Below are 144,179 nucleotides of genomic sequence, written 5' to 3'. Positions count from 1 at the left end.
CATGTGTCAAAGTAATGATCCTGGATCGTCCCCCTATGGATTATCCAGTCTTGCTGTCAACATGTCATACCACAGTGTCGTTCTTGGCAGAGAAGGGCAGGACTGTAGGCGCTAAGGGACAAGATTTCAGAGGTGTGTGTATGTTTGTGTGTGTGTTATGGTGAAATAAAAGTGGAAGGGAATTGTGTCTTTATCGCAGCAGCATCACAGATGTCTTTTGGATTAAAGTATTTATGGAGAGCAGTAACAGCGTAGGCCATTCCTTTGCCTACGGTGGGATGGACATCAAGTTCATCAAGGTCAGGACACACATCAAACCCACGCTACTCACAGAATTCTACCTCCAAGTATCTTGTAAGGCTCCTGCCCTAAAGTGCTGGTGCCCTTGAGCAGTCACAGTTGTTCCCCTGACATTACATATGACTTATTTATGAGACTTTGTCCTTAGAAGCGTCTTGTGATGTCACGGCTTGCACAACACATTAATAAATAAGGCATGGAAACTGCTTTATGGGTGTAGACAGTGACAGGAAAATATAAAGGTGGCACTTGACACTCATGAATAATAACATGCCTTAGTGGATAGTTTAAGGTATAAATCCAAAGACAAATCTCCCATCAAACGTCAAAGCCTTCTTCACCACTGCTGATAACTACTGACTTGAAAGCTGCCACAAATATGAGCAACGAAGAAGTCAATGAAGAATTTGGCTGTTTTTTTTTTTTTAAATCTAAATCTTCTGTGTTATAATTTAGTGGAATTTTCAATCTAAAGACAGTTGACTGTGATTTAGGAGAAAATATAATAGTAGTGATTGACATGTGGCTACAGAGATCCCTTTCAGATAACTTGTTATGTGGCTGTATTTTTGGAAGAAAATACTATGCATACGTTTTGTAAATACATCTAATTTACAATTAAATTTGATGAAGTAATTATTGCTTTAAATCTCAATATACCAAATGTGACATCAATGCAATTGCTTATTTATGAATTGTTATGAAATGCTGTTCTGGCATGGTGTTATTCAACTTGAAACTTTGTGACACCATAGCTACACAAAACACACACACACACACACACACACACACACACACACACACACACACACACACACACACACACACACACACACACACACACACACACAAAAGTGTGTGGATAAACTGGATAAATATTCATTTAAAACCACATAACCTTTAACCAGAATATCATGTTGATTTCCTTTTACTGTGGTCCATCTTCATTCCTCAGTGTTACTTATACTTATTTTATATCATTGGGTTCCAGTCCTCTGTTCTGCTGACCTTTCTCTGTGATTACATCACAGTTTCCCATCAGTGCTCTGACATTTCCCTGCCGACCCACTGTTCATTACAGGTCTCGTGGGAGAAAACAACAAGGCCAGGGATGTCAGTGGTCTAAGTGGGTCATAAGCCTATGCTCAAGTGGTCAAAAGAGCAGTGTCTGTTTGCCAGTTGGACGCTCTCCTATGATTAGAGCCTCAGTGGAGAGCAGAAGAATAGCAACAGTAATGTGACAGACAAACAGATCCCTCGATAAACAAGTTAGTGGTATATAGAGAGGTTTGTTTAAACTTTAAAGAGTGAAGAGATGACCGATTATTGATGATAATAATGAGCTATTGGTCATCTTTTCACTCTTTAAACATATCTTTCATTATGCATCAAAAAATCCACATTCCTGAGGTGAAGTCCTGAGGCACCCTGAAATCTCCAGTCCTTTACCTCTCTAACACATTGACGTCAAAATGAAAGATAATTTATTGCTTATGCATCAGGAAAGACACCCACCAAGAACGAGGCAAGTGTTTGGCCAGCATCCATGTTTCACAGTCCGTGGGTGTTTGCAAGGGAGGGGGTCTTGAAAGGACAGTACACAGCTGTGTGCACAGCGGTGGTGCAGGAAGTGGATCAGTGATTGCAAAGATTACAGTCCCAAACTTTAATTATGCCTGAACTATGATTTTCTAATCTGCTCTCTTTATTAAACAAGATTTTTAAGTTGGACATCTGTATCCTCTCAGAAATTGGAGGTGTGTGGATGCCTGCTGTTAACTTGGCTCAGAATTTCTGTTAGCTGGTGAAGTGCAAGACATGACTTGTTGGAAATTTCCTCCAGTGCCCAGTTTCTGTTTTCAGCTGACTTTAATTTAGATGACAGATGGTCTCAGACATAGTGTACTTGTAACTGCACATATAAATAAAATGAACATATACAGCATATCCTACAGTATAAGTAGGACATTTATCTTTCATCTTCACTGTAAGCATTTCAGTCTCTGGCTGCATCACGCTGAGCTCATGTGACTGATGGATTTAAGGTGGTCTGGTTTTTGCAAAGCAACCCTCCTCTAAAATAAAACTGGTACATTTTATAGCTGGTATTCCCTGAGCTTACAGCCTGACCTCTGTCAGGTCATTGTTCACTAGGGTTTCTATGAGCTTAGTATTTTAAATCCATGAGTGGTGTTTTATGCATCTGTCTGTATTATGGATCATGTTGCAGAGAAATCCATCATTAAGCTGTGACTCCCACAAGCCATGAAATCCAGTGAGGAGTCAGTTAACAGGACGCAAAGCATCAAGCCACTCAAGGTCACCCCAACTGTGGTAATATCACATGAAGATGATCTCACGTTTCTGGTGAATTTGATGATATTTTCATAGGGAAATTCCTTTAAAGTTTATGAAAAGAATTATAATCTTACACTATTTGATATACTGTCTGTGTTTAAAACCACCAACTACATAAATATTAGAACTCATAAATGTGAACACATTGATAATTGGATTCAAAGGTAGTCTTAAATGTATACGCAGTACATCTTCAATTCTCTGTATCCTTAGGCTTCCCTTGCCCTTGCATGCTCTATCAGTCTGTGGTGAGGGAAATATACTTCTGATGCTTTATACTTTTGCACAAGACTTCAAACCAAGCAGCAGCATCCAGGCTTATTTCTTATGCCCTCTGTGATCCTGATAAGGGTAAGAAATGGGAGAAATGAGGGGATATGAGGCATGTCTGGTGAAAAACAACACGAGCTGCAGAAAAACTCAAGTCCTCTCTCTCTCTCTCTCTCTCTCTCTCTCTCTCTCTCTCTCTCATCACACACAAATACGCAAATCCAGAGTGCATACACCGTGGCAGAGTTGACTGAAGTGTCTGTCTGCCCTCAAGCAATGAGGGCAACAGTCTCGGTGTCAAGGGTCATTCATTCTTCCTCTGTGACTGACAGAGGGAGATCATGCATAGCCATAAGCTTAAATGAAATGGTAGAAACATACAGAACCAAGAGCAAGCCTACATATGGCAAGAAAGAATATTTTTCAAATAAGGTTCAGGAACTGTCAAGAACATTGACAAGAACGAATGCATCCATATAAACAGTAAACAGTAAATATTCTTACTGGCACAAGGCCAGGTAAGCAAAGTACAGGTTGGATGTTGCTGTTGCTTTTCATCTATTTTCCCTTTACCCAGGCATTTCTCTAACTTTTAAGTGGCTCAACAGTCATGCAAATCAACAAACCTTGGCCCTTTGAGCAAAGCTAGCAATTGCTAAAGTGCCATTTCACCATAAGCCAAAGTTTGATTTAAAAAGAAAGAAGCAAAAATTCACATTACTGGGAAATTATGAGTACTATTGGAGTAACTGTGCACTAAGCAAAGATATGAACTGAGATAGGTGAAATATCTGACAAAAACAAGATTAATTAACCAAATGCATGGTTTACATTTACTACATTATCCATAACTTCTGGCTACAAAGTAGATGTTTGTTGAGTTTCCTATCAAGTCCTGCCTCTCAGGTAATCAAGTGTGTGTAAAACTGCAAATGAAAAGCTATTATTATATTTTCCAGCTGACAGTCACAGTTAGCTTCTGAGGAGTGCTCATCCTTGTAGAGTGAGAGGGTGAGAGATAAAGGAGAGCGATAGAGAGAGAGAGAGAGAGAGCCTTCCCTCTGAGCCTTCCCAATCACTCGCTCCTTTCCTCCTGCGACATCCCCCTGTCTCCGCTGTTGACTCTCACAAGCATCGATCACAACTCATTACTGTTACTTGCTTTCTAGCCCGAGGTGCCCAGTCTGTCTGCATTTTGTTAAATTCCACACGCACAGGGAAACTCAGAAGCACCAAAATCTGTGAAGAAAATGTGCAGAATAAATTGATGTGATGGACTTCAAGGCAACATTTCCCTTAGGTCTAAAAGAGCTGCGGGTTGACATAAGCAGTGAGGTGGAAGTTTTTGTGAAACAAACAAGAACACTGTGGTGCTAATGTCTGCAATCCACAAATGGCTGCAATAACACTGTTTTTCAAAGTCATTTATTTCCATTAATTTGATCAGTAATGCACACATGAGGAAAAAGGGCATGACAAACTAATTCACTTAAGACCACAATAACCACAAATGACTGTTGGGCTTCTTCTCTTTTAATTCAACGCTGGATGAGGCTGAGGCGTTTAATGAATACCATCAGTTTTGGACTTGTAGTTCCATGTTGGGGACTCTTATAGTCTGTAGAAGTTTTACCGACTTTTAATTCATTACAAATATGAGAAATATAAAGTCTGGACGCGATATTTGGAAATGCATCACACACAGATATATAAGCATAATCATAAAATTCACTTGACATAACATTCTGCAATCTGCATATGTATACAAATAAAGAAGACATACATTTGTAATACTGTATGTAACCTTTAATGTCATTTTGATCCTATCAGCAAGTGTGTTAGTTGAAATGAGCTACAAAGACCCAGCATGGGGCGGGCACTTAGTGAGCCTCGATTGAGAAGTTGCATTTTTCCCTGTAATATTACATGTGTCAGTACTTTGTGTCATATATCTAAAGTCATACTGGTTGAATAAACTCTTCCACTGAACTTTGCACTCTGAAAAGTTATTACATGCGCTCTGAGGATCATCTCTTCCGAAAGGGCTAAATGGTTCAGTCCACTCTGGAGGCCTCGTTACCTAAAGGAACATTGGGTGCTTCAAAAGGCATTTACACCTAAACTGCACACCGAAAAGGTTTCTTCTCTGTAAGGTAAGAGAATGTAATTTGTGTGTTGTTGTTGTTATTTACTCCTGAGTCTGTCCTGTTATGGTGAAGGTCCAACAGAACCTTGGAACCTCCACAAGGTGTTTTCAATTGAGGAATTGAAACAGACCTGTTATTTATGGCATGTTATCAGTTGGCATGAAGTCATTTCTCAGTATTACATAAATGAAAACTCCCCCTTAGGCAGTTTTGAAGGATAGACTTTACTAACACATTCAGTAATTCTGTTGCCACTTTTTTTTATTATATTTACTGTCGAGGAAGCGGGTGGTTCATAGATGTGATGATGTGGCTATAACTGAGGTTTGTCAGGTACAGTTTCATTTAAAGCTCAGCATATTTATGTCAAGACCTGATGGGAATGTGCTATAAATATGAATTGTAGCTTTGTTAATCCATGGGGGACTCTGACTAAGTTGAAGTCATTTTGTGTAAAGCTTTGGCATATAATTCAACTCTGAACATAGCATGCAAAACATTCTTGGTTGGACTCTGAAAGCAACAATTTGTGTTGTTTTACTTTGAGAACTAAAGAATGCAAAACAACTAATTTTTTATTGTTGCTTTTTTTTTTTTTTTGCTATCACACTATGGGAATGGGTGCTATCTCTTACAAAGTGAATCTACCGAATTTTTTAAATTCACCTCCTCTCATAACAGAGTTGTCCTCTGATGTGTCTTTGTGCTCATTCTGAGATAAACAAACAATCAAAAAAGAAAGCAAAGAAAATCTGTGATAATCTGCATTCAGTATCAATACAAAAAGCACAACAAAAGTTGATTTGCAGCAATATGGAGCTGTGTAGCATCATGGTGCAGGGATGTGCCACCTTTGTCAACCTTTACACAGAGCCATCCCAGCAGTATTAATGGGGGTCTGACAGAGGCTCCTCAGTTGGTCCCAGCCAGCAATGCCAGTGAAGGACAAAGACAGCAGGAGCAACCAAGCCCTCCCTGCTGTGCACACCAGTGACGCCTAAGCACACGGTACAAAACTTTATTGGGTCGGCTCCAGTGAGACCAGCCTGGTCTCTGAAAACCCCTTTCACTCCTAACTCTCACTGGGAAAAGCCTATGGCAAGGGTAAGAGGGGAGGTGAAAACGGGTGAAAACAGGTACTGCATTATTTTAAAGCCAGCATCCAGAAATGAGGCTGTTAAACAAGTTATCAGCATGTTGAACATACATCAAATCTGACATATTTAGATTTCGGGGGGTAATTTTTTCAGTAACAGTAAGCCTTCACTGAATGGGAGAAAATAATAACCGCTCTAAAATAATAGCTCCATGTTACTACACAGCAACACAGTTCATCACACAGTTGCAAGCCATTAGATGAACATTTGTCACCTGACATACTGGTGAAGGTCATGCAAACTTAAAAATAACTGGCATTTCATAAAAAGTACATACATAAAAGCCTAACAGATTATTTTGACATTTTATTTTTCTGTAGATAAAAATACCCTGTGATATGTTCAAGTCTGCCACCTTTCGCTGTTTTTGCTTCTACCTCCCTCTTTCATCTCTCTGCAGTCTCTCTCTTCACGCTCCTACTCTCTGCTTTTGCTTCTCTTCCCTCCCTAGTCTTATGTCTTCTTCACCTCCTTTTTCCTCCCCGTTTCATTCTGTCCAATTGTAAAAGTCAAGCGTAAACAGAAATGTGTGTTTTGTGTATTATGATAAGTCGGAGAGAGTGTTGTCTTGTTAGAAATAAAACAGACTAATATGGCAACAAGCCTCGTGTGTAATATTTCTATGTAAAGATGGCTATCGTACCCTGTGCTCTTGTGTATTTTACTGTATATCATTTTGTATTATGAGCAGTAGGCCATAGTATTTGCATGATTTCATCGCATATACTTCCATTTGAATACTATGACGACATAGTGTGAAGAGTTTGTACTACTTGTGAAGAAGTTCAGCAGCGAATAGATAGAAACCTTCGGCTGGCTGGCCAGGATCCAGACAGTCTTATCAGCAGCCACTCAGAGAGCCTGTACCCAACTCCTACTCCTAGAACGGTCTCAAGATGAATGGCCTCAATTATGACCATGACCTTTCCATGTGTTTTTCACTCTCTCTCCATCGTTCCATTTATAGACTTTCTGCAGGTCTGTTTACCTTTATAATGTCTTCGCCCCAGTTTTACATTCTTGCCTGTGTGAGTTACACACTCACGAAGCAAAGAAACCTATTTATTTGATTGTTGCAAAACCACCACAGCATCAGCAAGATCCACAGGATGACTTATATTTTGTGCGCTGCAATTTAATATATTAAATGGATATTAAAAGGACTTTACTATATTTAGGCTGTTCAGATTGGTTTGTGTTCCCCATCTGCTCTGTCTCTCTGCTATTCACACCCTCCCTCTGTTTCCTTTGTCATTTCATTTGTCTCTCTCTCTCTAGTTTTTCGTGTCCTGTCACCTTCCCTCTAGTCGTACTAATCTCCCCCTGGTGTGTCTGTGTGTGTCATCCCTCCGGGCAGAAGAAGACCAATACGTTTCTTTAACAGAATGAGGCTGCTGCTGAGGGCTGCAGCAGATGAATTGTATGATGGGATTGAGGAGTGTCCAAGTGTGGCACTTTTATCAGTTTCCTCCCTTAATTGACAGGAGTGTTTTTTTGTAGAAGAGAGAAGATGGAAAACCTTTGGACTTTAATCCCTGGTGTGGATGGATCAATTACATATCAAAAAACAATCTTAATTGACCTGCTGTTTTAGATAAAGGTTGAATTAAATGGAAGTAGCAGGACAACACATTCTTCTTATCTGCAGTTTTCATGTCTAGACAGATGTACCTTCTTGGCCTGTAGGATAAGACTGCCCTTAGCTTTACTCCTTTTGAGATGTATCTGTTTTAACACTACACCTCCACATTGATAGATTAGGCAGGGTTTGGCAACAATGTTATGTTGTCACATGTCCTGACTGACGGAACAAACAATTGCAGTTAAAGGAATATGCTAATATTTTGGGGGCATTTACTGAAGCTAGAAGTAACATTGAACATCACATTTCAAGTTTTCAAATGTCATGTTAACACAGTAATTGGATTGAAATTGTTGGAGTCATAGACCTGATTGTACATTTATTTATTCAAGTATGCAAATTAGGCCTGCATGATATTGGAAAAAATGCATTGTAGATTTTGACATTTTTTTTTAGATAATTATGCCTTGAGAGTCATGTAAAGAATTTTGAAGAATCTGCGATGTTGTCATTCCATTGTTTGATGTATTCAGGTCATCTTTGTGGTTGTACTGTTTTTCTCTGAGTCACCACCAGGTGTCACAGTCATGTCAGGAGACAAATTTGATTATTTAACCTGAAAACCTGCTCTAACAAGTCCCATAATTAAAACATTAGTGTCTGGGCAGCTGCTGTGAGACAGGATTTGTCCCTTTATGCACTGATAATACTTAGTTCTCTGAAACATCGGATAGCTATAGGATGGACATTATAGCACACTAATGACAGGATTCTATTAGTTATATCAATAGATGCAACTTACTCCTCCAATCAGAACTGAAGGAGCCTTTTCAATTAGATGTGAAACGTCTTCAAGCATTTATCAGCAAGTCCAGTCGCGTAAGATTTACATACATGGATACCATGACACTGAGAACCTTCACAGACAACACTTACACTGACAATACTTTTAATGTTAAAATGCTGGTAGTATCAGTATGTGCCATTCCTTGTAATGGACTCTGGACTCAAACAAGACTAGCGCAATGGATTCATTGTAGCTCAAGAGTGGAGTCCTTTCGTTCAAACAAGTTCACCATAAGTCAACAAGGGGCACTTACTTACGTCCAATTAATCTACCCACATTGATGTGCAATATTGGAGACACAGGGGCATTTAGCCTCCACGCTAATCTTTAAAAATATGTCCTTTTGTCTCCTTCTCGGCAAAGACGCCAGCTGGAAATACTGCTTCTTTATAGTCTGTCTGACTCATCCCTGAAATTGGGCATTTTGCACATTGGATTTGTCAAAAACAGCTGCTTATTTTTTTTCTTTTAAGTATAGACAATATTAAGTGTTAATGGTTCATGTCTGACTGCTGGATGCTATACATCAGAAAAGCAGAAAGAGGAACTGCATTTATCTTATTGCTTGCCTGTGGCTATGATATCTGACGGTGCGTGTGCATCTGCATAAATTGTCTGTCTATATACAGACTAATGTCTGTATAGCCATATGATTATGGCAACTAGACTCCAAGCCTCACAAGGAATAGGTGAGTGTTCCACATCTACACTGTCTGTTGCAATTGCAGGAAACTTTTTATTAGACTGCAAATTTATGAGTGACGTTTACTGATTATTAGGCAAATTTGAAACTTGAAGTTGGTAAACAATGAGACGGCAAAATATTGTCAATGAGTGAAAAATGTCCATCATTTATTTGTACCTGTCACGACCCCTGCTGGTCACAATTTTTGACTCATCATGTTATCATCTCCCAGAACAACACTACATAATGACAATATGCACACCGCCTTTTTCATGTTAATAACATGGTACTGAAGAAAATGAATGGATAAGTTGCACTTTTTTTTACTTATTGTGTCCTTAGCCCTCACTTACCACTCTGCTGTCTCATCACAATATGATTGTCTCAGTGTTTGCTCTTCACTTGTGAGTACTGAGCATGCAATTACAGATGGTGTCTGATGAGTGGAAAATGATAGCTGACTGCATCACATGTAATACAGCAGTTGTATCACTTGATTAATCACAAAACCAATTAATTTGTGGTATGAATTGTTATGGATTAGTAATGCTGTAGTTTGTAATGTACTGTGCTAAGGATCCTGTGAGCCCTGTTAAGTCCGGGCCTCATAACAAACGCTTGTGTGTGCATGTAGTTCAACAGGAGCATTTTACTCTCCAGTGAGTGTTTGCTGCCTAGCACCCACTCTGCTCAACAGGGATTAAGCACACTAAGACGCACACACAGAGACAAATACCCTCTGTCTGGAGCCCCAGTGGGAGGTCTGTAACGACAGTAGCAGCAGGAGAGCAGAGACAGATTTTTTTTTAAAACCCAAAACAATAACTACCATTTACAGAGAGAGAGAGACGGAGAGAACAGTCTCACTTCTCCAAAATGTGATCGACCCTCAACTATGCGGTGAGTGCTTTTGGCCTGCTTGCGTTACAGTTGTTGCTGTTGCCTCCTCTGTGGATGTCAACAACAGTGTGGATGGTTGTGTGTGTATATTTGTGTATTTTTCAATTTTCTATACTGTGTGTATGAAATGGCTGTGTGCAATGCTGCAATTGCTATTTTCTTCTTGCAACATTGACTCTTTGCTCCCTCCTTGGTTGAAATATTAAGGTAAAGATGAATTCGTTCTCATCTGTACTGCATGGCGGCAGTGTTGTGTTGGTGTGATCCGAAAGGTTCTTTGTCTGTGCATGTTTACAAAAATTGTTCAGTGTGCACCTTGCACATTTTAAAGTTCACCAAATAAGTATTTAACCATCTCAAGTCGGCGCTCAACCACCATGTACCTCACTGACTCTTGACCTATAAGTTATCATATACATGACAAGAGCTCCCTCTTGCTCTTACTCCCCTGCCCCACCCCTTTCTCTCTCCCCCTCTCTGTATGTTCTCTATTATATTGAAGATATATTGAAGGATTGAAGATATATCAGGCACCTTTGCAGTATGTATGAACAGAAAGGAGTATTAAATGTGCTGTATGTTTGGTAGCTGCCACTTGGGAGGAATTATGGAAGAACTAAGTGGATTAGTGGAAGACGGTTTAGTGGGCACACTTCAGAGGGCACACTTGTACAGTGCTTCCCTTTTATGTCTTTCTACTTTATTACTTCATCAAGTATTATTATATTTATGAAGTTAGCATTTTAATATACTATAGGAGACCAATTCATACCATTCGGGACACAAGACTTAGAAAGACCTGCATTAGTTGGATTCTCTGAATCGGTGGCAAAAGCAGAAAAAAGGAGGGAAGATGAAAATAAGTGAATGGAGAGTGGGATTGCACTCTTCTCTTTCTCTGCCACCCTCACCCACATCTGGAACACAGCAAAATAAAGTGGGGGAAAAGAGTTCTTTTAATCCAATGTCCAAAGGCCAAGGGTGCTGCTTGTTCACTCCAGATTGCCAATATTGTTCCTGTGATCTTTATCCATGGGGAGATTGCTTAATTTGCTGCCTTACTGCTGCTTCTGCAAGACTGTGATGATGCAGGTCACACATGCACACATGCACACATGCACACATGCACAAATGCACGTATGCACAAACACAAACAACCTGACAACATAATGGAAATTTAAACCAAATCCTGATACAGAACTGTCTGAAATGCTCTTGTGCACAATCTGACCCGCATGCATACACACACAGGCATAGCTTCTGTAATCTGACTTCAGTGTCTGTCTTCCACCCAAAGAAGAGAAAAACACATTATGCAAATCTATATATATATATATATATATATTATGTGTGTGTGTATATATATTTATGTGTGTGTGTGTGTATATATATATATATATATGTGTGTGTGCGTGTGTGTGTTTCCTGTATGCTTCATTACACTGATGATACACTGATTTGGCCTGTAAATCCGAATCACCTGATGTAGGACTATTTTGAACCTTTTTATCTACAGGACGTGATGAAGGCTGAAGGCAGAAAGTGCATAACCTATTTACAGCCATTCATGCCATCATCCACACATTCACTCTCCAATGACTCAATTTAGCTGTAATCTTCACAGGAAGCACTAATGTGCGCGCATCTTAATGCAAATGCAGATTTTCAGGGTGAGGAAATTACTTACCAGGCCAATAACATGGTATAACTATATAGTAATAGAATGGCCCGAGCAGACCAAGGAACAAGAGGATAATAATAGTTAGGAAACAATGATATCCGCTTCCTCAGTCCTCCCTCTGTGGCCAGTTTCTGCTCCCCGCAGCAGTGCTCATTGTTCTCTACAATGGAGGATAATGACAACAGAGGACTCTTAATCATTTCTGCCATGCTCCCTGTGTTGCTATGCACTTGAGTTCTCTCCTTATCTTCCGCTTTTTCTGCCTTCTTGTTTATTCATGCTTTTTTACATCTGATACAAACCCATAGCTCCCATCATCCCCACAAGCAAGACGAGACAGTGTACAGCACATCCTATTTGTCGTTGTTGTGTTTGTTCAGGTGAGTCTGTGTAGTTTGCGATCACTTAATCGTTTGAGTCAAATGTTTCTTTATGGCAAGTTCAGCTGTATGGAGCATCTTGGCAAAACTCAGTTGACTCAGCTCCTGTCTGCTCAATCTCTCTTCAGTAAAGTTCTATCAGAAAAGAATTGATCGGCTGAGTTGTAGTGTTTTGTAAAACAGCTTAAATGCAAGCTTACCACAGTTGGATCAGATAATGAGAGGTGGGAAAGATGGCTCAGAGAAGCTCTCAGTGATGGCAATTCAAAAAAGTCATTGCAACACTGTGCGTGTTTACCTCCCTCTCCTTCTCTCTTTGATTGTCTCTGGGTGTGAAAAAGGTTCAATCAACACTCTATTTGGCCGGAAAAGTAATGAGAAGAAATGTGATTACTGGGGTCAACGGACCAGCTTCAGTTTAACGACATCGATGTAATCATTTTATAAACTACAAACACATCCATGCTTCCTTTCATTGCTGTTGTGAGTACAGAGAAAATGTCAAAATGTAGCTTGCTCTCACCATTTATCTGTCAGCTGTAACGGGTCCAAGCCAGGTAGCTTAGCATTTGCGCCTGCACATTTCCTGGCAACAGGAGAGGAGACAGGAAGGGTGTGGTCAAAGGTGAAACGGTTTTCTTACCCAACTCATCCATCATAGACACAACACCAGCCACCAGGGCACAGCGTGTGAGTGTTTTCATGTGTGTTGGCATATTTATGGATGTTTCAGTTAGGCCTGTGTGTCGGCGTGAGAATACCCGCGTGCCTTCTGGCGCAGCTGCGGCGTGCATAGGTGACAAGGTTTGCATACAATGCTGTCAGGGCTTTGAAAGGAAACCGCCTACAGTTTGACAGCTGACATTCTCCAGAGTGTAACAGCCTGGATGGGCGGTGACAAACAGGATCCCAATGCTAATGAGCCACTTCGTTCAGCGTTAATGCTTGAATCACAAATGGTGTGTCATGATTACATGGGGGGATTGTGGGTCCTACTGTGTTTGGTACATGCAAACATACATACATTTGTGCAGATAAGGAAAATAAGAAGTGAGAAATAAAATGAAATGGAAAAAATAACCATTATGAACTCTTGGTAATAAATGTGGAAAAAGGAAAAATATGACAAAGACGGGGGTTGTGTTTTGGCTTTTTCAAAACATATACGCACACCGAGCTTTCCATAAGCCAACAGCCGAGTACTTTCGATTAAGAAGTTGTGATTCGCTGATGGTAGAGACTGAGTCTGTCTGTCTGTCTGTCTGTCTGTCTGTCTGTCTGTCTGTCTGTCAGTCTGTCCGTCTGTCCGTCCGTCCGTGTCAGTCCCACCCACACAGTTGCATCGATTGCACAGATGGGGGACATCCTCATTGGACAGGCTAATTTGGAAAACACCAGAAAAATAACAGTGGCAGCAGTCAGTATTAAAGACTCCACTGCATCTTCCATGTAGGTCACATTGGGCGTTGTACAGCAGAGCCATCCGAGACGCATTGCAAACATACACTAAACAGGCAATGTTGTCATGTCTAGATAAACTTTCCAGTAAAGTTGCCAATAAATAGATAATGAATAAGGTTTCATTATTCTCATTTACAAAAGTTGTGATCAGTCAGGAATAGGCATGATTAGCTATTTACAGACTGTGTGGGTTAAAATGCCCCAGAATTATGTACTTGAGGCAGCATACAATTAACATGCTAGTGATGCTATCAATGTTTCATTCAATATTTAGATTAGATTAGATTAGGTTCAACTTTATTGTCATTGAGTACAAGCCAATGAAAAGCAGCTAGCATCCAGCCAGAAGTGCAAAAATGTACTATGATATATTCAGAATAAACTATATATACAGGATATACAGGTAATAAATTAATAAATAGTGTAAAATAGTGCAAAGGATCCTTGTGCAAAACGGAAGTGAAATTAAATGATTAGTGCAAATACAGAACAGTTGATGGTAGTGGAGTGCTAAATGATGCTAGTGGGGGGGGGATGGAGTAGAGTTCAACAGGGTCACCGCCTTGTGGAAGAAGCTCTTCCTGAGCCTGCTGGTGCGTGAGTGGAGGCTTCTGTAACACCTGCCCAATGGGAGGAGGGTGAAAAGTTTATTACTAGGGTGGGAGGAGTCTTTAATGATGTTCCTATGATGTAACCCAGACAGCGTCTGCAATAGATCTGTTCGATGCTATCCGATTGTGTACCTGTGTTCCTTTGGGCGGTTTTCACCACTCACTGGAGTGCTTTCCGGTCTGATGCGGAACAGATGCGATACCATACTGTGATACAGTTTGCGAGAATGCCCTCAATCGTACGGCGGTAGGAGTTCACCAGGATCCCTGGACAAAGGTGAGCTTTCTTGCTGATAGGCTCCGAAGAAAGTAGAGGCGCTGTTGCTCATTTTCAACCAGGGTGGAGGAGTTTATGGACCAGGTGAGATCAACGAAGATGTGGATCCCAAGAAACTTGAAGCTGGACACACGCTCAACTGCAGCTCCGTTGATGGAGATGGGGGTGTGTGCATGGCTCCCAGCCCGCCTGAAGTCCACGATGATCTCCTTACTTTTCTTGGTGTTGAGTGCTTGTAGGTAGGTTGTTGTCAGCATTCCACGTGGCCAGGTGCTTTACTTCATCCCTGTAGGCCGTCTCGTCATTGCCTTTGATCAGGCCTATCACCGTGGTGTTTCTGCAAACTTAATTATGGAATTAGAACCATAGATGGGAGCTCAGTCATGTGTGAATAGGGAGTATAATATATATTTCAGCCATACCAACAAAAAGCGTTCTATTTTCTTTACAGAAAAAGTTACAAAAGTACTAATTTGGTTTATGCTGCTTTGGGAATTTGGCCTAACTGCAACGGTTAATGTGTCATCCAGGCAGTCAAATTTCTAGGAACATTTAAGTGCAGGCACTGGACTGGAATAGCAGCTTGACATTGTTCTACTGTTCATCTGGGCATTCTTTAGTTCTAACAAGTATCTATTCCCACCTGGCAGACACATCCATTACTGGATCAGAGCTGCCCACTAAGCCATAGAGGCAACCATGTCTGCGTCACAATCAGGCGCAAGTGGGGGTTTAGTTTGGAGGTTTGGGCCGGATGTCAGCACACAATACCAAAAATAAGATTCATCTGGGAATGATTGGAAAAATCGTAAACGTCGTAAACGTAGGCCGATATTTATATAACGGAATCGACCGTTTTTGTCTTAGGAGTCAAGTATTTCTTAGTTGTAGTAGTCTGTGAAGGTTCTCAGTCATCAAGGAGTGGGAAAAAAGGTGGCCATTTATTATCACCATCACACAGGGAAATATCAGCTTACAATGCAAGTATGAGAGCCACTGGTAAGTTCTACTGCTAGAGGCCTGTGTAACAGAAGATTTACTATACAGATTATTTTTATTGCATATTAATTAAACCATGGGTGTAGAGATACTGGGCTCATCTAATCCATCCATCTGTAGTGAACCAGACACTCTGGATCCTGCACTGCTCCAACTGGAATTGAAACAAAAAGTATTACTGTGCATTTAATTACTTATTACTTAATTAATTATAAACACATATTGTGCACCTGAAGCACCCGTTCAGTTTAATGTTTCTTAATGAAAAAAGTATGAAGTGTAGATGGTGCTCAAGCTGGGCGATCCGACCCCCTTTAAGGCTCCTGCTTTCATCTTCTGCAGCATCACACGAAACAGTGCAGAACAAACCGCTTGTCTAAAAAAATGTAACATCATTTTTAGTTGAATTTTTTGTTTCGAGGGCGTTGTTTTTTCAAGTGGACAAGGTTTCCTCCCCATCTCAGGCACACCACACAGTTTGAGAAGCACGGAAAGCCTTTATCGTAGAAAGCTAGTAACGTTGGTAATGATGGATGCTGTCCCTTTGTGTCCCTCAGACGTCATATCAGCTCTCGGGCACTGGCAGGAAACATGTTGACCAGAGTACAAATGTGTCAAAGTGAGAAGGAGGGTAAAAGCGACGGGGAGTGTGGTACAGAGTGCAGAGGAAGGGGACAGCGAGGCTGTCTGGGACAGAAGGTGATAAGAGGGGTGAATAAGGAGGGAGAAGAGGGGCCAGGAAGTTACCTTGGCAAGAGGAAGACATGTTTGCTTAAACAACTACAGGCAGAAAGCAAGTGGAGCAGAGAGAGCCGAGAGGAGGGGAGGTGTGTCTGTTGTAAATCCTGTTAGAGAGACTTAGGTCAGCTGGGCAGTTTGGTGATGGCACTAAAGAGATTTTCGTTTTTGGTTTTAGAAAAATGCTGCAACATGCTGAAGATTTACTTAAAAATCAGTTGGCTTAGATTGTAGGGACAATGCATATTTATTTACTGTATTTACTGTACCGTATTACTTTATTGACAAAATTTCGATACTTTGGTGTTTTTTGTCTTTTTACTGGCATTTTCCTTATGAAAAGAAGCTGCGTAAGAGCTAGGTACCAGCATTGGAAAAACAGTTGGATAACATTAGCATTAACATTTAATTATCAGGACATTTGTGTTTTCTGTCCATGTGCACAAAACACATGGCAGCAGTGAACGGTACAGCGGTACAACGGTACAGATGTGACATTACAGCAACCAGATGTTATCAGGTTTAGCTCTACAAGTCGATTGCCACTTCTGTCCACTTTTCATCCCTCTACCTTTGTGGTTCCCTTTGTGTGTGTACACTCTTGCACAAAAGGTAGTGTGCATGTACAGAAAGAAATGTTTCTAGGGAAAATTATAATTTTGTGGCAATTTTGGAAAAATAACAAATGTATTTTCCAAAAGTGAACCCTGGCAGTTGGACTTATGGGATAAAAGTGGTCTTATCAAAGCTGTACAAGGACCCACATCTGATAGCATTGATATAGATGAGCAGTATTAGTAACTGGTGAGTGTTTCTGTAAATCCTCTTAGTTTTCCTGAGAAAAGTTAGTCTTTAAATTGCTGTGGGTGGACTTCACTGGACGTGAAAGAAGGCTCAGTGCTGGTATGCAGTACTGAGATGAGAGGACAGCATGGCAGAAAGCGAGGGGGGTTGGTGGCCACACTGACCATTCAGCTAGATATGTCCACTCTCCCAATCTGGACCTGCAGCTATCTAGATCTATCACACAGAAACAAAAGAAGGGTGGAGCAGAGGAGAGACATGGACACAGACATGTAACCTCCCAGGCTCCCACTATTTCAACTTTTCTGAATACCGTCCCTAAACACACACACACACAGTACATGGAAGGGTGGATTTGATATTGAAAGTTTTGTCAACATTCACAAATTATTCTGTGGCACTTACACCATTTAAATGAATCATTTACAATACATGATGTTAAATGTTTCTAATATCTAAACCAGGTGTCTCCAACACGTCGCTTGCTCGCTACCAGTCGCTCGCTACCCGTTTCTGAGTAGCTCGCTAAAGGTTCAATGAATACATACATTTGACCACGCAACGTCATTCGGTAAACCTGTTTAAATCTTTTTTTTGCTATTTGTTTTAATTGAAGCAAAAAAAATTATACAGGAAGAGGGGGAAGAGGGGAGAGAGAGAGAGAGAGAGAGAGAGAGAGAGAGAGAGAGAGAGAGAGAGAGAGAGAGAGAGAGAGAGAAGGCAGGCAACAAATATACTATTTTCATGAGGAATTAAAGTGTCGAGCACACAGTTACTTTTAAGGGGACTTTCCGGCTGCTAACAGGCTATGAACAGAGAAGGTAAAGGACCTCCATAAGAGTGAACCTAAGATGATACACTCCAGCAGACACCGAACACTAACATCAGGAAAGACTGAATGCATGTGAATTACAGATGATATGTGAACTACAGGGAATTTCCAGAATTACAAGGAATGTGAAGGGAAATTGTGAGTGATATGTGGACAGACATAAATGTGAAAGATGAAAGTTATAGTATTAGTAAAATAGTTAAGTAAGTAATAACATTGTTTTGTTTTCTACGAGCTTCATATGATGTGAATTTATTAGTGTGAGCTTGACACACTGAAAATATAAACAGAAAAAAACATGCTCATGTTGCTGAATTTAAGATGTTTTTGATACAAAATGTGAGTGCTGGATATATCAACATTTTGTAAATGTTCACACAAAAGACGCTTATTCAGCTGGTTTGGGTGGAGAATCAGCCATTTGAATAAATGTTACTAATAATGTAAAACATGAGTAGCTCTCGGACACTTTTATGTTGTCAAATTAGTTCTCAGAAGAAAAAAGTTAAAAAATGTAATGTGTGTGTTCAGGGACGCATGAAGCGGAGGGCTGCGCTGAGGAGAACTGTGTGATACAAACTGGGGTGGTATTACCGGCAAGAACTTCAGTGTAGTTTCCGTGCTGCGTGTAGCTGAACCATTGTGTCAATCACAGCTGATAATAAATGTGCATTTATGGGTTCTGTTAACGACTTGAGGGATGCACTGACCATCATAGCATTGACAGGATAGAAACAACCTTTTACAGTACGGCCTAAGCTGCTTGTGCTGGGTGATGTTTTCTCCATGAAGCACTCTCAAGTGTCCAAGATTAATGGATTTAGATGAATGGGACTTTTTCCATTTGGATGTGCCAAATGGAGCAGTTTACTCCCCTATTCTGACCTCTTTCACTCTCTCTTCACCACCATGTCTCACTCTTTTTCAACACTACAAAATTGGATTTTTAATCTTGTTCTATGGAATGTGTGTGGCTGCCTACTCGTGGCTGGCAGCTTCCAAACAGATGGCCTGAGGAAAGGTCATGCCCGCTTGGCCCTCTTGGAGCTTATCTTACCATAAAACTTTCCCATCCTCACTTTTCTTACTGTCAACATCTGTTGCCTGGATGATCGCTGACAAAATCCTGGTGGGTGTGTGTCCGCAGTTCACCTTTGTGTTTCCTTGAGGACTTTCCTCCTGGCGCAGTCATCCATTCATCAGGCCAGGTCACTCGCAACCAAATAATCTGCAAAACCAGAAGGAATGTACATCAGCATTCGCAGACCTTGGCAGACCTTGGAACTGCGCCAAAAACCTTTGCACCAGTGTGGCAGGGGTCTTCATCCCCATCACCATCAAATATTTAGTTTTTTCCGGGCATTGAAATGTGAAGTGTAAGTAGTGTTATCAGTGTGTGTATGTGTGTAAAAACGGTAGCCACATCGTAAGCAGGACTACATGTTCCGACGTCTGTCACCGGGCAACAAAGTTCATAGGTCAAACTATTTAACCTTTTACATGTCATGCCTTGGGGTCTAGCACCATTTCAGTAGATATAGTGCTTCTCAGAGTGCTACATGAAAAAGAAAAACTCCAGATGGTGCTTTTTCTAACAACAGACATACCTGCTGTCAACCTAACCCTAACCCTAACCCTGGCGGTGTCTCCTGGTGGCTGGGCAGCCGGTGACGCCGTTGAATAAAAAAGGGAAATGCTATACTTGTCTGTCTGATGTAAATTATAATCGATTATCACTGACAGGTCTGTGCCCTTGGCAAATTTGCTTAACATTACCCTTGTTTTTCCAAGTAGTCATTTTCAACTTAAGCAGCCACCTGTATCTAATATAAAACTGAGGATGGAGTTTTGCTATCTTAAAACATCTGCAAATACCAAACCTCTTTTATTGTTCACTTTTGGCACAAAACACAGCATTGACTCAATTGAGCATCCAGCAGCACTTTGCTTACTGTTTGACTTTATGTTGTCTCGTCTATCGTCTGCCTTTCCTTCTCAAGCTGTCCCTCCCATGTGTTCATATTTAACTGTGTACACTGCCTTAATTATAATGTTAAAGCAATTATAACACACAAGTGCTTCATCTGCAACATCACTTCTGTTTTACATATCCTGTATATAACACGTAACCATTGCTTGTCAACATGCTACCACGTGGTAATAACACATGTTGCCATATGTTGTCAGCGGGGATGCCTTATAGAGTCCATGCCTGCCTCCATGTTGTTGGAGCAAGAAATGGTGGATTGGTTGGAGAGAGGCCATCAAAACGAGATATACTTGTTATTCTCGTCCATGGTTCGCTCCGCGTCCAGAGGCTCAACATCAGGGCATCGACATAATGCTGGTCCAGAGAGGCAATGTGAAATAAGGAAATAATTGTAACCAGGTGCTATAAGCAGAACAGTCACAACAGGAGCATCGGAATTGAATTACTTCTGTCAAATGTAATTGTCCTTCAAGATTCCAGGTTTCTTTGGGGGCCTACTGTCCACACTCTCGGATCCTATTTACAATTTGCAGTCAACTCATACACACGCACGTGCACATACAGTTCATCCTGTGTGTGTACATACTATGGTGTGCCTATAGCTCTTTGAGAGAAAAAGAGCAATTGGTAGCCTTGATAAGTCAATAGCATTGAAGCTCCCAGAGAATAGAGCTATATTTAGCCGTCGCAATGTCTAGCCAGAATGAGTGATTAGAAGACCAACGTGTGGTCATTGTTATTCCACAGGGACCAGCGAGGATCTCACAGGGAGACGCAACTTTAGTTAGGCAACTTTCCTGTCTTTCTTTCATTCGTCCCCCCCATGTGGATGAGCTACACAGAAGATCGCACCAAATGAATAGAAGAATCAGTCGGGGAGTTCTAGTCTCCACATGTCTCTTAGAGGATTCATTGGACATAAGAGAGCTGTGGTTTGTCAATGTGTGGTATTTTTCATGCGTTAGTGGTGTTGTCCCTGCACAGTGGGATGGAGATGGGCAGAGATATATCACAATTTTCACATCTCACACTGAGGTTTACAGTCATCTGTCCTTTCTCTCTCTCTCTCGCCCTCTCTCTGTCTCTGAGTGTGTTCTTCCATTGTGTAGCACATACACAGAGCTAAGCACAGGAGCAGTAAGACGGAGTGTGTAGTCCTTTTGTCCGTACAGAAATCGACTTTCCTTGCATGCTTGAGTATTAGCTGGCGGATGATATATATTTCAGAAAGCGATGCATCATTTTTAAATGACCTCTGTGTATGATAATGTGCCATATAAACACATTGGCCTTCCCTTGCACCCCAAAGTAAATCACTGTGAAACTAATAACTTTGCAGCCTTGGATGATCTCAGAAACCAAAATACTAAAGAAATAATACAAAAAAAATAGCCTTTGTTGATGGAACAAGGTCAGTTTTAAGAAATTTGACAACAGAAACCACAACTTAGAAATTTCCAGTTTGAATGCATGAAAACAAAACATTTAAGATCATTATCATACTTCTGTTGTGGTACATGTGTGACCTGGGACTCAACTTAGTTATTACATATTTGGACGCAGTATCTTTTCCATCATTTTGTGTATGGATGATGGTGTATGGCTGAGGGAATATAACATGTTCTGGTAATTGCAATTAATTACATTGAAATATAATGACTACTTCTTCTGCAGACTTGAAAAGTGGCATTTTCTGTCCAATTTGTCAGTTTTTTTGCTTTTCTTGCTGCTTGGGTTACTTCCTCAGGGATTTTTTAAGTAGTGATTTATTTGTCCTTGCTCAGTGGTCATTATACTCAGTCGTTATAAAAACTTAATTATTTTGTCTTTGCTCAAAGAAGTCACAAAACTGTGTGAAATGATAGTAGTAACAAAATGAAAAAATGGCGTATCTTTTACGACCTTGACAGTAAAATAGAAGTAGGCCACACTAATGACAGAACAAGCAGAGACAAATGTCAGACAATGACACTGAATGTTCAAAGAGGCCGGCTGGATATGTATCTCTGTGTGAGTCCTGCTGCTCAGAGCTGTAAGACGTGCTGCTCATCATTAATATGCACTGCGGAGCTAAGTGACAAAAGGCCAGAGCCAAGGCAATTTCATTTTCTAAGCAGAGCCTCTGAGGAGTTAATTTCAAATGCCCTGCAACCACAACTCTGTCTGAATTGCATTGGTTGGAGAAACGGCGAGCTTGAGGAAAGAGAAAAAACAACCTTTTTCTGACTCACCAGCGGTTAAAGAGCGGGAATGACATGGCAACGCAGAAAACATGAAATGTCATGAATTGCGAGTTGGTGGAGCACAGTTCAATCTTTCCCTGCCGCGGTGTACATCCAGCCTGTGGCATCGGGGCTTACAGCGACGACTTCACAATATATAAATGGATAAACATGCTCTGCCCATGTTTGGAATGAAACAGAGATGACATGAAAATCAAATAAAATGTGTGTTTTTTGTGCTGTTTTATCCTGTTTTAACAACCTATAAGGCAGGTCTGGCCGTATAAATCAAACTCTCCTTTAAAGCAGTAACTTGCGTAGCTTATTTCTTGTATTGTCATTGACCCTTTTTACTGTATTCCCCGGTGTAGTGGGTGTTGTGTTATGCAGTGATACATATGCGACCTCTTTCCCTTGAGAGTTCCTGGTACAGTATACTGTGCCTTCCCCTCACATCACATCTCGCTGTCATCATTATAATGATGATGATATGATAATAATGACACTAGCCATAATGTGAACAAGCTTTTGGGATTTGTGGAACTGCGCCAAAAACCTTTGCACCAGTGTGGCAGGGGTCTTAATCCCCATCACCATCAAATATTTAGTTTTTTCCGGGCATTGAAATGTGAAGTGTAAGTAGTGTTATCAGTGTGTGTATGTGTGTAAAAACGGTAGCCACATCGTAAGCAGGACTACATGTTCCGACGTCTGTCACCGGGCAACAAAGTTCATAGGTCAAACTATTTAACCTTTTACATGTCATGCCTTGGGGTCTAGCACCATTTCAGTAGATATAGTGCTTCTCAGAGTGCTACATGAAAAAGAAAAGCTCCAGATGGTGCTTTTTCTAACAACAGACATACCTGCTGTCACTTCAGTTTGCTTGCTCGCTTGCCTCCGACTCTCACGGGTGTCAGACATCCTCCGCGGGACAGAAGGAGGAGGCATTTGATAATTTAAACCCAGAGCTCGGGTTTGGCAGCGTCGTCAACACTGCTCGCATCCCCAGAATCTCCCCCACGCACTTGAATTAACCGAGAGCGTTCCTGAATAGTCAGCTTCATCAAAACAGTCAACCTCTGTACATTCTGCAGAGCTGACGGCACATTTTGAAAGATGACTTCTTCCCTTGTGTTCTTTTGCTGTTGTTTTTTTAATGAGTTGCCATTGGAAGAAAAGGTGCCAAGTGTGAGCACAGCTTTATTCAAAGATCAGAAAGCAACCTATTGCACTATGCACATTTATCAATAAGACAGCACTTTATATTGTGCAATTCTGTGCCATCACTTCACCGGTTAGCTCCTGACTAAATGAATTCACATGGATGAACAGCAAATCTTACACTTTCCCAACCTGAATGTTTGACCAAACAAAATGGTGTACAGAGTTGAAAGCATTCAGGTCATCATCCACGCTGACTTTGTGCTGCTTTCTCTTTGCCCATTCTTAGCACTAAGCTGTACTTAAGTCAAAGCTGTCTCACGGAATCTTCTACAGCTAAGTGCAAATGGACAAAAGGACAGTGAGTGTTAAAGGTTGTAAATTGTGTTCTGAGTCAGGTGTGGTGTGAAAAGAACAGAGCTGGGTCAGATGGGGGCAGAACATAAAGAGAGAGTCTGTGGAATCAATGGCATTTAATTAAATTTGTATGGCGAGAGCACAATGCAATAGATCAGATAAGCCAGCGTTCCTGCTCCACAGGTCAAGAGCTGAGATTGACTAATGTGGTCTTAATCCTTTTTACACACACGCACACGCACACGCGCACACACACACACACACACACACACACACACACACACACACACACACACACACACACACACACACACACACACACACACACCAGCCCTCTCTTTTTTTGTGATTATGTTCAGAATCAGAATCAAATCAATTTATTGCCAATTAAGTTCACACTTAAAAAGGATTTTTTTCTGGTTGTTGGTGCGATCAACATATAAAACAACTGTGCAAAAAAATTCAATTAAAAGTTACTTAGGTAATGATATTGTCAGTGGAAGACCCGGGCCTTATTAATAAGGCCCACTGCAGAAGGGAAGAAACTGAATTTGTGGGCGTGAGGTTTTGGTCCTGATGGACCTCAGCCTCCTGCCAGAGGGGAGGGTTACGCACAGTTTGTGTCCAGGTTGGGAGGGGTTGGCCACAATCTTGCCTGCCCGCCTCAGGGTCCGAGAGGCGTACAGGTCCTGGAGGGACGGCAGGTTGCAGCCGATCACCTTCTCTGTGCTGCGGATGATACGCTGCAGCCTGCCCTTGCCCTTGGCAGTCGAACCAGATGGTGACGGAGGAGGTGAGGATGGACTCAATGATGTTGAAGTAGAGCACAGTAGAAGTGCGCCATCATTGTATTTGGCAGGCTGAACTTCTTCAGCCGCCGCAGGAAGAGCATCCTCTGCTGGGCTTTTTTGGTGAGGGAGCTGATGTTGAGCTCCCACTTGAGGTCCTTGGAGATGATGGAACCTAGAAATCGAAAAGACTCCACAGTGTCAACTGGGGAGTCACACAGAATGATGGGGCGGGTGGGGCTGCGTTCAGTCGGAAATCCACAACCATCTCCTTTGTTTTCAGAGCATTAAGCTGCAGATTGTTCTGCCTGCACCAATTCACCAGACGGTCAATCTCCCGTCTGTAGGCGGACTTGTCCCCATCAGAGATGAACCGCAAACTTCAGGAGCCAGACCGACTGCTGATTGGAGGTGCAGTCATTGGTGTACAGGGAGAAGAGCAGAGGGGAAAGAATGCAGCCCTGAGGGGAACCGGTGCTGATGGTACGTGAATCCGAGACGTGTTTCCCCAGCTTCACGTGCTGCTTCCTGTCAGTCAGGAAGTCTGTGATCCACCTGCAGGTGGGGTCGGGCACGTGAAGCTGGGAGAGCTTGTCCTGCAGCAGTGACGGGATGATGGTGTTGAAGGCAGAGCTGAAGTCCACAAACAGGATCCTGGCTAGGGTTCCTCCGTAGTCCAGGTGCTGGAGGGTGAAGTGGAGGGCCATGTTGACGGCGTCGTCTACAGACCTCTTGGCTCTGTAGGCAAACTGCAGGGGGTCCAGGTCGGTGGGACAGCACCAGGCGCTCAAAGGACTTCATGACTACAGAGGTCAGAGCGACGGGTCTGTAGTTGTTAAGTCCTGTGGTCCTTGGCTTCTTGGGGACGGGGATGATAGTTGATGCTTTGAAGCAGGCTGGTACGTGGCATGTCTCCAGTGAGGTGTTAAAGATGTTGGTGAACACCGGAGACAGCTGATCAGCGCAGTGCTTCGGTGTGGAGGGAAAGACAGAGTCCGGACCGGCAGCTTTGCGGGGGTTCTGTCTCCTGAACAGCCTGTTAACGTCCCTCTCCAGAAGTGAGAGGGTCGTTGATGAGGTGGGGGATGAGGGGGGCCTCTGTGAGGGCCATTTGTGTGGAGGGGAAGGTGCGAGGGAAGGGAGCTGGTGATGGCTATAGGTGTCATGTGGGATGGTGTCAGGGCTGGCAGCTTGACCATCAAAGCGACAGTAAAACTCATTCAGCCTGTTTGCAAGACACAGATCATTTAAAGACTGAGCGGGTTTAGGCTTGAGCAGGTTTAGGCTTGTAGTTTGTGATTTCTCTCAGACCCCTCCACACAGATGCAGTGTCATTAGCCGCAAACTGCCGCTTTAGTTTCTCACCCCTTGTTAAATCTGTACTTAGCCTGTTTGGACCCGGTCTCTGTCCCCGCTCCTGAATGCCTGCTCCTTCTGCCGCCTTAGCTGCATGACTTTCACCGTGAACCAGGGTTTGTCATTGTTGAAGCACACCCTGGTGCTTGTCGGTACACAGCTGTCCTCACAAAAGCTGATGTATGACGTCACAGCCTTTGTGTACTCGTCCAGACTGTCGGTGTCACGGCAGCATGCCTGAAGGTTTTCCAGAGCCTCACTGGTCCACTTCTTAGATGTACTCACAGGTTTGCACAGTTTGAGTTTCTGCCTCCACCTTTCACTTTGCCGGATAGTTCCGTGTTGAGCAACTCGAACCCTGTCAGCTGTAGCGCGGAGTCAGGCGTTAAACCGCTGAGCCAGGTCTCCGTGAAGCACAGAACTGAAGCTGTAGAGAAGTCTCTGTGTCTCCCCAACAGTGAATGGAGTTCGTCAAGTTTGATGCACAGTGAACGCACATTAGAGAGAAATATCCCCGGAAGCGGTTCCCCTGATGTTTAGGAGCTGCTCTCTGCTGAGAGAGGCTGTTGACGGTACATGATGTTACAAAGACAAAAAACAAAACAAGTAACAGACTGAAGTGCTGGAGAGTCAAGACAAAGTTTGGATGATTGCATCCTTTGTCCTTTCCACACTCACTCACTCGATGGATGATGGGTAATCAGTGCTCTGATGGGACATTGTTCAGTTCACTTGAGAGAAATAAATATCTGAGGGTTGACATTGCTTGACTGAGAAAAGAAATTCTGCACACTCGAGGCAGAACAAGTTGACTTCAGGTTTTTTTTCTCCTATTCTTCTGTCTGCATGATTGCACCAGTGGGAAAGCAGACAAAAAGTCCTCTTTAGTAAAAGGTCGGATTGGGTTTTTCTTGCTCTTGGTGGAACAGTGTCTCAGGAAGGAATAAAGATAACAACAAACACTCCTGCTTTGGTGACTCACTGGCGTTTAAAAGGAGAGTATATTCTGTTTTCTTTCCCTCCATCTCCACAGTGCTATCTCCCTACAGAATAGGGGCATTGTGATGAGCATCCATAGGCTGCGCTATCAACTTTAAATGTAGTGATAGTTTGAGAAGTGCCCCTAGTGAGGGAATCTTGTTAATTTCATCTCTAAAATTGTTTCTTAAGAAAGGGAATGTGAAATGTTTTTATTTGGGGCACTGACAAGTATACTGAATCACCAGAAGTCATGTATGGGAGCTAAACATTACATACAGAATGTTATCAAATCATCATCCTGACCTCTGCTCATCGGTTCAAAACCGATGACCTCTAACCCAAAAAAAAGACCCAAACAGTCTCTGCTTGAGGCTTCAGCTTGTCCACTGCAGATTGCTTATTTCACGGCCCGTGTGTGATTTGGCTCAGGCCCTTCAGGAGTGGAGGGAGTGATGTTAAATGCAGCTGCTGTTAATGTTGCGCTCCTGTACTCGTCTGTCCCTTCACCAACATAACTCAGAGAGGCACTATTAATAGCTCCAACAGGTATGCAGCTAGTCACAATAGATCAGTGTGTTTTTAAAAAAAGCTTTGAAAGAAATTTTCATTGACACACACATGCCGAGTTTAGGTTCAGTATGCTTCAAAGGATTGAGGTCATACAATGTTGTGTCCAACCATGTGGAGTGCTCATACCTCGTGCCAGCTTACTCCCCCCTGCTGTTGAGGGGACGCATCATACTGTGAGTCACTCTGTAATTGCTAACTTGTGAATTGCTATGGCATGCTGGACCACAGCGATGATACGTTGTATCGTAGTGCTACTAAGTGAGATTAAAGGGTTAAGGAGCCAATCAGGCTCAAGTCTGATTTTTCAATGTCACAAAGCTGCCTCACATCTAAACTCACTCTGTTGCCGCGGCAACTCATGCTCCACGGCTAGCCTGGTACAGAACAGACATTCGAGCATTCTGTTCGAATTTACTACCTGATGATTTGGAAAATAGTGTTACCGCTCCTCTAGGACCCCATTGAACTGCACATATTAGGACGTCTCTCTATGGGCAGGGCGAGGATATTTAGATACCAGCAAAATCCACTTTATGAGCAGTGTGGTGATACAAATTAAGCCTGATCCCCTTGATGCACATGGCTTCTTTACATCATGCAAAATACAACCCAAGCCCTTCCCCCAATACACCATCATACTGTTTTCTTTTTAGGCAAACTGTTTAATTTTGCCACACTACTGGCCCACTGCTGTTTAGATTGCCTGCAATTTAAAATGGGTCAAAAAGCCTGCATGTACAGTGAGGAGAGGGCTTGTTAACATCTCTGCTCTGCACCTCGGCACCTGCTGCATCTTTGTGTAATTTCTACATGAATCATATGCACTACAATAATAACATACTTTCTCTTTTCTCCTGGAAGGTATTCTGAGATTAGGAGAAGGTATTCCAATTGTTTAGCATCAATGGCAGTAGTTATGTGAATACAAAAAAAAAAAGACATATAGGCTGGCTGAGAGAATTGTTGCACAGAGCACTGCAAGCATGATGCATGCTCGAATGTGTGTTGTTTTTAATCAGTGGCTGATGTTTACTGACTGGGCACTGAAATACACAGACAGAGGAAATCAACTCAATAGTTAAAGCATACAGAATCATACAGCTCCACAACCTTGTTCATACCTTCCTTGGCATCTTTTATCGCGCAGTGATTACAAACGCCTATGAGGAAGCCAAGTGAGACGAGATACCAAAGTGCAGCACAGGATGCTGTGAAAATTTCACACGGCATTGCAAATGGAGTGAGAATTATTACTTGCGGAAGAAGTGTGATTTTGTCTTAGCACTCAGGCTTGCGCAAATGTGCATGCAGTGGGAGGTGACATTCAGTAAGGTTAGACGAGCACAGGTGTGTCGTGGAAAGACGAAATGTGATGTTTCTAAGTGATAAATACGGTGACTGTGAAGGAAAAGGAAGGAGAGAGGAGAAATCCAGAAGAGGCGGGACAGGAAAGTAAATGAGAGTCGACAGGCGACGTACGAGATGAGGGAGCTCAGAGAGAATCAGGAGCTGCAGATTAAGAGTGGGGGAGTGGTAAAGACGGGAATGAACGTGGGAAGGAGAGAAGATTATTTAGATTTATTTTCTTTGCTAACAGAAAGCGATGAAGTGAATCTAATGCTACTGTCCTTAATTGTATTAACACAACAAAGCTGGTAGAACAACTCAATTACTTTGCCCATTTATGGAAATGTATTCTGGTGTGATTTTTATTTGACATGCTTTTTTGTACATGAGGATGTACTCACAAAGTACTTTTTCAAACCCAATTACGTAAAGGTTGAAGTCACCAGAGCTGTTTGTCACACCGTCTCATTCACACCAGCCATCATTCCTTCATCAGTAACAATTTAAAAAAACAAAATTGCTCTTGATTGTAATTGTTCTTTATGGACTTTTAACCTCATTCAAGCACTAATTGAACAGCTCATAGTGATAAATTGCAGAGTGAGGTGTTGGGGTTCCAGCAATAAAAATCAGCATCAGTATGCAGCAGTGTGTACGCTCCATTAAACCACTGCCTGCTGCTTTTGGAAAAATGTGTGATTGTTTTAGTTGGTTTCAACATCTTGAATTAGAATTTTCTTGCAAGCCAGAATATCACTATCAATTGTTAGTTCACAACAACATGCAGAGCATTCAGCATCAGTATGTTGCTTGATGTGATATTGTCCTTTGTCACGATTGTGTCATGCTCATCGTGAAAGCCCAGCCGGTTTTATTGGAGAATAATGATGCTGTTGAAGAACTTAGATTTACCTTTTTTTTAAATGGTTTTTAGCACACCACAAATTCCATCCTTCACTGAATTAATCCTAGCTATTTCCAAATGCCATTTGCTATTTTTAACTTGATTATTACATTTATAAGTAAGGTATAAAATCAATACTTGCAACATATAGCTAATCTAGCATATCACATTATGCCAGGGGTCGCCAACACGTCGCTCGTGAGCTACCAGTAGCTCGCCAAGCGTTTCCGAGTCGCCCGCCAAAAGATTCAAAGAATACACACATTTGACAACACGTTGTCACTTGGTAAAGCTGTTTAAATTTTAATCGAATCAAATTCACAAACATCCCGCCTCCTTTTGTCACAAAACGATTATAAGCCAATCAGCAGTCAGTCCAACAAATGATGCTGCTGTCACGTTTGGTTACGTGACACTGTAACATTCGACTAGCAAGCGCACGCCGGATTTGACGATGACTGCCCCGAAAACAGCCCTGATAAAAGGCAACAAATTACCAATGTGAATGGCAAGTGTGTGCGTGTCTCATTTGTGGTGCGAACGCGTCTGTGGAGCGCCACTTCACCAAAGTCCATGGCAACTTTTCAATTTCCATGAGATTCATTTGATGTGAATTTATTGGTGTGAGCTTGACACTGAAAATGTATACAGAAAAAAAACATGCCTATGTTGCTGAATTGAAGTGCATTTTGATACAAAATGTGAGTGTTGAGTGTTGGATATCAACATTTTGTAAATGTTCACACAAAAGACGCTTATTCCGTTGGTTTGGGTGGAGAATAAACCATTTGGATAAATGTTACGAATAATGTAAAACATGAGCAGCTCTCCGAGGCCAAAAGGTTGGAGACCCCTGCATTATGCCAACTTCATTATCATTCAGTTTTCACTCCAGCCATATTTGCTTACAGTTTTGCTCGTTTTTCCTGCAAGTGCTGATATGCAGGGCAGTAATCTCTTCATTAGACTAATTTTCTGATTTAAATACATTTAACAGTATAATACTGTTGACTGACTTGCTCTAATAATCCATTGTATCAAATACTCTTACAAACTCTTCATCTACTGAAGGATTTGAATCAAGGTAATTTTACTTTTGTTTCACTTTATTTAGTTTTTTCTATTTTATCAAAAATAACACCCACGCACGCACCCACGCACGCACACAGACAGACAGACAGACAGACAGAGACACACACACACACACACACACACACACACACACACACACACACACACACACACACACACACACACACACACACACACACACACACACACACACAGCACATTAAAGTTGTAGTAGTGGCAAATAAAATGTACTCCTCCTGTTTTTCTCTCTTCATTGTTTATCATTGTCTGTAGCTTTTGCTTGACTATTGAAACATTAGAGAAACATAGTTCAAAATGAAATTATCTTATCCTTCATGTCCCTATTTTTCTAACTTTTCTGTCAGAAAAACAGACCAGCACAGATAAGATGACAGTGGAGATGAATTGAGCCGAAAGCTGAGAAAAAACTAACATATTTGAGTTTCAAAGCGCTGTTGTGCACCAGCAGCTTTTCAGGACGATAAAACCAGAAGTTTGAGTTCCGCCATAAACCGTCTGTATCATTACACTTTTCCTTTGGCCTATTTACAGAGGAGGGACGGCTAATAGGTGGTTGATATAGACAGGCTGTTGGGATCCAGGGTCTGTTATTTTAATTTCAGTTTTTCGGCCTCACTTGATTTTTAATTTAACTTAAGTTATTTAGTAAATGTTTTAGTTTCAGTTGTAGTTGATAATAATAACATTAATTTGAATAAATCCCCTGTTTATTATTCTTGAATACATGTGAAGATAGATAGATAGATAGATAGATAGATAGATAGATAGATCTATGGCTGTGATGAAAGGGAATGATTCAGAATGTATTGCTCTTACAGCTGAACGCTGACACAGACAATCTGGCCCGTAAGATCAAACAATGAGTGCAATCATGCAGTATCAAAGAATAAAAGATCAAATTCAGCTCCTCTCTATATTACAAACTCAAGCTGGCTGTTTTGCTCCCCCTGCTATGTACTCACACATTTGACAAGTCAGCCATGTGTTTTTAATTGGAGAAAAGCACCTTTGCAAACATGTGGTGACAGAAGATAAATAGCTGGTCTGTGCAGTATATCTACCTCTAGTTTGCTAGATACACAAGGACATGTGATCTAAATATAGGCATCTGCATCAGAGGCTTTGTATCTTGCTGCAGGAGGACAGTAAAGCACAGTTTACAGTAAACAGGATCCTGTCATGGAGAGGACAACTTTGACTGTGCCTCCACTAATAGAAAATAATAACAAAAATAGAGGAAACACAGTAGAGCTGCTGATATGCTGCAGATCAGCGTTTGTTCAGTCCGGCTAAAAACAATGTGCAAGCTGGAAATAATATCGTTGTTTATAACATTTAATATGGATTTTTTTAAATATATGGAATGTTTTTGGATATTGAATATGATCCCATACTGAAAATGCATCTGTCCTCATTGAACATCTCCACATCTTTAACAACTGGTCTTGTTTCTCTGCTATAGGTTGTTATGACAATGAGGAAAGCTGAAGTACACAAAAAAAAACTCGCTTAGTTGTCATGACGCAAAGAAACAAATGAAAACGCAGATGTCGGAAATACGAGGTGACTGTTGGGAAAACGTGGGCAAGAGCGTTTGAGAGGCAGATAAGAACTCTTAGAAATGTGCCCTTCCTCATCAGTCGGTCATTTGTTCCAACGAAATGACCACAAGGGGAAAACGCACATCATCAAAGCTGTGCCAGAGCCCACTAATTGCATTAAGGGCAGGATGCATCATTTTCCATGGAGAGTGACAGCATTTAGATTTTTCCATTAGGGTCACTTGACAGGGCTGTAAGCATTGAATGACAGCTGACGTGACGGTGTAGAGCATGAGGCAGAGGGTCCCGAGGGAGGGTCACAGCCGGGGGAGTCCAGAGTATATGTCTCAAAATACATAAATTATACACTTCCTATGAAATATAGATGCAGACTCTCATTTAGTTGCGCTGCAGTTTTTCGACAAATGCAGCAAAAAAGAGAAAACATCTGCTAGATTGTAAATCTGCTGATCACAGTTATGTGTGTCAGTTTGTCTCCTCCTGCTGTCTTTCTCTTCCTCCCCGTCACTCTCTCTCACTCTTGCATTCCTTTTTTGTGCCGTTTCTCTCACTCCCAGCGTCTTCCTCCCCGTACACCAACATAGCCAATCTTCCCACTCGTCATACAACCAGTCATGTGTGCTATCCCTAATTACAGCAGTTAATAACGCATTATTTTCAGAGTCCAAATGGATTTGATCTGCACTGACCTCATATTAGCTGCGTCACGACACAAGCAGAAAATCAATTTTCTGCACGCTTCCCACTGTAGTTCACTGCCTCAATTAATTTTTTATACGCTTTAACTCATAAACCCCAAAGACTCTTAAAAACTGTACATAGACAGACTACAATTTTGATGTAACGCGGCCAGATGACAAATATAGCTTCAGTTATTTGCCACATTCACAGCAGTCGGGCACAAAACAGCGTGACATGATTTACTGTTATCTACACTCAAAGGGAGAAGAAATCACGTGAGGCTGCAACATCAATACAGATACAATCAGACACCAACCACAGGTTGAAGCCCTTTTAAAATGTCTCCATGTATAGAATATTTATAACATCTCAGTGTATAGAACCCCCATCAGCCTCCAACATGATCAGATGTCAGACAGAGGAAGAAATGGCTACACACAGCCCTCACACACACACCACTTTAGGCGTGGTCCAGGCTTTTGTGTCCAGGGAGACGCCACTGTTCGTAATACTCCAGTCACCTCACAACAGGAGACAGGAGTCTATTGATTGGTGGATAATGCTAATGTATGACTGGGACTGTCTGCAATTAAATTTCATGCACACACACACACACACACACACACACACACACACACACACACACACACACACACACACACACACACACACACACACACACACACACACACACACACGAGCACTAAGTCCTTCATTTGAGCCAATTTTAGAACAATGCAGCCAGCTTATCGTACCATCTTTCTTCCTCATGAAACAAGATACAGATTTGTGTACCAATGATTAAACAATGCAGGAATCCAAATCGTGTAATCCTGCCCAGGTGCACACATTGGGGCCGGAATGTAGAAATAGGATTTGCTCCTATTCTTACATTTAAGAATGAAAGTCATGCCTAAGTGCCCATACATGGTGAGAGTTGATCTCCTGAATTATGTAAGATAGCTGGAGAGGTCCCAGAAGTCAGCAAAGGGGTTGTGAGATGGCATTGCATCACATACATCAAGGCGGAGATCACGCACTATCCAACAAGGGATCATTTTGGATTACATGATGTCATGGAATTGATAAAGAGACACATGCCGGACCGTTTTAAGACCGTTTGCGTAACATAACAACCAGAACAAAGCGCGAACTGAAGGAATAAGAGATACAATAAAAAAATACAAAAGTAAATAATTATTTGTCAACATGCAGCACTTCGTTTCTCTGCAACCGTTTCTCTTACTTCACAGATTTACAGGCCATGCCAGACCAGTGACTGATTACCAGAACACTGAACAGTTCCTTTTTATTTTTTCATTTTATTTTACATCCCAGGCGGGCCAGGACGGGGTTGTGTGACTGCGGGGTTGGGTGGGGTTTCTGGGTGGGATGCCCTCTTTCTGTTTCTCTCCTCTCTCTCTCTCTATCACAACCTATGATGCCATTTTTTCTAGCCTACATTGCTGTTTGACATCCTGTAAAAACTGTTACCCTATGACATCATTGCAATTTCAATCTACTTGTACTCTACCTCAGGGTCTACGTATAAAGTTTAACAACAACAATAGTAGTGATAACTTACTCAACCTTCCTTCTTTCTCTCTATCTCTCTCTCCTCTTTCCCCTCTTCTATATAAAAAATGATCTCCAAAATATCCTTCAACTGTATGTGCAATGTCATGTACAATGTTTGCTTCAATAAAAACAAATTGCAAAAAAAACAAAACATGCAGCAGTCTTCAGTAAGCAGGTTCTGCAGCTCACACACACTGAGACAGCTCACTGAATCCCCCCTCACCTCCAAACTAAACACAGAAAGCAAGCCACTACCATGAAGATTGTGGCTTTCCATGGTCTTTTTGAAGAATTGTAGGCGTCATAGCGCATGTATAACCGTATGCAAATAGGTATATACATATAAAAACGAACAAGATTAAATTCATCTACATTCAACTCTGATTACTCAATCTTGGATCTTGTTCTGAACTTGCTACTGTTTGCTGAAACTATTTACATTCACTCTTTGCCAAGTTTGCTTTACCAATAACTCCAAATGTACATCTGTCACCTCATACAGCCTCAACACTTTCCCCTTCAGATACGGATGGAATAAATTGCTAATCTAACACAGTACTTCAAATCTTGAAAAGCTGATGATAGAATTCTGACTGGCACCTCTTGGTTTGCACATTCAAGGTCTATGCAGATATTTCACATCTACAGTATGAAGCTCAATTTGTGAAAAATCTGTGTTTGAATTAATTCACAAATGACCTTTCTCCCCTCTAATATCGACCCGCACAAAGAATTCCAGCAAGAAGTATTGTGTAAGGATGAAAATGCTCCGGCTGGCTTGTGCTTTGGAATCATTATATTCATCTTGAGTGTAGTGATGCAGTGTCAGACAGGCCTGAAGACGGAATTTTTCAGTATAAAACTGATATTGAACTTAAGTAACAATTCACTGAGGGATGAGAGCAAACATATTATAGGTTTAAAAATAACCCAAAAGACAGTCAAGTAATTACTTCATTGAAGGCAATAATGGAAGCAACGAAGTGTCGCGCACAAGTGACAAACTAAGTCAGACAAGTCAGAGAGTAAATTAACTTTGAACTATTTAGCCAATTCAGTCACATCAATTTAAACCTGAACGCTCAACACTCTAAAAACAAAAGCATTGGCTCAACAAAAAAAATTAACGCAACAGTTTGCATCAATCTTTTTGAGTTACTACAACTTCTAATGAAATTATGTTTAACCAACAAACTACATTGAGTTAGGGGAATTAGCATTTCCGCTACAATCAAACGTATTTTAATTACCGCTTACTTAATAATTGGTAGCATTAACACAAGTTTTAAAGTTGATTACTCAAAAAATTTAGTTGCATCAACTAGTTTTTCCAAACTGTAAGTTGTATCACAATAGTAACCAAAGTCCAATTTACAATACAAATATCTCACCTAACATAGACATAAAAGCAACATTGGATGAAATGAGCAAATGAATTTAGATTACACAATGTAGTTGACAGTTACACAAATAAGCAATTAATCATGATTTTCCTCCCCACAGCACAAATGAAAAGCCCTCTCTAGCTGAGCAGATTTGTCAAATGAAACTTTATCATTCTTCACTGTTATGCTAAAATAAAGGGTTGGATGGCCAAATTACACTGCTAAATATGACTAGCGTTAGCTACATATAGTAGTACAACATATTCCATCAACTGTATTAGCAGGTGTAGCCTAACGTCTGTGCATGGGTCCACTATTGGTCATATTACAATTGAGAATATGCCCAAATACATTGCTTTAGTAGAATTTATTTGTAAATGAAATTATAGTCACCTTGAAAATTTCCTTTGTTACTTATTTCTTCAGCTACAGGTCCTCTAACACACAGTCTTAACTGTCTGAATCTCCAGGCATGTTACGTGGGGGGGAGGGGACTTGAACTCAAGGTGGAGAAAAATTAAGTTACCAAGCCAATTTCATTAAGTTACTACAACTTGAATTTTGTTTTGAATCAATTAACGCAGAAATTTGAGTCTAAATTACACACAATATTAAGTTGATGTAATTACCAACATTATTATGTAAACACAACTCATCAAAATAATGTTTGCAACTTAAAAAATTGATCTAAATCAATAAATTAGAATTTTTATCTTGCAACCATGCATCTAATTAATTGGTGGTAAAAGGTCCCCTGAATTACTTTTTAGAGTGAAGGATGCACTCTGGCTCTGATTTGCTCTTTCCTCTGGCCACCTTTTGTTATGACTATAGCATACACGAGTGTATGATTTGTGACTGGTGATTCTGCAAGTACGACACCCATGTAAGAAGCAGTGACACGTTAATGGCTTTTGACAGGGTAGAAAAATTGACGAAATGCCAGATGAAAAGCAGGGAGCTGGAAGGCTGTGGTGACAATCAGGGCAAAAAGGAGTTTCGCCCTGAATGACATAAATATAAACCTCTAATATCAAAGCATGCAGTAACAGCACATAAATGCTACTGTATACAAAATTGGTAATGGTGCAGGGAGAACCAGCAGCTGACCATACGCTGGGACCTTTGAAAAAATCTGCAATAAATAGCATAAACCAATACATTATGTAATAGAAATTGTTGTTGATTCAAATGATCTTTTATTATTTAGGGAGTGCAGGCGTACAAGGCAAACAGCAGCAGGCCTGTAGCTCAGTTCAGTCACAACCAATCATTTTTCCTTTTAAAGCAAAGCACTCTATTGCACACAGCTCTGATAATTTTGTGAGGGAAGAGGATCTGTCTGAATTCATAATAGATCACACTCGCCATGAGCCAATGCAGCATGTGGCAACTAATTCCACAGAGGCCACATTATGTTAAAATGCTGTGGGAGGAGATAACATTTAATTAACACGTGTCGCTTTGGTCCCAGGCAAGCTTCTGCATAAACAGCCACATGAACAGTATGGCTACAGGTAGAGAACATCGACCATCTGCACACACACACACGCCGTGATCCGTGTCCTGAATGTGTGCCGTGAGAGGGGAAAAATATCTAGCCAGAGAAATGTCAGAGAAGTCATTATAAAGTCTCTAGCTGGGTAACTTTTAGTAGCCCAACTTCATTCTTCATTCTCACAGAAAATCCACTATTTATTGAGTGAGTCCTGTTGTGGATTGAACATACAGACCCTTTAGCCCCTTTTACACCTTGCATCAACATCCATTCTGCTAGTCTTTACACATTTAAGCCCATTCTCCCTGCTTAGAGGACCGTTATCAGCCATTGATAATATAAGTCACTATTGTATGTGGTTAAGCAGTTTAGATAGTGTTAGGCAGTACTATCTGCTTTGAACAATTCTTTAAGCAACACGGCTTATGAACAATGATGGTGTGTTTTTTTGCTTATTTCTTTTTTCTTTTCTCTTTATATGTAATTTAAGTGTTAATATTTTCTGACAAGTCTCTGTCTCTTTCTCTCATACTTGTACTCACATACTCACACACCAACATCAGACCAACAGGCTGTTGGCAGCAACCTGCTCTTAATCAGACCAGAATAGCTGAAGCTGAAGCGTCTTCAATCAAATAGTTTTGATGTAAGAGGGTCAGACACTTGTTGAAACCTCCTACATACATGGGATTAAGTGGTCAAAGAAAATCCAGTTTGTGGAAGTGGGGATACGTTCTACCTCATGTTTCCTTATACTCCATCAAATAATTATTTGAAAAAGTCAGGATGGAAGGGGCGACCACGTAAATTCCATTCATTTCGTTACCCTCACAACAATGGACATGGCAGAGGTTGCTAATCCATGCTGTTTGAATGGTTTAATTAGGTTAATGGTAACACATCTACTCACTACCATTCATATTTGAAAAACTCTGTGGCTGAACTCCAATAATTAAAACCATTGTTCCAGTGGTCCTCATGTTATATAGTTCTGCTAAGGCCCTGATGGTTTTGCATTGAGTCCAGCCAAATGAATATTCTTTATATTGTTGTATTCTGGATATTTTTATTCATCCAATTAAACAGGCGTCCCCTGTAATTTTACAGCGCTGCTCAACAACACACAGGGGGGCATATATTCAGAGGAACTTATGACAATGACGGCTGCTCTTTCATTCAGCTGTGTCAGTAACAGGGCTCTGGTGTTGACCCTGTAATGGGTCAACGTTATAACAAAACGGAAAACGACAATCATTAAAGCAATTTCTTCCACATGAGCCTTTACAGACCTTTGTCACAGCAGTTGGAACGGCATTGTCCTTCGCCAAAACTGGGCTTTATTCTATCAAAATTTTCATTTCATTTTCAAAATCTCATTTCCTCCGAAACACACCAAAGTTTGATATTCAATTTCAAAAAAGTCAAGAAAATTCTAAATTTCATATAAAATTCCAACATTTCATAGCAAAATGCCAACATTTTTAAAGTAAAATAAAAAAATGTGATATTAGAATAAAATACATTTAATGCTAAACATCGAACAAAAAGATCGAAACCGAGGACCGAACTCCATCCTCCAAGATGACAATGCAGTGTGTGACCAGGCTGGTGACCAGCATGAAGAGGAGGTGCCAGGCTGTTGTAGCTGTGTATGGTTTTTCCACACGCTACTGAGGCTCCTGACTGTTGCCAATATGTCTTGTTTCTTCCTTGTTACTGGTAGACTTCAATCATCCAATCCACCAAACAACACCAAACAAGAGTCAATAGCAACAGCAGAATAAGCTACACAGTCCAGCTACCTGAGTCGGTGAGTGGCACGTCACCACAGAGAGCTTACTTAACAGGGTGATGAAGCAATTAAGATGAGCTTCAACAAACCCTAACAAGCTCTGGGCTGAGGCCCCCTGCTACACTGCTCGTTAAGCCTCACGTGTGTGGGCAAGTAGCGAGCTAATGAGCCAAATCTGCTCTACGTAATCAATTCATCTCTTTGATGAGGGACAGAAAAAGCTGCCATTTTGGAAATGAGAAATGAGAGCATGGGCATCGTTGAATCACAAACCTCAAGAGAATCACCCAACTCTTCTTCATCCTGAGGGACCTGCTGTTTTTGATTAATTTGTACTGACTTTATACCTTGTGTTAACCTCTGCCCTCACTGTCCAGATACTGAGATATGATCACTGCACTTGGTTATCATGATGCTGTTGACTCTACGACTGGCTCTCATTTCAGGTCATCACACTTTTTTAAGCCCATCCTCCTCCATTCATTTGTTTTGTGATTGGCTGTTTTGTGCTTTGATTCACTGCTGTGTTTTGGCGCACACTCTCGCTCCTTATCACTCATCATCCAAACACATTATCATAGGACACTTCTATGTATCACTCTGTCAGTGGTATATGGTTTTATGTGAAGTAGCCATCATCTTCATCATATTCAAGCAGATTACAGCAGATTCTGTTAATTCAACCAATGCCACACACACAGGTTTTCAATTTAATTTGAAGAATCACATTACAATGACCTGCGCTGCCACAGTTCGGGTTTATTTGCTCACTGACGCAGCAGATACGCTTTCTAATGTGATTAATGTTATTTAGCATTATGTAAAGGGGGTGGTTCTCAATCCTGGTGCTTGCACTGCGTAATTAACATATCTCTGGGCTGTACGCATCTATGGTAATGAGTGATGGAGCCCAACTCTCGTCTCTTACCTGCTCATCCATTCAATATTGTTCTGGATCCGTGTTGAAGTTAAAAGCCTAAATTGTATTGTATTGTGGATGGCAGCATTAATCAGTGTAAAAGAGGATGGGGGGGTTTGGCAACGGACAAATGTCCTACGTTACAGAATGTAAGAGAGATACAAAAGGGTGAAACAGAAGGAGAGTGTGAGAGAGACAAAAGGGCAGACAGAGATTAAGTGGACGAGAACACACACTATGATGTGCAGCGGTGGAGCTGGCGTCCGGCTCTATGCTTATCCCAGTGGGTCAGACCGCTTTCCTAATGGATAGAAAGGGAATCGATCACATTGTTACTGGAAAGCCAAGCAAGAGTAACAAACACACCTGCACTTACACCTCTGCCCAGATAGCATAGATACAGAAAAATATGTAAAATATATTGATCAGATGCTCAAACACACATTCACTTACTCGCACAGTAGATAAAATGCTCTTGTGTGTACTTTCTTGTATGGAAAACACACACTCAAACATGCGCTAGACAGGGAGAGAGAGACTATCAAACACTTTCTGGCTCCTTTAGACACTGTAAGTACATAATTTAAGGTGTCTGAAAATAGCCCAGAAATCTAAATAATGCAGAAGGGCATTAAAGAGCGCTAAAGCAAACACATGGCAGGAAGGAGATGGGATAGATGGTGACAGATGTGGATGAATGAATGGAAATGATATGTAAAAATAATGGTTATGCTGTTTTTAAAGTGTTTTTGTGACTACAGGGTGATGTGTTTGTATGCAACATTTCATAGTGATGTTCATGTCAAAGGAGTGGATAAGAATATATGAAGAGTGCGCCAAAGTAGTAGTTTTGTTTTGAATCGTAAATTTGCACTCTTCATTTGCGATACTCAATATGTATGCACACCATTGATTTGTTTTTTATCTGTGCAAATTAGGGTTAAATGTTAAATGGCATTCTGTCCTTAATGTCCTATTCGTCCTATATAAAGGCAACAACCTTAGTGTGTGTGAATGTATTGTCAACAGGTGGAAGATAATGAGTAAATCACTGGGCTATTTTCTTCTATTATGCAGAATTAAGCACTTTGATAAGGTAATGATAAATGTTGAAGACACTGTATTGAAATGTTGTATTTTCCCCTTGTCAACTGTTTTATTTACTCCATAGCCTTTAATTAACCACAGACTGAGGCTTTGTGGCAGGCTGATCCACTCCCCTCTTACTGCAACTGGAAATAACAAAATACTGATGAAACCCACAGAAGTTATTTCTTGAGTAGAAACAAGTTCACATCAAATCACCTTCATCAGGTTCTTTTCAAATGCCACATATACACCATAATGTAAATCTGCGTAATTTCACGAATGATTAGTCAGCGTAATGGACCGAGATTGTGAAATTATAAATGTATTTGATTTAGATTTATTCTGGCATGAAGTAAGCCACCTCATGTTATGACATCTTCTCATTTTTGCCTGAATCGTATTGTAGACGAATAATTGTCTGCATAGCGTGTATGTAAACGTTCTCTGTGTCTGTGTACCTTTTTCATTTATGAGGCTCCTTGTCTGCTTTTACCTCATTGTAAGTGACCACATGACGATTAATTCTCACTTGTAATATTTATAGGTACATTTCCAAGTATGTGCATATTACATACTTTTTGTATTAAACATTTATCATTCGCCTGCAAGAAACCTCAGGTTGGAGAGGACTGAGCTGAAGTCAACAGTGTTGTAACATGAACTGGACTGTACTGGCTGAACTAAACTGGGCTGGACTGTACTGGGCTGAATTATTCAAATTACACTTTGTTATCTGTTATTAACAAGATGAAGGTCACGTTACTCCAACTACAATTTGCGGTGCCATTTCCTTGCGTTGGTCCAGAGGTGAAACGGTCAAGAAAAAAACTCTCTCTCTGATGCATGTTTTGCTTTGGCCTTACCTCTGATTGGTGCCTGATGCTGAGGCGTTATTTGTTTGTGAAAGTGCCTGTCAGAGCTCAGCCTGTGCTGCCTGAGCACCATGACCATAACTGGCAGATGGATACATCATCAGCCTGTGCTAAAAATAGGCTCACCACAGCCTTGACATACATACACCATATCCCTGTGTACACACAAATTGTCCCACACAAGCTCACGCGCTCAGAAAAGGGGGAAAAGCAAGAGCAGTTTTTGCACATGAATATCTAACTGCAGGAGCACAGGACATTAATTAGGGCCACACCTCCAGGGGCTAAAGGCTGAGTTATGGGTTCATTCCTATGACCAACCGATACACACAACACACAGCAAGCTGATTGTGTATGTCGGGGTCAAAACATGTCAGTGGCCAAGGGAAGTCTGAGCTGAGTGAGTATGTTGCTGCAGGCCCTCAGGTACCCTGTCACACTCTCTCTCACTCTCTCTCACACACAGACACAATCAATCTGAATCTGGCTGTTGCATCTGTCTCGTGAATTCTTTCTCCTTCACTCTTCCCTTTGTCCTAACCCTTGTCAGGCACAAGAGACAAGGCGGCTGTGTCACCTCTACTCTTTCCCCAGTGGGCACTGCAGTGTCACACCTGACTGGCCACATCACACACACAGAGAAACCAACCTCTGGGGCCATCCTTCCTCACATACAGACGTCCTTTAGACCGTTCCTTTGTAAACCCTACATCGGTGTGAACTGATGTGAAATAGAAATAAATTTTCAAAGACAGGGCCAAGGTCATCTGAAACCGTGGAATTTAGTTGTTTCTGAGATTGCATGTCCAAAGGTGACCACTCATCTGCAGCTGTAGGGGTGGCAAAGCTGGTCCTTATCTGTCTGAACACACTATTTTTATTCAAATCCTCTTCAGTGATCAGAGCCCTTATTCGTCTGGCTAAGGCATGTGTCCATTTGTCAAAAGTCTCAAAGTTCAACTTGGCTGCACCTTAACCAGACAGATTTGTCACTGTTCATTTAGCACCAACCTCCGAATGAGACATTTACATTTGTTTACAGCAGGCTGTAGTAGCTCAATTTCCGAGATCAATGGTCTCTCATGACTGAATTGATTTCACATTTACATTCCAGAGTTGTGTGGCGACCCCATTATGCTTACATCAGGTTTGCCCTCTCTGCCTGTGTGGTGGATGTTGGACTAGTGATGTGCTTAGAAATCTTTTAGAAGGTTTAAAGTTCAGAATCATGCAGAGAAAGAAAATGCATCTGTGTCCCATGAAAGGAAACTGAGGTGTGAAGGGTGCCACCCTCAAAGGAGCTTAGGCACAGTAGATTTGGCACACTGCATGGACACACACACACACAAAAGGAACAACACCCTATACATACATTCACGGTACAGATGCTGAAGGACACACACAACTAAATAGTGAGTGAAAGTGTCAGATGTATCTGTCACACATGCACAGACAGTTCAGGTGTTACTGGTCAGATGTGACGACAGGGAACACCACATGACCCACATCATGTTGTGTGAGGGCAGTTACATGTTTGTCGTTTTATCAAAAGCACCTTAGGTTCATGATTTGAGAAACAGATGGAACCTCTCCTCGCTGATGTTGCATTTTTACAAGCCAGTACCAGCTGCTTGTCTGGTCCAGGTGCCACCATGCTAATGATTCAACATTTGTCACATGTTACATACCTACATACATATATGTAGTGAAATGTAATGCATCTAAGAACATTCAATTCTTGTTGTGGTCTGAATGCTGAGCCTGTTAAGGACAATTTGATGCACTTTTTAATTTGTGAATTATTATTATTATTATTATTATTGGATTGTTCCCCCAAATATGATTGTGTGTGTTGTTTTGAATGAATGAAGTTTAGTCAAGTATGCTGATGATTTATTATTCGATAAAGAAATTAAATGTACTTCAGTGGAGTGGTTTTTTGTGTCATCTGGTGCATTAGCACAGTGCTGGCAAGCAAAGATGGAATGGGATCTTTCATCTTACATTCTTCTGCAATTCAAAGCCAAACAAATGAGAACAGTATGTGATTGCATTACATCTGCTGATAAATGAAAATACTACAGTCATGCATCAATTTATTAAAGCAAACAACCCAAAAGAATACTCAACAACTGCAAAAGAAAGCAAAGCACTCTGTGATACAAGCTAATTATGCACATGGCTGATTGCGTCAACCAATAACAAAAAACCCACATTTTGTCACTGTGTAATAAATGTGCTACTTGTTATCTTTCAGAAGCATTTTGTATGAATTATCATCAGCTTTCAGTAATGCAGAACTGTTTCAATGAAATCTGGTCAGGTTGAGTGATGACAAATCCTCCAGACCAACTGTTGAGCTGTAACTTGCTAAGTTACCAGACGTCCTGCTGTGAGCCCAGAGATCTGGTGAAATTAAATCTTTTATAATGGCCATTTGTCGGTTGACTTGCAGTTGACGCGAAAACTAACACTACGCCAGCAGGAGCATTAGCTAAGATGCATCTGTCTGTCCTCCCCACCGAGAGAGTGGGATGGCAGAAACAGAAGAGGTAGAGAGAGAGAAGGAACACAACAAATAGACAAAGAGCAAACCATGTGCCTCACGAGTCAGACAGCTGAAAGAGTTATTGTATTCTACTAACATTAGTTAACATTAGCTACGGAGCAGTTTCTTACATGGTCTCAAGGCCCATTGTCCCTTTATCTATTGATGTAAATTTAACAACACATCACCTAATCAGCTGCATGACAATTACTCACATCTAAGCAGAAAAGAAAATATAATGTTTCAAAAATGCTTAATGATGAAATAACAGAGGTGAAATACAGTCTTAAGATTGTCTGATTAAAAATAAATAGATCCTGGTATCCTATACGTCTCTTAGTTTCAGGAAAATTACAATATAAGCCCATCTCTGTTTGATTCATATTTATTTTGTATATTTGAATACGTGGAGAGACTGAAAGTATGCACTACATTCTTCAAGGCAGAAACTAAGTCAATATCCTGATTAGCAAGTCTCTTTATTCAATCCAGTGCATGGATGGAGCCAGGAGGTGGGCTGGGCAGGTGGAATCAAACAGGGCCTAGGTTATCAAATTTGCAGTGGTGTGGTGGTTTGGGAGATTACACACCCACTGAGAGGCTGTTATTGAGAAGAAAGCGCCATCATCATCATCAAAAGACCTCATGTCATGTGTTTATTGATTTCATTTAAATTTTTCATTTGAAAAAAAATAAAATAACACATCTTTACTCATTGATATTGCAAATTTCCTGTATTTGTTTACCTATTTATTTGATCAATTTGGATGAGGTTATTTTTTTGTGCCTTACTTAATATAACAAGGTCAATGAATTACCACATTATTACGTTCCACTCTATCATTTTGTTATCTTTTGATATTCCACCCATCAAACATAGAAGGAGGAGTTACCAATTTGTGATGCATCCTACTACAGTAGCTCTGTAACAAAAACAGCCTCTAGCACAGTGTGAGAGACTTGTTGATGCAACTGTGGTACTTTGTGAGCTTATAATTAGGTTTGCTATTACATGTACTGGACTGTGTTATATTAAAAGTAAAAAAAATTGTTAAAGAAGAAGTGCTTCCCTCTTACAGTTCTTCCAAAATTCACCCTTGTCAAAAAATTGCCCTTTAGATGCTCTATAAATATGTGCCCGTTGCACCGGTTGTCTTTATTCCACACCGATGCTCACATAAGCCAGCAGCAGCAGTGGATGGGCAGAATGGGCGCACACTCTATGGAGCATGGTAATAGGTAGAAATGTCAGTGCATCTGTCTTCGCCCTCCACCTAGCCTTCCCTCCAGCATCATCCTTCCTCCTCCTTGGCTTTCCTTCTTTTAGTGATCGTTGCAGGCATTCGCTCATATCAAGGTGAAACCACAGAATGCACATTTGGAAGACACACTTACGCGACCTCTCCGGTTTCAAATACTTATGCTCCTTGCAGACTTCCTTTGCTTTTTTTTAGCTGGTGATTTGACATTGCGTGTAAGACTGAAGAATAATTGTTTGTGGACGTCCTGTTTTGTTTCATTTTTGTTGGTGGTCATGATAGGACATATATTCCTTTTGCTATTTGCTCATTTTGTGCTGTCATACAGAAGCATTAAAAAAAGAAGTGTAGTGGTAGTAGCGTGTCATGCCAGCCAGTTTTAGAGCTAATAATGAGCCCTCAAGAAAACATCAGTGGGAGACTTTCTCATGTCTGACGAACAAGGACAAGAAGCTTGTCACAGTATAAACAGAGAATCTTCACCTCCCTTTCTCTCTGTCACTCACAGACATTCATGTGACGAAATGTGAAAATGTACACACACCCGCACACAGACACTGACAGGGCATAAGGTTCCGCACTGTTGCAAGTTTCCCGAGTGGGTTTTCCGTCTTGATGACTCATTGGGTTATCAACATGTCCCCATTCCTCTGCACCCCATCCCTTTATCCTTGAGCTTCTGTCACTTATAATTTGAACAGATAAGACACAGATTTAAGCCTGCATGCCAACGTAAAATCCAACTAAATACATTTCTTTTGAATACATTTCTAAAGGTCACCACAAACCCACCTAAACCTGAGGGTCACTGATCCTTTTACATCTTTGTACAAGTTGGGGGATCAGAGTGTAGAAATTGAAGAGGTAATTTCTCAAACATGAATTATCAAAGAGCCTTTGAGCAAGGAACTGAACAACTAAATGTTCAAAAGAGCAGCTTGATGCCTTGACAGTAGAAAAAATAATGATTAATACTGAATTTACGTGATTTATTTTCTTGTCTTTGGTTTTTTGGAGATTGAGAAGTTCATCTAAAATTGAAATCATGGCAAAACTAGAATGCACTCATACCTCAACCAAGGCTAAGTAGTCCTCCAATTATGACTCCAGGTCCCAGAGATGCAATTTTACAGGTTGTTGACTCCCTGATCACCCCCCTCATACACACAGACAGAGCAACAAACATTTAAAAAATGAAAAAATCCTAGTAAATCTATAGTTGAATGGTTGTAGATGGACCCAAGGAATCCAGGAAAAATTATTTGATGTTGATTCAGATTATAAACTCCAAAAAAGTGAAAGTGGTAATTACAGCGCCACCATCAGTCTTATGTATTCCTGGATCCAGCCTAATCATGTTTCAGAGAAATACAATAATAACCTTCTGAGATATCCTGCTCACAGACAGAAATTATAATTGAGTAAATAGGCATTAGACAAAACATAATTATAGTAACAAGTTTTATACTCCATGAAAGTCATTTATTTTGTGTAATGGTGTATAAAGCCAATTAAGCAGCCTTTCCTTTTGTTCTGCTGTACATGCAGTATTTAGAGAGATATTAAAATGATGAACTGATCACATTGAGTAGTGGACAATATTGTGTGTGTGTGTATGTGCTGTAAAGTTGTGGTGTATGTAGGTCAAAGTGTGCGATGAAAAAAGGCAGTTGTGCAGCACATAAATAGAGTGCTGGATTAATATGGTGCACAGATGGGAGTGCACTCATGCAAGTGCAAAGGGAGAAAAGGAAGGAAGGTGGAGGAACGATGCTTATCAGAAGTAATCAGGACACAGTTTTCCTTCCCTTTTCTGCTTTCTGCCGACTCTATAGGTGAGCGAAAGGCACTAGACGGAGAAGTATTTCTCAGCAGAGTAGAGTGATGTTATGGCTTTCTGGCAGGTACTGTGCAGACCTAGTTCCATAGTGTAGTCCAGTCACTGCACAAACCTGCCTGAGGGCCTGCGTGGCTGATTGGATGATGCCAGCCCGCCATCCTGATTTCTGAGTGTGCACTGAAAAAGACGCAGGGCACCTGCCACCCCTCTGCCCCTCTGCCCTCCTCTTCAGACTCTAAGATTCCTTGGACACAGTCATTAGTAAGATAAGATAAGAGATAACATAAGATAAAAGTTTATAATCCCGAGGGAAATTTCTGTGCAACAGTTACAGTACGGTGTAGAATGAAACGAGAAATCACCTCTAGTGCAAAAAAACGTGCAAGAGTGCATGCAGATAATAGAGTACACACAATAATTGTACAGCATCCACATTTGGTACAGCAACGTGTTGTGCGATATGCTATAAAGTGACAGTGAAACTGATGGGACAAAGACCTCAGATCCCTATGTCCTATGTATATACCCCCACTGTCCGTCCCCCAACCCAGGGTAGATCTATTATAAAGTCCGATGCACGTTCAGTAGTACACCTGGGAGGAATGAGTCTGTTACTGAAGGTCCTTTTGTATGAGGCCAGCACCTGTTGGAGAGGGTGAGAGTCATTGTTCATGATGCTATGGAGCTTGCGCAGCATCCTCCCCTCCGACACCAGAGCCAACGAATCAAGTTCAACCCCCAGGACAGAACCAGCCTTCCTGACAATCTTATTGATCCTGCTGCCCCAGCACATCACAGCAAAGAAGATGGCAATGGCTACCACCTATTGGTGGAACATCCTCAGCACAGTGTTGCATACATTGAAGGACCGGAGCCTCCGTAGGAAGTAGAGTCGGCTAGGTCCATTCTTGAACACTGCCTCAGCATAGACCAGTCCAGATTGTTTTCGAATTAGACTCCCAGGTATTTGTATACCTGCACCAGTCCACAGTCACGCCATGATGGACACTGGTGTGGGGGGTGACTTCTTCCCGGGGAGCTCCACCACCAGCTCCTTAGTTTTGTCAGTGTTGAGCTGCAAGTGATTCAACTCACACCACTTGACGGAGGAGTCCACGACGCCCCGTACTCCTCATCCTTCCCCTCGTTGATACAGCCTACTACAGCAGAGATAGCTGAGAACTTCTGCAAGTGGCAAATTGGGAAGTCAGAGGTTTACAGGGTGAACAGGAATGCACACCACAGTGTCAGACATACGTCCCTGCAGTCTGACAAACTGTGGCCGACAGGTAGTCCAATATCCAGGAAACCAGGGGAGACTCTACCTGCATCGCTGACAGCTTACTCGTGAGCAGGGCAGTGCTGCACAGTGAAGCATGAACATGATGGTGTCCTCTACTCAGAGATTTGGCTGATAGGCAAACTGGAGAGGGTCCAGTGTCGGTTTGACCAGGAGTCGGAGCCGAAAGAGTGACAGGACCAGCCCCTCCAAGGACTTCATCAGGTGGGACGCCAGCGTCACCGGTCTGTAGTTATTGAGGGTGCTGGGACGTGACTTCCTCGGGACTGGAACCAGGCAGGATGTCTTCCACAGCACAGGAACTTTCTCCAGACTGACGCTCAGGTAGAAGATGTACTGCAGGACTCCACACAGCTGGGCAGTGCATGCTTTCAGGACCCTTGCAGTCGCAACCTGCAGCCTTACCTGGGCAGAGTCTGCGCAGTTTTTTCCTGACCTGCTCTGCTGTGAAGATGGGTGTGCAGTGTGTGGTGGTGGGTGCAGAGGTGTTGTGAGGGGTTGAGGAGGGTCGATGGCTGAAGAGCCGGAGGAGTGGACAGTGGGCCTCTCGTCAAATTGAAAAACCAGTTCTGGCTACCAGTCCGCTTGTAGCCAGTGGATGGTCTTTATGCCGCTCCACACCTCTCTCAGGTTTTTTGGCTGAAGCTTTCGCTCCGGCCCCCTCCTATAGGTGTCCTTGCCCTGTTGGATCTTCTCCTTCAGTAGCCTCTGGACGCGCTTCATCCTCTATATCACTGAGTAGGAGGGCTCTCTTCTTCTCATTTAGGGGGGCCAGGATGTCTCTGGTCACCCAAGGTTTGGTGTTGGGGAAGCCGCGTACAGTCTCTGTGGGAACAATACTGTCCACATAGAAGTTGATGTACTCTGTTACACAGTCCGTGAGATCATCAATGTCTCTACATGCAAGTCACAGAGCACATCCCAGTTGGAAACCTCAAAGCAGCCCCGCAAAGCCTCATCAGCCTCCTGTGACCATCTCCTCACCATCGTCCTCGCCTCTTGTTCACTGCAGCTGGACGAGAGGCTTGCAGGTGGATCAGGTTATGATCAGACCTTCCCAGTGGAGGAAGCGGTATGCCTCCTTAACATTGGCATAAAGCAGGTCCAGTGTTTTGTTGTCTCTGGTTGGACAGTCCGCAAACTGCTTGAACGTGGGCAGTGTCGCTGCCAGAGAGACGTGATTGAAGTCCCCAGATATTGGGATGAACGCGCCTGATTGCCAGGTCTGGAGTCTGGCGACGGCTGAGTCGATGACGTCGTGAGCGAGGGACGCGCCTTGCCGAGTGAGGAATGTAAACAGCCAAAAGGAAAGGATGTGAGAACTCACGTGGCAAATACTATAGGTGATCGTGAATCAGCGCGGGGAATGGTGGCTCTTTAAAGACGTTTTCCACTCATTTTTGCTAGCTTGTGGGCTTCATTTTGGATGTAAGGTATCTTGTAACTGAGACGAGGGTGTTGACATGTGTCAAGAGACACAGACGCACAGATGGATGGTTCCGGTCATATTTCAAAATAAAACTCTTAAAAAATATTGTATTGATCAATAGTCTTTCTGTGTGGCCCGGTACCAAATGACCCATGGACCGGTACCGGTCCACGGACTGGTGGTTGGGGACCGCTGCCGTAAAGAGAACAGTATCCACTGCTTTGGTCATTCCACTCTTTTCGACACCCTGAAGTTGTTTATATTGGTTTCACAGTATTGCAATACTTATTCCTGTTAGATAACAGATTTTTTGTATGTACCTGCCTTCTTAAAATGCAGAGCTGTAAAGCAGTGACATTAGGCTTCCTTTTAGAAATGTGTCATCCGTTTAGCTTTGACATCACAGAAAGCAGCATGGTGTGGGAATCTTAAATAAAGCGGGCCATTAACATTTCAATTTACTTTTGCCGAGGACATGCCTTACTGATGACAGTAAAGTGGTTACTCCTGCACTAATTAATGCAACAGAAGCTTGAATGAGCCTCGGTTATTGCAGTGCTGTTTTAGTGGCAGAGTGTATTTACTTTTTATTGATTACCTCGATGTCATTTATATAAACAATCTACATGCATATCTGTCTGGGATTCAGCTCCTCAAGGGTGTTACTGCAGTTTCCATGAATCGCTTCATTCAGTTGATATTAACAATCTGCTTGCGTATATATACTTGAAACAACATGAAATATTCATAATGTTCAAGTCTGTCAGTCACATTTACTGGCAGGTGAGCAGATATTAAGTTGCTCCAAGGATGTTACTTTGCCCTCCCCCTTACTCCCTCGAACTAAAACACAACAGAGAGATGGAAGGACTTAAAACCATAATCTCAGTGAAACACACGCATGCACACACACACGCGCAGACACACACACACACACACACACACACACACACACACACACACACACACACACACACACACACAGGCACGCGCAGACACACACACACACACACACACACACACACACACACACACACACACACACACACACACACACACACACACACACACACACACACACACACTCTTGAGACTGCTGGATCTTCCACAGGTGCTTTACAATATTGGTTTGCTAGCCTGTCTTTTCAGTTTTTGTTGACAGTCCTTCCAGTCCTGGACTAAAAGGTCATTCAGTAGAGTGATGGGAAGAGAACATGAAAGGACTGTAGTGGTCCTCAAACCTGTTTATGTGTTCCTCCAGTTTTCTCTCCAAACATTTTAAAAGCCTTGGCAATGCAAAGATCAAAGAGCAGCTATCAAAGTGTGACAGACACCTCTTCAAAAGACGCAGCACAACTTCTTCCTGGATTTGTGTGGATGTGGAGGACCCGGATGATGGTGCAATATATCACACTGCTGACGTCTCTGTGCAGAGTTGTTTTAGAGCAAGTCAGTGTAGTAGACACTCCAACATGAATATATGTTCATTTACACTGTCAGCATGGATGTTTGCTGTCTTGTAGATGCTGTGTTAGTGATTCTTCGCACGGTCATTCCACAGCCTCATCATTTCTGTGTGATCTGGCTTCATTTAATGCCTGCCCACCAGAATCACCAGATCCTCCCGTTTCCAAAATGTGTGTACGCATGGGTCAGGGTTTCTGTACTGGTGTGCACATTCTCACATCACTTTGTCTTTATAAATCCCATTGTTTGCATAGAGAATGGCAAATGAACGTTTTTTGCGTGTTTGCAACTATTATAACGTGAAACAAACATTTCTGATTAAGATAAGATAAGATAAGATAAACCTTTATTTGTCCCACAACGGGGAAATTCATATGTTACATCAGCAAAGTGGATAGTGCAAAGCAATAAAGGGCATTAAGATAAAATAAGAGCCTAACAAAGTAAAAAGCCAAAAGTACAACACTACAACTACGTACAAAAAAGTTTCAAATTCTATGGGTGAATGAATGACTGAATACATTACATATTGCACCTTTCAATGTGAGACATGCCTAAAATGTAATTTACTGCACGGTAGGTTGTAGACCCGGGGAGTTTAAATGATCTCTTCAATCAGAACATGTAGCTTAAAGCCCCCCATATCAGAAAGCTCCCATCCTACTGACGTGTCATTGAGCGGAACACTTCAGAGAGAAACCTTCCCTTTGATGATCAATAAAGCGTCACAAGTCAGATCGTATTTCCTTGACAGCTAAGCATGGTCATACCAATCATAACTTCTGCAGTAGACCACATGGAGATCACTGGCTGAAGCAGCCAATCAAACTCTGCCGATCTGTAAGGTGATAATGTATGTGATGAGGCGTGGTAAACTACAGCGTCAAGGGATATCATTGATGAGACACCATGCTGTGAGTTTAAGTAAAAATATGGCATTACCCAAATGAATATATGTTGTCTTTGTACCTGGGTATATTCTCGGGGAAGACGAGGTGTAAAGCGTCAACTCACAAAGGCGTTTGTACTGGAGGTACTGCATTTACACCCAGCTAGTCACCAGGTAGAGACTGAGATCACAGTGTCAGGTCACATCAGCATGTGGTCAGTTCAGAATGCATTTATCACATTTGTCACTGCATGTATTTACACTTTGCAGAAACAGGCATCTTTATCTGGATATACAGCAGACGCTGTGTTCATGTACAGTGTAAGTTCATGTTTATTCCTCATTATTAATGGATCACCAGCTATGGGTAAAAAGTTTCTGATTGGAGATCACATTGACATTTCAACTACTAGCTTTTCAAGGTGTAACAGTTGAAGTACTGTTTTATCCTAAAACACGTTTGGTCCAACGCCTTAATGGAAATTAATCAACTTTGCATTCATCCTCTTCAGCTCCCATCAAGAGGATGTGGCCTTATTGTGTTAAAGGAAGCAATTAATGCGTGTGTAAATTCAGCATCAACACAATTTGTAATGACTTCATCATTGTTTGCTCTGACCTCATTAAAATGCCCACTAACCTCATTAATGTATGCAGGAACCTCATTACAATTTACCGTGACCCCATCATAGCCCTGTAATAACCACAGCGTATGACTACATCATTTGCAATGCTAACCGGCCTCATTGACGAGCTGAAGTGGTGACGGTTTATCTGCATATACATGGTAAAAAATTAAGAACAAATACGTTCGCAAGTAGGTTTCTAAACAAAATCATTAACACTTTTACCGCCATAAATCATACTTGGATTGCAATTGCTGTATGATATTCTACTTAATGGATCATGTTTATCCTCTGCATTAAAGCCTTTTGGTCTCATCACTGCCATATATCTTAATCAAGTATATCAATATCACTATCAAAGTAGTATAAAGGGCCACATTCAAGTGATTTGCAGTGGCACCAAAGGTTTTCACTGGCACAGTTTGGATAATGGGTACGAAACATGCACACAGAACCAGCTTGTAAATGATGGCAGAAAGCTTACATAGAGGGATAGGCTGAGATTGAAGTTGATTGAGAAGTGAAGAACTAGAAACTATATAACTACCAATCAGATGTAAGTAATATAAATTGAATTTTCTTTCGGAGAAGGGGCACATAAATACATTTCGATTGATTGAGAGATATTCGCCTCTGATACATGGAACTATTTCATTTTCCTATAATTCAATTCCAGGCAAAATCTAAAATTGATAATATGAAACCTAATAAGGAGTACCAAAGCAACAACAACAGTGGTTTAAACTGTGTAAAGCAGCAATTCTCTAGAGCACCTCGTGTTTACCTGAGTGCTTCACAGCAAACTTCGTTTCTATTGCACCTGACGAGAAATCAATAGAAGGAAAGAAAAGTCTGTAGAGACCAAAAAAACTGCAAAGACTGTGTTATGTGAAATATACAATATTCAAAGTTTCAACCTTTCTTACCTGTATGCAATCTATCAGTATTAGCCACAAAAAATAGGTGAATTTTTGAATGAATGAATGTTTGATTTGATTATTGGATGATTCTGCAAAATCCTGGATTCTGGATTTTTTTAAACACAGAATGAACACATGCAATATGGTCGACATAGAGTTTACAGTATGTAACTAAATTATTTGATAAAGATTGGTTGAATCATACCCACAACATTTAAGGTGTCAATTATGGTCTGGAGAGTCAAAGGCAAAAGTTTATACCCACCACTGCACAGGCCAGATATCTTGTTATGTGTTCTATCAGTGTCGCTCTACTGCCTGCATTTCAAATAATAATAGGTTATGGACATAAATTGCCTACCAGAGAATCAACCAATATGAAAGTAATTCCTACAGAGGCAGACTTTATGACAGAGGAGAGGTTTACCGCTGTGCTGTAAATTGGTTACATCCCCAGTGCCACAACAAAACACCTGCCAGATGACGCTGGGGGAGAGTGCTGGACAGAAACGGTCTCAAAGAAAGGCTGCCATCTGCTCTCCCTTCTGAATGTCTGTCTATATGTGTGTGTGTGTGTTAGCATATTTACATTTGGCATGCATCACTTTACATGTGAATTTGTGTATCTACTGTATACACGATGTGTTTGTGTTTGCATATTCCCCTTAAATGATTAATTGTATTTTTGTGGTTCAGGTAAAGAGGTTGGACTGATTAAGACAGATGAAGCGGAATCAGACTGAGGATGCTCCCATCACTGTTCACTGTGCTGCGAACCTTCACTGAGCTGTAAGTAACACTGCAATATTAATACCAACCTGTGCAGTTATTTCTTGTGTATGCTTCTCACTCACCCAATGTAAAGGCTCTGTTAGCAAACCGCTGAAAATTGACGTAGGTGCCAACTTGGTATGCAAATACATGATCAGAATTCCTGCATACATGCAAACAGTGCAGCCTCTCAGCCTCTTATTGGTATGAAAACTGGATCTTTATGGCATTAAATAGGAAATGTAGATTGTCTAGAAACTGTTTCAGCCATCTTGGGTAATCAAGTCTTAATCTAAATTTCATGAACAACCCAGGCTGTCTTCTTGTTTGATGGCTAAATGGTGATAAGGTTTTGGATGTGTGTCTTCTTTGTTTGCATGCAAACACTGTTTTGTGTGGGTGAAAACATTAAAAGGGAGAAGTATGAAACTCACGATGAGGGACAACTCTGGCATGCGTACAGCTGCCAGTGAACCAGAGCCACAGCTCAGCACACACTTCGAGTTCTGTGTGACAATATAATGAGTAGGTAGACCAATTGATGCCAATACATCAAGACAAGCATATGAAATACACAAGAACAGACCAGACTGATTCATTGAATCATACTTTATGTCCGTTTCTGTGTGGGCTAATGTCCCTTTACAGAAGCTTTAATGTCAAGCAGGCTACACAGATTTAACATTTTGGGAAGCATTTGAATTTTTAACTGTTGCACTCACAAATTATGACTTTGTAATGTGACAACAGCTGAAATGGCGCCTGGGATGATTCAGTTACAGAGGATCATCTGAAATATTTTATGACTGACGTCTCCCTGGAAGGCTTGTAGTTCTATTCTGATGGGATTAAAAGCACTCATCTGCTTATGGACTGTCAAAATACACCCCTCCCCTGAGCTCAACTGGGGGATTACGTGTGTAATTTTGGCAAAAGGGGAAAATGTGTTTTGGAGTGGCGCAGGGTCATCCCCTGCAACCCCCTGCTTCTCCCAACTAGTGGCTGGTGAGGAAAACCTCTGCCAGATAATAAAACAGCACTGCAAGGAGAGAAATATTCTACATACTTTCATCAAGCAGGTTTCTATGGTATTCAATTCTGAATTAAATAATTCAAGTCATTAGTTCTCAAACGTCTTCAAACGAGTAGCTGCCCTGAAAGCAGCTGTTGCACAGTCTGGAATCCACTGGAACTCCACAGTTTAAATTTCTCCTTCACATTTTCTGTTGCCATTGTCAGGTGCACAACCCCCAGGTTTGCTGAATGAAATGTACATACTGTATGTACAAATTTTCAATATTTTGTACTCCAATGACACTCTTTCAACATCAATGGATCAATGTGTTAACTTGCCTTGATAAAATCGTTATTGCTGCCACAGGCAACAGCACCAGTGTTTCCCTCCCTTCCACATGGGGGCACACTTTGTTGCTCCACCCCCAATAACATCTGTCTTTAGGGTGGTGGTGATTAAAGCATTTAAATGATGCAATTTATCATTGGCGCCCAGGCCGGTGTCCCCGAGGGACTCAGGTTAGGCACAGGGAGAGAGAAATGAAAAGGCAAGCACTTCTGCGTGTGCTGGGACAGCTGAAGCAGGGAGAGGGTCATAAAGTGCTAATGGATGCCAAGATGCTGAGAGAGCACAGGCTTGTAAGAGACACCTCATCATCACCACCAGCGCCAGTGTCTCAGCTGCACGGCCATATAATAGGTGCCACAGCTCTGGATTCAGACCCAAGGAAATACAGTATATGGGACAGGCAGCGGAAAAGGAGGAGGCTTTGCGTGTGTGAATGTATTGTTGAGGAGTAAAAGTTGATGTTTTGTTGTTGAAAGCTGTGGCAGCAGCAGCCAAGGATGAAATAATGCATTGTGGGTTGCACTGCTATGGACAATTTGTGTTCATTTATCCAGGGATTTGGCAAAGTTCAGCCATACCTACCTACAATTTCAGGTTAACCACCTTGTGTTGGTGAGGCAGAGCTGGGATGTGTTCAATAAAAGTGAACAATAAAGCACTTGGATGGCTGTCACTACAGTGCAGAAGCCAAAGTAACGTTAACATACACCAAAGCACTCCTTTAAAAAAAAAAAAGCAATCACCTTTTTACAGTTCCTCTCGCTAGTGGCTCTTGTTCCTGGACAGAATTTTGTGGGCTATGTTCCCAGTTGAAGTACTATAAGATAAGATACGATAAGATAAGATTAGATGAAATAGGTTTAGATAAGATAAGATAGGTTTAGATAAGATAAGATAAGATAGAGGAATCAAAGTACATACAATACCACAGGAAGGATGGCCACAGGAAGGAAGGATTCCCTGTGGCGTTCAGTAGTACACCTGGGAGGAATGAGTCTGTTGCTGAAGGTGCTTCTGTATGAGGCCAGCACCTGGTGGAGAGGGGGAGAGTCATTGTTAATGATGCTACCCAGCTTGTGCAGCATCCTCCACCAGAGCCAACAAATCCAGTTCCATCCCCAGGACTGAACCAGCCCTCCTGACGATCTTGTCGATCCTGTTGGCGTCTGCTGACCTCACCCTGCTGCCCCAGCACAGCAGACGACAGCAAACAAAATCGCAGACTGGCAGAACATCCTCAGCATAGTGTTGCATACATTGAAGGACCGAAGCCACCTCAGGAGTAGAGTCGGCTCTGTCACTTCTTGTACACTGCCTCAGCGTTCTTTGTCCGGTCCAGCTTGTTGTCCAAGTGGACTCCCAGTGTATTTGTATACCTGCCTGTTGACAGTCACAAGGTCACAAGGTGACTTCCTCCTGCGAAGTTCCACTAGCTCTTTTGTCTTGTCAGTGGTTGGGCTGCAGGTGATTCAGCTCACACCACTACACAAAGGAGTCCACGAGGCCCCTGTCTCATCCTTCCCCTCGGTGATGCAGCCCACTATTGCAGAGTTATCTTAAAACTTCTGCAGGTGGCAGGACTCCGAGCAGAATTGGAAGTCTGAGGTGTACAGGGTCAACAGGAATGGTGATAGGGCCGTACCCTGTGGGGCCCCAGTGTTGCTCACCACAGTGACACAGCTCATTTTTGGAGTCAATTGGGAAAGCTGATGCTTTTCCTGAGCTGAGCAACAAAGATTGGCTTTGTGATTTTGCATTTGAATGAATGAGCTGAACTTGAAGCTACAAGGGAAAGATCAATTTGTGCACAAAATGTACAACAATGTGAGAACCTTCTTGCCATTAATCAATACAAATTGTACTGTAACATCCTGGACGCACACGTACACATGCACGCATGGGGGAGGTCGCACCCCTATTTGTTGGCCAGGGAGAGACAAGGAGGGGTTCAGTTGTGAGAGGGAAAGTCTGTGAGTCTCTTGTTGTTGTTCTGGGTGTGCTCCCAAACCGGGTTTAGGTGCATAAATTGGAAGTAAACTTGGCGTTCTGTTGACATTAACAACGTCTCCCTATTCCTCTCTAATAACTACAACATATTGAACACGTTTGCATGTTGGCAATACAGAAAGTATATACAAATAAAAGGAAGAATGGACAAAAAGTGCATTCAGTAAGCATTTGGGGAATGTATGCAATATCTTTTACAGGTAATGTGTGTAAGTTCACACTGGCCCGGCCCGTCTGTCAAATTTAAAAATCATTATGACCCCTGAGCCAAAAAGTTTGCCCACCACTGCCCTGGGGTCACAAAACAGTCCTGTCTGTACTGGCTCGTCATGAATATTGATATTAATGACAATGATAATGCAATGTAAATTTTATTCTACACAAGGCGACCAGAAAATGGCACTAAACTTTTTTCGCAGGAAATGGACGAAGGAAGAATGTGCTTTGTAGCTTTTTCTCCTCTGTGTTGTGAATAGAGGAAACCATATGGGGTCAAATGGCTATGAATAGTAAAGGAAGTGTGCTTACTTTGCTATGTCAGGGAAATGAATCAGCCCCAAAATCAAGTGCTCTTGGTGAGTCGCGGTAAGCAGGGCGGTTACATGGCTTTAGTTGCTCAGTGTGCAGGTGTCTTGTGCTGTAAGCATGTAATCAGTGCCCTGGGAGCTATATCTCAAGTAGACTAATCAGAGGGAAGATGGGGCTTCTAACAGCAAGTGTGAATCAGCAATGATTTTCTCTCTTCCTCTCTCTCTTTGCTTCAGTGAGCAGACCATTAAGCAGAACGATGTTAATGGGCCCTTGTCTTCCACCCCTTGCTGTACCTGGGTTCCCCACTCAGAGATGTCTTTAATGCCTTTAATTTTGTCTAAAGTAATGGTAGATTTGGTTATAAATGTTTTGCTGGCATTACACCCGTCAGTGTATGAGCAGAGTAAAAAAAAAACGGAGGGTCGCCGGTTCAAGTCCTGTATGGACCAAGTAAGTGGACTGGTAGCTGGTGAGTTGCCACCAGTTTGCCTCCAGGTCACTGCCGAGGTGCCCCTGAGCAAGGCACCGAACCCCCAACTGCTCCATGGGCGCCGTATAATGGCTGCCCTGCACCCCCTCTGTAATGCATGTGTTTGTGTTTGTGTGTGTGTGATATGAGGGGGTGCAAGATACATTTCAATTGCATGCGATTTGCTGTGCATGCAAAATGACAATTAATAAAAGTATCAGTATCTGATAAGTGTGAGGGGTCATGGATGAATTGAGAAAAACTGGATCCACCCCACTCATGCATTTGGAAGATCCCTATCCAGTACACTCAGTAGGTTGACAGAGTTTGTCAGGATCTCTGCATTTTGGCCAATGCTGAGCTGACCTGCACAATGGCCTTTGAATATGTATTGGACCCAACAGTTCTAATGTTGTTTCTGGGGGGCTGTTCAGGGCAAAATTAAACAGTAAAGGGGGCTGGCACTACATTACATATTGTTGAGGGCTTGTATCACATTTACTGACAACAAGAGTTTCACTAGCCCAACAAAGTGACGATTGAATGGGCCTCTGTTCCTCAATTCACTAATACTCTTTAAAGGTCTTGCACACCCACACAGGTGCTTTTGTTAATCTGGCTGATTGATCTCTTTTCTGATTTGAATGTGTTTTTTTAGTTGCTAAGGTTACTAAACCTGCTTTTCAGCTGCAGTTTTGTTTAGGTATGGATTCTATCTCAGAATTCATTGAGTTTCACCATGGACAGGTTTGTCACAGGGCTTACATGAAGACCTTGCATTCATTCATCGCCGTTATCTTGATACATTATCCAGATAGTGACTCCACGAATTAGTGTAAAGTGTAGTGGAAATGAAGTGGAAATGCTTGAAGTATTGCGATCAATGAAATGTTCACAACAGGGGCACATTCATGAGATAAAGTTGTAAACATCACCTCCCTCTCTCTCTCTCTCTCTCTCTCTCTCTCTCTCTCAGTTATACAGCTATTTGGATGGGAGCTGCAACTTGCCACAAATGGGGACCTACTGCCCCCTGACAGTGACAGACAATGCACAAAATACAATAGTTATTTTTAGTTTGAGAACGGAGGAAGCAAAACAGCTCGCCAGCATCCAATCACAACCCAGACAGCATCTAGATAATGAGGACACATGGAAACAGAACAAACTCATTCACACTCACACTCTATTTATTGGCAATTCATCCATTCTCTCTAGGATTCAGTTATCAAGATAATATAATTTTCGCCAAAGTAATTGCTGAAAAAAATTTGACACGTGCAGATTGACAGCCCACAGCTGGGGTGTGTCCATCAAGCAACTAACTTTTTGGACAGGATTGCCCCTCATTGCCAGGCTGCACGTGTCTACACACTCAACTGAGTTTTTGCACAGTAGAACCAAATGTTAGCTGACTTTGTCCCACATACAGCTGCCAGACTTGACTAGGATTAAGGGTTTTTCAATTTGGGCCGATTAAGGCTTAAAATCAGCTCCAGTTGACACCACAGGTTAATTTTGATGTCAGCTAAACTTGTACCAGTGTATCTCAGTGTACCTCCAAGTGTAACAATCCACACAAATCTGGCAAGAGCCCAGCAATGCAGATGTGCCCGATTTATGCAGTTTTTTTTAGTGTAGCGATTTTGTCTGTGTGGGTGTATAATCCTGCAACATCAAGCAATGTCAATGATCCTGTCAATGTGTCCTTCTTTCACGTTTGCTATGTTTACAATACCATAATGGAACCGTATGTCGCATCAATTCACAAGTTAGCAATGGCCAAGTGACATCACATTAAGGTGTGTCCTCTTCAACAGCTGGAGGCACGATCCGTCACTGCATGTGGTATACATTGATCCAGCTGTGTTTGCTGTGTTGAGGGAGACAAAGGCTCTGATTTAACAGTGTCAGGTGGCACAATGGTGAACAGGGTTGTTTGCTGAACTGTATCCTATTGCGTGTGCCACATGGGCGAGCAGGAATAATGAGAGGCACGGCTCAGGATCCTTACAGAGGATCCTTTTGGACTGGTGGCTGCATAATTGCCTTTAGAGTTTGCCTGTACATGTGTGAGGGGTGAGTGATGTACTGTGTTCTGGAATGAACAGGGAGGTGAAAACCCTTAAGTTTGTTGTTGTTGTAGCATTGTTCTGTAATAAGGTTACTGGTTGACTGAACTGTGGTAATAAGGGCTGTTTGGGATTTGTATTTACACTCCTTTCTCTCATTATTTCACGGTTGTCACCTCTGCACCCTAACCCTTGTCTCTGTAGGGTGTTGGGTGTGACACATATAAACATCCTATACCGCAGCTGACCTGTAAGGAACATATCAGAATCAGAATCAGAATCAGAATCAGAATCAGAATCAGAATCACTTTATTTGCCAATTAAGTTTGCACTTAAGAGGAATTTGCTGTGGTTCTGGGTGCAACGTGTAACATATAGAAAAAGACAACAGAAGACAACATATAAAACAACATAAAACAACATGTACAAACAGCAGCTTGGTGAATACTTAAATTAAATTAAAAACACACTAAATTAAACTAAATTAAATAAGTTAACTAAATGAGTGCTGATGAATAAGGTGTTAAAAAACGTGCAGGGGATTATTGAATAAATTAACTTAAGACTACTGTTAAATAAAGTCAATGTGCAGGGGTTTTTGTGAGGTCAGTGGAGGACCTGGGCCTTGTTGATGAGGCCCACTGCCGAGGGGAAGACGCTGGATTTGTGGCGTGAGGTTTTGGTCCTGATGGACCTCAGCCTCCTGCCAGAGGGGAGGGTTAAAAACAGTTTGTGTCCAGGGTGGGAGGGGTCGGCCAGAATCTTGCCTGCCCGCTTCAGGGTCCGGGAGGCGTACAGGTCCTGGAGGGACGGCAGTTTGCAGCCGATCAGCTTCTCGGCACAGTGGATGATACGCTGCAGCCTGCCCTTGTCCTTGGCAGTGGCTGCAGCGTACCAGACGGTGATGGAGGAGGTGAGGATGGACTCAATGATGGCAGAGTAGAAGCGTACCATCAATGTCTTTGGCAGGCTGAACTTCTTCAGCTGCCGCAGGAAGAACATCCTCTGCTGGGCTTTTTTGGTGAGGGAGCTGATGTTGAGCTCCCACTTGAGGTCCTGGGAGATGATGGCTCCCAGGAAACGAAAGGACTCCACAGTGTCAACTGGGGAGTCACACAGAGTGATGGGGGCAGGTGGGGCTGCGTTCAGTGGGAAATCCACGACCATCTCCTTTGTTTTCAGAGCATTAAGCTCCAGATTGTTACGCCTGCACCAATTTACCAGACGGTCAGTCTCCTGCCTGTAGGCAGACTCGTCCCCATCAGAGATGAGTCAAATGAGGGTGGTGTCGTCCGCAAACTTCAGGAGTTGGACTGACTGATAACTGGAGGTGCAGTCGGTTGTGTTTAAGGAGAAGAGCAGAGGGGAAAGAAAACAGCCTTGAGGGGAACCGGTGCTGATGGAGCGTGAGGCAGAGATGTGTTTCCCCAGCTTCACGTGCTGCTTCCTGTCAGTCAGGAAGTCTGTGATCCACCTGCAGGTGGAGTCGGGCACATGGAGCTGGGAGAGCTTGTCCTGCAGCAGTGAGGGGATGATGGTGTTGAAGGCAGAGCTGAAGTCAACAAACAGGATCCTGGCGTAGGTTCCTGCGGAGTCCAGGTGCTGGAGGGTGAAGTGGAGGGCCATGTTGACAGCGTCGTCTACAGACCTGTTGGCTCTGTAGGCGAACTGCAGGGGGTCCAGGAGGGGGTCGGTGCGGGATTTCAGATGGGGGAGAACCAGGCGCTCAAAAGACTTCATGACTACAGAGGTAAGAGCAACCGGTCTGTAGTCATTAAGTCCTGTGGTCCTTGCATATAATAATAATAATACATTTAATATGCACATGAATGCACACATTCTTGCACTTACATGCCTGCCATGCTGTTCCCATACTCGATAAACACAAACGGCGCATACAGGAGCACTCACACACCACCACATCACATCTACCCACCAACATCAAAAAACATTTTTTTTTAACAGATGCCATGTGGTTGAAGAGATCAGATGGACGCTGTTGTATTCCTGTCGGAGGAGACAGTGCTGTGGTTGTAGCCAGTAGGACGCCTTAGAAAATCTGGCTTCGGCCATCTGTCCCAGCATTTCTGCACACTGACCAGCCCTTCTGAAGGCCCATCATGCACACTGTGGGACTATTGATTTAGAGTTTAGTTTAGTTTAGAGAGTTAAGAGCTGTCTAAATTCAATGTCGACAAAGTCTTGAAATTGCTTAAATGGATTTAGGGGGAAACAAACACAGAAACGTCGCTGGAATTCAATCGAACTGTAGCAGGTAATAACAGATAACTTCACTAGTTAAACACTGGGGTAAATGTCTCATCTGTCTCATCTGCAGAGACTTTATATCTCAGGTTGACTCGAGTCCTATAGCACCATGATTTTCTGATGTGTGTGGATATGTCCACTTGCAGATTTATTGAAGAACAAATCTGATAAATAATTCATACTAAGTTACAGTTTTACTGATGTGGCAGAATGAACAGAAAATGTGTGGAAAGGAAAAAGAAGAAATCAAAAAGAATCCTGTACTTTAAAGTCCGAGTAACTTCCAGCTCAGCATTCGGGTTGACTGAGACATGCTGTTGTGTGCAGCCAACAGTCTGAAACCACAGGCTCTCCATTCTTAACTTTTCAAATGATTGCTGATTAGGAGAATGTAGCCTCCAGCCAGGAGGAGCAGGAGAGGAGAGGTGGAGGAGGGCACTGCTACCCAAACAACACTGCCAGCAGTATTTTCATTCATTGTTTGCAGTGTCACTGAGCGGAACATATTAAAAAAACTTCAACCAAGCGGCTGTTATATATATATTTATTTTTTTAAATCATGTATTAACAGTATGTAGCTAAGAAAGAATACTCAGGAGTGTGGCACGCGAACAAATACAGACTCATCAGTGAACATAATCAGTCAACTAATGATGCATATAGGAAGAGTTTATATTGTGAATAATTCAGTGTACAATTAATTGAAGCAATTAAAAAGCTAGCGCAAAGAAAGGGTTATACAATTGTAATTAAATGTGCTAATTCACAGTTATATTTAATTATTCTCTCTTTAAATCCAGGATGAAGCCGTCAATTATTAAATCCTTTCCCAATATTGCTTACCTCCAAAAATGAAGATAATGGACCTTATATTTGTAGCATAGGACACTGACTGCTTGTATTTTAGATGAAGAAGGACATTTTTGAATAAGAAGGGCACTCTCTCCACGATCTGACAGTCCTATCCACAATATGTCCTGCTCTAATAACATACCAGCCTGAAGAGAAGGAAACCACTTTTATAATAATAATAATAATCAGGACTTAATTGAGAGTCGCTTTTGTTGTTTTAGATACTTATACTTTACACTTACTACTTTTTTTTCTCTCTGTTCAGCTCTGTTTCAGTTATTTCAGTAGATTCTCATGTCCTGTTATGGCTGTAGAAACTAAACTGAAGCCTCTCATGAGAATATTACAACAAAAAGTCTGAATAGTTCATCTTAGTCCCGCTGTCTCTGGCAAAAATGACAAATACTGTGTACCTGGTGACTGGGGGATGGAATGTAAAGCAGAACCAGGCTGGGAGTAAATTTAGCCTTAGAGCGAGCATTGATCACACTGTTTACATCGCCCTGCACCATTCACGACTTTTCCATTTTCTTCATAAATTTTTGAACTGCAGAAATCTTTACAGATTTGGCCTGGGACAGCTCTTCCAGGCCAATCATAACTCACTGCAAGCTCATTTCCAGGCTGTGAGTTTGCGCCAGAGGCAATAGCAACTTGCGTCCCAAAGGAGTGTGTAAGCGAGACAGTTTGTAATTCCAGTCGTTACAGCTGCCCCATTCACTGTGGTCTTAATTGATCACAGACTTGATAAGTGGCAATGAATTATGAATCAGCGTTTCCACTAAAGTCTAAAGGTGGAATACTGTGTCCCTTTTACTCTGTGCTCAGGTAACTGAGTGCACTTTAGAAATAGGGTATCGGTCTGATATTGATCTGCCGCGGGTAAAGTCATTTCTTAGCCCCAGCATGCTTGATCAAATTTCAGAATGTGTTTACGCTTACATCTGTATACTCACTACTGTGTGTGTGTGTGTGTGTGTGTGTGTGTGTGTGTGCAGGTCTATAATAGTAAGACGGAGCCTTGGGTTCATAGCTCAATCTCCACCATTGTTCCGGAAGTCTGAATTGCAAAGTGTTTAGACATGAAGGAAGTACCTTCTGTGTCCCACTTATCCAAGATGCAACTGGAGATCTTGCGCTCTCTCCCTCACTTTGACCTGTGAAGACCCCTTCTCAGTCTAATTCAAATGATTTGGACAAAATCTAAAACAGACCCATGGACATTTGTCATGTGTACAAGGAACAACAACATGTTAAAGTTGCAAATGGCTGTTGCATACATATAATTAACAAAAAGTCCTTTGTCCATGTAACTGCTTACTTTGAAACTTCTACCATTTGATATTTCCGTGTGCTATTTGGAAAGTCGGTTATCTGACCTCCAAATCAGCTGTGTGACAGCATTGCATTCACCTGCTATTTTTTATAGGCTTCGCATTTTTGGAAAACCAATATGCAATTTATTTACCGTGCCAAGGACAGTGTCATCATTCAAAAGCTAATTTTCCATAACAATTTCACTGAAATACAGACATTTGATAAAACAACAATACTTTTCACTTTTACTCACAATTTGAGCTATGTAACCTATAAGATTTGCATGTTGGGTATGTATAAGGTATATAACCAACACAATAATGTGTCCTGTCCAGAGGGAGGAGCATATTTACACACACTTAACAAGCAAATATTAATTACAGAGTTACCATCATTCATCAGAAATGCCAACAGGTTAATGTCTGTGAGCATCTTTATCAATATAATTACTAGGCTATTATTTCCTATACTGTAATCTCATCAATTCAGTGTGCCACAGTAGTTATCTACATTAGTGCCACATTTCCTTTTAGATGGCATGCTTAACCTTTTTAAAAATGACCTTTGTCTCGCAGTAATTCTTATTGCTGTTACAGTGCATAGGGCTCCATAATTAGACCACAGTCTTGACCTTCCCAGAGTTTGCAAAACAATAATTGAATTGAGTCAAAGCCCGAGATTGATCTTATTCTAGTCCATTTATGCGTTTTGTTACTTATGAGTGTAATATATTCTCTGTACATATCTGCAGTGTTTCCTCTTTCCATTTGGATCCATGCAGGCAGCAGGTGTTGACAATGTTGCCTGAGAGCAAGTGTGCAGTATTTAGCAAGAAATCACCTTTCAACAAACAACCATTACTTGTTTCTATGTAGTATATGAGTGTAAATAGTCCCACCATTTCACTGTAAATTGCAGCTATACTTTCATTCTCAGGCCAAGAAAATGGCCAACAAATATCAATACAGTACATACCCATGGAAAAGGAACTTTCTCTTGCAGGCAGGTAGCGAGTAGCTCTGGATGAGAAGGATCTTTCATGATATCAACCTGCAAAATGACAGATAAGAGAGCATAAATGTCAAGGAGCTGCATGACTTACAGACACCAACCTGGATACGATTTAGTATTAGTAAAGTTACTTTCATGGTAACATCATAGGTTTACTGTGATATTCAGTGAATGTAAGTAATCTATATCCGACAACTCTGCATGTGCTGCGTTACCATTGGTTTTGGCTCTTTGTAGTATTATTTTGTGAGTCTTTTTAATAAAAAAACGGTCAAAATAGCAGACAGTCTAACTCTATTGTCAATGTACTGTTTGTGTTTTTATACAATAATGTTCACATATGTTTGTAAGGTCAGAGGGTCTAAAAAAAGAAGTCATAAGTCAATTTCTCTGCCATCTGGGGGAGATTAGGGAGCACAGACACTAATCATCCTGCCAAGGGAAAACAAAATGATGGACAGAGAGCATGAGAGAGATGCTTGCATACACTACAGGAAAAGACGGAGAGGGAAGAGAGACAGAAAAAGTAAGAGATGGAGAGATTGTAGAGTATCTGATGGGAAATCTATTCACATATCTATATCTACCCACTGCTAACTGTGTGGTTCAGCTCTGCAGCTTAGTGACCTGCAGTGAAGACCTCATTTAGCCAATAAACCAAAACAAGCTGTCACCTCCAGCTTCACTCTGTATGATGAATATGTCCAAAATGTTGTTCACTAATACAAGGTCACTTCAAGGAGTGTTTCCTGTGTGAGTATTCTCTGTATTTGAGTGTGGATTTACAGTGTATGAATGCAATGGATTTTTCATAACCGCTAAATAAAACTAAGTGTTATTACCCAGCAGGCATTTCACTGATTTGGCTTGAACCTTGCCCCTGGCTGTGTCTGGCCCCGACCCTGCAGGCCTCCTCACAGCAAAAGACCAGAGCCACAATCTGTCCACCACAACCGGCAACCCCTACTGTAGTACAGAGCAGCACAGCTCTGCATGCTATCATGCTCACTGCTGCTCTTTGTCATCTGTAGCTTCTCTCCTATCATCCCCCATCCGCGCCACCTTCTACATTTACTGCACCAGCTCCGTAATCCTCCACCGGCCGCCTTCCAAACATTCTATCCTCACCGTCCACTTCAACACTGATCGTCTCTATTGTATTGTGCTCTACTTCTACCCCATCCAGCCGCTGCCCTTATACATTACCATTTCTCTCATCATACTATATAATACATCACCTTCAGGAGTCACTCTTACATCTCACATCCGGAGCAACTGAGTCTGAAGGTCAGAGCTTTGTGCACGTCCAATGTTCCTGCTGCTATGGCTTTGTTATGAAAAGGTAAGAGAAAAGGACAGATAGGGAAGAAGTCTTCCTAAGAAGTAAAGAAGGGTTTTTGAAATTGAATATGGTGAGGAAAGGGTTATATCGTCATATGAGATTGTATCTGATATTAAAACCCCAGAGCAGAGGGAGAATAACAGTACGGTGCATCTAGGTAAGCAGCCATATCATACTTCTAAACAATAGGAATCGTAGCAGCATTGTTATATGATTACTACAAATAATATGCCAGGCCTCAGCCCTGTTCAAACTGATTATAATATCAGGTGTCTCATGTGTATGATGGAGATGAAGAGCAGGCCAGTGTGACACCTGAATGCCTGCTGTTATTTCTTTTATATACTGTATATAATATTTCATTAGTCATTGGTGGCTTTATTTACTGTGGATTACAGTGGATTTATATATGTATATTAATATATATATATATATATATATATATATATATATATATATATATATATATAGTTGAAGCGACTCAGCTGATATCAATGTTGTCATCAGGTTGTGTTTGGGACTGCGACCCATATCCACTCAAGAGAAGAGAGAAGAGAGAAATTTGCCAGCTTAATAAACTTTACAAACAAACACTGGGTAAACTCTGCTTTCACTCTCACTCCTAAATGTGCATGGGAATGTGCATGGGAAGCAGCAGCTCATGGTTCTATAGAGACTTGCCTGCAATTGAAGCCTGAATAATAACTGAATTAAAAAAACTTCAACTTAGAAAGTAAACAGACATTCTGTATCAGTATTACTTTACAAACACATGAACACAGCAAAACTCAGTCAGCAGAACTGCCTCTGGAGATGTTTATTATGCTGATGGAGTCCAGGGAAAAAGCTTCTCTACATACACAGCAAGTTTGCAGAAGGTTTCTCTGCTGCTCATATCATTAAATGTTGAAGTTTAGTACTGAGGTTATGCACAAATGTCATCTCTAATGTTTCACATTCACAGCGACAACTGGTAGTGATAACTGTTTTGATGAGCAAGCAGCAGAAACCCATTCTACACAGTTGCAAATTAAAGTTAAAGTTACAAGGTATCAGAATAAAATCAATTGTTATTTAAAGCTTCATTCTGATGGATCATTGGTGGATCATTTGAAAGTCAGGTGAGCTAATCTGAGTATTTTTAAGTCCAGTATCCCATAAAAAACAACAGAACATCAATGGTAATTTTTGGAACAGAACAGTAAACAACAGAACACTAATTTGTGACATAAAATGGACCATAAACCATAATGATTGTAGCAATTATGAAGTCAGTGAGATATTTTTTGTAGAGAAAATAAATACAAATTCGATAGCAAGTTGCCAAATGAGTTTATGTATTTGCATAAAGGGTTTGTTGGTAAAGGGCTTTCCCTATACCAACATCAGTGATTCCTGACCCAGCCTGAGCTCTATAATGCTTTCTGCACGCTAAACACACTATCATTCACATAGATGACAACCATGTCAGTGCTGTTCCATTGTCTTGAAGTCCTGTACACTCATAAGTCATGACACACATGACTAATTAGTGACTGGAGTACAACCACGACATGATCGCTCTCTAGGAAATATTTCAAGCTTGTCCTGTCTCACAGTGCATTTTCTCACATGAGAAGTGATCACATCAATCAAATCTGATGGCGTGTTTGAACAACACAATTCACACCACATTGATTTTCATTGTCAACAGGTCCAGATACTAAACACACTTGATATTACCCGGATGCATCGGTTAGCCTCTTAATTTGTGCTGCTCACCAAACTACACAGGAGGATCAGAGCTAGCAGGAGCGCAAACATCAACTTAAACTTTGGGCTTTGATTTTGTTTTGTGGATAAGGCATGAAAAGATGAAGAAAAACGCTGGGCACGTTTTGTTGTTTACAGCTGACGTGTGAATAAAGGCAAAAAAACACAGAGATTTCTCACTACATTGACACGTCAGGAAGAAAGCAGAAAGGAAAGCAACTTCCCCCAAAAAAGAAGCAACACAACGATTAGTGATGTCACTAATAGATAGAAGAGCTACGCCGCTGTGACTCATCATTAACCTTTCATATGATTGTAATGATCAGCTATTGTGATGAGAGCACAGGTGGAGGGGAAGATGGAGAGAAAGGTTAAATAAAAATAAATCTGCATAAGAATAACTGTGCTGAGAGGGGGCCGTGATTACACTGATTAACAAGGCCATTAACCTGCAATTACATTCAGTCAGTAAATACCGTCTCCTGTTCAAAGCTACCCTGAACTGTCCAGCAGTGTGTGTGTGTGTGTGTGTGTGTGTGTGTGTGTGTGTGTGTGTGTGTGTGTGTGTGTGTGTCAGCGTGTCAGAATGTCTCATGTGCTTGACCTCGTATGATTGTCTGTAAACATCTAAGCTTATAAGAGCAGTTTTAAAGTGATGTAATTATGCATATCATATCTTCTCATACTCATGGCGGTGACGGATCATATTTCGGCCTGGTCTGACTGGTGATCAGGTCATTGTGGGAATCTGATCACAATCCGTTGACCACCTGTGATGATAGTGGACAGACATTTGCTTTGGGCTGTTTTTAATACATAACCAAGGTTCCCATAGAATGCTGATCCCTGATAGTTGTTTGCTTCCTTTCTCCTGTTCTTCTGAAGGTGTGATTTTTGGTTAGTGCTTCAGTTGTGTAGTCTGACCGTTGGTGATGGAGCTGAGCCCTTCTTTTCCATGCAGAGATCATTATTCACATCCTGGTTTAGGCAGCTGCAGGCAGTCCCGATGCGGGGGCAGAAAGAAGGCAAGCACATTAACCTGCTGGGTCGCCCCCATTGCAAGCTGAGAACCTCTGGCCAGCTGTTTGTTGACCGTGGATTGCAGACTTTTTTCTCCCATAGGCTGCCTCATTTGTTTCAGGGAGCACTCAACAACACATGTCACAAGATTGCACCACCTTGTTAGCTGCACTGTATGGGCCGCACGCTACATGACGCGAGGCAGGTGTGAATGAAAAGCACATCTCTGTTCTCTTCATCCATCTTTGTGGAAGCCACGTTTGTCTTTTAGGTTGTTTGGATCAGTCTGGGTTGTCTCAGCGGTCAATGGTCCCCTGCTGTTTGGACTTTGACGCGCTCACTCAGAGGTCGGGCTGCAATATGCTTGTGTTTATTTGGGCCCAGCTGGAGCTCAAAGCATTGATTATGAGTTATGTCGAACTGAACAATAAAAATGTCTTTGAGCAGTCTGGAGTCACACAGCACAGTGTCCCTTTTTTCAACTCTGTCTTTCATCTAAAGTTTTATGACTTAGACTTAGACTTATGCTACAGAACAGTCAGTACAATTTTCAGTGAAGTGACCTCAGACAGCCATTAGCTCTGTTCAAATACATATACTTCCATTGAAGTTCCCAATTCTTCATTTCCCTCATAATTTAGTTTATTGAGCAACAAAAGGTCTGTATTTTGTATGTTTACTTATACTCCATGTATAATGCACACACATTGTACCTTTTAATATATAGGACAACCTTTGCTCTTTATATTACATATTACATATAACAGTACTTCCCTTCCTGTATCAGCACACAACCTTATTTCTTTACTTGATAGCTCAATTGACAGCTATTGAGAAACAGAGTTCAGGTTATTTATTGAAAGTAATGTATTACTTTGTCATTGTCAAATAAGCTAATTTGTGGAGGAAGCTTCTGGTTTGCTATTGATTTTCTATTGATTTGAAGCTGCTACAGTCCCCTGGAAAAATGCCCCTTGTGTGATTGGTTGGGCACAGTGTGTATTTGTGACGCAGGGTTGGTTGTTACTCTCTTAGCCTGACTATGTGATCAATATTGCATATGAAAGTGCATCAATTAATACATCAATACCAGGCAATGTATTTAAATAGAATAGTGTATAACAGTTTAATTAATGTTTGGCTTTAGAGTCTAGTCTACTTTAATTGGTGAGTTTATGATGGGAATCATATTTGTCACCTTGGTTTCTTTAATAATGCCACAGATGGTAAAACTGAACCAGGCTCTTTATTTCATTTCTGGAATGGCTTTCTCTGACCTGCTCCAAACAATAGCTTTAATCATATTATTGGAAACTGCCAATCACATGATTAGGTCTTGTTTTTGCTGTTTATAATATGTGGCTGAACTCTAACCACAAACTTTCAAGCCCTCGAAGTGCAATCTTGCACTACTATTCTCGAGGTTCCATAAATATATTTGCACCTCAAAAATGAGTCATCGTCATCTTCTTTTCTCTCTCTCTCTCTCTCTCTCTCTCTCTCTTACTTTCCTCCTCCGATGTCTTACTGCTTTATAGTGAGAGCCTAAATTAAAAATAGCCCCACTGTGACAGGGTGCTCCAGCTGATTCCCTTTTCATTGGCTTTTCAGAGGTCTCCTCTGTGCTGATGACAACAGTCTGTGCTTTCATCTGCACTACCTTTAATTTTAAGAAAGTGTGGACCAGCTCACTTCCAAAAAACCCTCGGATCACGGTGTGTGAAGGGCAACAAAGATGGTGATGGAAATTAAGAAGAAACAAAGAAGGACAGATGAGAGGAAAGTCAGTTAAAAGACACAATGTCAAAAGCAAAAGAGGGAATAAATAGAGACAACCGAGGCAGAGAGAGGTGGGAGGAGAGGAGTGAAAGAGAAGCAGGAGGATAAGAGGGCATCATATCTTTCACTAGAGTGTGACTCGCTGTCTGACAGCCCAGAACATCAGTGAGGTTTGACTCCTGGTGGCAGCCCATCTCCATGCACTTATACAACCAACAACAACCCGTTTAGGTTGTATTTCCTACTAGCTGGCACTCTAGTTGTTGTATGTTTGGCTGCTAAAGCACAAGAACTGTTTCTAGCTGTTGCCATGCAACTGTTTTCAAGCCTTCAAACTGGTTTTATCTGTAATGTTGGAATCCTTAAAACCAGCAGTGTGCTGCATGCTGAGCATGAATGCTAAATGCATGAACACCACACCAGTCAAGAGCTTCATCTTTCCATTTGCAAAACAAGAAGTAACTGCTGTGAAGGGTTCCTTAGCAAACTATGTGTGTGTATCATTATGTCAGTGGGGACATGGCTTTGTGATCCTGTACATGATTTATAATCTCTGGCATCTGTCTGTCTGTCTGTCTGTCTGTCTGTCTGTCTGTCTGTCTGTCTGTCAAAGCCATAACTTTGACATTTGTAATCTAATGTGCATCAAATTTGGCAGGTCGACAGTGGTTAGGGTCTTTGCTGATTGATTTATTTTCCTCAGCCTGATCGTGGAGGATTTAATAAGCACACTGATGTTATAACTTTTGAACCTACCTCAGAATCATCATTCCTTTTCCCCTGGATTAATTGGGCCTATCTGTGCGCTCCGCCTTTGTTTGGTCTTGGCCTGGACACAGGTGAACCGTGTCATCAGCATACATCTGCATTTGGATTTCAGGAGATTCAGACATACTGAAGCTGAACTGCATTCACTACATCATTTTTGTAAATATCCTAAGACTTCAGAGTTTTTTAGGTGGGTAAGACTTTTCATCATTTCCTGCTCTGGCACTTCAGCTGAGGTTGGGACCGGGGAGTTGGAGTCAGACGGAGTGAGGGAGATTTCATCATCATTTGGAGTTAGGGTCCCTTTTATTTTTTTACTTCATACCCTTTTCATGTTTTTCTTCTTTTTTGGAGAGTGTGTTGTTGTTTTTCCGTTGCTTATTTCCTCAGGCTTGGTTTACGAGATACATTTTATTAAGTTGCTTTTGCTTTTCTGAGTTCACTACTTGACAATGCAGATCTTTAAAAAATCCTCATGTCATTATTTAGTCCAATCCATTATTTAGTTGGATTTTATGTATTATATTGAAGACCTCAAAATTGCCAGAGAAAAGAGAGCGTGTTGGTCGAGGCAAAAGGAGATGAAAGTTAAATCTTGTTTTTCCAATTCTTACCATTTTGCCAGAATCTGCTTCCATAGTTGAGGGGGCGTGGCTCATTCGACAAAAGGTTCTGCATCTGAAAGTATGTGAAGTGTGTATTAGTCCATTGTAACCACATTTTGAACACATTTGCACTTATGGAAAGAAAGAACTCTCAGTCTTCTTGATGGTGGAACTATGACAACAACAATGACACCGTGTTAGTAATTCTGAACCTGTCACAATAAACAGTGTAGCAACTCTCAGAATGCATCTCTAGTTTGAAGCTGCGTCTATTACCCATTTGTTTCTTCAGAAAAGAAGTGTGAAAACAAGAGGACTTTGCTCTGCGGCATCTGCAGCATGCTGTATATTGTTGTTTTTTTATGCCCAACAGTTCTCCCCTAAATAAATAGAAATAGTAGGAAGAGGCGGTGCATTCACTTTTACATCTTAAAGATTTTCTGTGCTGAAAGATGATCAATCTCTTAATCCTGTTTACCAGCTGTCATCAATGCATTTATCCCTCTGCAGCTTTTTAGGCTGAAACTGTTTAAAGTTTCAATGGCAGCAGATGTTGCAGTAGCTGTAGTCTTTCTGTCTATGCCAGAAATATCAACCTTACATAAATATAAGCTGTTTTCTCTTTTGAGTATTTAGCATCTTATCTATTCTCTAGTCAACCACTGTCACATGCATGTACACACACACACACACACACACACACACACACACACACACACACACACACACACACACACACACACACACACACTCAAAGAGAGAGGGAGGAGGACAGCAAGAGCCTCTGCGGCATAATGGAGAACGAAAAGGTCATGGCTCCTTTTACCCCCGTCAGATCTTTTGGTGGTCTCCCTAATGGACTCAGGAGAGGAAATCTTACCCTAACCGTCACACGCAGAGACTGTGGTTATGAAGCTCTCAGCTCACTCACTGCTAAGTTGGATGTAGATGCTGTGTGTTCTCAAGTGACAAACTGGATTTCTGTGGATATTTGTTCTTCAATCTTCATATGTCGACATCAGCCGGCTCAGATGGGTTCAAGTGAGGGCAAAGATTCCTATTCGAAGATATCCGAATAGAATGGAAGCGGTACAATCGGCTGTCTCATTGTCTGATACAGTTTGGTTTGTATGCTGTGGTTATGTAGGATTTTTCCTCGGGATATTAGTAATTGCCTGTGTAGTGATGTAAAGCCTACAGTATGAATGCAAACACCATTTAATTCTGCTTAATATTGACAATTACACAGGAGACTTGTTTTCCATGGTGACTGCAGCTTGAACTGGGACTGTTATTTCGGCAGGATACTTATGATTTGTCAGTATTTGGGCTGCTGTCATGTATGCTCACAAATACACCAGTATCTTGTTACGCTATGTTTCTACAGTTATCTTTACAGAATGCTGTGAGACAAAAAGGGCTAACTGGCCTTCAGTACGGACTTAGAGCTTCTCTCGTCGTAGCACAATTTATTCTCACTGCAAAATCTCAGGCTTTACAGCACCTATTTAGATTTTTTACTCTTTTTAAGTCCCTTGACATTCAGGGAAGTGCAATACTATAATCAACATCAGTGAACAGTCTTAATCAGTGTGATGAAGATGTTCTGTGACAAAGCAGAACACCTGACCTGTTACTGTCCACAAAGGGCTCTGCTATTCATTGGTTCAACATTTTAAACAGTGAAGGTATGAGTATGAAATCATCAATATTCAAGTAATGCCATGTCTATTTGTAAAGCACAATATTATGTGTTTATTTTTGTTTAATTGGCTCCTTATTGGGTTCTACAAGTTTCCAAAAGGCTCAAAGAGCTTCACAGACCCAGTGGTCCCTGACCCAGCCAAGAAAAAATACCCTGGAAAACTTAGTTTGAGGAAAAAACTTAATAAAGACAAAAATGCAGATGTTTAGCAGAACAATAAATGCATCAAATGAATCCTGGTGCAGTGTGTGGATCTCCTGAACACAAATGTAGTGACTCTGAATCATATCAGTCTATGCTCCAGTGAGGACAGAACCATGATGGAAGAGCAGATTAAGGGTTAACTCAACTCAGGTCAACAAGTGGACTGGTAAGATAACAAGTACAGCCCCGAAAATACTTCAATCATGACTGAGAAAGGTGTGGAAATATGAAATACTGTAGATAGCAATATTCCTGTATCGCTTTACTTTACTTCTATAATACAATACATTTGCACAAATATCACATCAGCAATATCGTATTATGTGCTATAAAGGCAAAGATGGGTCCTTTATTTAGTGTGTTGATATAGCAAAATAACCGCGTACGTGCAAGTGTGTACAGTACCGTGCGTGTGTGTGCGTCAACATACGTGCACACTCTCCGTCTCCATGCCCCCTCGCCTGCGTCGTGCGTCTCATTGTGTTTGATCCTTGCGTGGCTGCTGCTGTGCCTGCGCTCGGCACCGGACGGACGGACGGACAGACAGACAGACAGACAGTCACTGGCTCCATCACAGCCCTTCACACTGTCACGGTGAAGCGGCTCGGGATTCCATCGGTCCTCGGTCGGGGGGGGGGGATGCGCGCCTGGACCGGAGAGTCCCGGGGACAATTACGCGTCGCGGCTCTCCGCTTTCCATCTGTATCAACCCGGCAGAGGACATCATCAGGACGGCGGAGGAGAGTTGGGCTGTTGGACCGGGATGGCTGGAGCCAAGTGCCTTCTGAAGACGCCGAGGTAAGGAAGGGAAGAGGCTGCTTCCAACCGGAGTAAAGACCGTTACAAATACGCGTAAAATACACGCAATCATCATCATCTTGTCTGAATGACTTCATCGCTGTGTGTGTTGACTTCAGCTCTGACTCACATACTAAACTATAGTCATTTTGGTGAATCTACGCTATTTGTGTTGGAATATGTTTAAATGTACTGTTACGCTCTATAGTTTAATGTAGAGACCGGAAGGAGTAGTGCGCCATATGTCCTATATTCTGCATTTAACGACACCGCGTTATTATTGTGTGATGTCCTTTGATATGCATTGAGTCAGTGTGTGTTTATGTTTGCCTGTGTTGCGGTAGAGGCGCATTCTCTGCGTATAGACGTTTTAACTTGTGTGGCTGATTGAAATGGCACAATAGTGTTTATTTCAGAGGTCATCGCTCACATTTTATTGATACTCTTTGCGTTTAGTTTGGATGTTAAAACCACAAACCTAAACGTATAACTCTATAATTATTATCTTCAACATTATTTGAACCAATTATGACACGCTCCAACCCCCATGGCGCCCAACAGTTGCGTGTTTGTGTCAGCAGTAAGCCCAGCGGAGCGTTTCCAGTGGATTTAAAGCTGTAACTTCGTTTGTGCGCCATCGTTTCAGGGGTTAATTATATCTTCACGCCGGGATGATGCCTGCTGGGAGCCCGGGAGCTCTCCAACCTGTCAGTCACCGATGGAAAGGTCGTTAGAGAGGTGGTCGTGCGTTACGGATCTATATCTGGCAATTTCAGCGACGATTACGCAACATTTGCACATCACATTTGTGCGCTTTTTTACTTTTCACTTTCATTTCTTCACAGTGTTTTTGGCCTCTAATTGTCTGCTAGGATCTTTACTGCAGAATTGCCTCAGCCTGTGTGTGTGTGTGTGTGTGTGTGTGTGTGTGTGTGTGTGTGTGTGTTAGAAAATTGTTACGTTTTCCTGTCTGTGCCTTGCACATATTAAAGCTCATCATATCTCACCATCTACACTGCATCTGGCAGCATCTGGAGCTTAAAGCGTGTCCAGCCGCTCACAAACACTCACACACACACACACCGACACACACTGTGCCATGCTGTGACACAGTTCCATACATGAGGCGTGTTCATTAACAGCACATAGATACACTGATCCGATCCCCTCAATGTTTGAAAACGTTGTGGCTTCACTTTGCTTTGAAATGTGCGGATTACAGGAAAAAAGCAGCTGCTCCTATTTAAACATGCATACCCATCCTCTTTATTCCCCAAATTGATCCTCATTAATGCCATTTCCCGATAAGCTGCCGTGTGGCTTATCTCAGTGAAAGCATGCACAGAGGATAATGAAGCCTTCCTGTTTTGTTTGGGTTTTTTTTGAGGGGGGGGGTTGTACGTCGTTTCAGTCTCTGCATAGTCTGACAGACGGCCAACGCTACAGTTCATTTGCATGTATTTGTCTTGCTATAAATGAACATGGTGCTCATTTTAAAAATAGTCTTGTCCAAGTCGGATTCAGGCTCGTCATAGTTATTGATTTTGCTGATGATGAGCATGCATTGTGTGTGTGTGTGTGTGTGTGTGTGTGTGTGTGTGTGTGTGTGTGTGTGTTTGTGTGTGTGTGTGTGTGTGTGTGTGTGTGTGTGTGTGTGTGTGTGTGTGTGTGTGTGTGTGTGTGTGTGCGTGTGTGTGTCTGTTTATGTAACCCTGCAGAAATAGCTGAATTGTAGGACGCTGCAGGCTCTCTGGGGCTCACTGGTACTCTTTAGAAAGATTCCCTAATGGGTTCAACCTGTTTTGCCAGAGAGATTGAGAGTGTTTGTCACGATGCAGTTCATTCATGAAGAGAAGTTTGTTCGCACAGCAAGGGCCAGTTACTCAGCCAGCGCTAATGTGATTAAAAACAGAGTGGAGAAGGAAACTGTTTGCACTGTTCAATAAAAGATGGTGGAAATGAACTGCCGAGGCGATGCTGACCCTGGGTACTAAGCTGCTATGGAGTCGGTTCAGGAGGAATCACCTGTGCTTGGCTCCAAATGTTGAAATGATTGTTCTATTTTTGTTTTAGTGTCCCAGTTTAAATGCGTATATATGGTATAACCTCATCCCTAACTTCATGTCTCAGCATCATGGTGGGAGCTGTCTGGTTCACATGATCAATAAGCGTCATATTTATATAGTACCAACGGTTTTTCTGCTGCCAACTGATCTGCTTGATCTAAGCCCTCATTACTGGCTGCAGAATCTTTGACAATCTGGTAGAAAGACTTTCCCCTGACAAATTCTGCTTTCTCTCTCTTCTTTTCCTCACAGTAACTTCCAGTCATCCGCCATGTTTGAAATCTCTGAGTCCGTTGCGGCGGAGGCAGGCAGCACAGAGAGCACCATGGCCTCGTCTATCAGCGCCTGCAAGAAGGTAAACACTCTGTCCTCTGCTCCGACCTCCTCTCTCCATCTCACCTAGCTGTTATTTCACTCAGTTTATCTGTATGTGTCTCTCCAGCAGTATGAGAGCGTTTCATTTCCTCCTCCAGGGTGCCCGTGGCACATAGGGGAGGTGTAACAAGAGAGACAGCAAGGGCCCCCATGTCTGCCCGGTTGATTTATCATCTCCCAGTGCCAGAGAGACACGAGGGCAAATAGTACAGATCAGTGGGCTAAGGAAGGCTTGATTGAATTACCTCTCAAAGTGTGTAAAGCTGTGTTTGTGTGTGCTACAGTGTTATTGTTTGTGATGTCTGGGTGTGTCCGTGTGTGTGCTGGTCGACTTGTGGATGTTTCCTATTCGCCCGCAACTCACCATCTTTACGTACCTTCACGTTGCGCCCTGTGGATGCTCAGGGTGCAGAACATGGGGTGAGGTTTCACAATTTGGCCCCCGGTTGCAGTGAGCCGAGCCAGCCTGTGATATCATCATACTCACAGAGATCAGCTGGGCCAACGTCACCTTCACCTGGCCAGGGGCCGCGACAGATGGTCCATCTGAGGGGGTGCAAGCATAAGGGGGCGGGATCTGTTTATCTATAAATACAGCACAATCTTTATAACACAGGTCTAGTATACATACAAATATTATAAGGCTTTTGAAAAACTCTAGATACATTCCAATCGTACAGTCCAGAGGAATAGTTTTGCTCTTAGCATGTCATTGTAAATAGGTTAGTTGCAGATAATGATAGATGAAGCAATGATCTGTATAATGTGTATTACCATACTGTATAATCTTTCTCTATATTCATTATGTGATAAGGGCCCCAAACCTTTACAATACACAGGGAAGTCAATAAGCTATCACACTGAGGTCAGAAGGACAAAAACACTTGTCCATTGACGCAGCTGTGTGTCATGAGGGTTCATCCTAAAGGCTCCATCAAAATGCCCCTCCTGGGACAAGACAATATATCACATTCTGTATGTGTAATGTGTGGTGGCTGGTTGGCTGACAGCTTATGGATTGTGTGCATTAGCCACTCGTCCAGGAAATAAAGATTCTGGAGAAAGGTCAAACGATGAGGTCAACAAGAGGAGGCGAGAAAATAGAGACTGATGCGAGAGATGCAGGCAAACGGATGACTGCGGAGAGAAAGTGTGAGTGCTGCTGGAGCTCAGTGGGGTTTATCTGTGCCATGCAGGTGCTGTGCAGTAACAGCGTGCTGGACTCCTCCGACTACTGGCTGAGGAATGACAAAGCCCTGTGCAGACTGAGCCTGCTGGACGACACCGCGGAGCTCAGCTGCAACACAGTGAGTAACACACACTACGCGCACCGACTTGGCAACAAAGCCGGGCCGTGTCACGACAAGTGCGGCGCCTCAAAGCTCCAGGAGGCTGCTTTGGCTCGTTGCCTCAAAACGAGAGTAAGAGCAACGCAAGTTTAATGTGGTCTGTGCACTGACGCTCTGCGATATGACATTTTAAACTGCACACTCATACATTTTCCTTTGAGTGGCTTCCGGGGGTTGAAGATGCTGAAGAAAGGGTTTTTGCAGCAGGGAGCCCTATTGTTTGCCGAATTTACCCTTTTCAGGTGAATTGCTCCCCTGGTTCTGTTTAATAGGCAGTACTAGAGGCAACAAAGTGATAATTTGACTTGATTTTTATGGATCTTTTTTGTCATTGTAAGCAGTAGCAGATCCTCCCCACGAGCTCTGCAAGTAGTGAGAGGAATAGAATACGAACACATAACAAAGACATGAAAGAAGAACTATTTTCTGGCCAATATTTGACGTACTGGTCTCAGAAACACCTTATCCAAGGAGCTTTTGGGAGATGTCGACACAGTCTGTGTGCAGGTAGTGATGCTCGTGGGTTCAAGGGTAGAATGTCAGGATCTATTACCTAAAAATACAATTTTAACATGTGCACACAACCCACAACTTGTGCAGTAATTCAAGTAAATGTGTGAAAATGAGATATCGCTAACATTGAAAGAATTTTGTGTTTGCATGTATGAATATAAAATATATTTTTGTAGCAGAAGCTCTTTCAACAGATTTAGATAATGAGCGCTCCAGTTTTAGTTCCGTTGGAGCTCGTTGAGAGCAAATGTAATCTCGGCAAGCTGAACATAATAGAAAAGGAAGATGGCTTTGGTTGGTGAATATATTTCTATTGTTCAAATTTCAGTGCACTTAGTGACTCAATAAACATTATTATTACATCGCTGCTCTATGTAATATATGAAATACAGCAGCACCTTGCCTCTCTCTCTCTCTCTCTCTCTCTCTCTCTCTCTCTCTCTCTCTCTCTCTCTCTCTCTGTGCCTGATGGGAGAGTAGCTGCACCCATGCTGGGTCACACAAGTCGCCCGTCTGCTCCTGCACTCCGTTCTTATTTTTATTCTATAAGGTGTTTATGCCGGTATGTAGCTGTCTTTAAATCAGACCTTTGGTTCATTCAAAACTCAAGATATTCATACTGAACAAGTCAGACAAAGGTGTAGCCTTTCACTTGAAATAGAAACATCTGCTTCTGTGGACAATTCTTTTATTATTCAGTTAAAATAAATGTGTCCTTGTGAGTTCTCACAAGGACACAAATAATTGAAAAGTAATTGGAAATAGAGAGAATGGTAAGAATAGTCGGTAGTTATTCCGAGTGTCTGTTATTCTCGGGTCAAAGGTCAGACTCCACACTAGAGCAATGTGGTCTCGCCGACAGCTCTCGATTCCGCTACATGGATCGTTGTCGTCATCGATCGCTTGGCAAATGACTAAGAAGGAGAGGAAAGAGCGATCAAGAGAGAAAAGAAAACCAGAGAGGCTGTGAGCTTCGGGGCGAGCAAGTGTTTAATCCTCTCTCACTCCACTCTGGGTGGAATGAGTCACCTTCGATCGCTCCGACTTTTTAAATAGCGAGTTGAGTGCAAATTGGGGACTATTTGGCACGTTTCAGTTGTTGAGAGGCACTCATTTGTTAGTGGAATGGAGAGAAGTGTTTTGTCTGCTGCATCATATTTAGATTATGTGTAAATTGAACATGACAGGTCTTCCACACTAGTTACCAGCCTCGTAAAGGGTTTGTGTTGAAAGAGTGTGTCGCGACGCTATAAGCCTTATATTTACAGCTGGGAATGATCCTTCTGTTTCATTGTGAGAGGTCTTAAGATGATATTGAACGAGTAGCAGCTTGTGAGCGTGTTGATTTTCACCGGCTCTTTCCTGGAACATGCACAGAAACACTGAATCTGTAATGGAATACTGAATTTCTTAGAAGCAAAGCCTGTAGTATGTGGACAGCACCAACACTCACTCACTCACTCACTCACTCACTCACTCACTCACTCACTCACGTATTCAATAATTTGAAAGGATGCCAACATTCTGGAGCTCATTAAGCGTGTGATGTAGAGAGTGGTGTCAAATTCTTCACCCGCTGTCTCTCATCTAACATTGAAAAAAAAGCCTAATCCTGAGATATCCATCCAGGGGAGCCTAATAATAAATCTGAGTTCCATCCCCCTTTGCGGTAAAATCAATTTTCTCACCTTTAACAGTGAAATGGCTCATATGCTCCCTCCCGATTCCTCTGCTCAGCCTGCGAGTGCGACCCACACCTCTCGCCATCAGAGACGCGACTCAGCGGCGCGGCTTTAATTGCATTAGCTGCAGGTCATTTTCACAGGTGTGGATTAACTCTCGTCTTATATATTCCCTTTTCTGCATCGGAGAGTCGTTAAAACCACTTTCTGTGGAAATGTCCCTCAGTTTTATGATAGTTGAGAGGCAGTTTTATGGCCGTCCCACTTAGTGTGACCACCATAGTGCAGGACTAATGTTTTGATAGAGAGGCGGCATTAATAGTAGGTGATGAAGAGTGAAACAGAAATTGCAAATCATGTCACGGATACGATCGCGTCTAGCTGCTCTTTCTTACAGAATAAGTGGCAGCATCGAGCGTTGGAAGTGTGTTGGCATTTTTCCTCGAGCGTTCAGGCGTCATTACCAAGGTAACAGAGAGAGAGCAACTTTGAGCGAGTGAGAGCAGTTTGCCAAAGAACAGCATTCTCACACCGTCATGTCACACCTTGTAAGCGCGAACAGCCATGTACTGAATTGAACATTGCTAAATCCCCCAGACACCAGCTGCTCTAGGACGAGACGTTTGCAAAAACACGCACAACTGTCCCCGCTATGCTCACCGTCCATCTCCCAAAGCCCGTGTAGACATATTAGGAGTCTACTGTCTATTATCATGGATAAGGAGTTTGCACTTTCCCCCATGTTGGTTTGTCTGTCTTTACTTCTATAAGCAGGGTTAATCAAAGAGATGATACTGATTTTCATGAAACTTATTGGACATGATTGAGGAAGGGGAAGGTTTGACCCAGTTGGCTGTAACAACCATTCACATTTTGGCCTTTAACCTTTGAACTGTAATTTCTTCTGTATGTTCTCCGACAATTTGTAGTTAATAATCACAAACGTTTATATGTAGAATGTCAGAATCAAGCTGGACAGTTAATCCATCTCATTTTTTAATAATATGTATCATAATTGGCTCATGCTGTGTCTCATGCATTAATTAGTCTGATGTAACCAAACGTGATGGACACTTCTCTCAGCACTACGTCTAATGAGTGGTGTTCCAGCAAACACACCCATATCTGCCACACAAATGAAAGTTTCTGAGTTCCTGGAGAAACTGACTGAACATTAACGTGAGTGGAGCAGATGCAGCCCGTTGTCCCGCAGCATCGCTCTCACACTCGGATGTGACAAATCGCTCCTCTGCCTCTCAATTCCCTCTTCAGCTTTTCCAGCTCAGCACAGCTAATCAATCAAACGGGAGCAGGCGATTGATGACACAGTGGCAGAAATGTCTCTGGTTGTGCTTTCGCGGCCTGGAGTGAGCCAGGAAACGGGAAGAGGAGTGAGAGACAAGCGCTGAATACTGAGGGGAGGAGCCACACAAATAAACACACACAAATAAACATCACGGTGCTTGGTGAGCAACCACGTGGTCATGAAGCCAGGCATCTCACCTGCTGCCTCTCTTGTCTTGACATTATCTAACCTCTGACACAACAGTTTCAGTATCGAGCAAATCTAGCAACGTATTTAATGTACAGATGCATTTAAAATCGGAATCATGGCGAACCAAAAGAACCTGGCGAACACAGAGGTTTAGTTTAGATTTTGGTTCTTGCCTCTGAGATCAATTTAGCGACCAAAAACAATCAAGGCCGAGTGTTCACATAGAAATATTCAGCCTGAAATTGTTGCCATCAGATCCCGGCCTTAAATAAAAGTCTCATACTTATTATCAAATCTGAGCCTGCAGATCAAGGGAATTAAAAGGAAAATATGGGACTAAATGATCATGAGAGATTATGACCGATAGAATTAGTGCAAAAAAGAGAGAGAAACTGTATACTTCATTGAACTACACACATAGTTGAAACAAAACATTTGTGCTGCAATATTCCCACACCAAACTGTGTGTGTGTGTGTGTGTGTGTGTGTGTGTGTGTGTGTGTGTGTGTGTGTGTGTGTGTGTGTGTGTGCGTGTGTGTGTGTTGTGTGTGTGTGTGTTTTAGAGGGAATAGGTCCAAACCTGTTAGTGTGAAAGGCCAAAAGCTAAATAAAAGATAAAAGTGGAGGATTTTCTCAGTCTGGCTCCGTCAGCCACCTTTGGCTGCGCGGTGTTGTCATCTTTGATCACCGGCTCATGTTTTAATGCATGAAGTCAGAGGAAAGTGTCATGTAGGTGTGATAGTCACGCTGCGTTTCATCACACCCCTGAGAGATTTGACAGGCTAATCATTCTGAAGACAGAGATGCCACCGTTTCCCTCCGAGCAGTGACTTCATCTCTGATTTATTGTATCCAAACAAACTGTTCTCTTTACTACTGCTGCCAGTGAGGGTTTCTCTCATGTCTGTTTGTTTGTTCTAAAAGTTTGAAACGCGTTGATGGAACTTGGTGGGTGCAGGGAAGAACCGATCAAGTTTTGGAGCTGATCACAATGGAAGAAACGTCAGCAAATGTAATGATTTCTCTATTTTTGGAGTTTTATCAAAAATAGTAACACCAATATTATGATAAATCTGGCATATTTATCACATTATGAATGATTTCCCCAAAGACATGTGGCTTCGTTCAAAAATCTGTGCCAAGTGTTCCCAGAGCAGCCTGTAAATGAGAGCTGCAGCATCATCTGTATATTCCACCATCTACTCCTCTCTGCCTGCAGCCTTCCTGCTCTTTGAAAGGACAGCAATCCATTCATCACCGGATTCAAACATTTCACACTTACGGCGTGTGTTGAGTCCTGACCTGTCGTTTCCCGGTCTAAGGAGAGAGAGAACAGAATAAATATGCCACCTGCGGCAGACTAACAGCGGATCAGAGCGGAACAGAAGAGAAACCTTCTGCTTCCTTCTTAAGCTTCTGCTGCTTTTTACCTCCGACTGTCCACTTACAGCTATCCCATAGAAAAAGCTCTGACCAAAGACTGCAACTCGAAAATGAGACATCACCAAACATTATTATTATATTTAAATATATATTAAGGGGGCTAAGAATCATACAGCTTCGCCACTTGGATGAGAGATGAGACGGCTTAAGGAGATAAGACGTCTTAAAGAGATGGCACTTAATTGTCCGTTTTTACTTAGTGTGCAACATGGTGATGCAGCAAGGGTGTTTTATTTGTACGTGTGTGTTTGTGTGAAGTAATTACAGCCAGGATACCGCACATGTAATGGTAAAGGAAGATGGGGATGAGGCATTAACAGGTCCATTTTGTAAAGTGCAACTGGGTTCCACTGTCTAAGCTAAACACTTTAACTAACTTTATTAATCCACACTACTGTGCCATGTTCTCACAACTTGCGGCGGCGTTGGCTTCCGGCTGTTTCAATTTCAATCTCCTTGTACCTCATATTGCCTATTTTACCTCAGGGTCTACATAAAAAGTAAAAAATGTTTGCTTCAATAAAAACAAATAGTAAACATTTTTTTTACTAATCCAGCAGCCTCATTGGGAGCTGCACTTTTCTCCATGGAGGAATCAAACCTTGCCTCTGGAGGAGCTCAAACTTGTTTTCGTCACTTTGTTTCCTATGTCAAAAACACCAGATTAATATTCATGCATTTCAAAGACACAAAAATCAGCCGTAGCAGCTCTCAACTGGCTGCTGGCCATTTTTCATACTCACTTAGCCTAGATTTCGCTTACCCTCCTATTGAAAAATCTATAGATTTCCCTGCCCTGCTTTCACTGCCCACCCAGGGATTTTCCACATTCCCTGGAGATTCTATAGATACGTATCTGCTTTTTCAAGCACAACACAAGTTTAATGTCAAGAGTTGGAACCTCCACAGCAGCTTCAGTTCCTTGATCTTCTTGGAGCCCCAAGCGGAAATTTCATGTGTGTGTTTTGTGATATTTTGTTGTAATAATGTTGCATATTTTACATTTTCTTTGCCAGGCCAGCCACAAAATGTTGCACGGAATTTCCATGAATATTATTTAACATGGTGCTTGGTAGCTGATGTTATGCATTTTGTAGGCATAGATAAACTATAGACTACATTTCGAAGCACAAACTAATGCTGTGTTGAATCAGCAGCAGGCAATAGAAGCACATCAGGTCTCTACACAAACCCACTGTAGCTTGTATGTTGCGTCTTGAAATGATTACAGCAGTGGAGTCTTTCAGTCTTAATGTTGTTTTCCCTCCAAACTTAATTTAAATGAAATGAAACTCAAAATGGATTATAATTGAATTTCACCGGGTACCAGGAAAAGTCAAAACATTTTCCGCTCCAGCAAGCTAATTTAGCATGTTGAAATTAACCTTCCCATGGCAGCATTATTACCTCCTAGACTTGGATATTGTGGGACTCTATGCAGAGAGGGAACAAAGATATTCCACAGAACATGACAAGCCTGTCAAGCAAAGCACTTGAAGGCATCGCACACTGTGTCACTGCATGGGGTTAAGTTGATAAAAACACGTTGTAGTGTTGAAGATCGCCCTGCATCCATAGTTTTGGGTGAAACTATGACGGCCAAAGGAGACAAAAGACAAACATTTTGGGAACCACTGGACTAAAATGCTCAGACTGGAGGAGGAGAAATATCAGCAAGCGGCAGTTTTGATGTACTGTAATTTACATTTTGTTCAGCCTTGGTAGATGTACGAGTGCCCTGCAAGTGTAGAAGGTTTATTTGATGCTGCACCATTAGAGCGGCATATGAGGTGAAAAAGAGAAGCTTGTCTCAGATTTGGTCAGGGGAATCACAGAAGGAAAAACTCATGCAGGAATTATTCAGGCAAAGGGGAACTTTGACTCTATGTTTGGTTGCAGTGTAGGAAATCAAAGCATAGTGTGGCATAGTACCGTTATAATGCTGTATGTAGTTCAAGAGAAAGCTTCTCTGTTTGAATTATGAAAAAGAACAAAAATAAAAAGCTTGAATTTAACAAAAAAAGCTAGAGGAGAGAGGCAGCTGTGTGGGGGAGGATCAGAGTGAACGGAGGAGGAGGAAGAAGAAGAATGGTGCTTTTGGTGGACAAAGGATGTTTGTTAAAGTTTCCTGTATTTCAGTATCAGAGAGAGAGAGAGAGAGAGAGAGAGAGAGAGAGAGAGAGAGAGAGAGAGAGAGAGAGAGAGAGATTTCACTGTCCCAGTTTATTTATGCATAAAATCCTATTTAGACTTGGATGTGCAAAATACAAAATTGTCTGGCAGGCAACTATCTCTATTACACACACACACACACACACACACACACACACACACACACACACACACACACTGGGATCAAGTCCATTACCAAGGTCCGACCCATTTTCAAGTTCATCCAAAGTGTACAGTGTTGAAATCCATCATGTGAAGCCTGGAAACCGGACCTGAATTGCAGTCTTGCAAATTCACCCAATCACTATATTACTTGCAATTTAGCTCAAACCCCCTTGATATATACGTGTATATTTGCACATCCCCACTATCTCAGCGTGAAACTATCCAAGTCAGAAATCCTGAATAATGTTGATGATAATCGTAATCCAGCATTAACATGCTGCGTATGTTATTACCTCCTCTTGTCCACTGCTGCTGAAGCTGCATCCAGACCCCCCTCCCCTCTTCTGGGCCGTTTGATCTTAATGATCCGTCAGCGCAGGTGGTCAGAGTCACCCTGAATTAAACTTTGCTTGGCTGGGCTGATGTGGAGCACAGCTGTGACTCAACACGGGTTGAGCACCAAGTGAACCGACAAAGTGCTGAAGCAACCCGGATCACTCGGGATTTGAGTCAACATGACTACACCTGAAGACATGAATCTGGAACATGGACCTATCAGGATGTTTAACACAGATGGTTACTTTTATCAATTGGCACAGTATTTAAATTTTACACCATCGGATGCATACATTGTAGAGTTACTCAGACCGTCTGCGTCCTAGTTTTCCTTTGTCTCTGGCCTAATTTGTGTCCCACCTGATGGTTATGAGGTCATTCGGTGTGTCTCCGGGCAGTGACGACTGACCCTCTACTTCCCAAATATAGAACAGGTGCCTCCTTGCTATAACTATCTCGAATGATGAAATTGCTTCTTTTTATTCTCAATGTCAAAAACACCAATCCTTCTGTTCCCTTTCCTTAAATTTCACGTATCTGCATAAAGGCAACACGTTACACTCTACTTTTCCTGGATGATCTGATTTAGATACCGTGCAGCTGTGTAGTAACTGCATGGGAGCTGCAGGTGAGGTGTCAACACGTATGGAACCTGATTGTGTGGGAAGTGTGTTTCCTGATGTTCTGAGAATTCAAATGCCATGTATTGTTCTTTTCATCAAGCAAATGACAAGAACAGGCATCTGTATTTGGCTCCTGTCACTGCTTTGGAATAATCTCGTGTTGTATTTGCCTGATGTTGACATTTCATAGCCATTCTGAGAGAAAGGTCCTTGCAAGCACTCGCAAAGTTGAGCTGAATAATAGACATGCAGATGAGTAAAATGTTTGTGCTTCTCTTTGACTAGATTACTGCTTTGGGAACAGGATAGGAACAATGGAGGAGGCCTGGCACTGTTTAAATAATCGTTAGAGGTAACAAATGCAGAGAGAAGGATGAATGAGATTTGAGAAGTGCTTACTTGATCAGGGTGACACACTGTGATGCCACTCAAACATATTCAGATATTCTCTGGTTGTCGCTGCCGTTGACTTCACATTTTCCCCACTTGACTGGTTCCCTTTCTGAGCGGCAATCATCACATTAGACTTGATTGTTTGGAAATATTATTTTGGACCGCAGTAGAGCAGATTTGAAGTTTGAGGAGGAAATTGGCTGATTCTGAATGAAGGACACTGCAGCTCATCCGATCAGGCTTCCCAGAGAGCTTTTGTTGTTCGCTGGTGCAGCCCTGTGTTAATCTGACTTTGACTGTGATGAAGCAAAGCCAGTGTTTTTCTTAAAAAGGTGTGGAAAAATACAACATGGCAATGTGTTTTCAAAAATAAGCTGGAGTTTAATCAGCTGCGGTTCTTTCTGCTTCACTGTCTCGATCCTCATATGGATGGAAAACAGATAACATGACATATATGCCAAAGATGAAACCTCAAGAAATTTAGTATATGCGTTAATCTAGTAGATGTTAATAAACAGCTCATTATAAACAGCACATAGTCTTTGAATAATTTAATAACAGGACATAGACTGTTCTCTTTTTTTGACATAGCTGTAATGGAATTCAAAAGTAAAGTCCAGTAACTTGTATGTGTTTTCTTACAAGCACTGATGCTTGAACACCAAACACACCTCAAGTGGATCAAGCAGTCAGGCAGTGTGGAGGTGTTTTGCTGGTCTGGAGTTAGAAAGGGGGAAGAAAGTGGCAAGTACATAAAATAAGAGAGGAAGAGGTGAAAGAAAGACAGCGGGACCCACTGTGAGTGTTTTGCATTGAGGAGCTGCCTGGGTGAGTCATCGTATGAGTCACTTTGAATAATAATGACAACCATGGCAGCATTTAGAGGGAGAGGAGCCGCGTCCCACACACAACACCATGTAACGGAGCAAAAGACTTAGCCATGCGGAAAAATGAATAGAAAACACAAATTTCTGTGGAGTCACCCAGACTAGTTGTGCGTGACGATGCTCTGGAAATAGCTTGAATGAATGAAATGGTGAGGAAGAGCACTGCGGAGATGGACATTGAGGTGACCGGACATCCCTGTTTTAAGTTGCTTTTAGTGGCTTGTCCCTGGCAGAGATGTGATGTGAGCATGCCGGTGGGGATGCGTATGCCTTACACATAGACATACAGAGAATGTGTGCAAGTTAAAACTAACCCCTGCCTCTAAACCCAACCCCCCTTCACTGTGCTGCCGGAGCCATGCTTTATCCATTTAGTCACGCAGGACTAAAATGGCCTCTGCCAGCTCAGATCAGGGACTGTGTGTTACAGCATCAAACGAACATTGGATAGACTCCCTGTACTGACACGAGGACTCCATCACAGACCATTACACCTGGACCTAGAGGTGAAGATGGGTGAGCTCGGTGAAGAAAGAGGGCCAGAGTGTGATGGGGACAGAGAAATAAATGATGATGATTTACGGGCTGCTGTTTGCAGAGCCTGAGCGCAAAGAAAGTAAATTGTGAAAGAGGCTCTACCGCAGAGAGACCTTACTCTGGCGTAAGTACCCAGGCACAAGAGCACAACATACAAGCTAAATGTTGAGTCCCATGAGAAAAGTTGTCATTCAGTCTCATTTGTGCAGTCTCTCACAAAGAAATGGCAATGTAGTACCAGCACTCTGTCATCTTGAACACTGTAGCTCAGTATGTATGATATAATCCTCCTTAAATACTCGCTCATTATCTGTCTCTGTATCTCTCTCAGATTTGCTTTGTAAACCTGGATCATCACAAATTGGACCATCGTGATGATAAAAGCATCAAGGTGAGCAGAATCCTCATCTTCCCTCTTTTCCTTCCTTCTTCTCGTCATCTGTCTGCTCCCTTTTCCCTTCCTGCCCACTTTTCATCTCCCTTCTTCGTGTTTCACACATAAACACCTGCTCAGTTGCCATGGATTCAAGATCATTAGCCAGAATTACAGGCTTCATTTGTTTAGATAATCTACCGATTTGAGTTGCTGCTACTTGCAGGGGTGGGCAATCAAAAATAATTTTGCATGGTGCAAGACTACTCGCAGGAAGGATTACATCATTGCAGTGTAACAGTGTATCTGGAAGCATAGACACAAGTACATCATGTTCTTTTAAACTGCTTTTATTATCATGTGACCGCGTGCTTGGCATCTCTCCAGCAGAAATTGGCATCAGTTTCTCCAGACCTGCCAAAACTTGTGGAATCACTAACTGTCCACCAGCCCAAGGAAAATGAGATCCTACTGCTTGGTGGTCTTGAAGCCACAGACACTTGCCAAACACGACCACACATCCCCTCACAGGTGAGTTCGGAACAACGCATTCAAATCCTTGCCTTCCATGTTTGCAGAGGAAAAGTGTGTGGTGTAAAGCTTATTAAAACCATCCACTGAACGAAATGCATTCATCTTAACTAGAAACTGTCCCCAATTTACTTTGATAAAAACCTCCCCACATCATGAAATCACCTGATCAAGATGTCACAATTCTATGAAGAAACTGAAGCTTGTAAACAACTGAAGTCATAGCAGATTCATGAGCCCATCTTCTTCTCTACACACACATATCAAAACATGGGTAATCTCAAACAGCTGTTTAGCTAAAAATAATAGCTATTGAATAATCCTAAATTAATCATGGTATTATCGTTTATTGTTTTAGTGCAGCTTTTCCTTACCAATGGTGACCCTTTTTTTTGGCCTTTTATTGAGACTCTTGAAATACATTGTTAGCAAAGCCCTCTTTGAGTCTGCAAAGCTTGCATGTGTAGAACGTATAATTTGACAAAATATGACAAAAAAGTGAAGAAAACAGACCAAGTGAAATTCACATATACAGCAAACCTGGAGGCTTTATTCCAATGTTTTTATATCACAATTTGTACTTAAAGCATGTGTGTATGAGTCTGTGTTGAGGCATTGCTTGTTGATTATTGGCGTATAGCTGTACATGTGTGACTTTGTGTGCATGTTGTGTGCGTGTGTGTGTAGAAATGTCGGTGTGTGCATGTGTAATAGATATCTGTACGTGTTTCTTCCAGGGCCAGCAACTGCGTAACACAGGCGTGTGTCTGGTTCCGTGTTCAGCGCCGAGATGCTCAAGTCAACCTGGCAGCATCATCTTTGAGCTCAACAAGTTCCTGATTGGGCTGCAGTGGGGAAAGGAGAGACAGATTCAGCACGGCCGAGCTGCTCCACAGAGAGTAGATGATGACACCAATCGCTCCATCTCCTCCATTGAAGAAGACTTCCTGACTGCATCTGAACACTTGGGAGATGACAGCGAGGACGACGGCTTCAGAAATGGTTTATGTTCTACATCACTTCTTAGATAGAAATTACAAAAATACAGAGACCTATGACAAAATGATGACATGTATGCATTGCAATGAGCACATAAGACACTTATAAACTTTAAACAAAGACAAATACTGAACATGAAACAGTACACAGCTACCAAGGGGGTCACAGGTTCAATTGTACTAAAGTGGAGGGGTTGGTAACAGTAACCAGTGTGTTCTTTGCAATCTTGACACATTGAATCACATGAACTGGGAAAACAGCAAGTACATTCCGCTGCATCTTTTCCCCTACATTATTCAGAAATGTCAAATGATTTTTGTAGTATCCCAGTCAGGTTTATTTTTACTGTGATGAAGTCAGATAATTGTTATCTCGTGGAGTTGCACTGCAGCATATACAGGTATACACATAACATTTATTCCACTCACAAGTGTAGGTGGATGAATGATGACATACATAAATAAATCTGAAACTACACAGCAGAATCCAGACACAGCCCAGTAGTTGTAGTCAGTGAAGGGTTTCACATGGTTGTATTAAGTTCTTGTTGTGACACTTTGGTCTCTAACCACCATAGGCATTTTTCATTCTCTCTCTCTCTCTCTCTCTCTCTCTCTCTCTCTCTCTCTCTCTCTCTCTCTCTCTCTCTCTGCAGAGCCAGACAGTGGTGACCTGGCAGAGAACTTGGTAGAGGTTGCACAGAAACACAGCGCCAGACTTGCATGTCAGAGGGGACAGCTTGTCCATCATCAGAGCAAGGAGCAAGACTCTGAAGTGAAAAAGGAAGAAGCTGCGAGAGCCTCTGACCACACTAAGGAATCAGCTGGCCACTACGCCACCAACCTGGCTGAGTCGGTGCTGCAAGATGCCTTCATACGGCTCTCTCGAGATGAAAACTCCTTTGTGTCTGAGGCTGCTGTCAGTGTGTCTCTGGCTAGCTCCAACTCCAGCGGTCGTCCGCAGAGAAAAGAACCTCCTCAACAGCGCACCTGCTCATTTGAACTCCCTAAGATTGTCATAGTTCAAAGCCCAGACAGTTCTGAGGCAGCAGAATGGCCAGAGACCCAGGTGTCCCATGTGCCTGAACAGGATATCACTGCTAAAGCCCAGCACATGCCAGAGAGTGAGACACAAGCTCACACCACACAGCGAAATGGAGGACACTCATCCAGACATGTTGAGGTGGCCTTGGCTTGTGCTGCTAACATCATTGGCACTATCACCTCCCCACAGCTGACAGAACAACTCAACGTAGAGTCAGCTTCAGAGGAGGACACAGAGGAAGAACTGCTGGAACCAGAGGAGAGAGGTGACTACTCCTTCTCCTCAGCCATGTGTGGCATGGCTCAGGTGGCCGGGGCTGTAGCAGTAGTCGACCTCACAGAGGAGTCGGGGGAGGGTGGCGATTCTGACGGCGATTACAATGATGTCTACACAGCATCCCGGGGTCTGATGTCTGTCGCTGAGGCTTCTGCAGCCTTCACCATCCACTGCAGTGTGGCAGAGGGAACCAGTGTGGAAGCATTTCAAGCCAACATCGCTGAGGTGTTGCATAGGGAAGCAGCTGGCGTGCTGACTCAACCACAAGGCTACAGGAGCGTAGCACACTTACTGGAGACCACTCATAAAAAGATATTAGAGGGCATCACTTGTCCAAAAAGGTCCAATATGGATGAAAGAGAAGTGGATGACTTAATTAATGAAATGGCAGAAAGTCTCTTTAAACATGCTTTAGAAAAAGCAAAACGGAAAAAAGAACTGGAGGGTCCTGGCAAAGAAGTCCCCGACCTCCAGGAGTTCTTGAATGACAGTATTAACAATTTGTTGTTTGAGCTCCTTTGCCTGACCCATAAGAAGATCAGTCACATTTCCCGATGTGATCAGGGGTCATTTGAGACACAGGAAGGTGATGCTTGTGGTAGAGAAGATGTTACGGCCAAGGAGAGCAGGGATCCACTCTGTCAATTACAAACTTTAGTTGACTTTAGCCACTTCAATAATGGTGGACGCTGTGGTTTGCTACACTGCATGGATAAGCAGCCCATGATTCCTAGGCTGAATGAGAAAAGTGTTCAAGAGGAAAGAGATCTTCCTGGATCTCCCTCATTTGCACGGAGCAAAGAGCAAAAACAACAGCTATCATGCCGACAAGGTCAGTCTAACTCTGCCTACCTGCCTGCCAAGGACTGCTCTGACTACAAGGAGATGCAGCAGAGCAGTGGAACCATCAGGGAACCTTTGAGTGAAATCACACTTTACAGCACAGAGAGGAGGGGGCGACCAGGGACGGGTAGTGACAGCAGACAGGCCTCCCTCAATCACCAGTCCTCCCTCAACTCTTATAGCTCACTGCTCACTTTGAGAATGGATTCTGAGTCCAGAACACCTATTACTTGCTATGCTGATGACCTGGCTACTACAGTGGTGTCTATGGCTACAGAGCTAGCTGCCATCTGCCTGGAGAACTCCACCGGTAAGCAACCATGGTTCTGTGCTCTTACGGGGACATCTGAAGAGGGGGCGGAAGCCTACCTGATCCCTGCTTGCCGCACAGTACTCAGGAGGAAAGAGGGTCAGAGCAGCAGCTCTATCTCCAAGAAGCATCGGGCACCACGCCTCAGTGAGATCAAGAGGAAAACAGAGGAGCAACCAGAGCTGATGGAGCGTCTGGTGAACCGGGTGGTGGATGAGTCTGTCATCCCTGATGAACCCCAGGACCCTTTTGCACTTTTTGCCTCTGAAGTCACTGCAAGGATTATGAACTGCCCTGAACTTAACGTTGTTGACACCTCTAAAGCTGGCCAGCCTCGCAGCAGACTGCAGTGTGAAAGGTGGAGCCGGGGGAAGGCATCTAGTTATGAGAGCATTCCAGAGGAAGACTCAGACCCATTAGGCACACCCAACACCCTGGGCCCTGGCAATCGCTTAGGTCAGAACCTGAGTCGGGGTAGCTCGATCTCCAAGCAGTCAAGCTGTGAGAGCATTACAGATGAGTTTTCACGTTTCATGGTGAACCAGATGGAGACAGAGGGCAGGGGGTTTGACCTTCTGTTAGACTACTATGCAGGGAAGAATGCCAGCAGTATTCTAGCTGCAGCTGTGCAACAAGCAGCAACCAAGAAAAATGGGCACCTTAATGTCAGGACCTCATCCTGCCTGTCCAAACAGTCCAGCACAGAGAGCATCACAGAGGAATTCTACAGGTTCATGCTCCGAGACATGGATAAGGAGAACAAAGAGAATGGAGTTGTTAAAACTAGGGAGTGGAGCAACAGTCTGTTCCCACCGTCTCCGAGAACACCCTTCTGTATCAGACAGTCCTCTGTCCCAGATCGGCGCTCCTCAGACTCACGACTGACTGTTAATTCACCAATTAAAGCCAACTCGTTCGATGGATTTGCTCGCAATGTGCATGGAGACACGTTAAATATCTTCCCGACCAACTCGGTGTCAGCAACAGGATTGTGCAAGTCAGACTCCTGCCTCTATCAAAGAGGAAAGACTGACCGAATCACTGATATGTTGATTCACGAGACCTGGTCCAACTCCATTGAGTCTTTGATGAGAAAGAACAAGATTATTGCTGATCCAGAAGACAGCCTGGACCTGGAGGCTGCAGGAGAGTCCCAGCCACATGTCCAGCAATATGCCAATCGCCTGGCAGCCGATATCGTAGATATTGGCAAGTCTGCTCTTGGGGGGCAGCAAGATGCATCCGGGGGCATGCTTGGGTCACATTCACAATCGCACATGCCTGTCTGTGAGAGACGAAGGGGGTTTAAACAATCCCGTCCATGTTGGAGCAGCTGGAGCAAATCCAACCATGAGCAAGCTGGCACGGGGCCGGCATCTGGGAATGGTGATGGCGACACAAACCGCATGAGGGGCCCGAGGGATGTGCCACTGATCCATATTGAGGGGGATCAAAAAGATGAGGAGACCCTGATCTCCTTTCAGAGTTCAGGAGGAATACCTCAGGAAATGCTGTCAGAGGTGTCAGCCAAGAAGCTTACAGACAGAGCGCCGGCTACCAGCAGCAGGTAGGTAGCAGTCGGAACCACTCCACAATTCCCTGTCGGGCAGATTTTCATAGCTGATAAAACATAGTTGACAAAAAACTTGGCCAGGCTGTGAATCACATCGTCTGCGTGAAAGCTTTTAGTGGTTTCATCTTTTAACCTACTAAGTGGCTTCCCCCGATTCATGTCAGTACAAGCTCACGTACATGAAAGATGAGGAATCACAATATGGCTTTAGTTCAAAGCTGCTTGAAAGCTTGAGAAAGTGTAATCGCAAGTTTTCAACATCAACACTATATAATGTATATTAACATTACAATTAATTTCCTGTGATCTCTTTTGACATATTGGTCACTTTTGAAACATTAATAGGTCTCTATGGCCTTTCTTTGAGTACAGCCTGGCATTCTGGTTTGACATTCTTGGGGTGATAAAATGGAGCGCTTTGTACAACGGATCACAAATTAATATTTTAAATGTAAATAATGCTAATGTCCAATGGAGGTATACATATGACAAAAGTGAAATTATAATGTTCAGAATCAGTTGTGATTTGAGAATCATCCCGTAGATTAAGACTGACTATGAGCTGCAGGTCCTCACCAAACAAAGTATTCAATGTTGAGTGAAGAGACCTGAGAAAGTGCTCAAATCTCAGTAGAGCTTACGGGATGTTTTTTTTTAAACTTTACTTTCCTTATAGTGCACACAATCTGAAAACGAGTGCATAAGTTTACCCCTTGTGTCAGCAATAAAAGCAATCACTTACACAGTCAATAAAACCTGATTTCCCTCTGGAGTTGTTGAGGATAGCAGTCCTCAATCATCGGACTTTGGCTTAATATAATGCGTTTTCTGAACACCACTGGTAATCCTACATCGCCTGGGGATGGGTTGCGGTTAGTTGATGCATTTAAGTAATTGAAAGGAATTAGGTTTCATTTCATACAGTGCAACGTTTTCAATTTGTACGTTGTTATTTCTATGACCTCTGTTTTACAGATTTTAAAGTGCATTTGAGTTTGAACAAATTCAGTATTACATAGGTAAATCGTGGATAAAGAAAGTCAAAATGGACACAAATAGCCAATTCAGCAGGCATTGTGATGGTCACTCCCACCATCTTGCGGTTCGCTCTCCCCAGCAGTGAGAGGGACAGGCCAGCTGTGGCGGCGGCTACAGTAGAGAAGAGGGACAAGCGTTCTATGAGTGCTAGCAGTGAAGAGAGCATGGGGAGCTGGTCCCATGTGACCCCTGAGGATGACCCCCACGAGGAGACCAGTAGTTTTATCCAGCTGAGTGAGGGGTCAGTAACCGATTGATCATACTGCTCCGAGTACTGCTCTGCCCACCCTCACCCCCGTTCTCATTGGCCCATCGCTGCTAACACTTCTGCTCTCCTGTGCCAATGCCAATTTACTCCATGCAGCTGTAAGAGTGCAGCCTGCTGAGGCAGTGTATGGCAGAGAGCTTTACGCCACAAAGCACTCTCCATGGTTCACTTGTAGGCCTTGACCCTGCTTTTGAACACAACGCACTAACCAACAGGCTGCAGCGGTACAGAGCTGTGACCTCTCACATAAAAAGCCTGTCGTTCAGGACATCTGCCACATCATTCCCTGCTTCATCCAATTTTCCATTCCTCTTAGCCCCTACACCAATTGTCTCAATTTCTTTTAGCCTAAACTCACTGTTCTGTGCTCACTACAATGATCAACCAAACACTAGAATGGGCCTTACTGGGCCATAAATTATGGCATTGTAATGGAGCAATTAGCGATCCAAACCTTAGTGTGGTAACAACACGTTTTGTTGCAAATATTTATGGAAGTGTCATAGTGTGTAAGGTTACAGGGGAAAGCTGGGGTGGCTCCATGCATTCTGTGAGGCAGTGTGTGTTGCTTCACTAACCACAAGGCTAGCTGTGTGCACAACCCACTGAGCTTTGCAACCTCTCCATCTACCTCTTTACTTTACCTGCACCTCATCCCTTATCGATGTTGTGACGTAAGGGCGTTGCTTCCTGTCCACCTCCATAGTGTTACCTCCCTCCGAGGCCCCTCATCTTCATCTCGGACCAGCCATCCAGCTAAGTCATCAGCCACCCACTGCGAGCGTCAGACTCTGCTGCAGCTTCTATTTCTATGTTAATCACCAGCTAATGAGCAGCATGGCCTGCATTGCTGCACCTGGTTATTATTCTCTTCACAAGTCAATGATTGTGTCGGATGTCTTGAGACAACATGTGCCTGATGCTGTCTGTTTTGGGTTTTTTTATTGGTTTATACAGAAACGGGACCAGTAGTACATCCAGCCTGGGCCTGGCAGATCTGGATGCTTTTTCTGACGTGCCCACTCAGAGCACAGCAATCAGGTACCTGTCACACGATATGGAGCTGAAATATTTCTCATTACAGAGTCACTAACGCTGGTAATGTTTTCCCCCATGTAAAGTATAGGCTGCCAACACTCATCCTCGTGACACCATTATTCAGTCATACACTGACAATATCACACAGTATTAGCAGTCAGTATGTAGGACACCTAACAGCCTACAGTCTATCTATCTATCGTTTTATTGCCAGCAGTAGTATCATTACAGTCAAAGGTCTTGTATATTTGTATGGAAAATAACAGAACTGTAATTGTTGTTGTCTTCACAGTGAGGAGACAGAGAAAGGTCTGACAGGAACCAAGGAGAATGTCTTTGGTAAGTGCAGTGATGTTTTATTACTCATATACAGTACTAACTCTCTCAGCTTTCACATCTCTCGAACATGAAGCCTATTTAAAACAACTTAATAGCTCCTTGTCAAAGTGATGTTCTTTGTTCAATGACTTATACCATACCAGTGTGCAAAGTCTTGGCACGTTGGCTTTGGTCTTAAAATGGTTTGTAAAAAATAATTATGAGATTATTGTGTTAATTTTGGTGAGTTAAAGTACTCAGGTCCCATTTGCTGTCACACAGGTGACTGATCTGAATTTGCCTTGACAAACAGGGAAAATGCTCTTTGAGAAAGCTGTCAAAGGGAAAAATATGTTTTTAAAAATGCCCCTTATACTGTATGTCCCCTCCCCTTTGGCTTTACAGAAAGCAGTTCAGTGAGGACAACAGGGGTCAGTGGCAACTACTTCAGGGAGATGTTGGTTATTAACTGTGACTTGGACCCAGAATGCGTGGACTCAGAGCTCAGAGTTGCTCTCCAGTGGATCGCTGCCTCCGAGCTGGGTCTCCCTGCTCTCTACTTCAGGAAGCCCAAAGAAAGGAGGGTAGCAAAGGTAGGCACATATCTGGCAAGTCAAATATCAGCACTGAGTAAAATGTTTGATGAACTGTTAAAATATCTCTGTTATTGGCATTGTTTTGTGGCAATATTGCATGAGATGTTTGTATTTTACGTGTTTCGCTGCACTGTCCTCACACCGAATCACATTTTACTGTGATCTGAGCCACTGTTTGGTGCACCGGCTGCAGGCAGGGTGACCCGTGGAAGATCATCTCCCTCCGGAAATTTGTGCTAAATGTTGACCCCAACATGTCGGCATGCTGCAAGGTTGCAAAGTACCTACAGAACTGAACTACATTTGTAATGACACCGATCAGAACCAAGGTTATCATGAACTCAAATGGAAAAAAACATTTTGTTTAAACTGAAACCAAACTCAAAGTGTAATCGAGACACAAAAACTAAATTGAAATTAAAATAATGCACTCTAACAATCATGTGTTTGTTCTTTCAGTTCCAAAGGGTGATCTTTCTGGTGTCTCAAAAGGCCTGGCGGATTTCAGATTTGTTCGGCGCTGTGGTCCAGTTTTGCAGCCTCCACGACAAAGAGGACGGCAGTGCTCTATCCAGCCTGTTCGACTGGCTGTTGGACACCCTTTAAAGGTTGACGAGCCTCCTCCATCGACAAGCAAAAACACACACTCTCGTTAACATACGCCCAACTGTCCCCAGCCAACAACACAAGTGTCTTCTACTGCAGGATGAAAGAGCACAACATGACATATACATACATACCCATCACTCTCACCCACTGCTGTTTGTTGAAATTGTGTTTATTTCTTTGTCAGCCATGAATGGACAAGTCTCCCTTTAAGAATTCATTTTGACTCACGATTTAACAGCTCACAGCAAATTGTCAGTATACAGGAAGGACATTCCTAACCGGAGTGCCGTAGCCTTTAGAAGATTATAGTCAGCAGGTTTTAACTGCTTCAGATGTTATAAATACTTATTACTTAATACATATTTCTCACAGCCAACATATGTATTTATGTATTTATTTATTCCAAATGAACACACATGAAACAACAAGGTAGGAAGTCTGGTTGAGTTTTCCCCTCAATGTAACATAACTCACTCAGACCTTTTTTGTATAGAAACTATGATGTAAAAGAGGCTGTAGAAATATGAGCCCAGGAAAAGTCCCTTAGAAGTGCCCATTTGTTTCACGTAGGAAATTTGTCCATATATGTGTTGTTTTCTGGCCAACATACCCACTTCTGTTGTGACCTTGAAATTCTGTTGGGAGTAAGTCTGTCATTTTGTCCATGTTACTTGAGAACTGTCTATTTTGGATAGCTGTACATACTGTAGATTGACAATTGCTGCACCTTGGAGTAGTGGACTGCTCTCTTTAGCTTTTACTATGTCAGGAAGGCAGAACAAGGTTTGATATGTTGACTTTGTATGTGAATCTGGTCTCTTCGCTCCTCTTCTTAGTGGTACTCGCGTGTTTCATCAGCATTGAGAAAAAAAGCACACAGTTCAACTGTAAAATCTGTCACATTAGAACTGAATGTATTTATGTTTTGGCATCAATAAATTTGTGTGATGTGAGATACAGTTACTCCATCAGTCTGCTTTCACCATCAAGACCATTGGGCACATTTGTAACATCCAAATGGAACCACACAGCATGTCACAGGCAGTGAGACTGTAAATGTGAACACCAGCTGACAAACTACAGAATGGACATGTATCAATGTATCAATGTATTTTGCTTTAAAGAAAAACTGCTCATTAACAACACACGCAGTGGAAACTAATTAATCTGAACTTCAGAACTGTTGGCTGATTGTCAAAGCGGTCAACCACCATGTGTAAGATAACAATAAGAAGATGGAGTTTTTAGATTTGTTTGTGAATATGCCAAGTAAACCATCAAGTCAATTTTATTCGTACAGCCAAATATCACGTACAACGTCTCAAAGGGCTTAGACCAACATCAGGAAAATTGCCCACCCAGCCCAAAGCTCTCTAAGTAAAATGAGGAAAAACTCCCGATGTTTGTGAAATGTGAGTGAAATGCCCACCTGAGCCTTTCACCACTCCTCTGGGTCACGAGATGGGTCAGTGCCAGATCTGACACGTGTTGTCTTTGCTGCCTGCAGAAAAGCACAGACAACAGCTGGTTGCACGGGGGAACACACCGACACAGCTGCACGCTTTTCATATACAATGTGCAATTAAGCCCTTGTGACAGCTAGCAAGGATAATAAGAATCACTGCTCACGGCTACGTTTGTCCAACGTGTGTTTGTCAGATGTGCTGCGTGTGAGGCCTGCGCATACCTGTAATAATGGTGTCCCCTTCATAGTTGAAGGCACAGGAGAAGATCTCGTCGGCATGTCCCTCCAGGACTTGCAGGCAGACCCCAGACTGAATGTCCCACAGACGAGCGGTTTTGTCTATGCTGGCAGTGAGCACCCTGCTGCCCTGGGGGCTAAAACAGATCTGCCAAGAGAAGGAGAGTTGGTGTAAATCAGTCATCATCAATGTGTGTGTAGATGGGCGTGTTACATGAGCATGAGTGCTGAATAAGAGATCATGTCAGAAGTGGTAGAAATTACTAGGGGCAAAAATGAGTGAGTTGTGAGTCAGGTGGGGCGCCGATTTCTCCTGCAGCGAGACGAAGAAGCATCGCCTCATTCATTTACCTGAGGCAGTACTTATTCATTTCGCTCCTCTTCCGATCCCGCGCTGCGCCTCCCCTGCAGCAGCTCTGCTCCCCCCAATTTGGGAACCACTGGATTATGTTAAAGTACGTTTAATCATTTCAGAATATCTTTGGGTCCACACACTGAGGAAGTGATGATTAAATGGTGTTGGCTCCAGACATTGGAAGTAAAGTGTGTTTTGATTAAAGCTCTACACTGAGTGACAGGGGCCGACCCCAGACAGGAAATGGAAACTGACGAGAAGAAGCTGACAAAGATCGAACACAGGAGGGAGAAGATCAGAGAGGAATGCTAGACAAGTATGGAGATGGAAAGAAAAGTGAAAAATACAGCAAATAAAAAGACCATCATGCTGAACTTCTTATACAAGCCCCTGGGAGGATACAAATTTTCTCTTAAACAAAAACAGAAACATTTATAGTTTATTATCTTGATGTTCTGATAATTAGCTCCAGAACTCACTTTAGAGATCTCTCCATCATGGCCCTCTAGTTTCATGAGACACTTGTGTGTGGCTGCACCGTACACTCGGGCCGTACCTGACAGAGACGGGGACACACAGGATTGTAAGCGTATGCATCCATGTATTGTACTGTACGTAAAGTTTTCATCTTAAAATCTTGGCCAGATTATTAAAACAAGACAAATTCTGCCTTAACATCATCGGCCTTGGCAGAGGTATAAACTAGAGGTATAAATAGAGTGTGATGTCTACATGTAGTCTCACCATCGGCAGAGGCAGTAGCAATGAGCTGACCGGTTAAATCAAAACACACATCCAGCACCTCCTCTGTGTGCCCAGCTAGAGTGGCCTCACACTTTCCACTGGCGGCCTCCCACAACTGCAAACACACACGCACAAAACCTTGTCACACACATGAATTAGTGCACATACCTGGTGAAGAAATACACTTAGAGCCTCAGAATCTGGTGGCATGTAGCCGTTAGCTGTCTTAAGTGGCTTTATTTGATCCATCTCCCCTGAAGGAATGCAGTGATGTGAATAATTGTGACTTGTGAGCATGACCCGCCTTGGCATAATTAAGGAATTAGGATTGGAGGATTTAATTTTCCTCATTCAAATGATGAAGACCTTAGAGACACAGGAGGTGAGGAGAAGTGGGAGACGGGGGGGAGTGAGTCAGTATGAGTGAGGAGTCATCTATCTCAGTGTCAGTCGGATTACTGGGACAGAAAAAGTTCAAAATTTAAAAGGAATGAAAATATGCAAACTATTGCAGCATGAAAAGGTATGACGAAAAAAAAAGGGTTTGGGGGGAATTTGGGGATTTTGGGGTCCAAATGTTTTCATGTGTACTGAAATACAAAACACTCTTTTTCCAGATGACAGCTCACCTTACATGTTTTGTCCATGGAGCCTGTGACTACGAGAGAGCAGTCCCAATTAAACTGGACACTGGTGATTTCCCCCCAGTGCCCCATCAGAGTATGGGCACGTCTGAGAAAACAGAGGCAGTCAGTCACGTACACACACACACCTCTGCCTTCTTGTAAGGTGTATCTTTGTGTTTTTGCATATTCAGTACAGGCGGTGACACAAATACATACACATAAGCGCTCTTTCTGGTCTCTCACATACACATAGACACACATACAAGCACAGACAGACACACACACGCTGGTGATGTCTCACCTCCCTAAAGCAACATCCCACACAGAAACGGTGTGGTCAAAGGAGCCGGTGACAAGCTGACTGCCCACTGTGTTAAAGCACAGACAGATGACCTCTGCAGTGTGACCCTTTAGAGAATCAAAGAGAGAGCGGTTATCATTATTCCACTTTATCTCTCTCTTTTTTGTTCCTTCCACTTGCAGATCAAACATAGGTGGAGGGATTACACATTAAAACAGAGTTGCCTATATATTATTAGTGTTAACATTTAGCATCAGGTCATGGTGTTGAGAGGTGAGTTAGAAAAGAGGGCTGGACAGCGAATAATGTCTGTTGGAATACAAAAATCTAACTCAATACATCATTGATAGTGCAGTAGAGAAAGATGTGGAATATTGAATGGATTTTAAAAAGTATTAAATGCATGTGTGACAACTCACAGTCAGAGTGGCCGTCTCCTCTCCAGTCTCCATATCCCACAGTTTGGCTGTGGTGTCCATGCTGCCTGTGGCCACCAGTGTGCTCTGGGGGTTGAACGCCAGACAAACCTAAAACACACACACAGATTCGTTTGCCCCACAAATCTATTTGCAATGTAAAAATGTGCTGAAATCCATACATGAAGCAACCACTTTACACAAAAACAATCCAAACAATCTGACAAATTTCAAATAAAACAAAGCACTGCATACTACTTCTGCCGTGTGCCCCCGAAAGGTATGGAAACATTGGCCGGTGTCAGCACTCCACAGTTTGCAGGTCTTGTCAAACGAACCTGTGGCGATCTTGTCCCTGAGTTTTGGGAGAACGTAATAAAGTAAAGAGAGTAGAGATTAAGAGGAAACATTCTTTTGAACAGCTTAATACATAACTGTGTGTCAATAGTTGCTCTGAACAACTTCTTACCCATAAGGGTTGTTGAATGCAACCGCATACACCACATTCCTGTGACCTTCAAGTGTTTGCAGCTCTTTGCCCGATGCTGTGTCCCAAACTCTGCATGTCCTGTCATAACTGCCAGTTATAAACCTGCAGAGGGGGAGGTAGAGGAAGAGGAGATGCTACTTTGTTACAGTCTATGTACACAAAATAAATCTGTGTTCCTGAAATCTAAAGCTGCAGATAAAATTACCTCGACCCCGATTTATCAAAAGCGACATTTGTCAGTGGCAGTATGTGTGCCTGAAGCGTCTGCAAGACATCACAGAGAAAAAAAAAGATTACAAAATGTTACATCTGAGGCAACACAGATGACTCATTATCTGTGTAATACACATATAAGATACATCTGAATTTGATGGACTGGATGTATTTCTCCCTGTTGGCATCCAATGATCAAGACTTTCCTTCAGTCAAAACTACAGACCTCTCCCCTGACCTCATCCAGACTTCCACCCAACCCTGACCTCCTACACACCCAAGGACACTAAATATCTCTATCTTTTCTTGATCTTGACCCCTGATATTACAGTACAGTTATTTTCCTGCTGAATTTGTGCAAGTTGCACTGGTAATGCAAAGACTTGTCCTTACCACTGCTGCTCTCTAGTGTCTCATTGAAGAACACCACTCAACCTCTCAGCATGTCAATGATAAAAATGATAATCACAGAATGTCCTGCCTTGAAAAGATTGAGAAACTAATACACTCTTGATGGTGATGCTGCCAAAACCTTGGTGGTTAACATGTTAAAATAAGGCAGGCAAAATCTACAGTACATTAGTTTTCTGAATGTGCAAAAAGCACATTTCCATGATTGCAAAGTTGAAGAAATTCCAACAGCTTTTTCACCAGTCAATAATTAAAAAAATAAGATTTACAGAGAATATGTGTAACTAGCCCTGCAATAGACTGGCATTCAGTCTTCACTAGGTAGGATACACATTAGTTGTGTCTGACCTTGAAAAGAGAGAACTTGTTGTGGTCCTGTTGGCCCTGCTTCTGCTGCAGGCGAAGGATCAGATGTTTGACCTGCTCGGACCGGGACTCTGTGATCAGAGGCTCCGACTGTCTAATCTCTGCCACCAAAATGTCTGGGTTTGTTCTGTTTGGCGGGGAAAAAACAACATACATAGAAAATCATTTATCGGTGGAATCAAAACCATATGTGAATAAACAAATGTAAAATGTTGACAGCAGATCCCTACTGTTTGATTTCAGCAAAAGCATGCATGCCAGTATAACTTAACCGTATTAATTTCCAAATACACAGATTAAAAGCGCAATCTGTGATCTGAATGTAAATGAAAGGGTTGAAAATAGACACAAATACTCAATTATAATTTTCCTTAAACAATTTAAATGCAAAAGTGAAATAATTGAAAACTAATTTAGCTGGTTAAAGATATTCAATGAGCCTTAAAAGGGTAGATAAAAATGTGTGATTAAACGTTTATCAATATTTGTATCAAAATAATTATAAATCCTAATGAGGCCCAGCCCATTGACTTGTGTTCACATGCATCTCCTTTTATTTTTGTGTGCTGCTTAATCAATCCCCGCTGCATTATCTTTTCACACTAAAATGGTCTTCAGGTCCACTACAATGGACATGCTGTAAAATAAACAATTATTATAATTAGTTTTCAAGTCTAAATTGCAAGATGTTTTGGTTCTTTTTAACCCTAAATAGGTAGGGAATCACAAGAAAGACATTTGAAGACCCTTTTTTTAATCAGTCCCCAGGAGGATATTATACAAACACATTGTGCCTGGAGCAATGACACCCATCGTTCTTGCAAATTGAGTTACTAAGCAGCTCACGCACTCTGGAGACAAATCCAACATGTCGATGGATTTGGTCCTCAGCTGTCCTCCTTTCTCGTATTCCAGGATTATACCTGAGGGCAGACAACAGAGCAAGCAGAACTCCGTCATGTTGTTGTAAAAGTTAGGAGACGTCGCCGGTTTCTCTTACAACCCTTTGAAACATACTATAATTTAAGAAACGATCGCAAAAATGCAATTAAATCGTTCATGTTACCTGGTGGATAATATCTGAGCAGAAACCGCTTGAGTTTCATTTTCCATTCAATTGCGCTCACCAGAGATTAATCAGCGCTAACAAACCGTTGCCATGGCGAAACGCTCACGGGCGGAGAATACGCATGCGCAGTGCTGACTCGAACGCGGGAGGGGCTGTCTAAACAATGGAGAGCTGTAGTTGAAACAAACATTAGAACCTAAACTTCTCTGATGATGTGATAACCGTGATTACGGACTGACGTTTCTTCACCGAATGGCAAAGTTCATGTTTTACTTAACCTTGCCATATTTCTAACAACCAGTAAGTGATCACCAGTGATGCCCCTGAATAGTGTTTCAATTTCACCTTGAATCGATCTAATCACTGGATCGAGCGCATAGTCTGGTCGCTACACAGTCACAAAACACGCACAACAGCAACAGTAAAAATGTAATTCAAGTAAAATGAGAGAAATAACTTAATGGAACAAACGAATACTTTCACATACATATTGAAAAGAAGGCTTAATTGTGGTTGCTGTTTACCAGCCTCATTCCAAAGCAATGAGCTCTAGCCAAACCTGGAGGAAGTGACATTTCTTCCCAAACATGTTTTTTTAGTACATTTTAGAGAATTTCTTCTTAAAACAACAATGAAAATAAGTAATGACACACATGAAGAGGAAACAAACTGAAGTCTCACTTAATCATGCCCTAGCTATCCTGCTACTTCATAACAGGTCAAAGTCTTTTGCTCATAAACTCTTAGACACGTGCACACCATAAATACTATGTGAGTATTTTGAATCCACAGATGAGCATTTCTAGCTTCCAGACGTTTGAGGCTGGGGACGAGTTAGCAAGCCAATATATCACAGTAAGACGAAGAAGCTCCACTGGTGTCCCTTTGAAATAAACCAAATAAGATCTTCAAGTATGAGCTGTTGGGCTAAACTCAAGTCCTCTGGTTGGGTTTATCCAACTGTAGTCCTTTCACTCTATGGGTTCTTTGCCAACTGCAGAGTAGCAGAGCCTTTCCTCACACCGTACCTCATTGGACCGCACAAGAACATCTCTGAAGAAGTGGTAAGGAAGGCAGACACACACACACACACACACACACACACACACACACACACACACACACACGCATATCTCCATATTTATGATGAGGAGGATTATGAATTTGAGACCAACTGCAGATCACTACAATTTCTCTCTCTTGCTTTGCCATTCAAGTGTCCCTTGGGTGCTTGGTAGTTAGGTTTCTCTATTTCCTGTTTGTTTCTACAGGTGACTAACTACCTGTTCCCCATCTGGACGTACTCTTACATGTCCATCCTCTTCCCTGTCTTTCTGCTGACGGACTTCCTGAGGTACAAGCCCCTCATTATCCTACAGGGGCTTTTCCTGGTCACCAACTATGTCCTGCTCTGCTTCGGTCCGGGACTGCCGGCTATGGTCTTCCTTCAGGTCAATTGAAACTGAAAATTACTGATCACGTTTGTAAGGGCTTCATCAAATGCTAAAATCCCTCCCATCCTATCCCATTAACAGGTGAACTATGCCGTGGTGACTTCCACAGAGGTAGCCTACTTTTCTTACATATACAGTATGATTCCAGTTGAGAAGTACCAGCTAGCCACTGGTTACCTGCGCAGTGCTATGCTGGCTGGGTACACATTTGGGGCCAGCCTGGGTCAAGTGCTCGTCTCTCTGGCCGGTAAACCTATAATCAGTTTTCTCTATCTGACTAATACGCAATAAAGATTTACGTATATATATTGCTTGCATTCGGCCCATATATATATACGTGCATTAAAACAACCTGTTGAAATTGAGTGCAAGGAGTAGAGATAAAGACCCTGTCGTTCTAGAAACCCGTGCATTCTATTCCTATTAATAACATTAGTCAAATTTAATGTTACCCTTATCATTGTTGTTGCTGTGCCTCTCTGTGTGTCTCTCGCTCTCCTCTCTCTCTCTCTCTCTCTCTCAACCCAACCAGTCAAGGCAGATGGCCGCCCACCTAGAGCCCCAGTAGGTGGGCAGAATGTTGGGGTTCTTTTAATGCTGTGTTTGTAAAGTGCCCTGACACAACCTTTGTTGTGATTTGGTGCTATATAAATAAAGTTGAACCAAACTCAGTCGAAGGAGAATCATGAAAAAACTGTATTAGACTACCCTCCTCGAAAGAGAAACACCTAATAACTTCAATATAATCGACAGGAATGGACTTATTCTACATCAATGCCATCACTCTGGGGATCATGAGCATAGCGTTTCTTGTCTCTTTCTGGCTGCCTATGCCCCAGAGGGGCATGTTCTTCAAAGGGGAAAATGTTGCCCCGGAGTGCTTGCAGTCCCAGCAGGAGGGAACTGTGTGGTCTGATGCGCTTAAGGAAGCAGTGACAGTGGATACAGAAGATGCTGGCTCAGGGAAAGACGGAACCATGTATGAAGCCAATTCAGGCTGGTGCAGCTTGCAGAATGTGGCCAGTGCTGTCCAATTACTGTGGCAAAGCTTCAGGGAGTCATACTCTTCCAGGTACCGTTTTCTCTCATTATTTTTTTATAATACAAACAAATAACACATATTCATAACACATTTTCCACATTACATCACGTCAGAAGTTCTCAGTCTGCAAATACGTCTTTTTACCATTCTTGGTAAAGTTACTGCCATTTAAGTTTTTTAAGTGTTTGGTGTCTCTTAATAATCTTGTACTGTTCTTGTAGTTTTATGTAATAAATTATTTGTAATAATCATTATCCAGGCATTTAATCTACTGGTCTCTGTGGTGGGCTCTGGCCACAGCTGGCTATGGGCAGGTCTTCAACTACATCCAGCTTATTTGGGACCATATAGAACCATCTGCCACGTCATCAGTCTACAACGGAGGAGTAGAAGCTGTCTGCACTCTTGTTGGTGAGATTGCTTGTAGTTGTGTCTATGTGTGTGGGAGATGGATTAGATTCTCTCATATTTATCCTAAAAATACGCTTGAGCAACTTCAGTCTGACATCAATATCATTGATAGGAAAAAAAGACTATTTGCAATGCATCACCATGGAAACAGCACAATATCTGATTGTTCCTGTTAATACAAAAATAAAAAGAATACAATCATGTTAAAAAACACAGTTTGTTTTCACAAATAGAAGATCAGCAACAAAGGCGGAAGAGAAAACTTATGCATAACTATTTTATATAGAGCCTTGATAACATTTAATCAGTACAGAACAGTAATAAACCCCGTCGTGTGTGATAGCAGACCTAAAAAAACCTGAAGAAAATAACCTTGCTGGTTACACGTGATACGCGATTAAATGAAAGGTGAACATTGATTGTGAAAGAGAATAGCAACACTATGGTTCTGTTTGCTTGCATTCGGCCTAGCAGTAGGAGGAGAAGAGTAATCGCTTCAGTCAAGGAGATGGTTTCTCTGATTATAGGTCAGACCCCGATAGCAGGGTTTTCCAATAGATGGGTGAACATTTTTCACCGTAATGGAGAAGCACCACGTGGCTGTGGCTGCATAGGGTTTTGTTTAAGGTGAAGGGAGGCATCATCTTCTATGCCTAGCCAAGGTCAGGGGAAGATGTGCTGATGTTGGAAGAGACAGGTGATAAGTCACAAGGATGCACAGGCATAGTTGAAATCTTGGAATGGAAACCTGGAACAAGAGACTCATCACTTACTTTCCGTCCTGTCTGATCCAGGTGCTGCGGCGGCTTTATCAGCGGGACACATTAAGGTGACCTGGGCCGTGTGGGGGGAGTTGGCGTTAGGATTCTTCTCAGCTGTGGGGGCAGGCGCTGTATTTCTGATGGGCCTCACCAGCAGCATTTGGCTGTGCTATGCTGGATATATCATATTCAAATCCTCCTACATGCTCCTTATCACCATTACAACGTAAGTTCATGACAATGTCCACAGCTGTACAACACAAGCAGATGCACAGGGCCTACAGGACAGATCCTCTCTGTACATGGAGAGACAGTCATGATACTTATTCAGTTATATAGTTCTGCAACTCATTAGGTTGAATTATTCAGGAGAAATGCAGCGTTGTAAAATGAAATGGAACTTTTTATAATATTTTCTCCTTTTAGATTTCAGATTGCCTCCAACCTCTCCATGGAATGTTATGCTTTAACATTTGGAATCAACACTTTTGCGGCGCTTTCACTGCAGACGCTAATGACGGTCATTGTTGTAGATGAAGCTGCGCTGGGACTGGACATTGTGACACAGGTATGCATGTACACACACACAGTTAGTGTGACAGAGTGGCAGAGTGGTTAGCTGTTGATCACCTTAGTGTCTTATATCATTATCCACAATTAGATTCAACACTGTAATCCTTTTAGTGACCTCACAATGGATCAAGCATACATACATAAACATTTCATTGCAGAAAAATATACATTCAGCTATGAAGACAGGGCGACACCTAGTGGTTATTCTTAGACTTGCATGCTAGTAACATTTAAATATAGTTTGAATATGCTCTCTCTCTCTTTCCCCCTCTCGCTAGTTCATCATCTATGGCAGCTACTATGCCATCATTTCTGTGCTATTCCTGATCCGAGGGACATACACAGCCTGCTTTTATCATTGTAATCCTGAGCAGACGGAGGCAAAGGCAACAGAGTCAAGTGTGGAGGTGATCTCTGCTGCGTATTTCTGACCACAGTGAACAGAACACACTGTCAGTAGACTAAATGCTCAATAATGAGGTGAGCAGTTACATGCTCTTGATGTGTTTGCTCAAAAGGAATAAAATCATTGTTCATATAATACCACTGTTCACTAATGACTACAGACCTGACTAACATGTTGTCTCGGTGGTGCCTGACAGCACAGCTAAGGCCTTTTGAGTAGACAGTGAGTGTTTTCCATGTTATCCCTTATTTCCATAACAATTCTGGTAGATTAGTTAGGTACATAAAAGACAAGCTTCTGAGATAGGTCTGTCCGGCTCATGGTTGATTTATTACACCTGTATCTCAGTTTAAGGTAGATCATGACACAGGTTGTTGACTTTGACCGGGTTGTTAACTGACAAACCAAGTTCAAAACTCAGACATTTGCTCGAAGGAGTGGAAAAGAAAGAAAGGGCGGCACAGAGCCATATACTGTCCACACTCCTGAAAGAGGTAGAACTGGAGTTGGAGTGAGATAGTGTCCGCAACACAGGTGCAGAAGATGGAAGCACTGAAGCGCTGGAGGGTCGACTGGAGATATCCCACTTCTCTGATCTGCACCTATGGATTCTTCATCACAGTCAAACCCATAGAGCCATTCCTTGTTGCATTCATGACAGGACCTGACATGAACCTGACAATAGAAGAGGTACAGTATCAAAGCAAATATTAAGTAAAGTGTACATGAATAATCTTAAATGACATGTCTTACAAAAAATTATATTACCCAAGTAATTAAAAATACACTATCCCTCTGGGAACCAATGATAAAATTCCAATTTCCTTTTTTCATGATTTCCTATCTATTTAGGGTTTTTTTTAAAAAACAGCATTTTTACAGCATGTTCCCTGTAGTGGACCTGAAGACCATTTTAGTGTGAAATATCATATCACTGGAAAACCCAGGATGTCCTCTGTTCAATGCAGCAGGGATTGATAGAGTAGCTCACAAGCGCAAAAGTAGATGCATGTCAACAAAATGTTATATGGGTTATAACCTTTGATTTATTGCACTGAAGTGCATCCTTATCTTGTCATACATGCGAATAAGTGATAGTATATCCCATACTTGATTTCAGGTAAACAACCAGATATTCCCGGTGTCGACCTACTCCAATCTAATTGTGCTAGTACCAGTGTTCCTGCTGACTGACTGGCTTCAGTACAAGCCTGTGGTGATATTGCAGTGTGCCAACTTCTTCATCACCACAGCGATGCTGCTCTGGACACAAGGTGTGGCAGCCATGCAGGCCATGCAGTTCTTCTATGGTGTTGCCATGGCCAGCGAGGTGGCCTACTTCTCCTACATCTACAGGTCATGTACAGTGTAGCTGAAAGGGTCACTGCCTTCGTCACTATTTTGCTTCTCAAGAGTCAAAACACTGAATGCAGTCTGTGGAAAAGAAAGAGTGTCTGTGTTGTGATAAAAGTTATACGTAGTTATGAAATATGAACTGAAATTGCAGTATAAGGGAATACATTTTAAAAGCAAATTATTGAAAATTCTCTATTGAGTGGCATCTCCCTGTGTTCTGCAGTGACATTTTGAATATGTTGTATGTTACAGTGTGATAGATCTGGACAAGTACCGTAAAGCTACTTCATACATCCGAAGTTTCCAACTGCTGGGATACACTGTGGGATGTGTGCTGGGCCAGCTGTTTGTCAGCACTAACCTCATGACTTACGACTACATCCTAGTGTTTACTCTGGTCCTTATCACCATCGCTCTGGTCAGCTCCTGCCTTCTGCCAATGCCAAGGCACAGCATGTTCTTTCACAGGAAACATGCTGGAAAAGGGGGAACAAATGAGCAAGTACATGGGGGAATTAATGAAATAGAATCAAGTTCAAGGAGATCCATGGAAAGTCAAGATGGAAGAGATGAAACGAGAGAAGAAAGCAAAATATCAAAAGATGCAGGAAAAGGAAAGGAAAAGACTCAGGACCTTAAGGAGTCTGTTGCTGCAAAGGGCTGTGGCAAAATCCTCCTTCAGCTGTGGAGGGACTTCCTCCATTGCTATTCCTCCAGACAGCTGCTCTCCTGGTCAGTGTGGTGGGCCATGGCCAACGGCGGCTATTACCAGACTCTCAACTATGTGCAAGTGAGTCATGCCATTTCTTCAAATCTGACAGCAGGGAAAATACTTTTCATGTGATATGCAGTGATTGTATGATCAACAGCATTTTCAACTCAAATGCCGTACATTCATCTGACTTACCCAACTGACAAAATATTGAGTCCATGTCATCCACCAAGTATTTCCATGTTACCAGTCATGGTGCTAGGATTTATCCCATGCACGTCAGTTTTGGTCTTTACTCGTGCCCAATGTATTGTAAAGTCATAATCAAGTACGCCTACTATCCCTTATCAAAAGTGATTGATGACATTAAAATCGCAAATGTATCCTTGCAACACACCCGACAGGTGCTGTGGGCGCACATGGAACCTTCCCAGGACTTCAGCGCCTACAATGGAGGAGTGGAGGCAGTGGCTAGCCTGCTCGGTAAGCAACACCGGTTACAGGTTTAGAGATACAGAAACAGCAGCCACCAGTTACAAAATATCAAATCCATAAAGAAAGAGAATCATCACAGGATATATTGTGAAAGGAAACTATTTTCTAAATGCTTCTTCAGATGTGAGCTCATCCAAATATGTGTTATGCAGGTGCTGCGTCAGCATACGGTATAGGCTTCACAGAGGTGAAATGGGAGCTGTGGGGGGAGCTGACCCTGGGGGTTCTCTCTGGACTCGGGGCAGCAGCACTCTTCCTGATGACCTTCATACACAACATCTGGGTCTGCTACGCTGGTTACATTGTTTTCAAGTGCCTGTTCTCGTTGCTGATTACAATAGCCATGTAGGTGTTCCGTCATACAAGACTTTTTATTGGCCCGCTTGTAATACACCTGATTTTATTGCAGGTAGAACAAGAAAAATAACACTAAATTACAGGTCTTTAGATAAATAAAACAAAACATTACAAACTCATGACCCAGTCATACACACTTCTCTTAGGTACCAAATTGCAGCAGACCTATCAATGGAAAGATATGCACTGGTCTTTGGAGCAAACAACTTTGTAGCCTTCACCCTGCAGACCATCATGACTTCCATTGTGGTTGACAGTGGAGGACTGGGCCTGTCTATCATTCCTCAGGTGGGCTGTCTTGTCTTAAATGTCAGGTTTTCTGTAGATGTAGCAGAATATTTAACATCAAAATTGTTCATCATTCAATGTGCTTTTTTTGTTGCAGTTCATCATATATGCCAGCTACTTCGCATTAATCGCCATTGCTTTCTCACTGCGGGGATTGTTTACCATTTGGGGAGCACATAGAAGCAACAAAGACTGCACTCCTCCAGACTCAAATGCATCTCCAGATGTAGTAGAACACAGATTGTAAAATAACATGTTCCAATGTCAGCTTAGAATATTAATTATCACTTGTGCTTTTGGAAACGACTGTCCAAGTGGCTGCATACCAGTGTAAAAGAAAAAAGCTTCAAATTATTGACTGCAGCATCATGAATATAAATCTTTTTATACAAAACAAATTTACAATATATTCATACATCAATATAAATGAATAATTTGGTCATTTTTTCTTAGTTAAAATTCTTTTTAATATAATATATATTTACATATTAACTTAAAATTCTCTAATACCCGATGCAAGTGGTTTTTCAGTTCAGCCATTCAGGATACTCGCATGGATGTGGTGGACCATAGACCGGAAAATTGTGACCTGGACCCCGTCAGCAGGGCAGGAGAGAAATGACACCTGTCCATCCCTGATGCAGCACTCGACCCTTCTTTCATCTCTCACCAACACAATATGCATCCTTCCTTTGTTCACAGAGAACATACACTGCATACATCAACAGTTTGGTTCTTTACAAATACAGTCACTGGCAGTACCCATCAACTTTTCCAAGTAATAGTTCTGTCTGAATCTTGTGTGTTAGATACAAATACTGATATGCACAGAGCTAATTTCCTATAAGAAAAAAAATATGTACATAACTGCAGCATAATGAATGGGATAATTGCAATAACTTAAGTTTTCAGCCAGTTTGATTATACATTGTGACTCAGTGGAAACCAAGCCAGTTCACAGGTTAAATAGAGAAGAGGGGACAAACCTCTCCCCTCTGCATACACCATCACTTTGTTTTGTTGCCACGACAATGTCAGCATGACGTGTTTTTCATGTTGTTGCATTTGTGACAATTTGCAATACAAAATACAAATTCTTACAAACATTGTGTTTTTAAAGCTACTTGTGAAACAAAACAGTGCAATAGGTGCAAGCGCGCCAATTGTTGACCCTGTAGTGGAACTGATTGGATGGAGCGCTATAAGAAGGGATTTGTTGAAGAGCCTCCAGCTGGGTATTGTGCAGAAGGACCAGCGCCCTGGGAGGAAAAAAGGAATACATAAACTCTGAGAAAACAGTGGAGAAAGGATCATTATCAACCCTCACTTAATCATCTCGGTAACACGTTTCTACAATGTGAAGGCATAACACACAACCCTCTTACTAACCAGGAAAGGGTTGCTAGAGACGCCAGGACCCGACATTCCTTGCCCAAAATGAGTCACTACAGGTTTAGCCTGGCCAAAGGCTGAAAAGCCACCTGAAAGACAAACATTCAGGTTAACATTCAGAGGTGAGAGGGCATACCCATCACAGAATTTCATTTCTGAACAGTTTAAACGGACAACATGATTTACACACACCGTTGGGTTGCTGTGGATATGCAGGCGGCTGAGGGAAGGGAGCCTGCCCGGGAAATTGTTGCTGGAAGGTTCCACTAAAGCTGGTGGGGAGGTTGAAGCCTGAAGAATTCCCAAATCCAGATGGCATACTCATGGAACCAGTGCCAAATGTGGCTGAAATACAACAGAGCAGGGTCACAGGAGCAAATGTGTAACACTCCAACATATTATCAAAAGCAAGGCAGATATTCTACAGCTGTCTTAACATACACTACGCCTATGAAATGTGACTCTTCATATGAGCCATCTCACAGTCAAGGAAACATCAGGGGGAAAAATGGAACAAACCAATGATAGAATGTTTGTATTAGAAAGCAAAATGAGTAAACTGAAATGAGGAGGATAATGAACAGAAAGGGAGTCCTAAGAATGGTCTAGAGGCTAAAGAAAGTGAGAGTGGGACCAAATCTGAGATGTGCTGTACTGTAGGTGGTAGGTCCAATGATGAAATTCGGGAAATAGAACACCACCAATGCGGTTGGTTTGGTCATGCTCTCTTAGCTAGATAACGTGTGTATATGGGGAAATGTCTATTCAATTTGTATTTTCAACTGAGATTTGCAGAATCTCACTTTAAAATTGTCTTCTAGAAAACTCCTAACCTGGACAGAATCTGGCAGAATGATGGAAATAAATTACACACAAAACTAAATGTATTTCAATGTCAGTCATTTCACTTGGGCTTTATCATTATGAAAGCCTCTGATCACGGTCAATATTTGGATTTATTGATTTTTTTATTGATTTATTTTTTTGTGTTACATAATGTCTAAATGGCTCTTTATTCTCTCCCCCATCTCATATTCAGTGAAGATTTACAGCTTTACAGTTTTATCCTGTGAACTTTTGCACCAGCTTAGATTTTGTCACACCTTCATTTCTGTGTCTATGTTATGAGAATGTTGAACTCTCCAATATTATTAAAGACTACAATAGGGACAAGGAGGCACTGCAAAAGCAAGACGAAGGAGGGCAAAATGGAGGGCTGAAACAGAGAGCAGGAGGTAACCTACCACACGTGGGAGGAAAACCCTGTCCATGAAGAACTCTCATTACGCCTGTGCAGCATGGCGGGAGCAATTGACAGACAACTGAATCTCAGGCTTTCAATCTGATATTTGGTTTTACTTACATCAGGTGCCTACACACAGAAGCATTATAAAATGCTTCTGTGTGTAGAAATGTTACATCAGGTATGCCGCAATAACACTGTGTGGCCTGGCTGACAATTGGCGTGGAAGCGGGTTTTAATTGGGCAGGTACACCAACATACAACACATAATGCGACAACACATTAACTTCACATATTAACTTTGATACCCTCAATTCATTAATGTAAATAATTTCTACTCTAAGGTGCAAACTGTGCCTGATTTCATGATAGTCTGAAACCTCTACATTCACACAGAAACATGCATGCACACATTCTGATGTGAATAAACGGTTACACACACACACACACACACACACACACACACACACACACACACACACACGTAAGTACACACCTGCTGCTGCTGCCACAGTTGCTGCTCTTCCGTTGCTCTGGAAGGGGTTGGTGGGAGCTGCAGCTGAGGCGACGCCGGCAGAGACAAAGGGATTAGTTGACTGAGCTGTTGGGAGAAGATTTAAAAATGAGTTCGGAACATGACCCAAAAAAAGTCCAAAACACTAACATTATCACTGACTGTCTGCAAAAGCTTTTAAATATGTTCATCTCCTGACGCTCATTCTCATTTCCATCCTATGCAACTGTTAACTCTAAGGAAAAGATGGCGCTGACTGCACGTCCACAAAATCTCACTGACACTCACGGCAGGATACACGTTTTTAAAATGCAGGTTTTCTGAAACGGCACACACAGTTTCACATCTAGCCATATAAAAAAGCAATGGATGGTCCATTGCCTCATTCTTTCATCACACATTCAACCAGCTCTCAACATCTAAGCCAATACAGACCTCATTGTCCCACAAATGTACAAATGACCTCTATCGCCACACCTCTTAACACCAAATACAGCTTACATCATGAATGCTTTACCCCACCTAAGACTAGGTCCATTCCTAACCCCACCATTTCTTCATATCTTGTAAATCATCAACAATTTGTTTCAACAAACCATTGGAAAATCCACGCTCACTCACCTCCGTAACCTTGAGCCATGCCAGGCAGGGCCTGCTGTGGCTGGGCTGCTGACACTCCAGTTGCTGAGCCAAATACCCCCCTGCAGTGAACGCAGCATAGACTCATCAAAAAAGAACACATGATGGACTCCACAGACTTCAGTGCAGCAGATAGAAATAGCCGAAGTCGTTTTGGAACATCAGCGTTTAAGGATATAAATGCAACGTTTCGCCTAATGATCGCAAGGTTTCCCACTTTCTAATTGTCATGTGGTTAACGTTCAATGTGGTACATATGTTTACCTTGTTTGTGTGTGTGTTCTTACCCTTGTGAGTTACTTGTGGTGTTGTAAACACTAGTAGCAGGAGCTACGGGGCTAAAGACATTATCAAGCGCAGCGAGTGCAGCATAGCGGTCACCCCCTGTGGACGCTGCTGGCTGGTTCTGAGGCAGAGCACCAGTTCCTGGCGCTGCAGAGGCAGAGCTAGCAATACCAGGAACACCGCCCCCTGGAACGCAAGCGCAGATAGCAAAGTTGGATTCAAACCAAAATCAGAGAAGGACAAACTTCAAAACAAAAAAGTCCAGTTAGCTGCCATTTTCAACCTAAACCTTAAAAAGGTGAAGAATAAAGGTTTAATCATCATTTGCATTTTCTATCACATTTGGAACTTATACAAGGCACACCTGTGAAATGTGATCAAAATCAACTAGTACTAACTAGTACCATTGCAATTCATAGATGCCTACATGCCAGTATTCAGACCATGTGACAACAAAACAGTTCAGTTCAAATGAAATCAATTCAAATTACATTCATTCACTCATTCAACGGTGGGGTGCCTCCGCCATCTTCCACATAGAAAATGGTTGAGTTGCACTGAGGCCAGGGGCAGACACGACTTTCCAAAATATGATATGACTACAGGCTCTGCTAAAAAACTAAATGCTACAGGATCGACAGCTATTTGCTTGTAAATGTAAAACTAAATCTCCCTTGACTGGTGGCTGTCTTTGGGGTCATGACTCATGTGTGCCAAAGTCCATGCAGCTGACTGTGTACATTTGGTTGCCCTGTGGAAATTTCACTCTACTGCTACTCTTGAAATATCTGGAAATCTACGCAGTAGGCTAGTCAGGAGAAGTTTACCTTGCTCTGTTTTGGCAGAGCATAACTTGTTATCCAGGTCAGCCAGGGCTGCGTATCTATCAGCGGGGATGCTAGTACTCTGTTCAGCATCTTTGGCAGCTTCTGTGGCGTAAGTCTGGGAGGAGGAACTGAAGGATCCAAAGTCAGCACTACACGATTTGGGGAAGTTGTCAAAATTTGCAAAATTGGCTTTTGCTAGTCCCCCTGAGGTGCTACCTGTATGAAAAAAGAGACATCGCAAAGTCACAAGGGATCCTTCGATTGGCGGATCTGAGTAAAAGCATGAATAAGGTGAAAGAGAAGAGAAGACGCTTGATAAGCGTAAACCTAGGGTGGAACGAGGCCTTGGCCGGGTATAGGACACAAACCCCTTAAGGAAGGATGAATAGCAATACTACCAAAACAATTCCTCTGCAGTGCTGCACTACGCCAGAACCATAAAGACAAAGCATTTGTGTTAGCAGCATATAATGTGCAGACCAGCATTTCCTCATGGTTCCTCATCAGCTGTTATGCACAGATGATATTCTCTAAATGTTGATAATCACTGATGGATCAATTGACAACAACTGGGGGTTTGCCAACTAATCTAGAGACATTCTTGATATTAGCAATAAATACTAAACCACACACACACACACACACACACACACACACACACACACACACACACACACACACACACACACACACACACACATTCAAAGGCAAGTAAAAAGATATGAAAGAAACAAAAACAATTTGAATACATGCAGGTCCAGATGAGAACCTGGATCTGGTGGACTGAAATGTGTTCTCAGGTCCCAAATACAGAATGAGGCCTACTGTTAAGTACCACATAGTGATATAACAATACTACTACCATCATATCACATGTCTTGGTCACTAAGATGGAAATGTTGAGCACATTTGTCATCGATTAGTTTGCAACATTGAAAGACATTATTGGATGATTACTGCGAATGTTTACATTCTCGGGTAAGGTGGATAACAAGATACACACATCAAGTCATTCCATTTATCTGTTTCTTCTGTTGGTTACACTGGTCAGCAAATTTTCACTGATTTCACAACAATTGAGATTTCGAATAACAGATGACTGTGCTTCTTGTGCAAGACACTAATGCTATTTCAGAACCGATTCCGTTTCCCTTTCTAAATATTCTCCGATATGTTTCCAACTACGGACAGACAGCATTTTGACTACATTAAGCCTGAACTCTATTTAGCTCAATGAGAGCTCAGTTAAGGGAATCACTTTCATACGCCATGTGATTAAAGTATTGGTGTGAGACTCTACTATATTCTGGTTTGTACATTTAGATGTTCTGATAAAACAATTCTGAGCATCTACTCCAGATAGAAGGGTGGCCACAACATCAATTTCATTAATGGTCTTATGTCCACTGCTTCTAACCACCATTTTAACTATAAAGAACCAGTCCGTAACAGTGGTTAAGCTACCCAGTGTACACTGCCTATAAAAAGTATTCTTCACCTTGGATGTTTTTCCCTTTTATAAATGAAATCATGGTCAATTTTTGTTTGTAAAAAAACCCAGTAAAACTGATTTTTACATAGTAATGTCAGTTAATTAAAAATATATCATGTAAAATAAATGATTGCATTATTCTTCACCCCCTTCAAGTTAGTGAGTCTATGTGGATAGGTCTCAATCAGGCTTGCACATCTGGACACTGCAATTGTTCGCCATTCTGCCTTGCAAAACAGCCCAAGCTCTGTCAGGTTGCCTGGGATCAGGCGTGAATAGCTCTTATCAATTCCAGCCACACATTCTCGATTGGATTGTGGTTTGGGCTTTGACTCGGCCACTCCAGAACATTCACATGGGTATCTTTAAACCATTTCTGTGTAGCTTTTGCTGTATGCTTTGAGTCGTTGCTGGAACATAAATCTTCTCCAAAGTTGCAGCTCTCTTGCAGACAGAGTCAGATTGAGGATTTCACAAACATTTATTTTCCCCTCTCCCTTTGCAAGCCTTCCAGGGCCTGCTGCTGAGAAGCACTCTAACAGCCAACACCATGCTTGAAGGGGGTGGCAACATCGGTGTTTGTGGTGATGTGCAGCACTTGGTGTTCTCCAAACAATGTCTAGTCTGATGACCAAAAAGCTCCATTTTTGTCTCATCAGATCAAATAACCTTCTTCCAATTGACCTTGGAGTCTCCCACATCCATTCCTGACTTAGACTTTTCAATAATCTTTTCTCTGAGTTGCTTGGATTGTTCTTTCGTCTTCATCGTGTAATTGTAGCAGGAACACAGATGAACCAGTGACTGGACCTTCCAGACACAGGTGTCTTTATACTACAATCACTTGAGACACATTAACTGCACTCAGGTGATCTCCATTTCTCTACTTGACTACTAGCACTTTAAAGGAGGTGAATACATGTGCAACTATTTATTTTACATTATACATTTATTTTTAGTTAACTGACATAACTCAAATTATATTGACCATGATTCCACTCATAAAAGCAATAAAAGGGGAAAGCATCCAAGGGGGTGAATATTTTTTATAGGTACTGCACATTACTCACTACTGTGATTCTAAGAGTCAGACACACAAAGACAGCGTACATGCTGGAAACGCATTACATGTGGAGAGAGGAGGGTCAGAGCAACTAGCAGGGAGTTAGTGGAGAGGGTGGAAGTTGTTGTGAAAGCTAGCCCTGAAAACAAAACTTACTGTGTGGAGGCAGGAGAGGCAGAGCAGGGGCAAACTCTCCCATACTGCGACTGGATGAGAGTATTGTGAATGCTGGCAGCCAAAATCAAAGAGGAAAAGGATGGAGAAATTGGGGAAGGAGCGGTGGAGGACAGGACAGAGAAACAAAAGAAAAACATCAGCAAAGCAAGAAAAGTGTGACGTGAAAAAAACCAAACAAACTGCTTCTGAAGCTAAACACGTAAAAACACATGAGACAGAGTCAATGGACAGCTGGAGACAGGCAGGCCGAATAGTGAGAGAGGGATTATCTTATAAAGCCAGTAAAAGGAGAGGAAAGCTTTATCCAGCCACCAACAGATATTCAGAGGTTACCCTGCAGCTCAACACAATAAATATCAATGTAGAGCCTCCAGCAGGGGGCGCTGGTACACAGTGTTCCACCCCTTGGATGTATGGACAGAGGCTTAAGTGTGCAATTTGAATAAAAGAGCAATTGTTTTAGAAGGAGAGAGAGAGAGAGACAGGCAATAGGCAAAGGCTCAGGTTAAAAGCCAGACGGTCAGTTACTCCAGGCAAATATCAATTCAACTACTGGATACAAATCTGCAAGAACTACCACACGTGGGTCTGGGATGGAGTTGAGGGATTCCACATCAGCAGAACACAAACTAAATCCACTGGCAAATGATTCAGTTAATCACACATCCCTCATCTATTTGTCCCCATCCCCTACAACAACACCTTACATCAAGCAGTCCCTGTATGCGATCTGATTTCCAACCGTCGCTTTGCTTTCAGCCAACTGTGACTGATTATTAACTGTTAACCTGCGTAATGTTATCGTAAAGCTTTTGAAGTAGGTCAAAATGGAGATGGCCAACAAGTGGTAATGCTTCCACTGTGTCTGCGCTGGAATGCACCTTCTCTTCACTACCTCATACACTCCAACCTGTGCATTTCTGGCCCAAGGCACATACCATATAGCCTTACATCCCGGCCATTAGATGTAAATTCCACAAAAACAACATACAATATGTTTGGCCTTGGCTTGTGATGAAGCAACTGGTGCCTGCAATTTAAAGTATCTGGCTTTAGCAAATACCAGAGGACAAACATTTTAAGATACATGGAAAGGCCAAAGAAGGAACAGAACTTACACAAACGTCCTGATAAGTTACTTTTTAAATAGGTGTTTCTATTTACCCAATATGTAAACCCATTTTGTGATGACGTGTGTGTGTGCACATAGTCAAGTATGGATTTGGATATGTTGTGTGCAGGGAACTTGTTCTACCTGTGTTTGAGGGTTGGAACGGGGCTTGGGGTGCGGAGGAGAAACCAACTGTTGACCCAGAAGTGCTCCCGAAAGCGTCAAAATTAGCAAAGTCTGCATTTGCACTGGCATTCTGTGTCGCTGGAGGTGGTGTGAGGATGATGATCGGATGAAAAAAATGGAGAGGACAAAAAAAGACAATGACAAGGAGACAATGAAGGAAGTACTCAAGATTGGATGCACACATATGACATCCAAAGCCTTGAGTGACAGACTACATAGCTATGGTGTATGATAGATGAGTGACATCATGAGGGGTGTCCAATTATAGAAAAACAAAGCCAGTGTAAAAGCAGGCGACGTAGTCTGACGCTCACCCTCTCATATGAGGCTGGGTCATATTTTGCATAGTCAGGCTTCAACTGTGTGTGTATGCTTAGAACGTCACACACCATTAATCTCGACGATGTACATCTGTGCTCATGTTTGCCATGTGGAGATGCCACTTTAGTCACTGCATTAACGGTGAGTCTTGGTGGCTCTTTTGAGGGGAAATGAGGAGTCATTATCCCACTAGAAGCAAATGCTACTAGCACTATGAAACGGACATTAGTATCCATGGAGATGAGTCTGCCCAGAAGCCCCCTAATACTATTCCAGTACGTATGGCAACGCTGTAAAGCCATTGTGGTGTATGGCTGCTAATTTGAATGATTCTGTAAAATCCTGAGCCCTTTTCAGACTTTAAAGTGTGAAGTATTAATTGGAATGCTTCGTAATTTCCCAGGTTGTTCTTCCCAAAAAGAGGTTTTGAGTAGCTTGATTCTGACTGACTCGTTTCTTAACTTACTTGCGTGACTGTTGAAATTTGCAAAGTTAGCGAAACTGGTGTTGGGGCCTGCATTGACATTGGGCGGAGCAGCAAAGATGTCTCCCCCCAGGTCACTGAGAAGGTCAAACTTCTTGTCATGGAACTGTTGTGGATGGGCTTGGCCACGGCTGATCACTGGTGACTGACGGAGACAAAAGACAAAAAAAAAATCATGTGTGGGTTAGAAAAGGAACAAAAGAGGCCAGCAAGGCAAGAACACAAACATTCAAACAATCACATGGGTTGTCAGTTGCAGAATAGAGTGTGTGATTGTACTGCACCCATCTCACCTGGTTAGGAGGGGTGTTTTTGTTGAGGTGTAGTGGGGGGGCCGACTCCCCCAGCAGGGATTTGAGGGGTCTAACTTCTGGGGTGCTGCTGGTGCTGCTGTTTGAGGACCCAGAGATGGACGCATGTACTGATGCCACAGCCTTGGCCTGCTCAGGGGGAACAAACCTAGGAAACGCATCAGTCAAGCAGTCAGACTTTTTGTGCATAGAACAGCACTTTTGTGGCAACGGTGTAATTTGCCTAAATGAGGCTCAATCAATCATTCTGAATTTAAACTGTAACTGTAATTTTATCTCGAGTATATTAGAAGACCTTTATTATTGAATTACTTTCAAAAGCTGAGCTATGACTAATCCTTCCAAATGCTAGTAGCTAATGATCTCCATGTATATTATAAATTGCCAGTAAATTGCTGGTGAAAAACAGTACTAGAGTTCTGAAAAATGGATAAAACGCAAATAGAACCATGCACCATTCAGACGAGCAAGGCACCACCAGATAGATAAGAAAAAGAGGGGGCCCGAAGAAAGATGCAGAAGTGCTCCTAAAAGAAGAGTGTCTGTGAATAATACATACTTCAAAGAGTGTCCATAAGTGTACATTTTCAATATGAATACAATTTGTGCTTTGCGATTTATCTTTTACTATAGGGTTTGTATCAAAGTGATTTATTTCAGTGTTTATACCCACTTAATCTTACTGAACGTAAACTATAGTACAATAATATACTATAGTACAATAACAGCAATTGACAGCTTTGCCTGTTTATTTAAGAAGAGAAGATTTAAGAAGATCCGAATCCTTAAAGTCGAAAGTAATGACACCAAACATTCATTATTGCAGTAACACAAACAGATATTACGTGCACAGAGTAAATTCCTATTATGGATTCACAGTCGTTTCATCATAGAATCTAATGTTAATTTCAACCAAATGCGGCGGTCTTGAAGACTTGATGTGATGACCTCCATTCTGTGCGTTTAAAGAGTGGCAAGTTACACATTGTATTCCAAAGCAGAGAGAAAAAATAAGTTTCATGCCTAAACAGTGTCAAATAATCTAGCACATCTTGGCTGAGCCAGCTTATAAAAACAGACTTACCATCTCTTCTTCTCATATTTCTCCTGGAGAAACTCTTTGACCTTCTGTGGTTCTCTGAAGTCTGGTATTGAGGAGGTTCTGTCATCATAGAGGCCCAGCCAGATCTGTTTACATACCTGGACACACAGCAGCAGAACTAATGATATTGGATTTTTACTGACTGATTTATAGGCTGGATGCATGTGTGATGATGCAGCACTTTCAGAAATGATTTTATGTGAGCCAAGATGGATCCTAAACTGCAGATTTTGTATTTTGAAGATGAATTACACATACACTGAGACCTGCCAATGCATTTTCTTTTTTGCTTTTATGATTTATATGACACTTCTCTGTCTGTAGTGAGAGACAACAAACAACATGAATGCAGCTGCAGTGTTCCTTTAAGCAGTCTTGGAAGGATATATATATAAATATATATACACACACACCAATAACAACCTTGACTCTCCTGCAAGTGTGCCTGTCCTGCCACTTTGCTCCAGCTTTTAATAGCCTCTGCTTCCCAGGTGGCATTGCTCCATTTTTATACACCGTTTATCTGAAATGGCTCATGGATGACAGTGTAGTATGGCTAAGCTGAGGCCGCTTGATTTGAATTTAGAGTCCAGAGCTTCCATTGTTGCCCTGTCAGCATGAATTTTACACTGCAGCTTTAGCATCAACACAATTTAAGAGAGGGTTAAATTGGCCTACAATATGTCCGATAGTTGTGTGTACACAGTTATACAGCACAACAGATTTGACTCTGGTACAATAGATCTGTGTTACAGCATTGTGTGACAAAGTTAGGGAATTTCTGATGCCGTGAGGAGGTCGACAAACATTAAATGTTAAGGAGAACTTGCCTTGGGGAACTTTGGCTCCATCTGACCTAATAACTTTTGTCAAATTTGCTTTACTGTACTTCTACGCTATTGACACAGTTGTTGTCGTCAGGTTGCTTTAGAACTGTTTCAGTTGCTGTTTTATATGGAATCACAAGCTTCTTAAGTCCACAAAGTTAGCCTAACCAAAATCTTTCCATAGAGGTCAAAACTATTCACATGGGTAAAATAGCTGTGGAGTTATTCTTGATTTATTCTGATTAGATAACCTTGGTTGAGTAAGCTTTCTATCTCCACATTTCTGCGTCTCTTTTTCATCGTTCCCCTAATCTCACTCCATCCTTCTCATCCACGTTTGATTAGAACAGAATCAATGCAATTTGGCGTAACATTTCGCAGGAGCTGAGTACTACCACGCGTCTTGTGTGCATTAACTTGTGTGTATAGATTCGCTTGCAGGTAGCAAACTTGCAGCAGTGCACAACCAACCACAGCAAAAGTGTTTTAATGTAAATTAAAGAGGCACAACAAATTCTGGAATTTCACCGCGTGTGCGCACTATAGGCAAGACAAGGGAACAAAAGCATGCAGTGAGCAGGAAATTCCTTTAAGTTGGAAATGTAATAATAATGATTTATTTAGATTCTAATATTATCTGGCAAAGCAGATGGACAGTAAACATAATTCTGTCATAGCACAGCAAGAAACTTTAATGACAAGGACAAGAGGGCAAGCAACCATGAGAAAACAGTGGGGAAAAAGACTTCATTAACTTTGAGAGCATAGACAGTCACCATGCCTACCTCATTGCCATGTTTCTGTAGGAACTCGATTTCCTGTTGTGTGAAGGTCGTCATGGAAATAGACTTGACTCTGTGGGGTGGGTTCAGTCCTCGTCTGTGGATGGTTGGCATGGCGAAAAAATGCAGAGAGATGGAGAGATGGGTCAATTTATTGTGAATGGAGACACTAGGCAGACTCCACTTCTCAGGCGAGGGCCACTTGCTGGTGTATGTGAGACTGGGGCACGAACAAATGAAGAGGCCGGAATAAATGTGAAAAGAGAAAATAAATGATATAAAGATGAGGAGAACGGAACAAAAAGCCTCGTCTGTATGCTTCTGTCTGGGGCTGTCAATGCTGCAGAAGAACACATTATTGTAATACAGGAACTTCCATTACAGAGACACACTCAAAAGCGTCACACTAGCCTTGTTCCTTCCCATGACAAGGTCACAGCTCACGCCACAAAAGCCCAAATTAGTAGTCTATAATTATACAGAAGTGTGACTCACATACTTGAGCTTACTTGAGATATTTGCTTATCTCAAGGTTGTCAGCTGTTTTGTCTATAAACCTGACCAATCTTCACCTTCCCCGTGAACAAAACTTAAACTAACTACTTCCATGAAATAGGTAAATGCAAAAAAGCATCTGAACAAAGGCTGCTTTCTCATATTCCATTTTTAGCTGCTAAACAACGAACAAATTGGGAGAGAACATGGCAACTGATGTTCAGCAATGTGTGAGACAAAAAATATAGGCTTTTTAAAACATCAAAAGATTCATTTGAACATTCTGTAAGAGGAAACTGGTGTCGGGGGAAAGCTGCCTTATCTAACCCCATGATAGCTGAGAACGCCTGTAACCATACCGACCAAAAAAGGTAGCAGCAGCAACCTTGTCTTAGTTACAGTTTACCGTTTCTTTCACCCGAGACAAACTTTCATATCTCAGATTGTGATCATTTAAAACAGACAAATTTGCATGCTTTCACAGCATGTTGTGCTGTAGCAGATCTATTCTCTTGCTCGGCAAACTCTGCCATATTTGTGTGTGTGTGTGTGTCATTTAGAGGACGCTGCATCATTAACAGGCCCCCTTTGTATTTGATTTGCTCATGGATAAGGAACAATCGTGCCTTTGGACAGAAACATCAAACTGGGCTACAGTGAAAACCTTATGACATTACGTGTAATGCTTTCGAATCTACACCTCTTTTCAACTGCGAGGTCACTTGTAAGGTCAGCCTAACCTTACCCAAATAACACCAGGCAATGCTTCTTGCTTAGTTGTGGTTAATCATCGCCTGTCTTTATCGAGTCAATCAACTTGGCTACAATTTAAAACGTTAACTAGGATGTTGCCCGAGAAAAGCTGATCAATGCTTTTGGTAGTTACTGACCATTTCCACGCCTGTCTTTTTCATCACATGGGCCATCGATGCCTTCTATAAACTCTCGCCAATACAAAAACATTGACGCAATAAAGGGTTCAGGCATCCATCCATCCATTCTTGCAGTGGCGACACAAAGGGTCAGAGTCAGATCTAATAGGCAGTGTAATAGTAGACAAGTCTAATTAATTATTTACAGAACTTGTTCGCATCTGCACCCATTCTCTACACATCTAGCAATCAGCTGATTCGACTGGTTCAACAAGTATCTTTTGGAACAGTTAGCTCTGACATGGCCAATGCCAAACATTTTCTTGATCATCCAAGTAGCCATATCAATGAACAATTAAACAATATTCACAATAAAGTGCTGTCAAAACACTGCTTTTGGTATTCACTGTACTCCTTTGGACTGGTAACTGGCTTTTATAGGATCAATTCAGAAAGTGCTTTGCATTTCAATCATTCTTATACCATTTCAGTCATTATAATTGTGTGGGTGACAATATCAATACAAATTTGCATACAGAACAGTGTACTGATAGATGTGTGAGTGGGAAATGTGAGACAAAAACACGAGTTATGTTCACATATGTGAGAATAAAAACAGAATGTAAACAGCAGAATTGAGCCAGCTTAGAGAGAGGGTCCCATAATACAGCCTGAGAGGATGTTATATATAGAACACACATCTATCCAATGAAATGAGCCAATAGAGTTTCCAAAGCAATGGGTGAGGACAGCTGAGGTAACCATGCAGTACATTAAGTTCAAATAACCAACATGAAGGCCAGGTCACTGTTACATCCGTGTGTCCTTAAATGTTTGTCCCCTGAACAGTCAATATGCCCACAGGAACTGACTACGCCAATTCCTACCGCCAACAGGATGAGGAACACCTCTAGAGTTATGCCCAGTATGTCCTAGTGGTTACACATCACACAAACATCTGAGGAAAGGTCCTAGAAATGCGTGCAATCTTTCAATGTTTGTAGGATGTAGATTAATAATTAACTTGGCGAGTACAACAGACTCAAATGGTTTTGTGATTCATGTCGGCCGATAGCCAGCTTCTTTTTCCACTACACTTGCAGCCAACCCAAGCTGGGCTAAAGACCCCAGTTGTCTGGCCCTTGTTTGAAGCAAGGACAAGTGCTTCATTCACATTTCAGACCGAGTGTTAGCATACATGTGACATAAATATATACAATTTTGAGATTCTTACAGTCCTAGATCCAATTCATATCCAGTGTCTGTGCAAGTAAATATCACTGCTTTCCTCATTCAGTGTGGGCACCTTGCAATATAGTGAAGACATAGAAATCTACTGCAGAGAGAAAAAGTAAACCTCAAACAGTCAGTGTAGGAAATAACCTACATTTTACATTTGCCATTACAATAAATAAGGGAGCAAAAAAAGGGCTCAATGTACAATGGCTATTACAAACAAACTTTCATAAATTAACCAGCAGCTGATGCACTGTCTGTCAAATTACGATGTTGACATTGGCTTGCTATGAAATCTGTAGTTATACAATTTGCTCTTTCCTGAGAAAAACGGACATGAACATCATGAGACAGGCAGTAAAAGACCAGTACAATGAACAAACAAGACCTTCACAATCAAAAAGTGGTGGCAATGTCAAACCTCCGGTAATCATTAAGCGTATTGTTCGACAATTGAAAACTGGAGAGTAAGACTGACTAGAGACTGAAGTCGGCGCCTGTGAAACATTTGGAATTGCTAAGATGTTCATTTTTATAAAGTGTCCCTAAACACATTTGTCAGTCCCCTGTTTATTGTCTGTCGTGGGCCCTGATTGCTGAAATGCAGAAAACATGGAACTGCACAGAATGCAGGAAGAAAATAATTAAAAACATTATTAAAACTTAAAAATGTATTTGATAACTTGTGGTTCAATTGTGTGTCAAATTAAAGTGACAGGCGGAGAAACATTTCTGCTGTGTGCCTTGAAACAAAAATGGGGGAGGGGAAAGGAGTTGAGGAGAGAACCAGTATGTCAGAGAGGCCGTCTGAGACAACAACATTCACCAAAGTGTTAACTGATTTCCTTTCAACGCAAACAACACCTAAGCTGTGCAGGCAGCATGTGGGAGGAGACTAGTATGTTACGATATGATTCACCAGCAGAGTAAAAGTGTTATGTGAGTATTTGCATGTGTGTGTGTGTGTGTTTTTTCTGGTGGCCCAAGGCAGGTGGGTGATCACTTCCCCAGTATTACAAGGAGGAAACTAGGTCAGATACTGGGGTAAGGTTCCATGACCCATTAAACCCTGATATGATGGCAGTGTCTACTTGTCAAATCACACAACTCTTCCCTCTGAAATATGTGTAGCATGTGCACATAGATGCTTGCTGATTAAGCCTCAAGTTGTGTGTCCATCTGTCCATGTGTCCATCTGAATTCATCAATCTACTAGGCAGTGTGGAGTGCCAGAATAGACAATGGTATCACATATTGCAGTATAAAATAATCATGACCCAGCAGCTACTGTAAACGGTGTTGTGTATCAGTTCATCTCCGCTGGGCACTACAGTCATTTGCATATTGTGACAGCCCCGGGGGAAGACAAACTGCTAAGACCAACTTTTTTTAAAAGTACTGACAAAACAAAGAGCAGAGGCTATGCATCATTATTCACTTCATTTACACATTCACCAATTATTTGTCTTGTGTATTTCTCAGCTTCACATCATCTCTCTGTTACATTGATCAATCCTCATCGACAGTCAGATTGTTGTTGACAGCCAGTACGTTTACATGAACTTCCTTATATTTTTGACTGTAGTGCGTTGTGTCATCATATGAGGGGAAGCACACGGTTAAGACAATGGATCATTTGCGAATGTGACAATGTTTACAATCTCATAATGTAGGTCTGTTGCTCTGAGTAACCCCACTCTGATTCAAATCTAACTGTGGTGTTTACATAACGCTGCTTTATTGCCACCATCGGAGCATAATGAGTTTTAACATGAAGCATCCCTACCTCTCTCAAGATTTAGTTACTCAGTACAAATACACTGAGTATTTGCGTCGTGACTGATGGCAAAATGCGATGGAGTTGAATACGTGCACTTGATCAACAGCAACCAGGTGTTGAGTCTGGAACTGCAGTTTGAGGCGAGGCTGCCCAACTGAGGATACACATGGAGGTGACAAACTCCTCCAGACATGAACTACACATGACTGAGGAAATCAATTTACACAATCAACAGGCTATTGCACCAAGTAAGCATTCTTCATTTGTGCCATTTTCTAGAACTTTAAAGTTCATGTAATTCATGTAATTCAAAGTTTCAAGTGCATGTAAGGGCGTTCCAGCCCTGCCATTCTGGAACAAATGGTCTAAGTGGAGTTACTTCCTCAAATGACAAATGCTCCAAAAAGAGACATTGTGACTCGTGTTCCTCCTAGGAAAGCCTCCACCTTCATCAGGAATGTGTTTACATTGGAGATTCCAACTCCACCCATTGAACAACCAGGACTATGGGGGGTGGACAGAGCGACTTGCGAGGTAGGTAGTCTTGCCCCTTTGATCACCCGCAAACGAGTAATGTTACGGCCTGAACCTCAAATGAAATAGGAACAAATAACAATAAGGACCAACTACTCGCCCAGTTCTTCCTGTTAAAGGGATTTGTTTTTCCTTGCCACTTTTGCCAAATGCTTTCTCATAGGGGAATGTTGAGCTTCTTTAAATGCTCTGTATGTAAAGTGCCTTGAGATCAAGAACATTTGCTGTGATTTGGCGCTATATAAGTACAGTAAATTGAAAGTTGAATTGAATTAACGGGAGTGAGTTTCCATGAATTCAAAACCACTGCCAACGTTCACATATGCACTGACTCACCTTGATACTATGTTTCAGACTTAAATAGTTTAAGACCGAAAAGGCCAACAATATAACGCTACACAAAATGTGCAGAGAGTTAGGTTTGAGTTAGGAGCTAAATTAAAGCATTGGTCCGAAATCGTTTTGCTTCCCGAGTAGAGGAACAAGCAAATGCAACTATAAAGAGTCTCACAAGACCCGATCACACAAGTTACCAAAAGAATAAATTATGGGTGTGGTAACGTGTCAACATAAATCGACTAATCGATACATAAATACGTCGATTTGCATAACCGTGCACCGACGCGTCATGACATAAGATGGCTGCGCCAGGTGGAAGCATGGACGCAACTGGAGAACTAGCTGCAGCGAAAGAAAGTTGCCCACGGTTCAAAGTGAAAGTATCGTGGAGCACGTTGTCAAGGCGGCAGCACTTTCTGTCCCCGCCAACCAAACATGATACACTACGACAGGGGTGGCGAACACGAGGCTCCCGGCCCGTATTCGGCTCTTTGCCGGCTGACGTGCGGAAGCGCAGACTGACCTGCGTCTCAGGTATTTTTGTTGTTGAATGCAGATTGCGCTCAATGACTTTTACTTGAATTGAATAAGCAATATGTTGGATTGTAAAATGGAGATTATCAGTCAAAAGGTGGCTAGTTGTTGTTGCGCAATAAATATAATATATAGATTAATAGCCTCATCGGGAAAAAAAATCTGTAGATTAATCGTTAAAAAAAACAATTGTTAGTTGCAGCCCTACCATAAATCGACCAGACGGTTGGCTCTCGCACACAATTCTAGCTGCTATGCCTCTTAAGAAAGAAGGGGGGGGGGGAGAGATCTTCCTACCACTTCCTGTTGCTCATATAAAATCACATGCTGCTGATGTAGTGACATGGTGGGGCCATACCACTTCCTGAGCCGACAAACACACCAGGCTTCCCGGAAACACCAGTCAGACATCAATCCAATCCTTCAAAGACTTAAAAAGCATATACTATGGTGGGGAGGATTTGAATCACTCACACAGCACACCACACGGCAATTACGGCCAGAGATGGGGTTAAATTAACTCGTACTTCAAATGTTAACACAAAAGGGTCAGCTAAAAGGAAACTCATATTGGCACCCATGCACTTCCACTCGTGAGAGGACAGACATGCTGCAGAACAGCAAACAGTGGAGAGACAAAACTGTTTCCATAGATTTTGGTCAGAATTCAACCAAGTGAAACAGGCACGATACCTTAATCTGAGAGTCAAACCAAAAGAATGTGGGGCAACTACAAAGCAATCTGGAGGAAGGACACAATGCTCTGTTCCACTAACAACAGCAACACTTTCCTTCATGTGCTGCAACTTCATTAGACCAACTATTTTTCCACAAATGGAGAACGGTGGGGTGATTTGCAAGCATTAAGGAGGAACCAGCGCCTGACTGCTGACTGTGTGAATGAGCAGAACAGGATACGGATGAAGAATTTATCAAATTACCTGCTAATGGCCACCTTCCCATTGACTCTTGTGCAGAGTTAAACAATGCTTTCATTTACAATATCTTGAGCTAAGCAAACATTTGGTATAGGTTTGTTAAAGTGTACTTCAGAGGGAGGACCAGGATTCTCACTGTTAATATATTTTAGACATCCAATACAGTGACACATCATAACCAGATCTGCTAGGGAAGTTTCATTGAAAAAATTGAGCAGTTGTTTTCAGCACTTAGCGTATGCATGCATAATTTGGTTTTCAAAGGACCACTTAGATAGGAATGCAATGTAATCCTGAAAAATATTTAGGGTACAGTGATTATGAACAGGTCTTGACTTACAATATAAGGCAATAATTCCCTCTGTACTGTGCAGCTATACAATAACATGTAATAGAATAGCAGGATAGAACACTTTAGATTTCTTATTAAACGTGACAAGCTTCACATACAGGAAAGGGAAGCATTTCAATCGTGCAGTATACCCCAGATTAATCTTAATGGCTCATCTTTAGCAGAATGAGGGGAAAACGAGCGTTTCACTAATCCCCGATCCTGTGTTATCCTGGTTACACAACTGCACGGTAAAGATGCAACTCAATCAGCAATGAATATATCAACAATGCGTTAAGGTTAGTAAATGCTAGTAAAGCCATTATGGGAGCCATTATCTAAAACACAGAAACCGAGTCCGACGAATCAATAACATATTGCTGCTTAGAAATGTGTGCATAATATCAAAGATTTTTGACCGCAAGATTGAGAGATGCTCGTTGTTTAATTCAACCAAAATATTGTGCACGACTTAATATATAATTACAGAAAAACAATGTCATTAACCAGCTTGTGCCAACTAACGTCACCGGCAACTAGTTGCCTTTGTAGCCAGCTGGCCTGTCGCAACTTCTACTAGCTTGTTAAATGTCAGATAAGTTCATAAGGGTTTGCTAGCTCTGCGGTGAACGACTGCTAGCGTGTGGGCCGCCCGCTCGTGCTCCGTGCTGACACCTCTGCGTACCCCACCCAACCCCGCACAAGACGGCGTCAAGACTCGGTAATCACACCGACACTGCTGGAAAACCGAGAAACGTGCGCTAACGCGAGCCAGCTAATGCTAACCGGGGAGGGTTGGGGTTGTTGTGTGTGTATGTGTGTGCGTGTGTGTTGTGTGTGTGTGTGTGTCTGGCTGGGGGGGACAAAACGCCAGTGCACAGTGCGCCATGTCTAACGTGAGGTCAATCAGTCACTTACAGGATACCGGAGCAGGAGGTGCACACGAAGGAGCCCACTGTCATGTTGGCATAGGTCGGGCCGCGTTGGTCGCAGTCAAAGCACTTTCTGTTGGGAGGCAAACTCGTCATTTCTCTCAGCATCTTCAGGTGTTTCTCCTCTTGCTTTCGCTTCGCACTCGCCGCCATGGTTGTGGTTACGCAGATGGCTTAAATAAAAGGAAGGAAGACTGGAGGGCGAGCGTCAACTAAAACAAAAGACGTCGCTGCTTCTTAACGGTTACCGACCCGCGGCGAGCGCACAGAAGGAGTGGGTAGGTGGCTCTGCTCTGACCGCCGGCCTCGCGTCTTCTCGAACAAGGCGTTTGAGGCTATCGGTGGGGTTTACGACTGCAGCGAGAGATTTCACCCCGCCTACTTCCGGTTTCGCTAAAATCCCGTTATGTTGCCTGGGGTCACATTTGATATTTTTTCAAAGATATTTATTTGTTTCAGGAGTTGGTTTTCCCTAAACAAGTGCAGGTAAATATGATTTAGATAGTGGCCCTTAACATTTGCAAGGCATCAGCAACAATGTTACCAAATCGCAAAGAATCTTTTTTTCTGTATAACCGGAAAAGGGTGTGTACTATCTCAACGAATCTTAAATTGAAACTCTTTGGCTGCATGACACGGCATCGCTGCTTCTCTTTATTTAAAACATCTGCGCCACTGTGTGGATCACCGCCATCATTACAATACAAACCATCGAACGGTCCAAATGATGCAGTGAGTAGCGGTGCGTGAACGTGTGATTTTACTTTCAAACAAGTAATAAAACATGAAAAAGGGAGGGTATGAACTTATTCCATATCTTCAAATCTCTGTTACTGCATAGAACTGAGTTTCAGTTGTTCAATCTGAACAAAATAATATCCCAACAAGTACATATGACAAAAATGTTGTAGATGTACACTTTATTATTATTATACATTATTCAGTACATTATGAAAACATTACCAATCAATCCAAATCTATTATTTACAAAAAGGAAATGTGGTTCTTTATGGTTATGCTGTAACATGGAGCAGTGTGTAAATAGTTTCACTATAGGACCAAGAATGTATCAAATGTATGCAAACATATCTGGATGAGATTTCAGACTGATACATTGGCAAACTGGATCCTACATATTACTTGAAGTCTTTTTTCAGTGGGTTGGCTGACATTTGGACTCTTTTTGACTGACAACTGAAATTATATGTGCTCAACTTTTCCCTAACTGTCATTCCCAATGATGTCCTGCTGCGGGGTCGGATTAATTGCTGCTGATGGATTCGAGGAGCCTCTCCTGCTGTTGCTGTGGGGTGAAGTCAAAGGGTCTACGGTTGTCTGTGAAACCGTAAAGTTTTCGCAGGGCCACCCGAGCTGCCTCTTCCTCCGCAGCTATGAGCGTCTCTCCTGGGCCCTGAGCAAGAAGCGTCTTATCGCTGAAAAAAAAGATACAAAAACAGGTCAGATTAAGTCTCACCCAAAGCTCAATGGCTAAAAACAAGCTGATAATACAACTAAATAATTAGGATATACAGGTCCAGATTGCCACCTTCTCTATTCTCATCCGATTAGTTCACTCAGTGAAGACAGCATACACACCTGTACAGGCCGACAAAGTACAATGGGAGGACGGTGCTGGCCCCAGCTGATCTGATGAGGCGGGGGTCTGGGAGGGGCACGTTACGCTGAGTCAGCTCATCCACCAGGAGCCCCATGGGGTTGACTACTGTCCATAAGTCAAACAGGTCTTTCCCTATCAGCTGAGTGACAAGAAAATCCTATGGAAAAGAGAGAACATGGAGATGAGGTTGGACAAATGATTGTATCTTAGAAATCCTGGACGCCTTGCGGAAATGCGCTCTTACCCTGAGAAAAAATCCTGTTCGCTCTGCTCCACTGCTCTCCTGTAGTGCTCCAATTACTGCCATGAAGGTAGAATGGAGCACCTGGTCAGGAACAGGGCATTCTGCACTCATAGTGAGATCCTCAATGCCAAGATTCCTTGCTACATAAGCGACAACTGCCACACTGGTGAGGTGCCTGACCACGCTTGCCACCCCCTCCCTCGGCAGGCTGGGGAAGCTCGCTCTGCACCAGTCGGTCAGGAAGCTTTGAGCGAATCCCACTCCATTTGCACTCAGCTGTATATTATCTTTCAGAAGAAGAGCCGTGATCTCAGAGTCCACACCCAACCCCTGTCTCCTCTCTTGCTCTGCTTGTAGATAACACGGATTGATGAAAGCTGTTTTCAGCCGCTCCGGGGAGAAGTCTTCATGAAGGCGACTGCTGAAAGCAAGGACCTCTGCATGGTAGTCCCAGTTAGGTTGCTGGGATCTGAGAGGCAAACATGAAGCAGAATGCGTTGCACGCGTTAATGCCGATTCCCTGGTGCGCTTAGTTTATGCATGGTCAACATGTCCTCACTAGAAAGATACTAGGGACTCACAAATGCTATTTGAATGACACCTGCAATCTTTGCATTCTCAGTATCTGATAATCGATCAGTACATGAGCATGTGCATTAAGCAGGCGGTCATGGCTCAGGTTTGTGTCCTAAATGTACTCACTACTTTTACATTTGACACTTTTGTTCATTCAAGTCAAAGGCTTCATTAGAACCTGCACAAACACAAATATTCTAAGAATTTCCATTTTATTTTTTAAGCAATTTCACAACTGATAAAGGACGTCTTGATAAGTGGTGTAACTCTCATTTATATTCATGTGTAAAGATGACCATCCTGTTCTTAGCTCTGCTCCTGGGCTCATTCTAAACACCCGAGCTGGTAAAGTACACAATTACACGAAATCATGCAAATGAAATACACAAACCTAGGTGAACCTCGGAGGTAAATAAACACAAGATGAGGTAATTAAGACTAGAAACCCAAATGGCCTTGAGATGTTCTCCATGAGCTAACTCTCGTGCTAGCCTCACCGTGGCTTCGGCGGTGGAGGTCCTTCGAGTTTTAACTTCCTGGCCATGATGAGCGTGTACGCCTTCATCCATCTGTGCTTCTCTCTGACCTGTGTTAAAGATACGTTTCTACAGACGCGCTGACAATGAACTCCTAACGTTAGCATGGTTCGATTTACTATGTAGCTGGTCGCCATGTTGACTTGGCCTGACAGCCGAGTGTAACATTGAACCCCCGCCGACAAGGAACAAACAATATCCGGTCAGGTCCGCTCACAATGACCTGAAGTTGCCTTGGGAACAGACGCAAACTTGGTAAACATAGGAAGTGTGGCGTTCAACTCATACGATAGATTGATCAGCCAAGTTTGCAAACGTCCTGTATTTTCTGGCTGTGTTTTCGGCCGAAGTGTGTAAGGATGATGGCAGGACTGACAGCTACTCAGATGGAAGGATGTTCTTTCAAAGATGGTCTGGACCCGAACACGAACGCAACGCAGGATCTAACCTTTCATCCAGAAGGTGACAAAAATGACAAAAACCTCCAAACGTCTCTTCAAGATAAAAAAGAAAAACAATATGGACCTAGAATGACCAAGAAATTCCTGAAAGACCACTGCAAGCAAAACAAACTTTACATTACACCGTACCTGAATGATACTTTGTATTTGCACTTTAAGGGTTTCTCCACCATTGAGAATTTGGAGGAGTACACAGGACTCAAGTGTATTTGGTTGGAAAGCAACGGCCTCCAACGCATTGAAAACCTCAATGCCCAGACTGAACTGCGCTGCTTGTTCCTTCAACAGAACCTCATATATAAGTTGGAGAACCTGGAACATTTCAGCGAGCTCTGTACCCTGAATGTCTCCAATAACTACATAGAAACTATCGAGAACATCTCCTGCTTGCCAAAGCTGAGTACTTTGCAGATTGCTCATAACAAGCTGAAGACAGCGGCGGACATAGAGCACTTGAGTCAGTGTTTATCTATTAGTGTGCTGGACATATCTCACAACTTGTTAGATGACCCAGAGATCCTCCTTGTTCTGGGGTCAATGCCACAACTGCGAGTATTAAATCTAATGGGAAATGAAGTGGTTAGAAACATTCCAAACTACAGGAAGACCATGATTGTGCGTCTCAAACAGCTCACCTTTCTTGACGAACGACCAGTGTTTCCCAAGGACAGGGCCTGTGCAGAGGCGTGGGCGCTGGATGGGCTGGAGGGGGAGCGCAGAGAGAGGGAGACATGGCAAACACGCGAGAGGAGGAAAATTCAGGACAGCCTTGATGCACTTGCAAGGATTCGAGAAAAGGCTCAGGAGAGACGACGCCTTAAAGAGCTGCAGGAGACAGGTGTGTGCAACTTTCAACTCTTTACACCGTGTGAAACACACCTTCAACAATTATGGCACCACCTAAGGCCTACTTTACAAAGTGTCTTAGAAATGAATCAGTACTTGATTTATCATATAAAATTTTACAAATCAGTTATTACAATCTTTTGGGCGTTACATTGTGGGAAAACCCGATAATCATTAGTTGCTCTGTGTAATATACCATCAAGTGTGCAGTTATAAAACTGAAGCAGCCTTTTATTAAACAACCTGGCAACCCCAAAATTGTTGTCAATAGCATAGTATTGCTGAATAACACGTTCCTGTTAAATCACGGATTTATGAACTATTAATAAAGTCATATAACATATTAAGAATGGTATATAAATAGTAAAAAAAGTTATTCATATAAAAGTTTTCATTACAGGGGAGAGTGAGGCTTCTTCTATACCAGAGGGTCCTAGTGAGCAAATCCAGATTTTGGGTACAAGACAGGCAGGTGAGATCCATGCCCTTGTGGAGGACACCCCGGGTGCCTGTGAAGAGTTCTTTGAGAGACAATCAGCTCAGGGGCCTGGTGAAGGTGAGTATGATGGCAAACAAGGTGAGGAGTTAGTGCCATACCAGCAGGAGAAGGATCCCTCAAACCAATTAGAGATTAAACAGCCTGCGATAGAGGAGGAAGAGGGACTGAATCCAGAGTGGAAAGGAGAGGAAGAGAACAAAGTGGTGGAATTGTTGAAGAAAGAACAATTGGAAGATCCACAACAACAAAGTCAGACAAGCAAAGTGGAGCTCCAGAGGGCACAGCCAGAGGCCATACTGCTTCCTCCTGTCAGGGCTGCTCCCCTTGAATCAGACCAGGTAACAGCACACACACCTGGACCACTGGTGACAGATCTGGATGACACAGAACACCTGGACCTCATCCAACTACCAGTCAGCCGTCGTCCACTACGTATTGATGATCTGCCAGATCTGGAGGACGTGGACACGGAAGACCAGATCTCCACAGCTTTGCTCTCTTCCCATCAAGCATTCAAAGCAAAAATAGAGGTCATTTCAGGAGACGGTGATGAGGATGAACCAACCAGGTATCAAAGTGAGGCCACGTCCACTTTTGATCTTGAGGTCAAATCTTTGTTCTCCATGGGTGGATGCAGTTCATCAGTGTGTAACCATCAGTCAGTGCTGGTGGATCCAGAGAATGAGGAGGCCCCAGAGCCTTTGCTTTTTGAACCAGTGGAAAAGTCCAAAGCTACTCAAGGGGCCTGTCCACCACGCTGGCTAATAGAGGAACTGGACTAACATGTTCAGGGTTTACAGTATGTGTGGAAGATTATAATGACAAAGAGAACAGGACTCCAGTCCTTTATTCAAGAATGTCAGTCTTTAGTTTCAATTTCAAAAAACATGTTTAGTTGTTAAATTATTATTTTTTAAATAGTGTAGGTCACTCAATGTGTATTCCAGTTGTGTTGATCTGTTTGATCGCTGTATAATCCATCACATTGTTTTCTTGTTTTATTTCTATCATTTTGTGTGATGATTAAATCAATAAAAATCTTTTTTTTTCACATTTCCCACAATAATGTGAGTGACATAACTGGTCATTTCACATTTTTGTTAATTTTTGACATACTGTATATGAACATATATAGACAAACTTTACATCCCATTACATTTAGGAAGGCAACTGTGAATGACTGGATTTCATAATTCTAAAGAAAAAAAAACGACATTAAGCTACGCATTAATTAAAATGAAATATCAGCATGGGCCAGCATGAACATGAAGAGGAAAATCAGCAGTGTAAGAATGTTAAAAATCAAAGCAGTATGATGGTTACAATTAATTTCAATCATCAATAAAAACAATTACAGGGCAATGTATGACATGTATACTTTTACTTTTAAGCGGTGTTATATTTTCCGATTCTCATATCACTCTCTCCTTAATAACTATTCAATCATTCAATCCCATTGTAGCTCTGCTTTTCCATTTCCAAACAAATATTTACAAGCACTCACGTTCAATCAACACAGGTTCAAGTGTACAAACATCCTCACACACACACACAGAGTAATGGGTTATAATTGATAATGGATGTATGGAAAATGTCCCATAACTGTTTGCTTATTGTCATGTCCAATGCTTTCTTCAATAAAACATATTTAGGATAATGGATGTATGTATATTGTATAGTAAATAGGTTATAGTGTTTGTTGTTTTTAGTGCAAATTTTTATTTTGTACATTTATGTTATAAAAATGTTACGTTTACAACAAAGCTAGTGAGTTGTGTTTGTAGGGGTATTTTTGGTATAATTTCTGCAAATTTTAGTGTTCTTCGAGTGGTTTTACATAGTATTTGAATTACCCAGACAGGCATTAAATAACTCTCAAATAACATCTTTATGGAGGAAATTAAAGTATAAACCCTATGTGCAATAGGCCTCAGTGTCAAATGTCTCCTTACAGGGGGCCTGGGTCCTTCACAAAGAATAAAAGGCAGTAGTTCCTCCAGTCGGTGTGATCTGCAGGAACGAAGACTCTAGGGCTCTAACGCCGCAGCCACACCCACGTGTTGATGAACCAGAAAGCCATAGTGACCGAGTACAGGATCATCTCGCGCTTTGTTCGCTCCTTGTTCTCCTCTTCCAAGTGCTGGAGCCGGCGGTTCAGCTTGATGACCTTTAATAGTGAAAACATTGTCAGTCACAGAGATTCCAAGTATTCACTCCAATCGACAGAGATGACATGTGTGTGAGTGACTAACCTGACGTCGGAGTGTCGTCGTATCAACCACAGTCATTGTAGTGACACTTCTTGCTTCCTCTTCAGCATAGACGTGCCACTTCTAGGATTAACCGTGCAAACAGTGTTTGTCACGCTCACGACAAGACTAGGTGATTTCTTTAAATGTTTAATTAGAAAACACAAATTACAAAGTCTATAAAACTGCTGCTTCCAATGTTGCTATCAGTGTCAGACTCTAAATCTACCTAAATAAAAAATAGTGACGTCAACAAGATCACAAAGTGATGTCGTCAAACTAACAAAGTGATGTCATCCAATTAACTAAATTATGACTGGACGTAGTCAAACCTAACCAGAGTTAGAACAATCATACACTATGATTTCAAGTACATCTTTATGGTCATGTCATTTGTCTCTGCACCCAGAGACGAATAACTCTTGTATTGAACATAGTTTAATATTCTTATCAGAATATTGAATTTGAAATCTAGCATCTCGTTTCAGATTATTCAGATTATCACCTGGAGGAAGGTGGGAACTGAAATGCCACAGAAGACATCTGAGATCGTATTAGGTTTTACTTGGATCTGGACTCATGCACATCCTGGTAGTAGATTTTACAGGCTATACAGTTTCTCATCACTATAACGTTGTGTCCTTCAGTAACTACTCTACACTGTATGTTTCCTCATTGTTCACGATGCCTGATTTCTAAAGCACTGGGCCAACCAAAGACAGATTAGAGCGGTACATAGGGCAGTATGTAAATGATTTAGAAACTTGGTGGTAATTGGTTATTGCTGATGATGTTAAACAGCTGAATTCAACATTATACTGAAAGCAGCAAGAATTCACACAACAAAAAAACAGACAACCAAGCACATTGCAGAGACAAAGGGAGAAATGGAAA

At 42.2% G+C, this 144,179-nt stretch overlaps 7 protein-coding genes across 12 annotated transcripts; 4 read left to right on the top strand and 3 right to left on the bottom strand.

Annotated features, from left to right (window-relative positions):
- The first annotated feature begins 77,074 nt into the window (after positions 1–77,074).
- On the top strand, positions 77,075–101,611 carry sphkap (SPHK1 interactor, AKAP domain containing). Its single transcript, XM_076142741.1, has 12 exons — positions 77,075–77,109; positions 79,428–79,530; positions 80,747–80,971; positions 91,477–91,536; positions 91,909–92,049; positions 92,787–93,051; positions 93,704–97,088; positions 98,212–98,373; positions 99,358–99,441; positions 99,731–99,777; positions 100,162–100,349; positions 100,812–101,611. Exons 1-12 carry the CDS (start codon positions 77,075–77,077, stop codon positions 100,956–100,958), a joined length of 4,842 nt encoding a protein of 1,613 aa, XP_075998856.1. The 3' UTR covers positions 100,959–101,611.
- Positions 101,612–102,359: 748 nt separating this feature from the next.
- On the bottom strand, positions 102,360–107,691 carry daw1 (dynein assembly factor with WDR repeat domains 1). The gene is made up of 13 exons (XM_076143502.1): positions 107,652–107,691; positions 107,436–107,508; positions 106,568–106,712; positions 105,801–105,859; positions 105,575–105,697; positions 105,361–105,460; positions 105,109–105,216; positions 104,690–104,796; positions 104,392–104,494; positions 103,763–103,877; positions 103,498–103,574; positions 102,649–102,811; positions 102,360–102,462 (listed from the first exon to the last, which is right to left on the bottom strand). The coding sequence occupies exons 1-13, from the start codon at positions 107,689–107,691 to the stop codon at positions 102,428–102,430; spliced, it is 1,248 nt and encodes a 415-aa protein (XP_075999617.1). The 3' UTR covers positions 102,360–102,427.
- Positions 107,692–108,568: 877 nt separating this feature from the next.
- slc19a3b (solute carrier family 19 member 3b) lies at positions 108,569–112,326 on the top strand. The gene is made up of 8 exons (XM_076142731.1): positions 108,569–108,718; positions 108,926–109,105; positions 109,190–109,355; positions 109,862–110,180; positions 110,410–110,561; positions 111,356–111,548; positions 111,749–111,890; positions 112,174–112,326. Exons 1-8 carry the CDS (start codon positions 108,569–108,571, stop codon positions 112,324–112,326), a joined length of 1,455 nt encoding a protein of 484 aa, XP_075998846.1.
- Positions 112,327–112,844: 518 nt separating this feature from the next.
- slc19a3a (solute carrier family 19 member 3a) lies at positions 112,845–116,131 on the top strand. The gene is made up of 8 exons (XM_076142718.1): positions 112,845–112,991; positions 113,422–113,657; positions 113,910–114,447; positions 114,774–114,852; positions 115,017–115,209; positions 115,368–115,509; positions 115,607–115,752; positions 116,041–116,131. Exons 1-8 carry the CDS (start codon positions 112,845–112,847, stop codon positions 116,129–116,131), a joined length of 1,572 nt encoding a protein of 523 aa, XP_075998833.1.
- On the bottom strand, positions 115,248–136,607 carry agfg1a (ArfGAP with FG repeats 1a). Of its 6 annotated transcripts, XM_076145693.1 has the most exons (15): positions 136,243–136,606; positions 128,269–128,362; positions 126,639–126,754; positions 125,537–125,702; positions 125,226–125,388; positions 124,397–124,516; positions 123,121–123,192; positions 120,410–120,625; positions 119,585–119,768; positions 119,280–119,359; positions 118,641–118,745; positions 118,146–118,190; positions 117,094–117,246; positions 116,899–116,990; positions 115,248–116,768 (listed from the first exon to the last, which is right to left on the bottom strand). In XM_076145693.1, exons 1-15 carry the CDS (start codon positions 136,407–136,409, stop codon positions 116,709–116,711), a joined length of 1,833 nt encoding a protein of 610 aa, XP_076001808.1. In that variant the 5' UTR covers positions 136,410–136,606; the 3' UTR covers positions 115,248–116,708. The 6 variants fall into 6 exon arrangements, with proteins under 6 accessions (XP_076001808.1, XP_076001816.1, XP_076001823.1 ...); XM_076145701.1 differs by lacking the exon at positions 118,146–118,190; XM_076145708.1 differs by lacking the exon at positions 123,121–123,192.
- A 608-nt stretch (positions 136,608–137,215) lies between these two features.
- mrpl44 (mitochondrial ribosomal protein L44) lies at positions 137,216–139,411 on the bottom strand. Its single transcript, XM_076145686.1, has 4 exons — positions 139,192–139,411; positions 138,119–138,587; positions 137,853–138,031; positions 137,216–137,689 (listed from the first exon to the last, which is right to left on the bottom strand). Exons 1-4 carry the CDS (start codon positions 139,365–139,367, stop codon positions 137,518–137,520), a joined length of 996 nt encoding a protein of 331 aa, XP_076001801.1. The 5' UTR covers positions 139,368–139,411; the 3' UTR covers positions 137,216–137,517.
- An 87-nt stretch (positions 139,412–139,498) lies between these two features.
- On the top strand, positions 139,499–141,938 carry LOC142994806 (dynein axonemal assembly factor 1-like). The gene is made up of 2 exons (XM_076145673.1): positions 139,499–140,529; positions 140,938–141,938. The coding sequence occupies exons 1-2, from the start codon at positions 139,590–139,592 to the stop codon at positions 141,816–141,818; spliced, it is 1,821 nt and encodes a 606-aa protein (XP_076001788.1). The 5' UTR covers positions 139,499–139,589; the 3' UTR covers positions 141,819–141,938.
- The last annotated feature ends 2,241 nt before the right edge of the window (positions 141,939–144,179 follow it).

Source organism: Genypterus blacodes, unplaced genomic scaffold (assembly GCF_046128005.1).
Source record: "Genypterus blacodes isolate CSIRO-AG114 ecotype Tasmania unplaced genomic scaffold, CSIRO-AGI_Gbla_v1 ptg000003l_1, whole genome shotgun sequence".
NCBI lineage: Eukaryota > Metazoa > Chordata > Actinopteri > Ophidiiformes > Ophidiidae > Genypterus > Genypterus blacodes.
Note: the sequence above shows the minus strand (reverse complement) of the source record. Positions and strands in the feature narration are given on the sequence as shown.

What these genes read in the sequence shown, in the direction of transcription:
- LOC142994806 (XM_076145673.1), top strand. Translation starts at nt 139,590, where the DNA reads ATGATGGCAGGACTGACAGCTACTCAGATGGAAGGATGTTCTTTCAAA. An exon ending in TAAAGAGCTGCAGGAGACAG is followed by an intron (nt 140,530 to 140,937) that starts GTGTGTGCAACT and finishes TTTTCATTACAG; the next exon opens with GGGAGAGTGAGGCTTCTTCT.
- agfg1a (XM_076145693.1), bottom strand. Translation starts at nt 136,409, where the DNA reads ATGGCGGCGAGTGCGAAGCGAAAGCAAGAGGAGAAACACCTGAAGATG. An exon ending in CTCTGCCAAAACAGAGCAAG is followed by an intron (nt 119,769 to 120,409) that starts GTAAACTTCTCC and finishes CTTGCGTTCCAG; the next exon opens with GGGGCGGTGTTCCTGGTATT. An exon ending in ATATCCACAGCAACCCAACG is followed by an intron (nt 116,991 to 117,093) that starts GTGTGTGTAAAT and finishes TTTGTCTTTCAG; the next exon opens with GTGGCTTTTCAGCCTTTGGC.
- mrpl44 (XM_076145686.1), bottom strand. Translation starts at nt 139,367, where the DNA reads ATGGCGACCAGCTACATAGTAAATCGAACCATGCTAACGTTAGGAGTT. An exon ending in GAACAGGATTTTTTCTCAGG is followed by an intron (nt 138,032 to 138,118) that starts GTAAGAGCGCAT and finishes TCTTTTCCATAG; the next exon opens with GATTTTCTTGTCACTCAGCT. An exon ending in TACTTTGTCGGCCTGTACAG is followed by an intron (nt 137,690 to 137,852) that starts GTGTGTATGCTG and finishes CTTTTTTTTCAG; the next exon opens with CGATAAGACGCTTCTTGCTC.
- sphkap (XM_076142741.1), top strand. Translation starts at nt 77,075, where the DNA reads ATGGCTGGAGCCAAGTGCCTTCTGAAGACGCCGAG. An exon ending in GACCACACATCCCCTCACAG is followed by an intron (nt 92,050 to 92,786) that starts GTGAGTTCGGAA and finishes TGTTTCTTCCAG; the next exon opens with GGCCAGCAACTGCGTAACAC. An exon ending in GGACGACGGCTTCAGAAATG is followed by an intron (nt 93,052 to 93,703) that starts GTTTATGTTCTA and finishes CTCTCTCTGCAG; the next exon opens with AGCCAGACAGTGGTGACCTG.
- daw1 (XM_076143502.1), bottom strand. Translation starts at nt 107,691, where the DNA reads ATGAAACTCAAGCGGTTTCTGCTCAGATATTATCCACCAG. An exon ending in ATGTTGGATTTGTCTCCAGA is followed by an intron (nt 106,713 to 107,435) that starts GTGCGTGAGCTG and finishes CCCGCCAAACAG; the next exon opens with AACAAACCCAGACATTTTGG. An exon ending in ATGATGGAGAGATCTCTAAA is followed by an intron (nt 102,812 to 103,497) that starts GTGAGTTCTGGA and finishes TTCTCTTGGCAG; the next exon opens with ATCTGTTTTAGCCCCCAGGG.
- slc19a3a (XM_076142718.1), top strand. Translation starts at nt 112,845, where the DNA reads ATGGAAGCACTGAAGCGCTGGAGGGTCGACTGGAGATATCCCACTTCT. An exon ending in GCCTGTCTATCATTCCTCAG is followed by an intron (nt 115,510 to 115,606) that starts GTGGGCTGTCTT and finishes TTTTTGTTGCAG; the next exon opens with TTCATCATATATGCCAGCTA. An exon ending in GATGTAGTAGAACACAGATT is followed by an intron (nt 115,753 to 116,040) that starts GTAAAATAACAT and finishes GTGGTTTTTCAG; the next exon opens with TTCAGCCATTCAGGATACTC.
- slc19a3b (XM_076142731.1), top strand. Translation starts at nt 108,569, where the DNA reads ATGAGCTGTTGGGCTAAACTCAAGTCCTCTGGTTGGGTTTATCCAACT. An exon ending in CGGCTATGGTCTTCCTTCAG is followed by an intron (nt 109,106 to 109,189) that starts GTCAATTGAAAC and finishes TCCCATTAACAG; the next exon opens with GTGAACTATGCCGTGGTGAC. An exon ending in AGGGAGTCATACTCTTCCAG is followed by an intron (nt 110,181 to 110,409) that starts GTACCGTTTTCT and finishes ATCATTATCCAG; the next exon opens with GCATTTAATCTACTGGTCTC.